The sequence below is a fragment of the Bubalus bubalis genome, chromosome 24 (genome assembly GCF_019923935.1).
Source record: "Bubalus bubalis isolate 160015118507 breed Murrah chromosome 24, NDDB_SH_1, whole genome shotgun sequence".
Taxonomy (NCBI): Eukaryota; Metazoa; Chordata; class Mammalia; order Artiodactyla; family Bovidae; genus Bubalus; species Bubalus bubalis.
This window is the reverse complement of record NC_059180.1, coordinates 5,793,556-5,930,993: the sequence shown is the minus strand read 5'-3', so window position 1 is coordinate 5,930,993 and position 137,438 is coordinate 5,793,556. Positions and strand designations below refer to the sequence as shown.

The 137,438-nt window shown below is 48.2% G+C and overlaps 10 protein-coding genes and 2 long non-coding RNA genes across 25 annotated transcripts in view; 6 read left to right on the top strand and 6 right to left on the bottom strand.

The window, feature by feature from the left end:
• Nucleotides 1-862, top strand: part of LOC102412896 (paired immunoglobin like type 2 receptor beta) — a 10,691-nt gene extending 9,829 nt beyond the window's left edge. The window contains exons 5-7 of the mRNA XM_044935826.2: nt 54-103; nt 177-232; nt 545-862. Coding sequence (XP_044791761.2) covers nt 54-103; nt 177-232; nt 545-667 — 229 coding nt within the window. The 3' untranslated portion in view covers nt 668-862. The remainder of the gene's footprint in view (nt 1-53; nt 104-176; nt 233-544) is intronic.
• Nucleotides 863-9,909: 9,047 nt separating this feature from the next.
• Nucleotides 9,910-14,824, bottom strand: MBLAC1 (metallo-beta-lactamase domain containing 1). Its single transcript, XM_006080884.4, has one exon. It carries the CDS (start codon nt 14,329-14,331, stop codon nt 13,540-13,542), a length of 792 nt encoding a protein of 263 aa, XP_006080946.1. The 5' UTR covers nt 14,332-14,824; the 3' UTR covers nt 9,910-13,539.
• Nucleotides 14,825-14,971: 147 nt separating this feature from the next.
• On the bottom strand, nt 14,972-19,310 carry CNPY4 (canopy FGF signaling regulator 4). The gene is made up of 6 exons (XM_006053630.4): nt 19,058-19,310; nt 17,017-17,143; nt 16,822-16,918; nt 16,463-16,585; nt 15,841-15,958; nt 14,972-15,748 (listed from the first exon to the last, which is right to left on the bottom strand). The coding sequence occupies exons 1-6, from the start codon at nt 19,170-19,172 to the stop codon at nt 15,609-15,611; spliced, it is 720 nt and encodes a 239-aa protein (XP_006053692.2). The 5' UTR covers nt 19,173-19,310; the 3' UTR covers nt 14,972-15,608.
• A 145-nt stretch (nt 19,311-19,455) lies between these two features.
• On the top strand, nt 19,456-26,877 carry TAF6 (TATA-box binding protein associated factor 6). Of its 3 annotated transcripts, none has more exons than XM_006053626.4 (15): nt 19,456-19,611; nt 22,201-22,416; nt 22,514-22,600; nt 22,721-22,874; nt 23,065-23,121; nt 23,196-23,315; nt 23,525-23,670; nt 23,754-23,831; nt 23,938-24,039; nt 24,118-24,300; nt 24,787-24,861; nt 24,989-25,114; nt 25,630-25,803; nt 26,029-26,226; nt 26,341-26,877. In XM_006053626.4, the coding sequence occupies exons 2-15, from the start codon at nt 22,261-22,263 to the stop codon at nt 26,719-26,721; spliced, it is 2,037 nt and encodes a 678-aa protein (XP_006053688.1). In that variant the 5' UTR covers nt 19,456-19,611; nt 22,201-22,260; the 3' UTR covers nt 26,722-26,877. The 3 variants fall into 3 exon arrangements, with proteins under 3 accessions (XP_006053688.1, XP_044792013.1, XP_006053687.1); XM_044936078.2 differs by having other exon boundaries at nt 19,593-19,717; XM_006053625.4 differs by lacking the exon at nt 19,456-19,611 and adding an exon at nt 19,618-20,058.
• Nucleotides 26,850-30,746, bottom strand: AP4M1 (adaptor related protein complex 4 subunit mu 1). Its single transcript, XM_006053627.4, has 15 exons — nt 30,587-30,746; nt 30,396-30,484; nt 29,902-30,008; nt 29,717-29,813; nt 29,507-29,617; nt 29,339-29,419; nt 29,054-29,116; nt 28,907-28,973; nt 28,753-28,806; nt 28,517-28,623; nt 28,321-28,415; nt 27,962-28,006; nt 27,689-27,739; nt 27,455-27,566; nt 26,850-27,287 (listed from the first exon to the last, which is right to left on the bottom strand). The coding sequence occupies exons 1-15, from the start codon at nt 30,642-30,644 to the stop codon at nt 27,066-27,068; spliced, it is 1,359 nt and encodes a 452-aa protein (XP_006053689.3). The 5' UTR covers nt 30,645-30,746; the 3' UTR covers nt 26,850-27,065.
• Nucleotides 30,747-30,934: 188 nt separating this feature from the next.
• MCM7 (minichromosome maintenance complex component 7) lies at nt 30,935-38,349 on the top strand. 3 transcript variants are annotated; one of them, XM_006053622.4, is made up of 15 exons: nt 30,935-31,093; nt 32,282-32,361; nt 32,901-33,065; nt 33,236-33,360; nt 33,435-33,615; nt 33,920-34,057; nt 34,349-34,498; nt 34,669-34,783; nt 34,873-35,004; nt 35,202-35,285; nt 35,528-35,921; nt 36,171-36,254; nt 36,834-37,002; nt 37,717-37,826; nt 37,968-38,349. In XM_006053622.4, exons 1-15 carry the CDS (start codon nt 31,063-31,065, stop codon nt 38,167-38,169), a joined length of 2,160 nt encoding a protein of 719 aa, XP_006053684.3. In that variant the 5' UTR covers nt 30,935-31,062; the 3' UTR covers nt 38,170-38,349. The 3 variants fall into 3 exon arrangements, with proteins under 3 accessions (XP_006053684.3, XP_006053685.3, XP_006053686.3); XM_006053623.4 differs by lacking the exon at nt 30,935-31,093 and adding an exon at nt 31,571-31,642; XM_006053624.4 differs by lacking the exon at nt 30,935-31,093 and adding an exon at nt 31,855-31,996.
• Nucleotides 38,350-38,634: 285 nt separating this feature from the next.
• On the bottom strand, nt 38,635-41,470 carry COPS6 (COP9 signalosome subunit 6). Its single transcript, XM_006053621.4, has 10 exons — nt 41,320-41,470; nt 40,980-41,105; nt 40,451-40,582; nt 40,033-40,121; nt 39,871-39,933; nt 39,532-39,579; nt 39,341-39,455; nt 39,164-39,256; nt 38,969-39,069; nt 38,635-38,885 (listed from the first exon to the last, which is right to left on the bottom strand). Exons 1-10 carry the CDS (start codon nt 41,450-41,452, stop codon nt 38,745-38,747), a joined length of 1,041 nt encoding a protein of 346 aa, XP_006053683.3. The 5' UTR covers nt 41,453-41,470; the 3' UTR covers nt 38,635-38,744.
• An 8,978-nt stretch (nt 41,471-50,448) lies between these two features.
• Nucleotides 50,449-59,395, top strand: ZNF3 (zinc finger protein 3). Of its 2 annotated transcripts, XM_044936057.2 has the most exons (6): nt 50,449-50,581; nt 51,721-51,848; nt 53,828-53,964; nt 54,961-55,052; nt 55,325-55,451; nt 57,160-59,395. In XM_044936057.2, the coding sequence occupies exons 3-6, from the start codon at nt 53,910-53,912 to the stop codon at nt 58,227-58,229; spliced, it is 1,344 nt and encodes a 447-aa protein (XP_044791992.2). In that variant the 5' UTR covers nt 50,449-50,581; nt 51,721-51,848; nt 53,828-53,909; the 3' UTR covers nt 58,230-59,395. The 2 variants fall into 2 exon arrangements, with proteins under 2 accessions (XP_044791992.2, XP_025130727.2); XM_025274942.3 differs by lacking the exon at nt 51,721-51,848 and having other exon boundaries at nt 50,467-50,581.
• Nucleotides 59,396-69,192: 9,797 nt separating this feature from the next.
• LOC102408167 (zinc finger protein with KRAB and SCAN domains 1) lies at nt 69,193-112,819 on the bottom strand. 8 transcript variants are annotated; one of them, XM_025274918.3, is made up of 7 exons: nt 100,491-100,649; nt 92,631-93,145; nt 92,227-92,380; nt 90,149-90,240; nt 89,748-89,874; nt 86,964-87,782; nt 69,193-70,199 (listed from the first exon to the last, which is right to left on the bottom strand). In XM_025274918.3, exons 2-7 carry the CDS (start codon nt 93,054-93,056, stop codon nt 69,592-69,594), a joined length of 2,226 nt encoding a protein of 741 aa, XP_025130703.3. In that variant the 5' UTR covers nt 93,057-93,145; nt 100,491-100,649; the 3' UTR covers nt 69,193-69,591. The 8 variants fall into 8 exon arrangements, with proteins under 8 accessions (XP_025130703.3, XP_006053678.1, XP_006053679.1 ...); XM_025274914.3 differs by lacking the exons at nt 69,193-70,199; nt 100,491-100,649 and adding exons at nt 104,322-104,451; nt 112,647-112,819 and having other exon boundaries at nt 80,795-87,782; XM_025274915.3 differs by lacking the exon at nt 69,193-70,199 and adding an exon at nt 97,516-97,727 and having other exon boundaries at nt 80,795-87,782; nt 100,491-100,626.
• LOC123331603 lies at nt 104,458-112,200 on the top strand. 2 transcript variants are annotated; one of them, XR_006548334.2, is made up of 2 exons: nt 104,458-104,703; nt 111,894-112,200. It is a non-coding gene; the product is annotated as an uncharacterized LOC123331603 (long non-coding RNA). The 2 variants fall into 2 exon arrangements; XR_006548335.2 differs by lacking the exon at nt 104,458-104,703 and adding an exon at nt 109,415-110,669.
• An 11,594-nt stretch (nt 112,820-124,413) lies between the features above and the next one.
• Nucleotides 124,414-127,933, top strand: LOC123465351. The gene is made up of 2 exons (XR_006640574.1): nt 124,414-127,306; nt 127,817-127,933. It is a non-coding gene; the product is annotated as an uncharacterized LOC123465351 (long non-coding RNA).
• A 57-nt stretch (nt 127,934-127,990) lies between these two features.
• On the bottom strand, nt 127,991-132,176 carry AZGP1 (alpha-2-glycoprotein 1, zinc-binding). Its single transcript, XM_006053615.4, has 4 exons — nt 132,043-132,176; nt 129,906-130,166; nt 128,900-129,175; nt 127,991-128,286 (listed from the first exon to the last, which is right to left on the bottom strand). Exons 1-4 carry the CDS (start codon nt 132,107-132,109, stop codon nt 127,991-127,993), a joined length of 900 nt encoding a protein of 299 aa, XP_006053677.2. The 5' UTR covers nt 132,110-132,176.
• Between the last annotated feature and the right edge of the window lie 5,262 nt (nt 132,177-137,438).

The following is a 137,438-nucleotide window of genomic DNA, read 5'->3' as shown; positions in this document are numbered from 1 at the left end:
AGCTCTTTTCTGCCCAGACTCTGACACATCACTGCCCTCCTGTTCCCACTCAGAGAGTCCTTCAAACACACGGAAGAGAATTATGAGAACACCGGGAATAAAGGTAAGCCCTGCAGCCATCATCCCCGCTCTCACCTGGGTCTTCCTTCTCCTCCCCACACCCCCTCCCCACACAGGTGCCCTCAGCATCCTCCTCTCTCCCCTGCCTCACCCACCCTCCCCTGAGACCCTGGTCCTGACCTAGAGATGACCTCACTGCTGGAGCCCCTGCCCGTTTCTCTACCCTGGCTGCCTGGTCACCTGACTCCAGTACATCTTGTTTTTTTTTCTAAGACAACATATAAAACCAGAGCACAACAATAACATAAGCAGCTCCAGTTAGGGCCTGAAAGCATGAGAGGGAAGTTAGAGGAGGTGGGGTGGATGGACAGAGGGACTACTGTCCTACATGGTGTCAGTAGGGGATCAGCTGTGGGATTGTGGCTCTGAGATGGGACCCCTTCCCCTCTGCTGTCTCACCTCCTCCCTCTTCTTTCTCCCCCAGGATGATGCTGGAGTCCTCCATGCCTCCCTCACCCTCTCCAGCTTGACCTCACCAACTCAGGAGCGCCTCCCCTCCCCCCTCCCCACTGGGAACCACAGGAAGAGACCCTATACTCTGTCTTAAAGACCTAAGGAGTAGGGCTGAGTGAGGACCTCCTTCAAGTCAGCTGCGCACAGGGATCTCAGTTCCTTATAACCACCCTGGCCAGACACAGACAGCTCAGAGGCCTGCAGGTGCTGAAAGTCACCAAGGACCTGAGAGTCACACAGCCCCCTGCTCCAATTTCCTCTTCAACTTTCCAGCCTTTCACCACAAAAATAAAAGGACCTGTACAATTTGCCTGAACACATCTAAGGAGAAAGCTGATGTCACCTTCAAGTTCTGTCCTTCCAGAAAGTGATAAAATGAACCATAATAGCTCAACTGGAATTCCATCACCTCCACTAGCTTTGTTCATAGTGATGCTTTCTAAGGCCCATTTGACTTCACATTCCAGGATGTCTGGCTCTAGGTCAGTGATCACACCATCGTGATTATCTGGGTCGTGAAGCTCTTTTTTATACAGTTCTGTGTATTCTTGCCACCTCTTCTTAGTATCTTCTGCTTCTGTTAGGTCCATACCATTTCTGTCCTTTATCGAGCCCATCTTTGCATGAAATGCCCCCTTGGTATCTCTAATTTTCTTGAAGAGATCTCTAGTCTTTCCCATTCTGTTGTTTTCCTCTATTTCTTTGCATTGATCGCTGAGGAAGGCTTTCTTATCTCTCTTTGCTATTCTTTGGAACTCTGCATTCAGATGCTTATATCTTTCCTTTTCTCCTTTGCTTTTCGCTTCTCTTCTTTTCACAGCTATTTGTAAGGCCTCCCCAGACAGCCATTTAGCTTTTTTGCATTTCTTTTCCATGGGGATGGTCTTGATCCCTATCTCCTGTACAATATCATGAACCTCCGTCCATAGTTCATCAGGCACTCTGTCTATCAGATCTAGGCCCTTAAATCTATTTCTCACTTCCACTGTATAATCATAAGGGATTTGATTTAGGTCATACCTGAATGGTCTAGTGGTTTTCCCTACTTTCTTCAATTTAAGTCTGAATTTGGCAATGAGTTCATGATCTGAGCCACAGTCAGCTCCCGGTCTTGTTTTTGCTGACTGTATAGAGCTTCTCCATCTTAGGCTGCAAAGAATATAATCAGTCTGATTTCGGTGTTGACTATCTGGTGATGTCCATGTATAGAGTCTTCCCTTGTGTTGTTGGAAGAGGGTGTTTGCTACGACCAGTGCGTTCTCTTGGCAAAACTCTATTAGTCTTTGCCCTGCTTCATTCCGTATTCCAAGGCCAAATTTTCCTGTTACTCCAGGTGTTTCTTGACTTCCTACTTTTGCATTCCAGTCCCATATAATGAAAAGGACATCTTTTTGGGGTGTTAGTTCTAAAAGGTCTTGTAGGTCTTCATAGAACTATTCAGCTTCAGCTGCTTCAGTGTTACTGGTTGGGGCATAGACTTGGATTACTGTGATATTGAATGGTTTGCCTTGGAAACAAGCAAAGATCATTCTGTTGTTTTTGATATTGCATCCAAGTACTGCATTTCCGACTCTTTTGTTGACCATGATGGCTACTCCATTTCTTCTAAGGGATTCCTGCCCGCAGTAGTAGATATAATGGTCATCTGAGTTAAATTCACCCATTCCAGTCCATTTTAGATCGCTGATTCCTAGAATGTCGACGTTCACTCTTGCCATCTCCTGTTTGACCACTTCCAATTTGCCTTGATTCATGGACCTGACATTCCAGGTTCCTATGCAATATTGCTCTTTACAGCATCAGACCTTGCTTCTATCACCAGTCATATCCACAGCTGGGTATTGTTTTTGCTTTGGCTCCATCCCTTCATTCTTTCTGGAGTTATTTCTCCACTGATCTCCAGTAGCATATTGGGCATCTACCAACCCAGGGAGCTCCCCTTTCAATATCCTATCATTTTGCCTTTTCATACTGTTCATGGGGTTCTCAAGGCAAGAATACTGAAGTGGTTTTCCATTCCCATCTCCAGTGGACCACATTCTGTCAGACCTCTCCACCATGACCCTCCCATCTTGGGTGACCCCAGACAGCATGGCTTAGTTTCATTGAGTTAGACAAGGCTGTGGTCCGTGTGATCAGATTGGCTAGTTTTCTGTGATTATGGTTTCAGTGTGTCTGCCCTCTGATGCCCTCTCGCAACACCTACCATCTTACTTGGGTTTCTCTTACCTTGGACAATGGGTATCTCCTCATGGCACTCAATATGCCAGCAAATTTGGAAAACTCAGCAGTGGCCACAGGACTGGAAAAGGTCAGTTTTCATTCCAATCCCAAAGAAAGGCAATGCCAAAGAATGCTCAAACTACCGCACAATTGCACTCATCTCACATGCTAGTAAAGTAATGCTCAAAATTCTCCAAGCCAGGCTTCAGCAATACATGAACTGTGAACTTCCAGATGTTCAAGCTGGTTTTAGAAAAGGCAGAGGAACCAAATTGCCAACATCCGCTGGATCATTGAAAATGCAAGAGAGTTCCAGAAAAACATCTATTTCTGCTTTATTGACTATGCCAAAGCCCTTGACTGTGTGGATCACAATAAACTGTGGAAAATTCTGAAAGAGATGGGAATACCAGACCACCTGACCTGCCTCTTGAGAACCTATATGCAGGTCAGGAAGCAACAGTTAGAACTTCCTGGAACATGGAACAACAGACTGGTTCTGCTTTATTGACTATGCCAAAGCCCTTGACTGTGTGGATCACAATAAACTGTGGAAAATTCTGAAAGAGATGGGAATACCAGACCACCTGACCTGCCTCTTGAGAAACCTATATGCAGGTCAGGAAGCAACAGTTAGAACTTCCTGGACATGGAACAACAGACTGGTTCCAAATAGGAAAAGGAGTACATCAAGGCTGTATATTGTCAACCTGCTTATTTAACTTATATGCAGAGTACATCATGAGAAACACTGGGCTGGAAGAAGCACAAGCTGGAATCAAGATTGCTGGGAGAAATATCAATAACCTCAGATATGCAGATGACACCACCCTTATGGCAGAAAGTGAAGAGGAACTAAAAAGCCTCTTGATGAAAGTGAAAGAGAAGAGTGAAAAAGTTGGCTTAAAGCTTAACATTCAGAAAACGAAGATCATGGCATCTGGTCCCATCACTTTATGGGAAATAGATGGGGAAACAGTGGAAACAGTGTCAGACTTTGGTTTTTTAGGCTCCAAAATCACTGCAGATGGTGATTACAGCCATGAAATTAAAAGACGCTTACTCCTTGGAAGGAAAGTTATGACCAACCTAGTTAGCATATTAAAAGCAGAGACATTACTTTGCCAACAAAGGTCCGTCTAGTCAAGGCTATGGTTTTTCCAGTGGTCATGTATGGATGTGAGAGTTGAACTGTGAAGAAGGCTGAGCGCCGAAGAATTGATGCTTTTGAACTGTGGTGTTGAAGAAGACTCTTGAGAGTCCCTTGGACTGCAAGGAGATCCAACCAGTACTTCCTAAAGGATATCAGTCCTGGGTGTTCTTTGGAAGGAATGATGCTAAAGCTGAAACTCCAGTACTTTGGCCACCTCATATGAAGAGTTGACTCATTGGAAAAGACCCTGATGCTGGGAGGGATTGGGGGCAGGAGGAGAAGGGGACGACAGAGGATGAGATGGCTGGATGGCATCACCGACTCAATGGACATGAGTCTGAGTGAACTCCGGGAGTTGGTGATGGACAGGGAGGCCTGGCGTGCTGTGATTCATGGGGTTGCCAAGAGTCGGACATGACTGAGCGACTGAACTGAATAGATAGCTCACACCCAGATCCCTCCCCTAGTACTTCTGTTTAGTGACTGCCTCAGGCCAGAGATAAATAAATCCCCAAACACTGGTAATCAGTCTGGAACTCAAGGTCTGTCCCCCTAATCTAACCCTTTTGCTTTTCTTAGGATAATAACTAGGATGTGTTGTGTTCATGCTTTTCGTGCATCACCTCATTTCAGCATCATCAGCCACGCTATATGGCACTAGATATACCATCTGAGACAGGATAAGAATCAGAATGGTCATAGCGCTTTTCCCAAGGCCATGTTGCTAGTAAGTGGCTGAGGCAGGATGTGAACTCAGACCTGACCTCTCGATGTCCTTCTCCCAGGACTCAGGTGTCATCGCCTTCCCAGATCCCTATACTGACAGGTCTCCCACCAGAAGGCACCATGTGCCCAGTGACATGGAGAAGCAGAGAAAAAAGCCAAAGCTGAGCAAGTGGTTAGAGATGAACCAAACCACATTAACTAATAACCTGGTTTACTAATATATAAGCTGCACAACTCTAACTTTAGCCAAGTAACCTCACAGCCAATGAACAATCCCATCAATAGACTACTTCATCCAACAAATGAGAATACACATTTTTTCCCATGGTCACATAGAACATTCACCAAGATATACCATATTCTGGGTCACAAAATACATCCAAATAAATGTAAAAGGTTAGAAATCATGCAGTGTCTGTTCTCAGACTGCAATGGAATTAAACTAGAAGTTTCAGTAATGGAAAGATAACTGGACAATCCAAAATACATGTAGATTAAACAGCATGCTTCTTAATTCATATAGATCAAAGAAGAAATCACAAGATAAATTTTAAAATATTTTTAATTCAATAAAAGTGAAAGGACAACTTGTCAAAATTATCAGATGGAACAAAAGTAGTGCTTAGAAGGAAACTCATGGCACTGAATATGTTTATTAGAAAAGAATAAAGATATAAAATCCATAATCTAAGATTCATTAGGATTCAGGAAATTTGACTGAACTGAATTTCCTAAGATTCAATCTTAGGAAACTAGAAAAAGAAGGGTAATTTAATTCAAAGTAAACAGAAGAAAAGAATGATAAGTATTAGAGCAGAAATGAATGAAATTAAATATAGAAAATCAATACAGAAAATAAACAAAACCAAAAGATCAATAAAATTGACAAGACTCTAGGCAGACTACTAAGAAAAAATTAAGAAAAAAGGAAATTACTAAAAATTACTAATATTAGAAGTAAAAGAGTGGAGATCACTACAGATCACATAGACATTAAAAGGATAATAAAGGAAACTCTATCTCCACAAATTTGTTAACCTAGATGAAATGGACCAATTCCTTGAAATACACAATCTGCCAAAACTCCAATAAGAAAAAAATAGACAATCTGAATAGGCCTATATCTATTAAAGAAATTGACTTGACAATTAGTTACCTTCCAAAACAGAAAACACCAAGTCCAGATGGGTTCACTGGTAAATTCTTACCAAACATTTAAGTAAGGAATTATGTCAATTTTCTACAATCTTTTTCAGAGGATAGAAGCAGAGAAAATATTCCCTAACTTGTTCTATGAGAGCAGCATTTCCTAAATACCAAAATAGACAAAGACGTTACAAGAAAACTACAGGCTTCATGAACAGACTTGCATCTGACCACATCCCACACCCATTCATGATTTTAAAAAAAGCCTCTAAGTAAACTAGAAACAGAATGGGACTTTCTCATTGTGATAAAGAATATCTACCAAAAAACTAACACCTAACATTATACTTGGGCTTCCCTGATGGCTCAGCAGTAAAGAATTCACAGGAGATGTGAGTTTGATCCCTGGGTCAAGAAAATCTCCTGGAGAAGGAAATGACAACCCACTCCAGTATTCTTGCCTGGGACATCCCATGGACAGAGAAACCTGGTGGGCTATAGTCCATGCGATCACAAAAGAGCTGGACATGACTCAGCAACCAAACAACAACAACAACATCATACTTAATGGAGAGAAACTTGAATCTTTCCCACCAAGATCAGGTACAAGGCAAGGATGTCCCCTCTCACCACTCTGTTTCCACAACGTGAAATAGAAGTCCTTGATAAGGCAATACGGTAAGAGAAGGAAATAAAGGTTTTCAGATTGGGAAGGATGACAAAACTGTCTTTGCTTACACATGACATGATTATTTATGTAGAAAATCTGAAAGCCTTGACAAAACAAACATAAAAATCCTAGAACTAATAAATGACTGTAGCAAGGTTACAAGTTATACATTTAACATAAAGTCAATTGCTTTCTTATATACTAACAATGAAAAAACAGAATTTAGAGAAAAACAAAAACATTATCACTGACACTAGCAACCCCCAAAATGAAATACTTAGGTATAAATCTAACAGCATATATACAAGAGCTTTATGAGAAAAATTACAAAACTCTGATGAAGTCAAAGAAATAAATAAATGGAGAAATATTTCTTGTTCATGGACAGGAAGAATCAATGTTGCCAATATGTCAGTTCTTCCCAACTTGTTCTACAGATTCAATGCAACCAATCAAAATCCAAGAAAGTTACTTTATAGACATTGACAAACTTACTCGACTTGTGGACACAGTGACGGAAAAAGAAGGTGGGATAAACTGAGAGAGTAGCACTGAAACATACACATTACCATCTGTAAATCAGGTAACTAGTGGGAAGTTGCTATGTAACGCAGGGATTTCAATCCAGTGCTCTGGGACAATCTAGAGCGATGGGATGAGGTGGGGGTAGGAGGGAGGTTCCAGAGGGAGGAGACATATGTACACTTATGGCTGATTCATGTTGTATGGTAGAAACCAACATACATTGTAAAGCAATTATCCTCCAATTAAAACTTAAAAAAATAAATGAAGCTTATATGGAGAGGCAAAAGACCCAGAAAAACCAACAATACTGAAGGAGAAGAACAAAGCTGGAGGACTGACCCTACCCATCTTCAAGATGTATACTAATGAAGATGGTGTGGCATTGGCGAGAGAACTGACAAACAGATCAATGGAACAGAATGGAGAACCCAGAAATAGATCCCCATAAATACAGTCTGATCTTTGACAAAGGAGCAAAGGAAATACAATGGAGCAAAGATAGTTTCTTCAACAAATAGCACTGGAACAACTGGACAGTCTCAGAGGAAAAAAAGACTCTAGACACAGATCTTACACTTTCCACAAAAATTAACTCAGAATGGATTATACCTAAATGTAAAATTCCTAGAAGGTAACTAGGAAACAATCTGACTATTTTGGGTATGAAAAGTGAAAGAGTTAGTTACTCAGTCGTGTCTGACTCTTTGCAACACCATGGACTGTAGCCCGCCAGGCTCCTCTGTCCTTGGAATTTTCCAGGCAGAAATACTGGGGTGGGTAGCCATTCCCTTCTCCAGGGGATCTTCCTGACCCATGGATCAAACCCAGGTCTCTGTTTATTGTCTGAGCTACCGGGGAAGCCCACTTCAAGTATGGTGAACCCTTTTTAAACACTATCAAAGACATGATCCATGAAAGAAATAATTGATAAGCTGGAGTTCATTAAAATTAAAAACTTCTGAGTGGTTCAGTGGTAAAGAATCTGCCTGCCAATGCAGGAGACGCAGGTTTGGTCCCTGGTCTGGGAAGATCCTACAGGTCTCAGAGCAACTAAGCCTGTGCACAGCTACTGAGCCTGTGTCCTAAAGCCCAGGAGTTGAAATTACTGAGCTCTACTACTGCTGCTGCTGCCACAACTACTGAGACCCACACACTCCAGAGCTCACGCTCTGCACAAGAGAAGCCACCTCAATGAGAAGCCCATGCCCTGCAAGTAGAGTAGCCCCTGCTTGCTGCAACTAGAGAAAATGCCTGCACAGCAATGAAAACTCAGCACAATAAAAAAGAAATCAAAATTATTTTTTAAAAATTAAAAACTTCTGTTCTGCACAACATAATGACAAGGAAATTATTAACAGAAAATAAGTCACAGACCGGGGTAAATATTTGCAAAAGACGTATCCTGATAAAGCAACTTTTATCCAAAGTATATGAAGAACTCGGAATTCAACAATAAGAAAAACAATCCAGATTTTCCTGGTGGTCCAGTGGTTAAGACTCCATGCTTCCACTGCAGAGGGTATAGATTCAATCCATGGTCAGGGAACTAACAGCCCACATGCCACATGCATAAGCAATCCAGTTTTTAAAATGGGCCAAATACCTAAACAGACACCTCACCAAAGAAGATATATAGATGGCAAATAAGTATATGAAATGATGTTCCGCATCATATGTTACCAGGGAAATGCAAATTCAAACAACATTTGACACCACTACACATCTATTAGAATGGCCAAAATTCCAAACACTGACAATACCAAATGCTGGAAAGGATGTGAAGCAACAGGAACTTTTTCTCACGTTGCTGGTGGGAATAAAAATATACAGTCATTTGGGAAGACAGTTTGGTGGGTCTTACAAATCTAAATATACTCTTATCATAAGATCCAATTATTGCACTCCTTGGTATTTATTCAAAGGAGTTGAAAACTTAAGATGACACAAAAACCTGCACACTGATATTTATAGTAGCTTTATTCATAACTGCCCAAACTCGGGAAGTAAACAAGCAGTCTTTCAGAAAGTAAGTGGGTAAATAAGCTGTGGTACATCCAGACCACGGAATATTATTCCACAGCTTAAAAAAGTTATCAAGCCATGAAAAAACATGAGAGAACCTTAAAGGTATATTGCAAAGTGAAGGAAGCCAATCTGAGGCAGCTGTATATTATTGATTCCAACTTTATGACATTCTGGAAAGGGCAAAAACTATGGAGATAATAAAAAGATCACAGGCTGCTGGGGGCAGGGGTGGTGGTGGGCAGAGATGAATAGACAGAGCACAGAGGATTTTTCAGTTTAGTTCAGTTCAGTCGCTCAGTCGTGTCCGACTCTTTGCGACCCCATGAATCACAGCACACCAGGCCTCCCTGTCCATCACCAACTCCCGGAGTTCACTCAAACTCACGTCCATTGAGTCGGTGATGCCATCCAACCATCTCATCCTCTGTCGTCCCCTTCTCCTCCCACCTTCAATCTTTCCCAGCATCAGGGTCTTTTCAAATGAGTCAGTTCCTCACATCATGTGGCCAAAGTATTGGAGTTTCAGCTTCAGCATCAGTCCTGGGAGAAGGCATAAAGAACTGCCTTTATTAATAATAAGAATGTATATAACAAACCACAGGGATTCTCTGGCGGTCCAGTGATTAAGATGGCAATTTCATTGTTGGAGCCCAGGTTTGATCCCTGGTTGGGGAATTAAGATCACACAAGGCACATGACACAGCCAAAGGTGGGGGGTGGGGGGAACAAACAAACAGAAACAGACTCACAGATATAGAGACCAAAGTAGTGGTTATCAGTGAGGGAGGTGAAGGGGGAAGGGAAAAATAGGGGTATGGGATTAAGAGAACCAAACTACTAAATATAAAATAAATAAGCAACAAGGATATACTGCACAGCACAGACGAATACAGCCATTTTAATAACCTTAAATGGAGTACAATTTATAAAAATACTGAATCATTATGTTGTATACCTGAAACTAATATATTATAAATTAACTAGAATTCAATTTTAAAACTTAAAAAATAAAAATAGAACTAGAATAACCACACATACACACACCCTCAAAAGAAGGGGGACTTGCTATCACCAACTAACCTATGGTGATACGTTGCAACAGAAAAAATGGCCACAAATTCCTTACAGCTGCTTCTATCAAGACGGAAAGGCTATTTCCTCATGCCTGAATCTGGGCTGGCCTTGTGACATGCTTTGGTCAACAGAATGTGATGTAAGTGATGTACAATTTCTCAGCCTAGACCTCATGTGGCCTTGCAGCTTCTGCTCCCAAGGGACACAACATGGAGAGGACATTTCCAGAAATAATGACCAACACCAGGTATTACCTAATGCTAAGTGAACAATACAGAGAAAGCACTGCTAGAGTTTAAAATAAGGTTGGCAAATTCAGGGGAGGTTTTCTGTAGGAGATGAGAAAGCTGAGCCTGGGTGTTTGCGAATGGTGGGTGTTTGAGATTGGTGCAGAAGAGCAAGAGGACTGGAGGGTGGGGGCGGTGGGTGGGAAGAGAATCAAAGGCCTGTAGGAGAGGTGGATGTGGGTGTCTGGAAGGCAGCAGGCCGTCAGCCAAACTGGAGCAGAGAGTTATTCTTGGAGAGAACCAGGCAAGAAAATTTGGATTATTCTGTAGCCAATGTCTGCCATTGATTTGTGAGCAGAGGCAGTTAATCATATAGGTCAAGTTTTCCTAAGTTTTCACAAAAAAAGTTTGAAAAGAACAGTCACTCTGGGCCCAAACCCCTAATATCTTTAGCACTTTTTCCCTCGACCGTCAGCCCCCTCCCCACACCGTCCTCACTGCCTGTCTCTAAGGGTTCATTTCCATCAGTGTTTGTATCCATTCAAGACTCATCTTGTAAACAACTTTAAACACAGGACAGCTTAGGCAGGAAAGGAGTTGATTAGCCCAGGTGACTGATGAGTTAAGCAGCAGATCTGGCTTCCACTGCTCTCACTGGTCATCTAGTCTGTTTCTCTTCACTGCCCACTTCTGCCCCCTACCGTTCAGCTTCATTTTCAATCCCTCTTTGGTGGCCCCAGCAGCAGTGGGCTCCTCCAAGGAGGCAAGATGCCTCATTCTCCCCTTGTCAGTCTTGCAGGAAAGAACGGGACTTTTCCCTCCTAGATCCAGCAAAACCACTAAGATTACTAAGATTTAGTAGGTGACCCGTCCATCCTGGAGACAATCGACGTGGCCAAAGGGATGTGTTGCTCTGGGTGACCAGCCCTGAATCAAGGGCAGGATACCTATGCTCCAGAAAATAATTCAAGGCCGGAACTTTTACCTGTAAAACTTGAGCACACAGTTCTAAAAAAAACCCGTCCCCTCCTTTCTCATCCTCCCATGCAGCCCTGAAGCTAGTGCAATTGCATACCGTGCATCAGATGAGTCCTCCGATGGCCATGGACACCACTCAGGGTATAGTGCTGCACCGGTGTGCACACAGCTGGCCCCTGTGTTCCCTCCACATACCAGCAGCCTCATGACAACTGGTGGCCCATGAAATTGGGGACTGGGGCTGCTGCGGCTGCACTGCTGGCCCAGGAGCCCCGCACTCTGGTGGTCATCAAACTGGCCAACACAGAATACAAGTCGGTGTATGGCAGCGACTGGAACGCCCTCCAGGTGAACTGGTTCTCCTGAGCTGCCTTTGCGGACCATGTGGGCTTTGTGGACACCTGAGAAATGACCTCCAGCCTAGTCTTCCCCAACAGCATCCACCCAGGGAGGTTCATCATCCACAATGAAGTGGACTTTGTCCTTTCCTTCCTCTCCCCAATCTAAACACTTCTGTCCATGTTGGGCTGTGTGGACAGAGGGCCCTGGTACTGGGACACAGTTATGAGGAGGATCACAGCCACAACAGGACTTCTGGAATAAAGGCAAGTGCCATAACGTTCAACCACAATGGCTTTCAACCTAGTTGTTGCCCCACTCCAACCCCTTCTCCACTCAGAACAAGAGTGATTATTTTAAAACATAAATGACCAGGTCAACAACCTGGTCTTGTGTGTCAGTATAAAGCCAAAGCTTTCAATCTCAGTACAAAATCAAAACCTCTCACCATGGTCACCAAGGCCCTGCAAAATGGTGCTGCCGAACTCTGCAGCCTCATTTTTTACTGCTCTTCCCCCACGCTCTGTAACCCAACCTCAAGGTCTTCTTACTGCTCAAGTCAGTCAAGCTTGCCTGGGGCCTTTATATCTGTGCCTGGAATGCCCCTCTCCCACATGGCCAGCTTTTTCTCATTCAGTTCTCTCATCAGGCACCACCTCCCAGAGGCTTTTCCTGACCATTCTCCCACCCCAGCACTCTATCCCCTTCTCACCCCATTTGTTCATATCACTAACCAGAACCTGGAATTATTTGGCTTACTACTATTGTTGTTTACCTGTCTCCTTGAGTTTGTCTGATTGCTCACTGCTATACCCCTGAGAGCTCGAGCCATGCTTGAGATACTGCAGGTATGTTAACAAGCATTCATTGAACAAATGAATGACAACTTAAAGTCACATGACTCCAATGATCTCTCTCTGCCCTGCACCTTCTCACAGCAAACTGCCTCCTCTGAGAAACAGGCAATGTATTGCCTAAGTGTCCCCTTGTTGCACTTGTTGGATTATATCTGCATAATAATCACTATGGATGCTTCACTTTTATGTTATGTGTGCATGTTCAGTTGTGTCCAACTTGTTGAGCCCCATGGACTGTAGCCTGCCAGTCTGCTGTCCATGGAACTTTCCAGGCAAGAATACTGGAGTGGGCTGCCATTTCCTACTCCAGGGCATCTTTCTGACCCAGGGATCCAATCCAAGTCTCCTGCATCCCCTGCACTGGCAGGCAGATTCTTTACCATTGCGCCACCTGAGGCACTCACGTTTACACTAGGGCAGTATGATTTTCTTTCCTTTAAAAAATTCTTTTAATTGGAATATATTTGAAGGGCAGTATGGTTTTCAATGCAGTTTCTACCTTTATTTTGGAAGACTCCCCAAAACATTCTATTTTACTAATGACGGCTGAGAGATGACACAGAGCTGAGTCCTTGGTCCTAGTTTGGTCAGAGAAACAATGATACTGGTGACAGCTGTGGCAAAAGCACTCTGTCCTCACTGGAAAACTGGCCTCCCGGAAGCACTGTGTCCTCACTGGAAAACTGGCCTCCCGGAAGCACTGTGTCCTCACTGGAAAACTGGCCTCCCGGAAGCACTGTGTCCTCACTGGAAAACTGGCCTCCCGGAAGCACTGTGTCCTCACTGGAAAACTGGCCTCCCGGAAGCACTCTGTCCTCACTGGAAAACTGGCCTCCCGGAAGCACTCTGTCCTCACTGGAAAACTGGCCTCCCGGAAGCACTCTGTCCTCACTGGAAAACTGGCCTCCCGGAAGGGACTGCCCATGACTACTATGACACGCCATCTTGTCTCTTGGACGTTCAGTTCCTCGGTTGGGGGGTGGGAGATGGGATCACTGAAAAGGATCCAGTCAAGACTGGGTTTTATCCGTGCACCGTGGGCTCCTCTCCGTCACGAGATCTGGCTGGCTCTGTCTCTGGCGCCGAGGCTTCCCTTATCACCCTAAAGGGGGCTCCGTGACCAGGCACGACCACGTCGGCAGCGCCCAGGACCCGCTTTCGGCTGTGCTTCTGGGCCACTGGGTCTTCGCTCAGCGCCTGCCACGAGCCCTCATCCCCATCACGTTCAAACACATCGCCCACTACCATGACGGTTCCCAGGGCCGTGCCAGCCACCAGCACGCTCACGTCCCGCTGGCCACCGTGGCCGGGTGTGGCCCACACCTCGAGTCCCGGCCCCAACCGCAAAGGCCGCTCCTCACCCAGTCCATGGGGGAGGTAACGGCCCCCGGGGAGGCAGAAGTCGTGCGAGACCAGCAGGGCCGCCCCGGGAAACAGCCCCAGGTTCCCGATGTGGTCCGAGTGTCCGTGGGTCCCCACCACCAGAGTCACGTCTCCGGGAGCCACGCCCTGCCCCGCCAGGGCCCCCAGGAGCGCCTCGCGAGCCCAGGGGCCCGCGGTGTCCACGAGGATGGGGCCCCGGGCCGCCTCCTCTAGGGCGGTCTTCGCCTCGTAAGGCTGGGGCTCTCGGTGGCTGGAGGCCCGGCCCCAGGCCTGGGGCAGGACAAGGGTCACGGAGCCGTCGGCTCGCACGGCGTCGCCGACCCCCTCAGGCTCCGCGTAGCCTTGCAGCAGAACCACCACAGAGTAGGGGTCGCCGGGCACCAGCAGAGGGGTCTCGCCGGGCAGCGGCTCGGTGCGCACTAGACCGCTCATGGCCTGAGAGGGATCAGCTGAGAAGTGGGGCTGTGGGCGACTGTCCGCTCCCTTCAGGTTCCCACACTCGCCCGGCCTCCGCCGAATGGTACCTTCTAAATCTCAGTTCCTACCCTCGTCACACGCTTAAATTGGCATCGCCCAATTGAACTTCGGCGCGAATCCGCCAGTCCCTCAGCGACTTCGGCCACCGCCCCGCTCGCGTGTGAGGTTCTCAACCGCAACCCCGGGCATGTCGTAGTTATTCCCTTCTCTCTAACCTGAGCCGCTCTCCACCTTGGACCTAGATTTAGCGCCTCTCTCAGGATTTGCCTCACTCCGAGGGACAAACTGACAGTGGAAAAGCGAGAGGGAGTTTGTCTTTCGCGAGCTCCCGTAACCCAAATATGGCGGCCCGGGTGGTGCCGCGCACGGAATTTTATCCGGCGCGTTTTCGGGCATGCGCAGACCGGGGCTACACAGCCGCCAGCCTGAAACCGGTCTCAGCCCGCCGATCCCTGCCAACCTCCTAGGCTGCAAAATTACAAAGCACCATTAACTTCTGACAGGCCGGCGGCAGATGGCCTTCTTCACCGGACGCTGCTGTTTATCCGGCAGCTATGATGCATGCGCGGCAGTTGTTTGGAATTTGGGATCCAACTGATATTAAAAAAAAAAAAAGTTTACTAGCGTTATAGAAAATTTGGCACCTTTGATGTTACATGGTCGTCTCTCGGTGAAATTACTACGAAGTAAACCAAAGTGTCTACCCCATCTAACCTCATCTAACTTGTCAGTATCGCCCTGTCCCGATCCAGTGTCCCCTTCCCGTTCACAGATTGTTGGCATGTAGCCTCCTAGATGCCAGCAGTGTGTATAGGTTGTTCACAATGTCCATTCTGGCTTCTCTTATAAGAATCTAAAAACAGACCTTCGAGGGGCAAAGTGACTTTGCCAAGGTCCACTGCTTCTATGCTCAGCTGACCTCTGGGTCCATTGGGGAATAGTGGAGATATTCAAATAACTCAATACTGTCACCACACACACCTGAGAAGGGGCTGAATGGCATTTAAAGGACTCATATGCTGGGGCCGGGCTTCTATCTACTGCTTCCACCTTTCTCTCCATAGCCAGGCCATGCTACACCACCAGGATCCTGCCTGAGACCAGATGGGAGAGAAGAGCTACAAGCTGTAGGGTGGGGTCACTCTCACATACACACACTCTTAAAGCTGTGGGGCAAGGAGAGCTCAGACTCTTCATGACCCCTGTCCCTCCTGGGGGCTCAAAGGCAAGGGTCAAAGATCCTCTGGGTCATGCTGGGAGTGGACCGGTGTGTTAGTCATCTCCTCCTCCTCCTGATCTTGCTCCTCCTCTTCAGTCTTCTCTTGCCCATCTGTGATCTTCTCCTTTCCAGTCCAAGTTTCCTGTAGACACGCTAGGTTGGGTAATAGAAAATAATTTAGATATTAGTCCTAGGGGGCAGAGAGGTTGTAGCCTGGCAAGAAAGGGGCCAGCTCCCACGCTTACCAGTTTCAGAAGCTGGAAGCACATGACCTTCACAGAGAAAATGCTGTAGGGGCTGCTCTTGATGGTGGAAGTACCAATCTCCCACGACGTCTTCAAACTCCTCCAGCATGGTCTCACACTGGTCAAGTGGAAGGGTTAGAAGGGTATCTGCTCTGCTGTTCTGTGCAGACCCTCCTCCCTGCTCTTCATTCCCGGTTTCCCCACCCCACTTTGGAGAGGCAGGGAGCCAGGCAGTTAAACTTGGGTTATTAGATTTGTGGTCCTCTTTCATTCAACAGACATTTATTGGCACCTACCCTGCCAAGTAAGTTATTAAACTCCGAGTCTCAGTTCCTTGCCTGTAAAATGGGAAGTGGTAATAGTATCTACCACATCAGGTTGTTGTGAGAGTAAAATGAGGCAGCAGCTGGAAAGTATGTGGCCCCAAACCAGGCACACAGTAGGTACTCAATAAATGGCAGTATATATTCTTAGCCTCCATTATTACTTCTTGATATGCTCCTGGGCCCACGTCAGTCAATGGCAGAGTCCCTGCTTTGCTCAAGGATGGACCTCCCTAGGATTGAGCTCCCCTCTCAGGTTCCCTTCTCAGCTCCCTGGGCAATGCAGTATCCAGTCCTACCTGCTTCTTGAGGAATGTGACCTCCACGCTGGGCTCGTCCCACAGCTCCAGAGGGATCCCCAGATCCACCTTCACCCCCTTCTGCACCAGGCCTTTCAGTGTCGCCATGGTCTGACTCTGCCCCTGAAAGATGGGAATTTGAGCTCAGTCCAGTCCCCTGCTCCACCTCCTCCCCTTTTTGCCAGATCCACTTTGTCATGTACTGGAGACTCTAGTGAGTGCCACAGGGATGAGGCGAGTCTACCATGGGGAGGGGACACTCCAGAGCTGGAAGAAGATGGGCAGACTTCATGAGGACCTCAGGGGAGACAGGTTGTAGTTTCTGAAAGGTGGGATCCTGCCCTAGAGTAGAGTCTGACCTTGGCATATCTCAATGAGCCCTTGCGCTCAGCGTGAACACTGTAATCCAGGATCCGCTCACACAGATTCTCCAAGGCCTCTTCCAGCCTTGTCTCTCTGTGGGAAGAGGGGAAACAAAGACTCCCTGGATGCTGTGGGTGCTCCCAGGGCTCCTCAGAGGACTGGAAGATGGAGGAACATCGAGAAGGACTCACGAAACGCTGTAAGGGATGTGTCTCTTCCTCTTGCCTGTGTCCAGCACCTGCCCCAGCTCCAGCACCTCTCGAGATCGGCCAGTACGACTCAGCTCTTCCTGTAGCTCCAGGCTCAGGAGTTTACATACTAGATGTCCAAGGGGATGTGAAAAATTAACAAACATACCAGCACCTCATTCTGTAGATGGCAGCAGAGCCACAGTGGTTATGGGTGCAGGCCCTGGGGCCAGACTGGCAAGGCTGGAATCCTGACTCAGCCACTTAGTAGCTGGGTGGCAATCCTGCTACGTCTTTGTTTCTTCACCTCTAAAATGAAGTGCCTCCATCACAGGGCTGTGGTGAGGATTAAATCAATCTATGTAAAGCCCCTAGAATAGTGCCTGGAAGGTGGTGAGCACTGCATAAGTGTTTGCTGTTTCCCACAGTTATTTATTGAGCTCCTTCTGGATACACAATAGCAATACAGAGAGCAATAGACCCATGATCCCTATCCACAGGACACTGCCAGTGTCACTGGGGACAGATAAAAAGACGATGACAATATTTTGTAATGGACCCTACACTGGGGCGGGGAGGGGATGGAGATAAAACCAAGAGACTTAATCTCACTAGGAAATGCAAAATTCCTTCAATGGTCATTCATTAACTTCCTACTAGCCTGTGATTTCCTCAAGGATGAGCACTGTGTCTCTTCCACCACTGTCTTTCCAGTACCGGTGGGTCCCAAGAAAAGGAGTGTCCTATACAGAAGTGCCAAGCAAACTCACCACAGGGGAAAGTAACAAAAGTATCTCACATATGCCTATGGCACTATGCTAGGACCAGGGAGACATAGGTACTCTCCTTCCCTCCAATGCAGTGAGAGGTGACAGATAAGGAAGGAGGCTTCCAAAGGTGGTGACATTTAAACTGGATGTTGAAGAACCAAGTACAGAAGAGTGAGGATCATTCCAGGCAAAGGACAAAAACAAAGTGCAATGGCACAGAGGAGCAAGAGGACCAGGCAGTTTCAGTGACCACTGACAAGTTCAGTGTGGCTGAAGCATGGGCACTTTGGGGATGGGAGGTAGGGTTGGAAATGTAAGAAAGATGAAGGCTTTTAAGAAAGAAAGAGACTTGAATGATGTGCCAAAAACGTTGAGTCTAATCACAGTAGGAGGCCTGAAGAGGTGTTAAAGCAAGGAGGGACTCTACTGAGCCTGTGTTTAGAAAGACGGACAGGTATAGCGCGTTAAGAGTGAGAACACAAAGGAAAGGAGCGGTTAGGACCATGTTATGAAGAACACTGATACTGAAATGCAGGGTGGAGTAAGGCAAAGGGGAATAGAATCCAGGAAGAAATTAAAGCCAGGAAGGCAACAGACTAGGGAACCAGGGCGTTCGACGGCTCAGCTCTGAGGTGCCCACTCCCAGCTGGTCCCACAGATGCAGCTACAGAAGATGCTGCTCGATGAAAAACCCACACAGTACACACCCTCTGCAAAGCCTCACAGTTATGGGGAACCTCTCCCAGTTGTTTGGCCACCTCTCTCTTTTATGAGCTTCAAAGCCTGATTTATTCACTCTCAAACTCCCGCAGGAGGGCGTAGGGCCTATAATTTGGGAGCGTCTCTGCTGGGGTGGAGCAGAGGATATCTACGAGGTAATGAGCCTGACAGCCCACTCCTACAGGCTCTTCAGATTTAGCTCTGGTCCTTTGGGGTAAACACACATGCACACATACAGAGAAGATGCTGATTGGAGTGGGCGATCGGGCCGATAGTCTCTGAACTACAACTCCCACAAGCCACTGGGGCCCAAACCAGCAAGAAAAAGCAGGCTCCCCTTCTGGATGTCTCATGGGAATTGGAGTGCCATAGTTTGCGGGTAGCGCTAATACGTTCCCTCTGTTGGCCCCATTCGAATTCCACCAGGCTCCATCAGAACCTCCCTCAGGTCCTCAAGGAGGTCGGGTGACCCACCCATCACGTTCCATTTGATCTGGCCCAGACGAAGGAGGTAGGGCAGAAGGATGCGCATAGGGGCTACTCCCTTTAGATACCTTCGCATTTGCTGGGCAAGCGTTCTGTGTCATCCTCCTCCTCCTTCGGCGTCCCAGCCCAAGCACCGTACACAGTCAAAATGAAAAGCAACGTTCCCAACCGCACAGGTCCCATGACCAAGTGCCGTCCACAGCTAACCACCCCTCGCTTTCAAACCAACTTCGAGCAGGCAGCGGGCCCTTTAAATCGCCAGGCGGTCCGCGGCAACTTTAATCCAGCCTGGCATGGGAGGCGCACGCGCAGTGCCGCCTCGAAAGAGGGCGGGGCCTCGCTGCGCTCTGGGCTTCCCCACCTGGTTTTGTGGCGCCTCCCGAAGGTCCTGGCCGCCGGATAGTGAAAGAATAAACTGAAGTAATTACAGCGAGAGAGTGTGCTCCTTACACGCAGGCATAGAGACACCATTTTTATATCATTTCAGGCTCTGAGACTAGGGAGCTCATTCCGGCTCAGGGAAGGGGCAAGGGACCCGCTCTCGGTCTCTGCCAGGACCTGCTCCCGGAGGGGGCGGGGCCAATATGGCGCCGAGCGCCGGGTGAGCGGCGCTTTGGCGGCGGTGAGAGGCTTTTCCTGCGCTGGGCGTTCGGCTGGCGGGGGCGGGTCTGAGTGGTACCCGGGACTAGACTCCTTGAAGGGCCCTTGTGGGGACCCAGAGGAGGACGGTTGGTTGAGTGTTCGTGTGCGTGGGGGCTCTGTGCGTTTGCACTGGAGGGATGTTGGGGGATGAGGTGGGCTCTCTACGCTTTCTTTCGCGCTGTACCCATTGCCTGGAGAACCTTCGACCCGCTTCCCTGCTGGGGAATGCTACACGGATCTAGATCAAGTTAGTCTCCTGTGACGCCTCCTTGCCGCTTCCACTGACCTGAGGTTTCCTGAGGCCGTGGCGTGTTTTGTGAGCCTTTACACTGGCAGAGGGTACCGCGCGGGCTATCGAAAGATTAGTAGGAGCTCGCCGGGGAACTGGGACACGACCGCCTCCTCTTTACTCGGCTCCAGGTCCAGAGTATGTGTTGAATAAATGTGTCCTCTGCAGATAAGATTTATAAAAGTGGGGGAGGAGACCTGGGATGGGTTGGGAAGAACGAAATTGTTTTTCCCTCCCCTCTTCTCGCCCCTCCATCAGGCCCACACCTGCCCCTCACCACCTTGCAGTCGGTCCTAAACACTTTTGACATTAGACTTCCTAATGCCAGGTTCAAGCGAGCCACTTTCCTTTTGGCCACAAAGTAAATTTCAAGCTTGGGCCTATGTCTTGTTCGATAATAATGGTACCGAGTCCTCAGTGAGTTCCTAATCTCTAAGCCTTACAACTCACTCATATATTCAGCAGGTATTTGTTGAGTATCTGTCTGGGGACTCGGCATACATCAGTCAACATAACAAAGCTCTCTGTCCACACAGAGAAGGGAAGGGGCGATGTGGTGAGAAGCATAAGAAGTAATACAGTATGTATCAGCAGATGTTAAATTCCATGGGAATTAAAAAAAAAAAAAAAGAGTGGGGGTGGGGTGCAGTATTAAACAGGGTGATGGGAATAGGCAGCCTGGGGACATCTAGGGAAGGGCATTCCAGGCAGAGGGAACAGAGCAAGACCACAAAGCAAGAACATGCCTGGCATCTTGGAACAGCAAGGAGGACCATGGGGCTGGATCATAGTGGAAGAAGAAAGGAAAGGTCAGAGACTTGGTGGGGAGACAGCAAATCATAAAGGACCCTTTAGACCAAAATAAGGATTTTGTATTTACGCTGTGGCACACTGGGAGCCAATACAGGGTTTTGAGCAGAGAAATGACCCAATCTGATTTATATTTTGACAGAATCATTCTGGCTGCTATGTTGGGAATAGACGTAGGGAGCAAGTGAGGAGGCTCTTAAGGTTCCCGGGGGATGGGTAATAGTGAGCTGGCCACACAGTGGGAGCAGAGGGATCAAGTCGGATCACCTGATGGGTTTGCGGTGAGGGCTCACATGATGAATGAGCATCTGGATTAATGGCGTTGCTATGAAGATGAGGAAAGCTGAGGCTGGAGCAGGTGGGGAGAGGGATGTCAGGAGTTGAGTTCAGAAGAAATTTTAAGTAGCCAGTTAAATATACAAGTCTAGAGTTGGGAAGAAAGCTCTGGGTGGGGGATATAAATTTACCATCCTTAGCCTGTATGCAATACTGAAAGCTGTGAGAATGGTTGAGGTCATCAAGGGAATATGTATACCTCATAGCTATACGAGGACCAAATGCAGGGCATTCCAGCTTCAGGAAGATGAGGAGAAGAGGAAGAACCAGCAAAGGCAATGTAAAGAGGGGCCAGTGAAGTAGGAGGAAAACCAAGAGCAGGAGTCAAAATCCTAACTGGGGTAGGTTCAAGAGAAGGAGAGGAGTTGGGGAGGGGCGTGACGAGAACCTCTATAGTAACAGGTAAGAAGACAGAGCACATGGGTGCCAGTGATGCTCAGCGGGTGGACATAGCGATGGGAGCCTGGGGAAGTCTCTTCTGATGGCCAAAAATCAGGGAGGAGAAGAGATGACTGGTGAGATTGAACCTGAGTCCACTGAGCTCTGTGACCATCAGAGCAGCATCAAGAACCCATCTGAAGTTTGTGGCCAGGAATTTAAAGCGCAAATTGGTCAACATGGCTGTGTATTTTCTCATCACATTCAATGGTAGGGGCACATAGGCTTAGACAGGGCAAGTTGTATTTAACCAATATTTTATATTTGTCAAGCATGAATAATGATGCAAGATGGGACAAGAGACATAAAGGTAGGCATGTCAACCACCTGAGGGAAAAAAGACACTTTGCACATTTTACAGAGAAGAAACCCAAAGCCGGGAGCATTTAAGTAGCTTGCCTAGACAACACTGCTAGGTAGTCCTGGGGCTGGGATTTAAACTGAGAAGTGAGATCGTTCTGCTATACCTGACTTGTACTGTGCTTGGCACAGAACCAGAGCTCAATAAATTGCATCCAGTTGGGTCCAAGTCCTACCTGCTGTTCAGTGAGTGCTGCTCGTGTGAGGATGGACAGAAGACCTCCCCCAGCTCCATCCCCCTCACGCTCCACTGTTCTCCCCTCGAGTGGCCTCTCCTGACTGGACAGCCCCTGTTCTTTAGGCCTCACTCTTGGGTTTCTTCTCACCCCCTGCCAGGGTCTCCATCTCTCTGCCCTGGGGCATCATCCTTTCGGGGAGGGGAGGAGGGGCTCCAGAATGGCTGAGGAGAAGAAGCTGAAGCTGAGCAACACCGTACTGCCCTCGGAGTCCATGAAGGTGGTGGCTGAGTCCATGGGCATCGCTCAGATTCAGGAGGAGACCTGCCAGCTGCTGACGGATGAGGTCAGCTACCGCATCAAGGAGATCGCACAGGTACCCTGGTCTTCCTGCACTGCACAGAGACTGCTGCCCAGGCCGCCTTCTTCCCCAGGGTCTCCGGCTGACGTCTGTCCTCCCACCCCCCACCCAGGATGCCTTGAAGTTCATGCACATGGGGAAGCGGCAGAAACTCACCACCAGTGACATTGACTACGCACTGAAGCTAAAGAACGTCGAGGTGATGGGGACGCACAGGATGGAGGGGCAGGGTGTCGAGACCTCCCAGGCACTGCATTGACCTCAGCCCAGCCAGCTCGGGCTCCCTTCTCATCCAGGGTCTCTCTCCCTCCTGTTGTAGCCACTGTATGGCTTCCACGCTCAAGAATTCATTCCTTTCCGTTTTGCCTCTGGTGGCGGCCGGGAGCTTTACTTCTACGAGGAGAAGGAGGTTGACCTGAGCGATATCATCAACACCCCTCTGCCCCGGGTGCCCCTGGACGTCTGCCTCAAAGGTCGGGGGAGGGGAGAACAAGGGCAGGGAGGAGGGAAAGGGCCATGTGTGGGTGTGAGCAAGGGCACTGGTGAAGGAGCCCTCCGTGTGAGACCCCTAATGGGGAACATGAAGGAAAACATCCGTTCGAGTGGAGTGACTTCCTGATGTCCCCACCCAGTGGTTCACCTGGACACCTTTCTTCCTCGCAGCTCACTGGTTAAGCATCGAAGGCTGCCAGCCTGCGATTCCAGAGAACCCACCCCCAGGTAACCTCCATGCCCAGCATCCACCCCTTTCCCTCCCCCCTCCACTTCTCCCAACTGCTTTCCTTTCCCGCCAGCTCCCAAGGAGCAGCAGAAGGCTGAGGCCACAGAACCCCTGAAGTCAGCCAAGCCAGGCCAGGAGGAAGACGGCCCCTTGAAAGGCAAAGGTCAGGGGGCTGCTCCAGCTGACGGCAAAGGTCAGTACTGCTGGGCCAGGCCTCTTGCCCAAAGCCAGATGGTCATGTGTGTGAGGTCAGGGCAGAGGGTGTGAGCTCTGGCCAGTGAGCCCCACAAACAGCTAAGAAGCTGGTCTCCCTAGGTGGGGGAGGTGAGGCTAGAGGTTTGCCTAGTGCGCAGGCCTCCTCAGGAGCTTTCCTGCCTAAACCTGGCTTCCTGACTCACACAGGAAAAGAGAAGAAGGCGCCAGCCCTGCTGGAGGGGGCGCCTCTGCGACTGAAGCCCCGAAGCATCCACGAGTTGTCAGTGGAGCAGCAGCTGTACTACAAGGAGATCACCGAGGCCTGCGTGGGCTCCTGCGAGGCCAAGAGAGCGGTGAGGCCCCACTGCGTGTCCTGCCTTCGCCCCTCCTTGGCCCCGGGGTTCACCCCGCTTCACTCGTTCCCCTCCCCCCACAGGAGGCTCTGCAGAGCATTGCCACAGACCCAGGTCTCTACCAAATGCTGCCACGCTTCAGCACCTTCATCTCAGAGGGGGTGAGAGGCCACCGGAGGACGGAATGGGGTTCCAGGGGTGGGCGGGCAGCAGAGGAGGCTCATGGAGGGTCCCCGCGGCCCCATCCCTGCTCCCTCCCCACCCCAGGTGCGTGTGAATGTGGTGCAGAACAACCTGGCCCTGCTCATCTACCTGATGCGCATGGTGAAGGCGCTGATGGACAACCCTACCCTGTACCTAGAGAAATACGTGAGTGGACCTGCTGGCCCGCCTCTCGTCCGGGCTCGGGGACCGTCTGTCACAGCTGACGCGGGGCTTCTCCCCCAGGTGCACGAGTTGATCCCGGCTGTGATGACCTGCATCGTGAGCAGGCAGCTGTGCCTGCGGCCAGATGTGGACAATCACTGGGCGCTGCGGGACTTTGCCGCCCGCCTGGTGGCCCAGATCTGCAAGCACTTCAGCACAACCACGAACAACATCCAGTCCCGCATCACCAAGACCTTCACCAAGGTGAGCCCTTTCCATCACTGGCTGGGTTGTCACCACAACCGTGAGTACCACGCCCGCGCCAGTGTGGCTTCAGGAAGTGACACTGAAAACCAGCGGCAGAGAGGTGCGGACTGGACTTGGGCCAGATCCACAGTGTCTTTTTTTCTAATTGTGGGATTCCACTTTAAAGTTCAAAAACAAAAACTAATTACTGTGGGACTTCCCTGGTGGCCCAGTGGTTAAGACTCCATGCTTCCAATGCAGAGGGTGAGGGTTCGATGCCTGGTCAGGGAACTAAGAGCCCACATGCTGCACAGTGCTGCCAGAGAATTAAAACAAACTAATCTCTGAGGTCAGAATAGCAGCTACTTTGGGGAGGAGGGAGTGGTCGGGAAAGAGCTGTTGTGTCTTAAATGACTTATAAAGAAGTGAGTATATGAGACTCGAGTCCTTACCAATTAGCTTTTCACACCCCTTCATTTGGGTTTATTTTCCATCCCCTTACAGAGTTGGGTGGACGAGAAGACCCCGTGGACAACGCGCTACGGCTCCATCGCAGGCCTGGCAGAGCTGGGACACGATGTTAGGCCCTGGCAGGGGAGCCCTGGGGAGGGGAGGGATCGGGAGGTCAGAGTGGGCAACAGCCTCCCGACCTGGGAGACCCTGTGGTGACCCCCAGACCCTGGCTTCTCCCTTCCTTTACTAACAGGTGATTAAGACACTGATTCTGCCGCGGCTGCAGCAGGAAGGGGAGCGGATCCGTGGGGTTCTGGATGGCCCAGTGCTGAGCAACATTGACCGCATCGGGGCTGACCATGTGCAGAGCCTCCTCCTGGTGACAGCCCCGCCCTCCCCCTTCTTCCCACTGATGCCCCCTCTTCCCCCGCCACACACACACACAGGACAGTGTTTAGGAAGCATAGAGCGTCTTCCATTCACTTATCCCCTCTTCGCCTCATATGCAGAGCACACCTGAGTCCAATACTGTTAATAGCTGGCACTGTGTAAGACACTGAGTAAGAAATAAGGAGTCTAAACTCAGCCTGTGACTTTCAAGCCTGACCTGCCTCTGATGCTTCTGCAAGGCACACGCCCTGTGGACTGGCTGGCCCTTAGATGTGACCACTGTAATCACTCAGCGAGCTGTCCACTCAGCCAGCTGGTGCCTGTGTTCTCTACGAGGAAAAACCTCCGCATTCCTTACACACCGATAAGCCAGCGAGCACAGCCTGGCCTCCAGCAGGCATGCACTGAAACAATGGATGACCTCCTTTGTCACCCCTTCCCTGTCCGGATTCTCAGCGTCCCAGCCCTCCCTCGACCTGGTGGATCTTTGCCTTCTCTCTATAGAAACACTGTGCCCCTGTCCTGGCAAAGCTGCGCCCGCCGCCCGACAATCAGGACGCCTATCGGGCAGAATTTGGGTCCCTTGGGCCCCTCCTCTGCTCGCATGTGGTCAAGGCCCGGGCTCAGGCTGCACTGCAGGCTCAGCAGGTCAACAGGACCACCCTGACCATCACTCAGGTCAGTGCAGGCTCGGGGAGGAAGGGGGAGCAAGTGGAGAGGGAGGGGAGGGTGAAAGGAAGGAAAACTCGGGGGGTGGTTCCCATCCCAGTGGGGCTCACAGATACCACATGCTGGGGGGCGCACCCTGATTTCTGTGAGACATGGGGCCGCCTAAGTCAGCCATCTTGGGGGAGCTGGTAAACACAGATGGTGATGTTTTCTTCCTGCTGCTGCTTTCTACAGCCCCGGCCCACGCTGACCCTGTCACAGGCCCCCCAACCTGGCCCTCGGACCCCCGGCTTGCTGAAGGTCCCCGGCTCCATCGCATTGCCTGTCCAGACGCTGGTGTCTACGCGAGCTGCTGCCCCCCCACAGCCGTCCCCGCCGCCAACCAAGTTTATTGTTATGTCCTCGTCCTCCAGCGCCTCATCCACCCAGCAGGTACCCCGCGTGGGACTGGGGATGCTGGGGCCCAGGTTGAAGCACAGGAGGCATCCCCCAGCCTGGGGTGTGGGGCGAGTGCAGGCCATCAGCACTGCCTTCCTTCCGGCCCAGGTCCTGTCCCTCAGCACCTCAGCCCCGGGCTCCGGTTCCACCACGACCTCTCCCGTCACCACCACCGTCCCCAGCGTGCAGCCCATCGTCAAGCTGGTCTCCACCGCCACCACCGCGCCCCCCAGCACCGCCCCCGCTGGTCCTGGCAGTGTCCAGAAGTACATCGTGGTGTCTCTGCCGCCCACGGGGGAGGGCAAAGGAGGCCCGGCCTCCCATCCTTCTCCTGTCCCTACCCCATCCTCAGCCCCCTCCCCACTTGGGGGCAGCGCCCTCTGTGGGGGGAAACCGGAAGCTGGGGAGAGCCCCCCTCCTGCTCCAGGGACTCCAAAGGCTAATGGCTCGCAGCCCCCCGGGACCGGCTCCCCTCCTCCCGCACCCTGATGCTGACCTTCTCCCTGGATTCTCTCTCTCTCTCTCTCCCACACACACAGACACACACATGCTGGGTGGAAGGAGGTAGTAGCCAGCTTCCCCCCATGTGACTTTCTCTTTAGATATTGTACAGCCAGTTGCTCAGAATAAAAGTTTGATTTTTAAGTTGTGATCCACTTCAGTCCTCCCTGGGTCAGGTCCCACAGGAGAGTCTAACTTGTCGAGCTCCCTGGTCTCGAGGACTCAGGACTCTTCCAGCCCCAGCCCCAGGCCAGGACACTAGGAGAGAAAACTTCGTCCTTCTCTGATGCCCTGACCGCCACCTCTGCCTCCCGTGTCCTCGTTTGGGAGCCTCAGATCCGAATGACGTAGGCGTCGCTGTGGCTGAGGTGTCGCACCCACTTGTGGGGGTTGGCGTTGCCGCAGGGTCTGAATGCCAGCCTGAGGAAGCGGACCTGGAGGCCGGAGCACGTGTGCCGGGGAAGTTCGAAGGAGAGGCTGGCGGGGCCCAGCCCCAGAGGAGCTGAGGCGGAAGGGCCTTGGCCAGGAGGCCCAGGGAGGCCTGGGACGTCCATCTGTGAGGGGGAGAGGCAGGGAAGGGTGCTGAAGGCCCCGAGAGGAGGGCGGGCAAGAGAGCCAAGGGGCCAGGAAGCTGACCACACTGACCGCCTGCGTGAGGAGGCATGGGTCAGGGCTGGAGATGGAGGCGGGGATAGGGCCTTCGAGAATCAGCAGCTGGTACCTGGAAAAGGCCTGAAAGCTGAGAGCCTCCTTGCACTCGAGGCAGGTCCCAGCGAAGGGCTCCCTCCCCCAGTTCTGCCTTCTGCTCTGGGCTGCTCAGCTCCTGAGATAGGCTAGAGTTGGGAGAGGAAAGGGTTGGGCTCAGCCCCTGCCCCACAGCTCCCACCCCAGCGCTGTCCGTTTTCCCGAGAAGCTAGTGCGACTGCCCACAGGCCCGCAGTGCACACGCGCTTACCTGACCACCCCTCGAGGCAGGGGAAGATGCAGCCTGACGTTCAGAGCCTGGCTGCAAGGGAGAAGGGAGCAGTCAGTCCCAGGAAAGCCACATCCCATCTTCATTAATGTCACCACTGGACTTGCGCACAAGCGCCCCCCACCCCCTTCCCAAACTCCAGGCTCTCCCCTGGATTCTGAGGCTGCCGGCCGCACCTGGGGGTGGAAAGAGCAGCTACCTGGGCCTTGTCTCCTACCCTCCATAGCTGGACTAGGCTGGGCTCCCCCCACTCACCTCTTTGGGGGCAGGTCACAACGTAACTTCAGATAAACCTGGAGCCTGCGTGAGGGGGTACAATACTGTTACTCAGGCCCTATCCCCAGGCAGGGCCCCCATGTGTGGCTGTGGCTTTTGCCCCAAGAAGGAAAGAGAAGAACTGAGATCCACCCAACTCCATGAGCCATTACATGCACGGAGCTGGGCCCGCCTGTGGGTGAGGGTGCCTATTCCAACTTGGAGCCAATGTCACCACCACACACTCCAAGATCAACCTGGGAATTACATACATACATACAGATATATAGGTACACACACGTACATACATACATCAGCTTGGGGTCCAGAGAAGTTCTAGAGAGGGGAAATGGTCTCACCTGCCTGAGCCTCGGTCCCACTGCACAGAGGGAAAGAGCCGGAAGGGGAGCGGGGAAGGGAGGTCATCTGAGAGTTGGTACCTCATCACAGTCAGCTGAGACCAGAGAGGAACAGAGGTGAGTTTGGTCTCCTTACACCTGAATGGCCTCCCTCCCCCTCAGTAGATGGAATGTGCTAGGCCAGCCCGGTCCTGACCTCACCCTGAGGGGGCTGCAGACGGAGGATCCGATGAGATTCAAACTCATCCAGGTACACCGAACTGTGAAAGGAGACCTCATCCACCCGAATTCCCGGCCCATAGCCTGGAAAGAGAGAAAGACCCCCTCTGCTGATCTGTGTTTTGGGAGGGGGTGGGGATCCATCTAACTTCCCCAGATGAAACCTAGGACAGTGACCTCTACCTAGAAGAAAAAGACCCGCTTTCTCCTCACCTCTCAGTTCGGATTTCCCCACACAAAACTCCTCGGTCAAGCCGATGCGCATTTCTGTCAGACAAGAGTATCAGAAGAAGCCACCATACTACCATACCTGCCATTAAGGAGCCATTCCCACACCCCAACCCGGTGCACCCCGCACGCTGCTCACCTGAGCCGCTAGGCAGAAAGCTCTTGAGCCGGATCTCTCCCTGCACGTCCACCTTGAGCAGCGAGCCCTGAGAGCAGCGGGAGGTCAATGCCCAGCAATCCCCAGGTGCCACCATCCTCAGCCGCAGGGCTGGGGGCCCAAACTTACGTTAGAGGCTATCAGTACGGATAATCTCTCGACCACGTCCAAAAACACTTCATTCTTTTGGCTCTAAGGAAAGAGAGGGGGTCTGGTGATTGGAGGTTGGTCGGTCTGTTTTCTAACGTGGACAGGCAGAAAGGACAGAACAGTGGAGGCTGGGGCCCCAGGATGCGGGCACAGGGCTAAGAAAAGGGATCCTCCATGTCTAGAGAAGGGGGAAAGATATGCCAGGATCTTGCGCTCTGGGGACTCAAAAACCAGAGGATGTGAACCCAACAGCCCCTCCCTCACCTGGTCAGAGCGACTGGACAGGACGGGCCGGCTGGCTGCACTGCTGGGGGCCACTTTGCTCTGTTGTGTCTCGGCCCCAAACTGAAAGCACCCAAATCAATCAATCCTCATGGCTGATGCTTCCCACTAACCCTCCTCAATCCTGGCCTCCTCTGTTCCCGGACTGACCAAGCCAACGCTGCTGAGATCAAAGAGGCTGAAGGGTTTGCTGACCACAGCCTCTGTCTGGATGAAGTTCCTCAGCACCTCCGTGGATGTGGTCTGTACGTAGCCATAGTCCTAGGGGCAGAGGAAAGATGCTTTTTGGGTAGTTGGTGCTGGAAGGGGTGAAAATGAATGCTGTATCTTCAGGGAACCGGGGACAGGGAGGCACCTCACCAGCACTTCATCCAGGAGTTCATAGACCAGAGCCACGTTGCGAGAGATGGTCGCCTCCCCTAGGGAGCCACAGTAATCACCCAGAAGAGTGGCCAGCCTGCGAAAACCCGGACAGAGGGTGCATAACTCCTTCCTCTCTGACTCCCTGACCCCTGCACCCGGGTGCCCAGCCCTGCCCTCCTCACCGGGAGAGCAGCTCCAAGAGACTGAAGGGAGAAATGTTTTCTGAAGTAGTGGCCACCAAGTAGAGACCGCTGTGTCTGATGTGAATAAAGTGACGATCATCGTGGTGCTGAGGCAGAGGCAAGGAGAAAAACGTTAGGAAGAGAGCTGCAGTGATTTCTGACCATGAGACTGAGGCTAGTATCCTTATTTCCTTACTTACTAGCAGCGTGACTTTAGGCCACATATGAAACCTCCCCAAGGGGCCCAGCTTCCTAATGCGTAAATGAAGTTAGTAATAGTACCTACTCCAAAGTGGCTGAGGATTGAGACGTGTGAAGAGCTGTGCCTGGCGCGGTTAGCGATCAGTAAACCGCCATTAATACTATTTAGAGGAATGTACCCCCTTCCACCCTCCGTATGAGCTCTTAGAGAACGTCCCGGGAGGAGGCGCCTCCCAACCCCAGACCACCAACCGCATACCCACCACCCCACCCCCACTCCCGCCAGTAGTTACCATGACAACCGGAGACTCGTCTCCAGGCAGTCCCGTCAGCTTCCGGTAGAAGAGCTCGGCCACATCCCGGCCGCCGCTGTCTCCGCGGACTGACCGAGTGGAAGGAAAGCTAAGGAGCTGGCGACACTCGCTGGCACTGGGGCCCTAGTCCCACTCAGCCGTTCTCCCCCCGCCCCGCTGGCCAAGGATACAGTCCTTGTAGATGAGCGGGTCCCCCTTGGAAGACAGAATGAAGAACTGGGAAATCATGGCCGTTCTGGAGAATAGACTAGGAGACAGCAAACGTTGGGCCTGCCCCGCCCTGCGGCCCCGGAACAAAAGGACGCGAGTAGGCTGGCCCTTTAAGAGCGATTCTCCTCCGACCGCGGGAAACCCGGCGCGCGCCCCGCCTCGCCCAGCCCTTCCCTCCAAACACCCGCGCCTCTTCCCCGTCACTCAGCCCAGGTTCGCCCGTTGATTGGCCGAGGCTGGGGCCCGCGGCAAGAGGGAGGGACGAAGGGCAATCCTCTCCGATTGGCCCGCAAGCGGCGCCGCTGGTCACGTGGGGGGCGACGTTTCGCGCCAATTTCGGTTGGTCGGCCGCAGTCCGCCGCGCGGACGTTTTTTTGCTGTACGGGGAGTGAGAGCTCAGAGCCCGCCAATTGCTGCCGTACGGTCCTCGGCAGCAATGGCACTTAAGGACTACGTGCTCGAGAAAGGTGAGGGTCTGCGAGTGTAGGAGGGGCGTTCTGCGCGGGAAGCTTCCTGGGCACCTGTTGGTGTGGGCTGGAGTCCCGGGCTCTCGGCGCACGAGGCCGGAGGCAGGGTAGGGAGGTGGCGGAGTAGAGGCGCACGGTGCCTGGGGTGCACGGGCCGCCGAGGCCGGGGGAGAGCTAGTGATCGTGTCCAGGAAAAGAGTGAGAGTCGGGGGGGGCGGGGCGGGGGGCGCTGCGGACACCCGAGCTAGAAGCTCCAGAGGGAAGGGTCGCGTCTAGGAGAGAGCAGGCCCTCAGGGGCTTATCTAACCAGCAATCCCCCAGTCCCGCTTTTCTCCGCGCGCTTAGGCACTCCCAGCGACCCCCGACGCGCCGAAGCCCGGGGTGGGGTGGGGCGGGCGGTCCCGGGCCGCTGCGCGCGGGGATTGGGCCGCATTAGGTCCACCTCCTAGCGGAAGTGGAGGCGGGCGGAAGTTGCGCGACGCTACTGGAGGGAGTGTCGTGTGTAAACAGTGTCCTTCCGCGCCGTGGCCTCGGAGAGAGCGACCGAAGGTGGGGGCGTGCCTGGAATTGGAGGGGTTTCTGCGGTGGCCGAGGGATAAAGTGGTGGGGTGGGGCAGGGTGGCCCTCGACCAGGCGGCCAATCGCCGGACGGGCTCCCGCCTCGGGCGGAGGAATCCCGGGCTGTGAGGCGGCGGCATCTGGGCCCATGTGCTTCTTTGTTTACTAAGAGCGGAAGCAGTGGCGGGAGAGGGGGTGGGGCGGAGGACGGGCCTGGTGGCGGAGATCCCCTGGAGAGCAACAATTTAAGGGACCGAAAGAAAGAGGGAATAAAGCACGTAGAAGGAAAGCTGAGAACCGTGAGACTTGAGTGTGTTGCCGGGTGTGGAAGGCCCTTAGAAAAGGGTACTGAGATTTCTAATTAAGGCAGAGAGGAATTCCCCTGGGGGGGAGCGTATTGGGTAATACTCTAAACTGCTAGGGGTCACTTATTCTTCCTTAGGTCAAAACAGACTTGCAAAAAGGAGTTTTGCTCTGTTGGGGAGAATTATGTACGCCTATTTAAATGTTCATTTAATTTGTTGAGAGATTTAACTTTAAGTAAAAGTAAGTTTTTTAGATCTCTATGAAGGGTTTGCAGTAAGGTATATGAAGAAAAGTCCGTCCTTACGGCTTTATTCTTCCTTACAGACAAAGTGAAGAAGTTCCTACAAGAGTTCTACCAGGATGACGAATCTGGCAAGAAGCAGTTCAAGTATGGGAACCAGTTGGTGAGTCTAAGGTTAGGTAGAGGGAAGGGGTGGTGACTTGAACTATAAGGCCTGGCTTATTTTAGCAGGTATGTTTTTCTGAAAGTGGTGAGTTTAGCACCATACCTGATAACTTGTGTATCACTCAGTGTATGCTGCGTCTGTGCTCAGTCTAATTCTTTGCGACCCTGTGACTATAGCCTACCAGGCTCTTCTGTCCAGGGAATTTTCCAGGCAAGAATATTGGAGCAGGTTGCCGTATCCTTCCCCAGGGACTCTTCCCGACCCAGGGATTAAACCCATATCTCTTGTGTCTCCTGCACTGGCGGGCGAATTCTTTGCCACTGTGCCACCTGGGAGAAAGCGATGTGAGACTCAACAGCACTCAGTTTCAGCTCCCTCAATCCCTGAAAACACCTTAATTATTGCAAATGTAGTGATACACAGCTTTCTCCCTTGTGGAGCCTGGATCCTGTGTGCTGAGCTGGTAGTGACCAATTTTTGCTTGTGAACACTAGTAAGATAAACTTGGCTCCGTTGCTTTCTCTTCCCCACACCAGGTTCAACTGGCTCATCGGGAGCAAGTGGCCATGTACGTAGACCTAGACGACATTGCTGAGGATGACCCTGAGCTGGTGGACTCAATTTGTGAGAACACCAAGCGCTATGCCAGGCTCTTTGCTGATGCTGTTCAAGAGCTGCTGCCTCAATACAAGGAGAGGGAGGTGAGGAAAATGCAGGGCACACAACTTAGGTTTGTGTCGAAAATCTTCCTGGGTACTGATGCTGTCCGAGCTGACCCAAAGGGGTCAGTGGTTTCTGCCTGGCACTCTTACGTTCTTTCCTTTTACCATCCTGCCGCTCACTTTTCTTGTTTTCCTTTCTTTTCGTTTAGGTAGTAAATAAAGACGTCCTGGATGTTTACATTGAGCACCGGCTAATGATGGAGCAGCGGAGCCGCGACCCGGGGGCAGCCCGAAGCCCTCAAAACCAGTACCCTCCTGAGCTCATGCGCAGATTGTGAGTGGCCACGGTGGGGATAGGCGCGGGGTTCAGATCCCCAGACCCTTGCGAATGACCACTTTCTCCCTTAGTGAGCTGTATTTTCAAGGCCCCAGCAGTAACAAGCCTCGTGTGATCCGGGAAGTACGGGCTGACTCTGTGGGGAAACTAGTAACAGTGCGTGGAATTGTCACTCGCGTCTCTGAGGTCAAACCAAGAATGGTGGTGGCCACTTACACCTGCGACCAGTGCGGGGCAGAAACCTACCAGCCGGTATGTACGGAGCAGAGGACGGGAGCATGCTTAATTCTGCAAAAATAAATTTTGTCTACTGATGTTTATCTGGTGTTTTTTCTGTTTACTGTAAAACACGCCTGTGTGGTCATTTTCGGTTTCTTTCTACTACGGCGTGGTCTTTCCATCCAGTCTGTTCTCTTTGTGTCTGTCAACGTGTACCTAGCACGGCTTAAGACATTCTCAAAAGTTTCATCATCTCTGCCGAAGGAGGGACGTGATTCCAGGGACTGAGGTGCTCCTTTCCTTATGACTTCCTTTGGTGCTTCCTTTTTCACTCTAGATCCAGTCTCCTACTTTCATGCCTCTGATCATGTGCCCGAGCCAGGAGTGCCAGACCAACCGCTCAGGAGGCCGACTGTACCTCCAGACTCGTGGCTCCAAATTTATCAAATTCCAGGAGATGAAGATGCAGGAACATGTGAGTTTGGGATATGAGGTCCAGGGCCCAGGGAAGTTTGAGGTTGGGAGTTCACTCAACTCCGGTAGTCACTCGTGAAGTAGAGGGAAGAAAGTAGAACAGAGAGGAGCTGAGGCAGAGAAGTTGCAGAGAGTAGGAGGCAGGCTTCTCTGGAACTTTCTGACTGAGCTGGGATGTGGTAAAGGAGAGCTCAGCTTCCCTCTGTCGGTTTGTGTGGGGCCAGGGAGTGGCCGAGTGGTGTGCGCAGAAGGGGAGGTTAGTCCTCCGGCCTCAAGTGCCCTTCTCCCCCAGAGCGACCAAGTGCCCGTGGGAAACATCCCTCGCAGCATCACGGTGCTGGTGGAAGGAGAGAACACAAGGATTGCCCAGCCTGGGGACCACGTCAGCGTTACCGGCATCTTCCTGCCAATCCTGCGCACTGGGTTCCGACAGATGGTCCAGGTGAGAAAGGAAGTTTATCCTCTCCCTTTTACCAGCCCCATAGAAAGAAGTTTCAATAACAGAACACCAGGCAGAACAGAACTAAAGGGTTTGTCAGGAACTCCAGAGGGCATCGTGTTGGGTGGGCAAGTAGAGAACTTCATTCATGCCCTGGCGTTTTCCTGCCCAAGGGTTTACTCTCGGAAACTTATCTGGAAGCTCATCGGATTGTGAAGATGAGTAAGAGTGAGGAGGATGAGTCTGGGGCTGGAGAGCTGACCAGGGAGGAGCTGAGGCAAATCGCAGGTGAGGGGTCGGCGGGAAGATAAATGCAAATTTATCCCAAGCACTTCTTTCCCCTGGAAAAACACTCTTGAGTCTTTGCTTTCCCACAGAGGAGGATTTCTATGAGAAGCTGGCAGCCTCCATCGCCCCAGAGATATATGGGCACGAAGACGTGAAGAAGGCGCTGCTGCTCCTGCTGGTGGGAGGGGTAGACCAGTCTCCTCGAGGCATGAAAATCAGGGGTGAGTGGAGGCATCGGGGAAGAAAGGATGCCGGACTAGGGTCACATCGGTCACAGAATAAAAGCCAGCATCTCGATTTCATGGGCACAGGGTGGGATTAGAAACAGGGCAGGCAGACCTCAATAGTCTTTTTCTCTGTGTGCAGACAACCTGCATCGAGGGAACAGTCACTCAGGGGCTTCCTTCCCTTCCTCCAGGCAACATCAACATCTGCCTGATGGGGGACCCTGGTGTGGCCAAGTCTCAGCTCCTGTCTTACATTGACCGCCTGGCCCCCCGCAGTGAGTATCGGATCCTGGGAGAGGCAAACTTAGGAGGACCAGCAGGCTTCCGCTGTGGGAGGGCCAGGGGGTGGAGATGGGTGTTGGTGTCATCGCCCCCAGACCTGCCGCTGCCTCGGGACGGCCCGGCTGGATCAGTAGAGCAGTTCAGCACAGGCCTCGCCTCATGGCCCCGTTCCCTCTGCCCTGCTGTCGTCCTAAACAGGCCTGTGCATGTCTGTCTTCCTGACCCTTCTGTGCAGGCCAGTACACGACAGGCCGTGGCTCCTCCGGGGTGGGCCTCACGGCAGCTGTGCTGAGAGACTCTGTGAGTGGCGAGCTGACCTTGGAGGGCGGGGCCCTGGTGCTGGCCGACCAGGGAGTGTGCTGCATTGACGAGTTTGACAAGATGGCGGAGGCTGACCGCACGGCCATCCACGAGGTCATGGAGCAGCAAACCATCTCCATTGCCAAGGCGGGCATTCTCACAACGCTCAACGCCCGCTGCTCCATCCTGGCTGCCGCCAACCCTGCCTATGGACGCTACAACCCTCGCCGCAGCCTGGAACAAAATATACAGCTTCCTGCGGCATTGCTTTCCCGATTTGACCTCCTCTGGCTGATCCAGGACCGGCCCGACCGAGACAATGACCTGAGGTGACTGCAGCTCTGCACTCGGGGAGACGCCCCCTGTAGCCTTCTCTGTGCAGGGAGGAGAAACTGGGAAATCGTTACTGTCGTCTTAGGGAAACACCAGAGCCTTCCCCTGAAACAGCAGGGGTTGCTCCACAGTTCTCAGAGGGGGTCAGGGTTGAAGTGCCGACAATCCTTGACTGACCAGGCTGTGGGGTGGAGCACTGAGGGGGCACCAAGATACAGCGCTCCTGTTGCCTCCCCTCCTCCCAGGTTGGCCCAGCACATCACCTACGTGCACCAGCACAGCCGGCAGCCCCCTGCCCAGTTTGAGCCTTTGGACATGAAACTGATGAGGTAGGAGAGCCGGACAGGGCTGGTACACTCCCCCGGGCGTCTTGGCCTCTGTGTGCTTCTCTTGAAAAGCGTTCACCCCTCCTCCTCCTGGCATCCTGGGTCTGAGAACAGTGAGTCTTGGTTCCCCCGGGCTGGCCATAGGAGACCATGGTGGAGAACCTGCCTTCACACACCTCCAGCCGAAGTGTCAGGGTTACTAACTCAGGTACAGATATTGGCAAAGCTGGCTTTTGCTGCGTGGGTGCCTGACAGCACTGCTCTGTCCAAGGAGTCGGTCCAGGGACTCCCAGGGATTCCTAATGTTGTTTTTCCCTTTTAGCTGTTCTCACGAATTAACAGAACCATTTCTTAAGACAGGTGGATTTGTCTCAATCGTGCAAAGGCCATTTTCGTTTTAAAAAAAAAGTTGGGGATAACTTGAAATGTTGATGGATTTTCCAAATGTAGCATACTTAAGCCTAATCATCCACCAATTGCTGTTTCCTACTTTAGAGCGCCCTCCCCTCGTTTCTTTACTCCCCGTTTTCCAACTCTTAATGCAGAACAAATACGCTCTCCAGCTCTTCTGCTTTCCCACAGGCGGTACATAGCTATGTGCAGGGAGAAGCAGCCCGCGGTGCCAGAGTCTCTGGCCGACTACATCACAGCAGCGTACGTGGAGATGAGGCGCGAGGCTTGGGCCAGTAAGGACGCCACCTACACTTCGGCCCGGACTCTGTTGGCTATCCTGCGACTGTCCACCGCTCTGGTGAGTGCCAGTCTGTGTGCTGGAGGATGGTCCGCTTGGGCTCTGCTGGCAGCCTGCGCGCGCTGCCGCCTCCCCCTGCTCTGGCCCTGCCGGGGCTAAAGTGCTGACAGTGCAGATAGTGGTCCTGTGTGCTACCGCACTGTGGGCACTTGCTGCTCCCGCACGGCATGCCCAGCGTCCCAGGAGAGGCTTCTCCGCGTCTCAGATCTTGCTGAGGGGCGGGTGGGGTAACCTCGCGCCGGTGTCGGGAAGCTTCACTTCTGTCCTCACGCCTTGGACCATCGTCCTGGGGGCTCCAAAGTGCTGTTCGTGCAGGTAGTGTGATCACCTGACCTACTGCTGAGCCAGCACTTCCCGAGCCCCAGGGACACTACCCCTGCCAGTCGCCTTCTCGGCTGAGCGCCCCAAGCTCCATCTCGTGGAATTCAGAAGGGACTGGTCTGCCTCACAGGACAGCTGCACACCGGGACTGGCCAGTGTTGAGAGGCGGAGACTTGGGCAATTGCTGGACGCTGCCCCGGGCATTGCACTTGTCTCGGTCTGACAGTGCCGGCCCCACACTGCGGATGCCTGGTGGGCGGGGAGGGGGCCGCTACTCCTTTGTGAGTAGCAACACTCAGGTGCCCAGCCTTAAAGCTGGAGCAGGGTGGGGGGCCTCCCTGACTTTGTTCCACCCCCTCCTTCTGTGCCCATCTCTCCCTACCTTCCCCTTAGGCACGTCTACGAATGGTGGACACCGTGGAGAAGGAAGATGTGAATGAAGCCATACGGCTGATGGAGATGTCCAAGGACTCCCTGCTGGGTGACAAGGGGCAGACAGCTAGGTGAGTGGCTTAGCAGAGGGTGGCAGGGGGCACCTTGACTGTCTTGAGCAGGAAACTCATCCTGCAGCTTCTGCACCCCTGGGTCTGTGGTGTTGGCCTCAAAGTTCTAACCCTGACCACACACTACGCTTGTCCATCCAGGACCCAGAGACCAGCAGATGTGATATTTGCCACCGTCCGTGAGTTGGTCTCAGAGGGCCAAAGTGTCCGGTTTTCCGAGGCGGAGCAGCGCTGCATCTCCCGTGGCTTCACACCTGCTCAGTTCCAGGCGGCCCTGGACGAGTATGAGGAGCTCAACGTCTGGCAGGTCAACACTGCCCGGACACGGATCACTTTTGTGTGAGTCCAGTTGCCTGGACCCTGGATCTGCTTTGCATATTGCCCTACTCCGCTTCCTTTGATGGTTTGCCAATGCTCTTGAGGGAAAAGGAAAGTCCCCTTTTTTGCCCAAGCTGCACTTGTTTTACTTATTCTTTTTTCCTAATAAAGCGTGTGTCCATTTGCTGCTTCTGTTAAAACAGGATTTTGAGTTTTCTGGATTCTTGTCTTTTCCCTTTATGCTTACCTTATTCCAGCCATTCAGTAAATCTGAGGGGACTTCCTGCTCTGCCTGCAAGGCACCGATACCAGACTGCACTGGTCTCCTCTCCCACCCTCCTCCAGTTAGTCTCAAAGTGTGGACACCAGTACTTCTGCCTCCTGAGCTTCAGGCAGGTATTTCATCTTCATGAGCGCTAGATGCTGCAGTAACAAACCCCTCTCCCTCAGCCATCCACGGTGCCCACAGGAGAGAACAGAGCCACTAGAAGGGGTGCTGGGGGGCTGCTCCCCTTTTATTAGTGACAGGTTTCTCTCAAGGGAGTGTAGCACCCCTCCCCTTGACAGCTGTCTGACCCCTGTACGTCAAGTACCCTCTTGTCAGAAAAAGAGCCCCCGCATCCGCCTGCCGATGCCTTGTCGGTCATAGAGGACATTGAACTTGTTCACAAACTGGTTCATGGTGTTGCACGTCTTGGTGATGGTGCCAAGGTAGGCCATGAGCCCCACATCGTTGCATTGCTGTGAAGGGACAGAAGCCAGTCATATCCTGCATGCAGAAGAGCACGGGAGCCCCACTTCCCCATCCTGGGCCTTGCACTCACATCGTAGAAGTCGGTCTTGAACTTGTCTGTGCTGAGCACCGGGAGGCAGTGACACAGAGCGTAGGCCTCCCGCAGGATCTCGTGGTTAAAGGGGACCTCTCCTGAAGGCGCAAGAAGTGGCATCAATGTGGATGCTGTCACTTCCCCAGAAGGGAGGGAAAGTGCTTCAGGAACCAGGGAGATAACCTGTCCTACCTGCCTCAGAGGCCTTGACGTACTCCAAGATGAGCTTGACGCGGCTGTGCAGCATCTTGATGGCGCTGTGCTGTGCGATGAGGTGTTCAGCCACTGGGGGGTGGTCAGGCCGAGGTTGAGAAGGTGTGTGGCCACGCCTCCCCCCACTTCCAGGGAAGCCCCTGCAGCCACCCTTACCAGTGGAGTTCTCGCCACTGCCTGTTGCTGTCATTCGGGCCACATGGTCCACCCCAATGCGTTCCGCCTCCTCTGTGGCCAGAGTGTAGGTCAGCTCAGCAAACAGCATGGTGGCCTATGGGGCACAGAAAGTCAAAAGCAGGAAACCCCAGGGGCAGGCTGCGTGGGTTGAAGGGTAGGGCATTACCTACCTCTCCATTGATTATATCTATGACGGACTCAAAAACGCTGACAGGAAGCTGTGAAGAAGAGAGAACAGCTCTTACTAAACATCAGACGCCTGAACCTATACTAAGCACTGAAACTGGACTTGGCCCTTCACATTACGTTTCCTCAGCTAATCTTCCCAGGACCTGCTGAAGGGGAACTCATTCCCATTTTTACATGTGGGGAAAATGCAGTTTAAAGGTTAAATGACTAAAGTCTCACAGATGGTAAACCGCAAAAAGGAGATTCAACAGAGATGTCATACAGTAAAAGCAGGGGCAGAGTGACAGGCAGGACAAAGTGGGCACAGGGTCACTACTCACATCCGTGTGCTTGGTCATAGGGTTCAACTTAAGAAACAAAGGGCTCTCGATTATCTCGCACACCTGGAAGAAGGGAGAATGCACACGCGTGTCAGGGCCCATCTTCCTTCCCCTCATTCCTCTCGTCTCCACCCCAATATGTACCTGTGTGAACGTGTATACCTGCTTATGGACGTGAATGTCGGAGGGGTCAGGCGGCCCTCCTGTGGTATACCAACCCAGAAACTCCAGCTCCTTGAATACCTGTTTAACTGGAGAGAAAGGGGCCAGAACACACAGTATATCTTTAAATCATCCTTCTTTAATTTGAAACTCCTGGTGTGTTTTTACCAGCTTCTCCCCTTCCCATCCTGGCTCCACGTAGAACAACTAATCTCTTGTGTCTTTTCTCACTCCTTGCTCTCTTTGCAGGGAATAACCCATATGTCTTCTTTTTCTAAGGTCTCTTCAGCTACTCTCTCTTCATTATTCCTCTACTCTGGTCCTATTTCTCTGTTTATTTTTTCCCCAACCCTCTCCATCTTCCCCATTCTTTTTCCCCAACTCCCACTCGTCTCCCCCACGTCTCTTCCCCTCTCACACTGCTCCTCCTTGGTGTAATAATATTCCTTGTCAATGATAATCTTCTCTTCCACGGTGTGGGACAGCAGTTCGAAGGAGTTCATCACCTCAATATTTCGGCCCTCCTGCTTCCCGATCAGAGCCCCAATCACTGGAGTAGAAAAGGACACATAAGAGGTGAGGGTGAGGAATCCTCCAGGACTTTCCTGGTGCCTCAGATGGTAAAGAGACCTGGGTTCAATCCCTGGGTAAGGTAGATTCCCCTGGAGAAGGGAATGGCAACCCACTCCAGCATTCTTGCCTGGAGAATTCCAAGGACAGAGGAGCCTGGCGGGCTACAGTCCATGGAGTCACAAAGAGTCGGGCAAGACTGAGCGACTAACACTAAAGGAATCCTCAAACTTCTCTAATAGTAGCCTGAGGGTCTGAGGTCACGTGAACCAAGTACTAGAGAAATGATTTGCGGAGGAGGAATTGGCTTCAGCAAAGGAAGGAGAAAGGACCACTATTTGGGGGGAGGAGGCTGGAGAATGACGCCGAACACTCACCCTGCATAGGCCGCCCCTCCTGCGAGCGCATGCGAATCCAATGGTCTGAGATGTTGAGAATGACGAGGGGATGAAGAGCGACTGAAACGCTGCCAGTCACTCCGGAGGCCATCACGCTGGGGACGACTAAGGAGGGGGAAGAGAGAGTGAGAGTCCAGGCCCCACGTTCCTCCCGGGAGCCGGGAACGGGAGACGGCAGAGTCGGGCCATCCATCCCTCCCGCAAGTTAACCCAGGGAGCTCGCTGCCGACTCGCCATCCCGACTGCTCCCGGGACTCTAGGAAGGCCTCGACAGGCCCGCCAAGAAGTCTCCAGAAGCCGCCCCCGCACGGCCCGTTACCTGCAGCATCCACCTCCATCCCGCTGCTCCCTCCAGTCCCGTTCGCCGCGGCCGCCGTCGCCGCCATTTCCCCCGCGCCCGCCAGAGTCGGCCCCGCCCCCCTCTTTCCCGGCTTCCGTAGGCAGCGGCGCATGCGCGTTGTCGCCGAGGCGTGCGCCTGCCCGGACCCTGGGCCACGCCGGGCTGTTCCTACTTGGCCTTACCGGGGAAGGCTCGGGCGAGCCCGGGGCCGGGAGATCCGGCAGGTGTTTGTAACCCCTTTTCGCCTGCAACTGACCGTGAACAAATTACCTAACCCCACCCTGATCGTCCTCGTCAGTAAAACTGGGATAAGGCCGCCTAGTTCCTGCGGCTGTTCCAGAATGAATGAAACGTCATTTTGCTGCGCTCAGAATAAAACCCAAATCCCTAATCACGGCCTGCAGGGCCCTGCAAGATTCGGGCCCTGCCGACCAGCTGGGCATGGCCTCTACTTTGCTGCTCCTTGGTTCCCGTGCTTCAGCCACATGCCCTCACGTCTGTTCCTTTCATATGCCTCACTCACGCCCACCTAAGGCCCCCTGCGACCTTCATCACTGTAACACCGGTGACCAAATCCGTACCTGACACAGGGGCACCTAAATGATATTTGAATGAATGCTTTGCAGTGGAGCCTGGTCTTGAGAGACTCTGTCTATACGGCATATCTTTCCTCTTTCTGTTAACACCCCCAGCGTTTTCTAACCTCTCCCAACTTCCCTCTACCTTCCATCAGTCTTACCAAATTTAACTTTGGCAAACCTGGCCAACTCCAGCCCTCTCCCCACCCCTGCACCCAAGCATGTTGAGTGCACTGCCTTTACCCCATCTCCCATCTCATTGCCCCTACAACCTAGCTGGCTCTTTCAGTGTGTGTCAGCACTGCACCCGAAGTGTGACCTCACACAGAGCAGGTGTGGATTCGCTTCAGTTGTGTCCAACTCTTTGTGACCCCCATGGATTATAGCCAACCAGGCTTCTCTGTCCATGGGATTTCCTAGGCAAGAATACTGGAGTGGGTTGCCATTTCCTTCTCCAAGCCATCTTCCCGACCCAGGGATTGAACCTGGGTCTTCTGCATTGCAGGCAGATTCTTTACCATCTGAAGCACAAGTGAAGCCCAGAGAACAGGTGGAGACCTCTAGGTGCCCAGAACCAGCAGATCCCAGGAGATGTTTTGTGATGATAAGGGTGACTTCTGTGAATTAAGCAATCCCTCCTAAAGCACTCCTAACCACTGTTTTTAGTTTTATAGTTATCTGAACAATGTTTTGAAAGCATTTGAAACAACAAAAAGACAGGAATTCTGTAAAGATTGAAATAGCAATGCAAACTAGCAAATTTAACAGCAGAATAACCGTTTCCCCCCCCCCCCAGCCTTCAGTCCAGCTAAGAAGCCTTATACTCCAGAGCAACTGCCTACTATTTAAAAGAGGTATATATTTCTGACCTCATTTTTCCTAAGAGTCAATCAATCGTGTCCAACCCTTTGAGAGCCCATGGACTGTAGCCTGCCAGGCTCGGCTCCTCTGTTCATGTACTTCTTTAGGCAAGAATACTGGAGAGGATTGCCATTTCTTTCTCCAAGGGATATTCCCAACCCAGGGATCGAACCTGGGTCTCCCGCATTGCAGGCAGATTTTTTACCATCTGAGCCACAAGGAAAGCCCAGAGAACAGGTAGAGACCTGTATCTTGACCCTGTGGAGCCTACTGGTGCCCAGAACCAGCAGATTCCAGGAGATTTTTTGTGATAAGGGTGACTTATGTGAATTAAGCAATCACTCCTAAATGGAGCCTGGATGAAGAGAAGTTAAAAGGCTAGCAGCCCTCAGAGGAAGGGACCTGAGAAATCCTACAGGGAGAGAGGTCTTCTGGCCAAAGGGAAGATAAGAAAGAGTCTCTCTCATTCTGATCCCCAGTGAGTGACAAATCTCCCAGTCAAGTGAGAGGGTTATGGAAGAACTTCACTTCTCTACACATGCCTCATTTAGGAAAAATGACGTCAGAAATATGTATCTCTTTTAAATAGTAGGCAGCTACTCAGGAGTATAAGCCTTCTCGGATGGACTGAAGGCTGAAAAAAAAAAAGATTATACTGATGTTAAATTTGCTAGTTTGCATTGCTATTTCAATCTTTACAGAATTCCTGTCTTTTTGTTGTTTCAAATGCTTTTGAAACATTGTTCAGATAACTAGAAAACTAAAAACAGTGGTTATTGTGAAACTTAAAGATGACTTTGAAATTGAATCAGTTGCTTATACATGCTTTGGAAAAGTGTATGCTAAAGAAGTAGGGTGAGGAGCAGGGCCTCCCCTTGTGATCCAGTGGTTGTGTCTCTGAACTCCCAATGCAGGGGGCCTGGGTTTGATCCCTGGTCAGGGAACTAGATCCCGCATGCCACAACTAAGACCCACAGCAGCAAAATAAACAAAAAGAGGCAAGCAGCCTCCCCAAGAGAGCGGCTTATCACAAGCTTGCCTTTTTTTTTTTTTTTTAAAGGGCCTCCCTGATGGTCCAGTGGTTAAGAATCTGCCTTGCAGTGCAAGGGACATTGGTTCTGTCCCTGATCCAGGAAGACCTCACATGCTGCGGAGCAACTAAGCCCGAGCACCACGACTGCAGGGTCAGTGTGCCGCAACTACTGACGCTCGTGCACCTAGAGCCTGTGGAAGAGAACCCACTGCAGTGAGAAGCCTGCGCACTGCGGTGAGGAGTAGCCCCTACTGGCAGCAACTCAGTTCAGTTCAGTCGCTCGGTCGTGTCCAACTCTTTTCGACCCCATGGATCGCAGCACGCCAGGCCTCCATGTCCATCACCAACTCCCGGAGTTCACTCAGACTCATGTCCATTGAGTCGGTGATGCCATCCAGCCATCTCATCCTCTGTCGTCCCCTTCTCCTCCTGCCCCCAATCCCTCCCAGCATCACAGTCTTTTCCAGTGAGTCAGCTCTTCGCATGAGGTGGCCAAAGTACTGGAGTTTCAGCTTTAGCATCATTCCTTCCAAAGAATACCCAAGACTGATCTCCTTCAGAATGGACTGGCTGGATCTCCTTGCAGTCCAAGGGACTCTCAAGAGTCTTCTCCAACACCACAATTCAAAAGCATCAATTCTTTGGTGTTCAGCTTTCTTCATAGTCCAACTCTCACATCCATACATGACCACAGGAAAAACCATAGCCTTGACTAGACGGACCTTTGTTGGCCGTCTCTGATTTTTAATATGCTAACTAGGTTGGTCATAACTTTCCTTCCAAGGAGTAAGCGTCTTTTAATTTCATGGCTGCAATCACTAGAGAAAGCCCAAGCGCAGTAACAAATATCCACCACGACCAAAAAATTAAATAAATAAATCTTTGTTTAAAAAAAATTTTTTTAAGTGCATTGAATTAGAGAAAAAAAAATTAAACATCTCAAAACCTCAGGGTAAAGCAACCATCCCATGGTTCTTTTCTCCCAACAAAACTAAACATAATGTATTACTTAGTTGTTTTGTTAACTTTTCCTTCCACAGAGTGGAGGTGACTGGGCTGGCTGGAAAGACAGCAGAGGGTCTGCTCAGAGAGCCTGCAAAGAAGAGATTCTGAGGGACAGCTTGGGGACCACAGTTAATATTGAATTGCATATATGAAAGCTGCTAAGAGAGTACATCTTAAAAGTTCTCATCACAAGAAAAAGTAACTACAGATGGTGATGGATGTCACGCTTCAGTAACTGTGACTACTCCTTTTCTCCAATTATCCCTTAATTCCAGACCTTTTGTTCAAAAGAGTCAGGTGTGAGCAACAAGGCATTTTTAAAAACTTACAAAGACCCATAACTCCCTCCACCTTGGCACATGTCTTTGTTCCCTATTCTTGCTGTAATAAATGACCACAGACTTTGACTTAAAACATCACACACTTATTCTGGCGGTCAGAAGTCTGAAATAGTTTCCACTGATCTGAAACCAAAATGTCTGTAGGGCTACATTCCTTCTAGGGGAGAATCCCTTTTGATGTCTTTTCCAGGTTCTAGAACTGCATTCCTTGCATTTCTCATTTCATGGGCTCTTCCTCAGCTTCAAATCCAGTATGTTAGCAGTATCTTCAAACGTCTCTCTTTGTCTCATTACCACTTTGCCCTCTACAGTACTCTCTCTACCTCCCTCTTATAAGGACACTTGGGATGACCTTCAGGGCCCACTGGGATAATCTCCCCATCTGAAGATTCTTAATCATATCTGCAAAATCCCTTTTGCCATATTCACAGGTGCTAAGCATTAGGACCCAGAAATCTTGGGGGCCACTGTTCAGCCTGCCGCAGCATGTATGAGCCACTGGAGGGGAGCTGGAGAGAGCAGCGTCCTCAGTCAAGTGACGTGGAACCACATCAACCCAACAAGAGATCCTGATGGCTGGGCCAGAATGAAGCTGGAATTCCCTAGGCTTCCTTTTGACTGGGCTGCACTCAGAGAGTCTACTGGCCAGGCTGGCCTGGGGTAGTGATTAAGGGAAAGAAAAGAAGCGTCAGGCCAACAAATGGTCAGGGCAGAAACTTTAATTTTTCAAAATAAGTCTAGAGAGCTCTCCATCCCTTTCATCCTGATCATTACCCAAGAGAAGGCTGACCAAGGGGCGATGGCCACAGTCAGTGGCCAGGCTGCCTTACTAAGCTAAGGTGTGTGGACCAGCGGGAGGTGAACCAAAGCCAGGCATTTAGGGTGCACTCTGACCCTGAGGGCCCCATCAATCCATGACTTTGCTTCAGGTGATTTCCCCCAAGGCGGTAGCTGCCACTTTTTCATGTAAAACCCTTCTTGGGCCAGGCTGACTACACTTTTAAATATATCATTTATTTGACTAGTGAGGCCATTTAGGCTCTTCCTGTCAGGTTAACTCAGGTTCCAGTTGCGTCACCCCAGCATGGGGGTTTCAGCAGGTGGCGCTGTTGCAGGGAGTGGCTGCTTCCCTCACAGTCCCAGCTCTGAGCTGGATCCCACCTTCAGAGTCTGCGCACGGTCTGGGGCCCTTCATCACTCTCATTCCCCTACTTCACACGAGTTAGTCTGAGCGAGCACGAGTGCTCGGTCGTGTCTGACTCTTTTGCGACCCCATAGGATGGTTAACTTACCAAGCTCCTCTATCCATGGGATTTCCCAAAGCAAGAATACCGGAGTGGGTTGCCATATCCTCCTCCAGGGGATCTACCCAACCCAGCAATTGAACCCTCATCTCCTGTGTCTCCTGCATCGCAGGTGGATTCTTTCACCACTGAGCCACCTGCAAGTGAGTCTGAAGAGGCTGTTACATGTGTGATGAACTGGATCTTAGCACTAACACCTCCCTAAGGCCAGGGACTTCAATCACTGAGCAGGAGGTGCTCACAGCTGGGATGCCCCAGAGCCACTGCTGCCATGGGCTGTGGTGTAAAGGGGTGACCCAGAGGGGTCAGCACTGGGGTGTCATCGACCAAAAGACAAGCAGTAAGGGGACTCTCTGATTTCAGGGGTGCAGAGAATGTGATCACCCTGCAAAAATCTTAGGGCATTGGGTAGAAAGGTGAATAAAGAACCACAGAATTACACCTCAATTTCTAATAACTGCTAAAAACTAACTGGGATGCCCTTCGAATTCAGCCTGGGGTTCAGGTGGATCCCCTAAGAATGCTCACACCCAGAGAGCTGGAATAGAAGGACATCCAGATGTCCTGTCTGTCCCTCTCCATAGCTCCAAGCCTGCTTCCTCCCACTGTCCAGAATGCCCAAGTACTTAGAGGCCTGTCTCAGTCCTCTGGGGTCCTATACTGAGATGTTGGACAAGAGGGGCCAAGTGATGGGAAGAAACTGGCCTGGTGGTGATGGTCACCCAGAACAGGGTGGAGTGGTGGTCCTACTCCTGGGCTGGCCTTGGGGCTGGCAAAAGGTCTTGCCCTTAGAGCAGCAGCTTTTGCAGGCCAGCTCTTTCCACAGTGTCACTCCGTAAAGGCAGCTCCCAGACAAATAAGCTAAGAATTTTTTCTGCATTCTGGGAGACAAGCTGCCCTGGAGCAGTAAAGATGGGGCAGCTTCCTTGTTGATTGTTCCTTAGGGGGGACTTCCCTAGTGGTCCAGTGGCTAAGACTGAACACTCCCAACACAGGGGGTCCAGGTTCAACCCCTGGTAAAGAAACTAGATTCCACATGCCGCAACTAAAGATCCCATATGCCCCAACTAAGACCTGGCACAGCCAAATAAGTAAATAAATAAAAATAAAATATAAAAAAAAAAGAGAGAGAACTGGCTCTCTTTACACACTCTTTGGGAAGATTTCTGTTTTTACCGCCCACCCCCACCCTTCCACCCTAAACCAAGTCCTGACATCCTTCTCTGAAGACGGCTACTGTCTGACGTGAGACCCACATAAGGCCACCAGTACCCTTCCTTCTATTGACCTCTGATAAGGCTTACTATTTTTTAAATGAAATTAATATTTTACTGCTTCATCAAGGACATTTTAAAATGAAACCAGATTTTTTTTGAAACTGGATTTTTTAAAAAGCTATGATCATATAGCAATGAAGAATATAACAGTTCAGTTTTGGGCCACTACCTGAATTTATGCTAAGGCGTTAGCAGTTTCACACTTTCATAGCATCATTTCAAATGTCAATACCATGAAAAACAAAAACAAAAACAATCTGTCTTATGAAAACAGTTTTGACCTCCCAGACCACCTGGTCTCAGGGACCCACACAGGTTCACAGAATATTGTTTGAAAACTGCTCAAAATCAGCTATTTCAATAATGAGATAATAGTACCAATATCACACAAGAAGATTAGAGATTTTAGATGAAACAGATAAATTCATAGAAAGAACTTAACAAACCCAATATGATTCAAGAAGAAATAAAAATATAAATAGTCTTACAGGGACTTCCCTGGCAGTCCAGTGGTTAGGACTCTGAGCTTCAATGGCAGGGGGCACCGGTTCGATCATTGGTTGAGGAACTAAGATCCTACATGCCGCCTGTTGTGGCCAAAAAAGAAAGAAAGAAAAAGGAAAAAAAAAAAAAAGAATAGTCTTACAACCTTAAAAAATTCAATCAATACTTTTAAAAGTCCTTCCATAAAGACATTCTAGGCTCAGATGACTTCAAAGATGAATTCTTATGAAAGTCTCTTCTGAGATAGAGAACAAAATAGATACAATTCTGCTCTAATCTGTTTGAAAAGCCATAGCTGCATCTTTAGGACAAATTGACTGTTTCATCACGTTTGCATCTGGCATCCACTTCTTAATGGTCATTCCCTTGGCCCCGGAGGGGACAGGGGAGGGCTGGGGAGAGGAGAGAGGCCTGAGCTCCAGCCAGATCAGGAGCCCCCTACTCAGAGCCAGAGCCGAGGCAGGCAAAAGAAAGAAAGAAAGAGCCTCTGGCTTACCAAGGCTTACATTTTTTTTACTCTATTTTCTTTATTTTCTTTTAGATAAAAGCTATATGGAAGTTTAAATGTTTTCTTTTCCACCTTGATGGACTGCCTTGGGAATCCTCTCTGTGATTCAAGGCATTTCAGAGTCCACAGACTCAAGAAAAATTAATAGTAGGTCTTTTGAGAACTTGCTGGGAGTTAACCAGATGGCTGGATTCTGGGGCAAACACCAAAAAAGTGAACTCAAATTGACTTCTAGGCTCCACAGTAATAGGGTTGATTGTGTCAACAGTACTGGGAATCTAAGAGCTGTTTCCTGAGGACTGTCAGTAGGTGAGGGCTTCCCAGGGGGCCCTAGTGGTAAAGAACCTTCCTGTCGATGTGGGAGACATAAGAGACGCTGGTTCAATCCCTGGGCTGGGAAGATCCAACCTACTTCAGTATTCTTGCGTGGAGAATCACATGGATAGAGGAGCCTGGTGAGCTACAATTGCAGAGAGTCAGATGTGACTTAGCTACTGAGCACCACCACCATATTTTACTGGAATTGGTTAGATTACTGTCCTTAGACTGAAGTTGCCAGAGAGAAGACAATGGCACCCCACTCCAGTACTCTTGCCTGGAAAATCCCATGGACGGAGGAGCCTGGTAGGCTGCAGTCCAGGGGGTCGCTGAGAGTCGGATACGACTGAGCGACTTCACTTTTACTTTTATGCATTAGAGAAAGAAATGGCAACGCACTCCAGTGTTCTTGCCTGGAGAATCCCAGGGACGGGGGAGCCTGGTGGGCTGCCGTCTATGGGGTCGCACAGAGGCGGACACGACTGAAGCGATTTAGCAGCAGCAGCAGCAGCAGCCAGAGAGTAAGTTCGGTTGTACTGCAGAGCTGAATGGCTGCGCTACAAATATTGAAGGCAGTGAAAATTGAGATCAAATGCGAGGCAGGGCCATAGAGGAATCAAGAAGATCACAAGATTTCATTTTGTTTATAATCTGAAGGATTTGATTCGACACTTCCAGGACTCCTCCTGGAAGGGAATAAACGTGAGTGAACCACGAAGCGTCGCCCCTCATTCCCTCAAGCGTTTCACTTATTTCACTTTCTTCACATGGATGGGGCTTCACCAGTTTTCTTCGGATCTGAGTGGATCTGGATCGGAAACTTACTCAAGCCTTTTCTGCTCGCATCACTTGTATAGGTTTTTGTCCTCACGTGAACTCTGATGGGCCAGAAGGTTTTCTTCAGATTTTAGTCATTTAAAGGAGGCATTTTACATGAACTTGGTCTGTTTGGAAGCATAAGCTTGATTTGGAAACTTCAAATATGGGTGAGTTTTCTATATCGAATCCTTCAGGCGTCCTCCTGTTGGCCGCGGGTCAGCTGGGGACTCGGATCGCTTGGAACCAGGGCGTTTGGCTTGGCTCTCGGCAGCCCCACGGGAGACCACATGGGCACACAGCCGGCACCCGCTGGGCACGCTGCGCCCCGCCTTCCGCTCCCCAGCCGCTCAGGCGCGCCGCAGACCAGGTGCGCGGTGGCGCCCTCCCTGCCTGGCCAGCAGGGGGCGCGAGGGGCGGGGACGGCAGGCCCTCCATGTCGCTTCAGCGCTGGGGCCCCGCGCTCAGTCAGCAAACCACCGAGAGGCGAAGACCTCCCATTTTCCTAGAGGGAACAAGTGGACGTGGAGGGGGACATCCAGGATGGTGGGGGGGGGGGGTGACTAAGACCGACCCGGAAGCGAAACGGAGGGGACTTCCGTTCTTTGTTCTGTCCCCGGTGTGTGGGTCCGTGACAGTGTCCAACGGGGCCTGTTTGGTGTCCGGTCCCCTAAATCTACCGTCCCTACCCCCAGGGTGAGTCCGGCCGCCCCCAGGGCTCGAGGTGGGACGGAGGCAGTGATCGCCGGAGAAGGGGTGGTGTCCCTGCCGCCGCGGCCCGCGGGGTTCCCAGGACCACCTGGAGCAGGGTGCCGGGCGGAGGGGCGGGGAGGGCGCCGGTGCCAACTCTGCTTTCCCCGGCACCCCGGCACCCGGCCCCTCACGGCCGGCCCTGCGTCGGGGGAGGAAAGGGGCTGCGGTTCTGGTTCTGCGACAGCACCTGGCTCCAGCCCTTCAAAGTTCCAGTGTGGCTGGAGAGGCATCCCTCTCTTTAAACGGCCGATGACAGCGACCCTAACTTGGTCCTTCCCGGAAACGTTTTCATATGTTGTTAACAGTTATCCGCGCTCCGGGTGGGAGGGAGGGTTTAATCAGCTGGGAACGGACCAGAGAAGGAGGGGTTCTAGGAAGCGCAGTTAGAACCATTCAGATGACCGAAGAATCCCCCTGGCGCCCAGTAAATCGAGTCTTTTTCGGAGAGGTGTACAACTGGGTCCCATTTCAGCTGTATTAGGTCCCTGATTTGATTCGCTTTTCAACTGGGATTGAACACAGACCGACCCGGTGTTTCCTTTCTGAAACTCATGGAGAGAAGCAGGATCCTGAACTTGAAATCTGTGGGGCACTTAGAGGAACTAAACCTATTTATTATCTCCAAGAAGAGAAGTTGTGGAGAGTGGGCATCATCTGGTTTCACCTGTTTGGTGGAGAGTCCTGCGGAAGGAGAAGGTTCTATCACACAGGACACTAGGACTCTGAGGTGAAAGTCCAAGGGGTAGATTTTTTTTTCAGTTAAGCATCCAAAGCCCTTTCTAATGGCTTACCTGTACGGCAATGGGACAGACTCCCTGAGGTAGCCGAGAGTGTCTAGTAGCAAGTTAGCTGCCAGAACCTTAAGAACTGGAGAAGGTGTTTCTTGTCTTGGGTGCGAGGTTGACCTGGAGAACTGTGATTTCCATTCCAGTTCTAAAGGTGCAACACAAATACCAGCTGTGGTCTTAATCAGTATTTATTAGCATAGGTTCTTTGTCTTTTCCTCTTAACTCCAAATATCTAGATTAGAAGTGAAGCTTACATAAACACTTGAAATTCCTTTTTCTTTTTCTTTTCCTTAGTCCTACAGCACTGATAGCAAATAAGTCTGAACTCCCAGGGATTTGAACAGAGGCTGCCAAGTTCACAATAATTGCTACTCTGGCCTTCTAGAGACTAACTCCAGAGAAGGAAGGAAAGAGTCCAGCAGGTAAAGCTTCCCACGACTTCTCACTGCCCGGTCATCCTTCCCGGAACACTGCATCTAGGAGCACTGCAGGGGGTCGCATGGGCAGTGGAGCAGGGGAAGGGCCCTGCCTGGACCTGAAGCTCTAAGGGCACAATGGGGGTTTTTCTTTCTGTGAGAAACATTGTTCAGTGATCCAGACACTGGGGACTTGTTTTCAACAGTATGCCTTTGAGCTCCAGCTTTGGTTAACCCAGCTGCGAGGAGGGAGTGCTACTTTCTCTGGAGTCTGAGCCTCTGACTTTCCTTTCTAAGGAGAGTTTAGACTGAGAGCGGATTTATTGGGAATGTCTGCTTATAACCAGTCCTGGAGATTGTCAAGTTGGGCAATAGGAAGAAGAAGATGGCTGACTGAGAAAAAGCTGAAGGGCCCCAGCTAGGAGGGTGATGATAGCAAGAGGATGTGTCACCTTGATTGTCAGTGGGCCTGGCTTATGCCTGATTCTTTGCTTTTCACTATATAATGGCATTGTGATGGGCCTTCTACAGCCCCTTGCTGCCCGAAGACTAGAGTTCTCTGAACTCTGAGTGCCTCTAGGGGGCCTTCTCCTTTTATATCTTAGGTGAATGCAATGGTCACTCTTGATTGTTTTACTCCTTTCAGGAGTACCCTGCAATGTAGTTGACACTCAACAGATGTTTGTTATATGAGTAGATGAATAAAGAGAGGGAGGTGGACAAAATCCAGGGGTTTTCACCTAGGTTCTTGCCTAAGTGTCAGGCTGCTCTGAGGACTGCTGCACTCTTCTCAACCTGTTGATTCTTGAGGACAGACTTGTACTTGAGATTCAAATCTTAGTCTAGGTACTAACTTGACACTCACTGTTATTCACTGGGGCAACAGAGAACAGACCTCTTGATTGCCGTGGCAGCCAGGGAGCAGGGACCTTAGTAGGGATAAAAATGGAGTAATAAATGATAGTAGGCTTTTTAAAAAGCATTGGTTCTCGCTTCAGGGACTTATATTCTGATCCAAGGAAATCTGTTATGAGAGAAAGGAGATAAAAAAGCAAGCTGGCTGCTGCTTCTCAGGGCGAGGAGACACAGCAACTGGGACTATTCTCCCAGAATCTAGTGAATATGTCCACCCACACCCTGTGATGAGACTATACAAGGACCACAGAAAGGGCCCAAATCCGTCAATAACATCCCACCGTTGACTGAGACTGAAAACAGAAAACTGTCTCAGGGAGAAAGGGAGGAAGAATTTATCTTTTTTCTGGCCATGCTGCATGGTTTACAGGATCTCTGTTCCCCGACTAGGAATTGAACCTGGGCCACGTCAATGAAAGTACTGAATCCTAACCACTGGACCACAAGGAAATGCCCGAATTTATCTTAATAGATCTGCACTATCTGTCCTAGTTCTGTGAGACAGGGTTTTTAAAATGGGACAGAGAACTTCTGGAAGTTCTGGAAGTATTCTGTACTATCTGTTATTTGGGGGCTGTTTCTTGGCCCCTTTTCCTCTAAAGAGAGCATCTACATTTACTATAACAGCTAGAAACATACCACAGTAAACATTTTTTTTTTCTTTTTAGTAGAAGAAAAATGTTTATGAGGATTAAAAAAAAAATCTGTATACGTTTGTTTGTCCATTATTCCAAGTGTACTTAAAACCTGATACTTAGACATTTTGCCACCTGTAACACTCTTTTTCACTGTTCTTCATTTGAGTAATTGCTTAGTATTTAACTTTGTTAATGGCATCATTTGGCACCTGTGTTCTCCATTTTTGTTGTTAGAACTACCACCCAGTGTGAATTGGGGAGCCTAAAGTGGGATGTTGTCCAGGAACTTGGGCGTTTGACCCAAAAGACTAGTCCCAGTTACTGCATTTCCTCTTGCTGTTTTGGTACTAACTGAAATGCTACTTCCCTTCTTTCTGTATGCAGGAGGGTTTTTAAAAACTATCTTTGAACCTTGAACTTTTGCTTCTGTAGTGCTTCCACCTTCTCATACAAACCCTGCTTCCTGCTGACTCTGAAAATAGGAGACCAGAGATCCGAGCTTCTAGTACGACCCATGGAAACTCAGGCTGATCGAGTATCTCAGGAACCTCAGGCCTTGCTTGAGAGCGGTAAGGAATTTATCCTTTTATTCACTTATTCAGCAGATGCCCGTTTAAATCGCTCATTCACCAGGTGCCGGGCTAACTGCTGGAATCCTGACTGGCGAGGACATAGTCTTTGCCTTTCACTAACTCCTAGCCTAGTGGGGAAGGCTGACTGAAGCCATTCATTAAGTACAGCTTGATAGGTTTTATAGCTGAGACATTTTTAAGGGCTGTGGGTTCCTCATGCAGCATTTAGAAAACTGTGACAATCACCAGACTCCCATTTTCCAGGTGCTTTGTAACAGCCCTGGTTTGTGCTCTTCTGGAGCATGTGCTTAGGGGAGCTCTTGGGAGTTATTTTGGAGATCACAGGCAAAAAGGGTAGAAGGAAGAGGAAGGGCGTGAAAAGTATTTGTATTTTGTTCTCACAGACTGCCACTGACTTTGGAGCCAGTTTGTGTCCAAGGAAGTATTATTCCCATACTTATCAAGAAAATGCATTTAAAAACATTTTTATCTGCATGATTCTACAGAATGTAGTATCTCCAGAGATTTAGTCTCTCAAGGACCAATATGTTAACTTAAGAATTACAGGAAAAGATACATAATCAAGCACAGAAACGGGAAACACTTACAGTGTGTAGATTTGATCTGGGGATCAAGAAAATAAGAGAAGAATCGTGGGCATTATGACTTGCTTCAGAGTTGGAGTGAAGCTAGCTTTCCTCTGGGTAAGAAGTCCAAGAGATTGAGTTGGAATGTGGAGAACGATGGAAGAGACACGAACAGGATAGCTGGTGCCTCCTGGGACAGACCAGAGCGCCAGGGTCAGCAGGGCTGTGGGCGTCTCTGCTCAGGCCACGAGGCTCACGCTGGCCGTGAGCACCTCTTCCAGCGGCAGAGGGAGTGAACTTAGAGATGCAGGAGTGGGGGTACTAGGTTGTCCTGGACCCAGGAGTTTCCGTAACGGGTGGAGAGGCTCAAGTGCAGATCGACTCTCACGGACCCTCTCATCCTCAGCTCTTCCTTCCTCAAGAGGCCCCGCGTTTCCTGACAAGGGCGTTCTGGGGGATGAGATGCTGGCAGCTGCGCTCCTGAAGGCCAAGGCCCAGGTGAGCCACGCTTTACCCTTTTTTCCCTTCCCGCTTTGCAGAAATCTCTTGTGCAACAACATCCTGTTCCGTGATTCCCCCGTCAGGACCGCGGGACTCCCCGCGGAATCATGGACTCCACTTAGTCTCAGCCTCTCCTCTGTCTTCCTCCACCCTGACTGCCATTCCCACTTCCCAAATATTGGGAAGTGTTACTCAACCCCGAATTAGCTTTTGGCTCCACCAGCCTCATCCCTGAGCCAGAAATTGCACACGAGAACGTGTCGTTTCAGGAACTGGTGACCTTTGAGGATGTGGCTGTGTACTTCATCCGGAAGGAGTGGAAGCGTTTGGAGCCTGCCCAGAGGGACCTCTACAGGGACGTGATGCTGGAGAATTATGGCAACGTGTTCTCGCTGGGTAGGAACGATGCTTCCTCAGTGAAACTCCCTTTTGGCCTTCCTTTGCCTCCTCCTTTGCTAGTAACAGTTGAGTCACTGAAAATCATTATCTAAGGACTGACTTCGTCTCAGAAAGTTCTGACAACAATAAGTGACTCCCATTTGCAGTTTGTAGTTCCTTAAGAGTGTTTACAGGTAGTCTCTCCTTCAGTCCTCACAGTGTTGCAGCTGTTGAGGCAGCCAGAATTATCCTCATTTTATAGGTGAGGAAAGAGAGCTCAGAGGTCTTAAATGCTTTGCATACAGTCATATTGCTAGTGACTGGGAGGACCCGAGCCCTGGCCTTTAAACTCCCAATCTGTTACTTTTTCTCATGTTATTCTTAGGACTTAACATTAACACATAACCTAGAGATTTTCTCAAAAGATTCACACATTGGGATCCCCGAACATGTGAGGCACTGCTCTGTGTCCAAGTGAAGATTCTGGAACTCTGTCAGGCTCCTCCCCTTCTCTGTTGGACTTCCTCTAGGGACCTGTTGCTTTGTGGATGGACCTCGGGTAACTGCTGCCCTTGTAGAGATTTCACCTTGTGTCAGGGAGCAGTTGGCTTCTTAACCTTTAAACCTGTGGACTGTTCCTTCCTTCCCCCTCACCCACTGTCAGGACGTTTTCCTGGGCAAGGCCAGGGTCTTCCCCGCTCCCACGGGAGGCCTCCCCCTCTGTGTCTTCTCTGTCGCCTGCAGGTCCTGGGTCTGGGATTGAGCTCTGGGCCATTTGGTACGAACAGGATAAACCTTGTCCTGTCTTTCCCCATGAGCAGGATTCCCTTTTCTGAATTTTGACGTGATCTCTGGGCTGGAGTGAGAGGAATTGCCGAGGGGCCTGGATTGGAAGGGAACTGAGAGCAGAGAGGTCCTGAGAGGCACCTGTTCGGGTGAGGGAGGAACAGCTCTTTCTGTCCCTAACGCTCACTGCCCTGCCTTGACTCCTTCAGTTACTGACAGACTAAACATGCTAACCATCTGGACCCCTTCCACTTGTCCTCTATGCCTGAAGTTCCCTTAGAAACCCCAGAGCGCTGAGAGTGGCAAAGTCAAACATAGAAACTGTTTACAAATCCGCTCAGTTAGCACAGTGTTCTAGGCCCAGGGCTGGAGGTGGGCTGACCTTTGTCTCTTGCCTGTTCCCATGGACTTGGTGAAGGTGACGTGACTACAAACCAGAGTGTCCTGTTCCCCTGGGGCTGCAGGGCTGCACCCTTGTTGTGGCTTCCTGATCTGCTGCTGCTTCTCCACACCCGGCTGTGTCTTCCTGTGGGAGACAGACTGGTCCGTGTGCGTTTCTTGTGCCTACTCCCTTTCATCCTCTCACTGGCCCGGCTGTCACCATCTCCCAGTTTATCTTGAGCCTCTGACCTCTAGGACTTTGTCACTTCATTAAACAGTTTGTCCTGCCTCTCCTATTTTTTGGTTCCCTGCCTCTGCCTGATCCAGTTTTCTCTTCACTTCCAGCTTATTTCTCGATTTTCCTTCTTTTCTCCTTCCCTGTTTCTTTGGCCCAGTTCTCTTATTCTGCATCAGCTGCATACAGCCTGGGCAGGCCTTTTTGCACATTGATAAGTGGCATGTGCTTTTAGCCTGTGAATATGATGTGATTAGCCTGTCTCTGGTTTTGAGCCTTTTTTCCATAAGGAATAAGTGATATTTGTATTCTATATTGTGCCAGATGGTGAGACCAGAACTGAGCCTGATTCTGAAATTTCTGAAGATAGAGGATCACATGGGGTGCTGTTGGGAAGATTCCAGAAGGATATTTCTCAGGGTCTTAAGTTTGAAGAAGCCTATGAACAAGAAGTCAGTCTGAAGAGGCAGCTGGGGAGCTCCTCTGGAGAGAGACTGAATAGGAAGATGCAGGAGTTTGGTCAAGTGGCAGCTGAGGAGCAGCGAGCCCCCACGGGAGGTAGAAGTGAGAAGTGCGGCGATCTGAGGGACAGCTTCACAGTGGGCGCCAACCTCATTTCCCATCAGAGACTCCCTGTGGGGGACAGGCCCCATAAGTGTGATGAATGTAGCAAGAGCTTTAATCGAACTTCAGACCTCATTCAGCATCAGAGAATCCACACTGGGGAGAAACCCTATGAATGTAGCGAGTGTGGGAAGGCCTTCAGCCAGAGCTCACACCTTATTCAGCATCAGAGGATCCACACTGGGGAGAAACCTTACGAGTGCAACGACTGCGGGAAGACCTTCAGCTGCAGCTCAGCTCTCATTCTTCACCGGAGGATCCACACGGGAGAGAAGCCCTATGAATGTAACGAGTGTGGGAAAACCTTCAGCTGGAGCTCCACCCTCACTCACCACCAGAGGATCCACACTGGAGAGAAACCATACGCTTGTAACGAATGTGGGAAAGCCTTCAGCAGGAGCTCCACCCTCATTCACCACCAGAGGATCCACACTGGAGAGAAGCCCTATGAATGTAACGAGTGTGGGAAGGCCTTCAGCCAGAGCTCACACCTCTATCAGCACCAGAGGATCCACACTGGAGAGAAGCCCTATGAATGTATGGAATGTGGAGGGAAGTTTACCTATAGCTCAGGCCTTATTCAGCATCAAAGAATCCACACTGGGGAGAATCCCTATGAATGTAGTGAGTGTGGGAAAGCCTTTAGGTACAGCTCTGCTCTGGTTCGCCACCAGAGAATTCACACTGGAGAGAAGCCTTTGAATGTAATGGGAGTGAGCAAAAGTTCCCTCCAAGTCACTGCTGAAGTAAATATCAGAGAGTCTACGTGAAAGAGAGGCACACGCCGGTTTTCCTCACTTCCTGAGTCTCCAGAGCTCCTGCCTTACTACCTGAGTATGAACTTAGGACGTGTCCCTTCTGACTCCAACCTTTCACCATAGAGAACGGGGCCTGTTGGGCAAATCATCCTGGCCCCGTGATTAGCAACCTAGTCATTTTTCCCAGGAATGATTCCAGCCTTGAAGAATTAGGCTGCCAGCAACAGATGGAGCGCTGGGAGCAGAGGAAACTCTGGGATCAGTCTCCTTCCATTTGGGAGGGGAGTTTGCACTAGACCATTTTTCTCACACCGGAAGAGCCTTTCCACAGTGGAGATGGAAGCACAGTAGGAATAAAATTCCAGGGGTTCCTCTAGTTGGAGTTGGCACAGTCAGCACAGAAGAAAGTGGAAAGAATGTTCTGGGTTGTGTTTCGTGCTAGAAAGGGGAAATGGAGGCTGCATTTCAAAGCCACTGCTTCTAATCCAGCTTTAAATTTTGATGAGGAATTTCTTCTTTTGATAAGGAATGTGCTATTTTGTTTCCTGACTTCATTAATTATGGAAATCTGGTGCTGAGGGATTTGTTATTTCATTGGGCAGGTGTAGGGGAACACTGAGAGAGGTTTTCTGTAGTGACCATGTATCCTCCCGGGCTCTTGGAGCAGCAAGACCAAACCTCCACGCATTTGGTGGAGAACTCGCTCATCCCTTTTATGACAGGACTAATTGCAAAGCCCAGCTCCTCCGTGAGCATAACCTGAGGGGAAGGATCCAAAGCCTTTAGCACTGGCCTCAGTTTTCCTTCTCTCCTCTTCCTCCGGCCACTCCTGTGATGGAAAGTGATTTAAGCTAAACCCCTAGCTACCAAGGATGCTTTTAAGGAGCTCGCTCAGCCAGCTTGCCCTGCCCTCTGAGATCTATGACCTATGGCCTCTGGCCCCAGCCGCTAGACCTCTCCCGACCCCACCTCTGACTTCAGCAGCCAAGTGTGAATGCAGAGAGCAAAGCCCCAAGGAGGAAGCTTGGGCCTGACCCTAGTGGAGGGCTCCTTGCTGGGTTAGGATGGAGCTCCCCAAGTTTTCCCAGCAGAAGGGATGACCTTTCATTCTGTTTTCCCAGTCCTGCTCATCTGTAGCATAAATGAAATGCACTATTAAACAGAATAGTTTTTCAGAAGGATGGCTTGAGTGTGTCTGTGCAGGGGCCAAATTTATTTCAGTTTAAGCAAACATTAGTGACTATGAATGGAATCTTTAAAAATTAATCTTTAAAACTTTTTACAAACAACCATTTATTTCTCCTCTAATCTCAAACCTGGAACCTCCCTCCCTCGACCCCAGCCTGTCCTCTGCACACGGCATACTGCACGCCACACATGGGCTGTCTCATTCACATGGCCGCTTACACACTCACGCCTGCCTTTAGGGTTTTACGTGCTGCATGTCCTTCTGTGTGGTGCAGTACTTCGCACCAGCAACCAGGACTGGAAAGGTGCTTCTGAATGTGGGGTCCTTGACAGGAGCCTACTTAGATGTTGGGTCACAATGGACATAGTGAGGAAGTTCCTGGAGGTCCAGTGGTTGGGACTCGGTTCTCTCACTGTCTGGTTGCAAGGTTCAATCCCTGGTTGGGGAACTAAGATCCTGCAAGCCATATCACACAGCCCAAAACAAAACAACAGGCACATTGAGATTTCTTGGTTTGGCTCTTGGCAGGGGGTGGGAGGTTATAGTCGTGAGGAAAGCTGAGATGGAGAAGATGAGGAAATGCCTGGAACTCTAGCCTCTGAAAAATTCTGGATCATATACTGTGATTGGCCATCTAATATGGTTTTAATTTTTTTAAACTTATAATTTTTGGCTCTTCTTTGACGCCCACCACAGACTTGAGACTGACTTTGTTTCTCCAAGTGCAGACCATGAACCATCACAGCAGGGTCACTGGGCTGCTTGCTAGTCACACAGGTGTCTGAGTTCTAGTCAGACCCATGAAGTATAATTCCTGAGGGTAGAGCCTAAACATTTAGACTGAGAAGAACTGGTCATGAAATGGAGAACATTTCTAGGAGCTAAACGTTGAGCGAGGCCTTACTCGGCTCTGCGTGGTAAAGGGGAGGAAGTGCAGGCAGGAGGTGCCTGGCTCCATGTGCAGGTGCAGTTGTGAAGCTCTGGGAAAGACTCCTGAGCACGTGGAGCTGCTGGGTGATGGCCTGTCACGGCACGGGAGGGCTCAGTCCCTTCTCTGCCCTGGCGCTGACCGCCTCCACTCCAAAAAGACCATGACCGTCACTCCTCAGAGCTTCTCAGGGGGACCTGAGATTCAGCAGGGCCACTGCATGAAAAATACATTAAAAAAAACCTTTGAAATAGCTATAACATCTGATTCACCTGAGTGTCGAGATGATTCATCCCTTTCTCTCCTCCTGATTGCTCTTTTCTGTCCCTAACTGGGCATTCCTCCATGTTCAGTTATGGTATCAGTGGTCTCTTTCTATGCCTATGCCATTACCCTGGGAACCCATTTACTCTGATGACCTCAACTATTAACTTCAATTAATTTTTACATCTGCACACGTGGTCCTGATCTCTCCCAGCCTCCAGTCTCTGGTCTCATCAGACTGTGGGGCATTTACATTTGGGGCTTTTGAAAGTTTCAAATTGTTTCTTTCAAACCAGATACATTTTTCCCCCATAAACTGGCCCCTCTCAGAATTTCTATAAATTGCAAGGTCAAAACGCCTGAGGTGGTGGTCCAGTGGTTAAGAATCCGTCTGCCAATGCAAGGGACACTGGTTCAATCCCTGGGAACTAAGATACCACATGCCACAGGGAAACAGCCTGTGCTCTCCAACTACTGAGCCCTCTCACCCTACAGCCCGTGCTCTGCAACAAGAGAAACCACTTCCCTGAGAAGCCTGTGCTCCAGGAAGCTAGAGAGCAGCCCATGCTCACCTCAATGAAAGCCTCAGAGCAGCAACAGAGACCCAGTGCAGCCAAAAAAATATATAAAAATTTAAAAAGATGAATTATTCTCATCCTCTTACATCTGACCAGCATCAAGTCCTGAGTGGGAAAGATGGATTGCTGTCACAGGGCAAGGTTTCAGAATTGAGGTCTTGGAGGCGGGGGGATTTCCAAGTGAAGGTCATAATAGAAGCAGACCCGTGGCACATACTCTTCCTGACCTTTTCCCAAGTGGTTTTTGTATGGCCACATGGGGATTTATAGCGAAGGAGCAGGGAGGGGGTCAGTCGATGGGAACTTTCTAAGGGGAAGCTTTAGGGGTCAGGGGTTTGGCTAAACTGACTTAGGATTCTTGCTGGAGAAAGGGCAGGGTAGTTGGACATCTCCCTGGGGTGATGGTGCGGGATGACTAGATATTAAGGGGGTTCAGATGTGAAGGACAGGGGACTCACTAAAACTAGATTTTACAAGGAAGAGGGGGCCTAAGAAAAGGTTTGGAAGTCTAAGGTTTGCTTAAGCAAAAAGTCTGTCGCATCAAATAGCAGGATGGTAATGAGCCCCAAACACACCCTGTGTTCACTTCCCCTGCATCGTGCTCCAGCTACCTACCTCCAGCCAATGAGAATTAGAATCCAGGAGGGCCTTGGAAAGCATCTTCAACCTCCGCTCAGTATCCCTCGGCAGATGGCTCTCCAGTCTCCGTGGTGCTGTGTGTAGGGATGGGAGGCTGGTTGTTGCCCCAGGCAAAATCGCTGGATGTTAAGTTGTGCTGAGTGCCGCCCCCTCGTGCACTCCTGCCTTCCACTCTTAGCTCTGCCTTCTCACCTGTGAGTGATTCACAGGGACATTATCAGTCATAACAAAAATAACAAAGCAATTTTATCCCTGATGCCTCCTGACCACCCTAAGTTATACCTGTCCTTTGAGCTCCAACTGAAATAACTCTGAGAGAGAATATTCTGTGTTCAGTTTCCAAGTAGGGGAAAAGCCTGGTTTTACCCGAACATGGCAGTTGCCAGCAGTGTGAACCACAGGGTGGTGATAGAAAAAAACATCTTAGCAAACTGTTCCTTTCTGATTAAAAGATTGTCTTTAAAAGCTCCCCAAAGATTTTTTTTTTTTTCTTCAAGGAAATCAAACCAGTCCATCCTAAAGGAAATCAATCCTGAATATTCACTGCAAGGACTGATGCCAAAGCTGAAGCTCCAATACTTTGGCCACCTGATGTGAAGAACTGACTCATTGGAAAAGACCCTGATGCTGGGGAAGACTGAAAGCAAGAGAAGAGATAGAAGGCAGCAAAGGATGAGATAGTTAGATAGTATCACTGACTGGATGGTCATGAATTTGAGCACACTCTGGGTGACAGTGAAGGACAGGGAAGCCTGGTGTGCTGCAGTCCACGGGGTCACAAAGAGACATGATTTAGCGACTGAACAACAAATTGTTTATAGAGTTTAAGTTTTTTTTTCCACTTAAATAAAAGCAGTCAGGTGCATTAAGTATATCAATAATGAAGAACTGAAGGGTTTTTTAAATGAATAAAAATTCTCATGGACTATCATCTACACACAGATAAATACGGTCACCAGCGTGGTTTCTTGGGAATGACAAGAGACTCTCAGCACCTTCCTCCACAAACATGGTTTCCCTCGTGTATCCCTTGCTTTGGCTGATGACAGCAACTTCCCGGTCAAGCCCCAGACCTGGGCGTCGTTCTGGCTGCGCTATTTTCCTCCCCGCATCCTCTCCCTCCACGTCTCCAGCCCATCCTGTACGACCCATTTCGGGGGCTTCCGCAGCGACCGAAGCCGTCTCTAACTTGTTCCCGACTTTGGCACCAGCCTTAACAGCAGGTCTCTCTGCTCCCCAAGTCTCCTCCAGCCCATTGGTCCTGCCTGTGCTGGAGTCATCTCTCCTAAATGCTGATTGGATGATGGCTCCTCCAAGCCATCCAAGGCCCCCTTCTCATCCCTCAGGTCAGAGTCCAGATTCTTCCTGTGGACACAGGGGCTTCTCACTTCCCGGCCCTACCCACTCTCCCGACCCTCCTCCCCTCCAACACACAGAGGGCAATGCAGAACGGCAGTGACAGCGCCCGGATGTCATTTAATGCCTTGTGCCTTTGCACATGCTAATGGCCTTCCCCCTCATCCACCCAACAAGCTCCTATTCATCTCTGCAAACCTCCTCTGTAACTTTCCCCTAGTCTGTGGAGCCTTCCCAGGGCCTGGGGGACGCCACCTTCTGGCCCCACCAGGTCCACCTCCAGCTGCCTCTGCACCTTGTACACATGCTCGATTGTGCTCATCTTCCTCCTCCTCTGTCTTCTACTTATTTGTTCATACCTCTGTCTCCTTCACTCTGGTGGGGGTTTTTCCTACATTTTTACACATTTCTACCACAAATAAGTATGGCATTCATAATCAGAAAAAAATATACACCAAGATAAAGGGAAAATAAAGGTAGTAAGGAGTACCAGCCATGGAGCACATGCTGTGTATCAGGCATTGTTCTAAGCGCTTTACCTGATAACTCATTTAATCTTTGTAGCCAGCCTGCGAGGTGGGTACTATTATTGCCCCATTTGTATTCCCTTTTCTTCAGGAAAGAAGAAAGGAAGGAGAGGAGAGAGGGGAGTTCTCCAGGCACAATAGATGGTGCAGGGAGACTCAGAGGCACTCATCACAGTCTCCCCAGATCTCCTGCCACTGATCCTTGAAGCTCTTCGCCAGCAGCTCAGTGAGTGCCGTGGGGGATACAGAGATGAACCACCCACAGCTCCTGCACTAAGGGGACGCCAGCCTAATGGGAGCCAGAGTGAGACCCCAGGAGAGGTTGGTGACCATCATGACAAGGTGTCTTTACTGACCATCTATGCGCCAGCATGGACAGGAAAGTCAGCATTATCTTCACACGATCATATGTGCTGTTAGTCATATTAACACCCCTCTTTTTATGGATGAGAACCCGATACACGATAGAGACAGTAAGCAGTGGAACAGGGGTTCAAACCCAGGCAGTCTGGCTCTGGAGCTTGGGCTCTTAATTACACCACGGTGTGTTGACTCTGCAAATTAAACAGGGAGTCACAGGAAGCCGGCTGGTGTTCCACGTGGACAGAGCACGTGGCCGGCACAAAAAAGCTTCAGTGAGCAAATAGCATTAAAGCTGAATTGACAACAGGGGTCAGTAAATACAGGCAACTGTTCCTTTTTTAGTTACGAGGGTGTGACTTCTCCTTCCCTCAAGACTCCATCATGTTTCCCTGGATACCACCCCAGACCATCTTGACATCAGTCACCGTCACCATCATGCCCGCGTGCAGGACCTTCTGTGCTGTGTGTTGTTCTGTGTGGTACAACACTCAGGCTGGGGGCAGGCGGACATCATCACGACAAAACTGTCCAGAACTGTGAAATACCACTGCAACCCTCTTCCCTCCCGGTCTGCCTTACCACAGTGTGGACTCCAGACGAAAAGTTCCAATGAAAAGGAAGTTCAGATGGTCTCTTTTGCAGGAAGAGGCTGATGCATCATCAGACTCATGGAGTAGCAAGTGACCAAAAAAAATTACTCATAAAGCTTATGTAACCTGTCTTGTATCCTGAATTAAACATAGAAGTTCTCAGTAATTCATATCTGCTCTAATTACACCATAGAAACACCGAACTTCACCAGCTGAATGATCCTCTGGGGTAACCCCACCCCCTTTTCTTTATGTCTCACACCTGTTCGGGGACTGTCACTCTGTCCTGTCAGATTTCACCACGGACTCCACAACCCACCACAGAGGCCTCTCCGCTCACCAGCCTCCCCAGGACCCCCAGCCCCTTCCTCATGTGCTTGCCACTTACTTCCACCACTGTGTCTTTGCTGGTACCGTTCCCTGTTTGCAGCGTCCTGCCCTTCTTTCCAGGTTGCTGAATTCCCAGTATGTTCACAACTGGGGGAAAGCACTCCAAGCCCAAGGACAGCAGATGCAAAGGGCTCTTGCAGAGGGCTGTTTGCCACATTCGCAGTCTAGTGAGGGGTGCTGCCATCTAGGAAGGGTTGTGCTCTGAAAGTCGACTCTCAGATGGGAGGGGATTTTCTCACAAAGAATTCTTGATGCTCGATTCCAGTTGAAATGGATGGAAAATTTCCCCAGATATTACATGCAAGGATTAACTGCTGGTGTGAATCTTGTCTTTTCACATCTGAGTCCCTGGCCCGGTACGTCTTCTACTAAGCAGCAGCCTACATGGGCATCCACTGGTCTCCACGGCGTGAATCCTCCATTGCTCCACCAAGGCTGGCCACTTGGCAAAGCCTTTGCTTGAGCTTGTGTGTTGTTTTAAAAACAACTTTATTGAGATGTAATTCATCACCATATCCAGTGGTCTTTAGTATCCAGAGTGTGTAACCACTCTGGATAACAATTTGACGTATCATACTAAAAAGAAACCTCGCACCCTTTAACAGTCATTCCTCACTTCCCAACTCCCCCAGCCCTAGACAACTTACCAGTCTACTTTCTGTTTCCATGCATTTGCCTGTTCTAGACATTTCATGTTAACTGGAATCATAGTCATACAATATGTGGCTTTTCTTGTCTAAGCTTCTTTCACTTAATATAATGCTGTCATTTCACCTATGTATGTGGCAGTGTGGAATCTATACATCATCCTTTTTATGGCTAAATAATATTCTATTCTATGGATAACCCCATTTTGTTTATTCTTTCATCCACTGATGGAAACATTTGGGCTTTTTCTTCTTTTTGGCTATTATGAATAATGTTGCTTTGAACATTTGTGTGCAAGTTTTTGTGTGGATGTTTTCATTTCTCTTGGGTACGTATCTAGGGTAGGAATTTCAGTCAAATGCTGTATTTAATGAGGAAATGCCAGACTGGCTTCCAAAGTGGTTGTCACATTTTACATTCTCACTGCCAGGGTATGAGCTTGACTTCTCTGCATCCTCAACACTTGATGTTTTCTTTTTTTATTACAGCCATCCTAGTGGGTATGATATGGTTTCATTGTGGTTTTGATTTGCCTTTTTCTCATGGCTATCTTGAGTACCTTTCCTTTACATAAACTTATTGTCCACAGGTTTATCTTTTTCCTTTGCCTGTCTTCAATTGGTTGTCATTACTCAGATGTAAATATATTCAACATAAAAGTGCCTTATCACATATACACGATTTGCAAAAATGTTCTAGCATTCTGTGGGTGGTCCTTTCACTTTCTTGACAGCGTCCTTTAAAGCACTTTGATGACGTCCTATTTCTTTCTCCTTTGCTCCCTTATGCTCTTGGTATCTGGAGTATGCTGGACAGAGAGGTGGAGGCTTTGCTGCTCACACACACTGGGAGTAGGACTGCAAGATAAGATGCCCAGATACTCTAACCCTAATTTCAGACATTGAATAGTTTTTTCAGTATAAGAAGTATGTTCCAAATATATTGTTTACCTGGAATCCAAATGTGCTTTTATTTGCTAAACCGGGAAGCTCGGCCAGGGGTCCTGTGTATGTGTGCATATGACTGTGTGTCTGTGTGACATATGAGGCAATGCTCACAAGCATCTTCAAACCAAGCCGGCCTCACAGTCCCGGGGACAGTGACCTTCCCAGCCCACCAGGGGTCCTCAAACGCTCTCCTGGAGCCGAGCAGGCACTGGCCTCCTAACTGTGGGAGGTGGGCACTGGGGCTGAGCAGAGCTCAGGTAGACCAGTGGTCTTCCCCCATCTCTGAAGGTCCCCAGCAGACCTAAGCACTGGTTGCTGACATCAGCACCAGCTCAGCACTGCATCCGGTACTGACTTGCCCTCCTCTCTCCTTGCTTCCTTACTCCTGCTTCCTCTAGTCCCCTAAATAAATGCTCTGCCCCCAGGCCCTTATCCTGGGCTCTGTCTTAGGGGAAATCCAAACTCTGACAGTTGGTACTGGAAGTGGCCCTAGAAATTGAGTGCTCAGGATGGGATTCTGGAACAGGTGGTTTAAAAAAAAAGAGAGAGACTGGTGATAAACTCAATGGTGGTTGGTTCTGTGACCCGCATGTTACTGGGACAGAAGCAGTTATAAGGGCTGCAGAGTTTCCCTCTCTCAAGCTTTGCAGAAAGAAAACAATAGACCTGGGTCAGCCAACTATCTATTGAGGGCACGCTGTGACAGCCAGAAGTCCTCCGGGTAGTGTTTAAGGGTGCACCTTCTGCAGTGAAGGCAGGCTGCTCTGAAAATCAGGTGCAAGGTTTAGTTGTAAGGGTGGCAGAGCTGCAAAGGTGGCTAAACAAAAAGCCTCGCCTAGTCACTGAGGCCAAATTCCAGGCCCTGACTGGGGTCCTGGTAGCCGAGACATTTCAGTAGCAGTGCTTATCACCTGGAATCCTAAATTCCCCCGAGCCCTCTGGCCTAACAAAAGCACCTCCCTTCCCCCTTGATGCAGAAGAGCCTCATTTTGCCTGAAGACCATGCAAAGATCCCACCTGACTCAGGTGCCTCTCAAGATTAAAGCCCGTTCTCCTCAAAATCTGTCCCCACCTTCCCCAATACATACAGACTGCAATATTGTGATTTATGACAAATATGAATGTAGTCACTAGACAATCTGAGCAGGCCCATAAGTCACAAGGGGTGTAAGCAGGAGACCCACATTCCCACGTCCTTTACCTTTGCTGAACTGATGTCTCTCTGCTCACACCTATGGCTTTATTTCCCTTTGATGTGGTGGAACAAACAAGTAGGGTTTCTGTCTCACAGAGGGTTCAGCTCAGTATTTTGATGTGTGAACCAAAAATGTGCTGATTTACACAGCCCTGCTCAGGAGTGGCCCTAAAGGCCAGAGAGGGGAAACTGGTGGGCAGAGCTGTGAGCTGTGTACTGAGCACCAACTTTTCGTGGAAGGAGAAAGTGTCTCCTGGGCTGTGGCTTGGCTAGACGACAGGTCGGCAAAGATTAAGGCTGAAAGTCTGGGACAAAGAGATCGGAGGAAGATTTCAGCTGATGGACTCATGGGAGCTAAAGAAGTGTTTGGACCTTTGTCTCACTTCAATGCCCATCAGAAAGTACCACTGCAGAGTCAGGATTGTAAGGGACAGGACAGACCTGGGGTCCAGGCCCTTCTCACCAGAGGACGAGACGCAGGTCTCTGGGCTTAGCAGGTTTCCTATTGTTCCTGATCTGGACCAGCAGCTCCAGTGGGGGCCAGAAAGACACCCAGCTGCGCCTAATCACTTAATTCTGTGGGCCTCCGTGAGGATCTGTTCATATCCAAGCATTACTGAATCTTTTTCAATAATGACTCCCTCACCTCCCGCCCTAACATATTTGGCTGGTGCAAGGACTCATTACCTGTAGTTTAATCTTATTCCAGGATGGCACGTGAGGCAGTTTCCTGTGGTCAGAACTGGTACTAGACATGACACTTTCTTGCTGTCCTCAATCCTGGCATGTCAGGTTTGCGTGAACGCTAGAGCGGCAGCAGCAAAGAGACATTTCAATGACTACCAATAAGAGATGGAAAAAAACTCACAAAGATAAGCAACCAACAGGAGCAAAGAGTGAAGTCGGGTTTCCAAGTAACAGGAGGACCAACTGGCCAAAAGCCACACCTGAAACCAGAGAGTCTGCAGTCACAGGGAAAAGACAAGGTCGACTGATTTAAGGTAAAATCATACTCTGTATTACTGGCTTCTGGAACTCAGAAGGAAGTGTCTCAAGGAGTCAAGATTTTCAGACTTTGGCAGAGACAGAGTACACAAGACCAAAAAGGATGTGAGGCTGACAGAATGTTCCCAAAGACAAAAAAAGAAACAGTGTTCAGTATGTAGGAAAAGCACAACAAAGACCAAGCTGCAGCTGCTCTACATACCTGGCCGCAACTTCCTAACACACATTCACAAGTACTCAAAAGTTCCATTTACCCCAAATCCAAATTTTCCAAAAGCAAAACCAGTAGGAAGCTTCCTCTTTCTAGAATAGGGTTGATTAACATTTTTTTTTTTTACAATAACAGTCCTGAGGCATTACAAGAACTTTTAAAGTTTATTCTGAATCAGATTAAACTGTGTTCAACATGGCTCATTTCTTTACAAGTCATAATCTTGAGTATATGTTAAAACAGCTAAACAGTTTTAATGCTTTTTCTTTAATTATACTGGATACACAGCAGTGTAACTATACAAAAGGCAATGCCGGCATGGTGTATGGGACGTGAAGTGTGGTGAGGGGACCCTGCCCCAGTGAGTTGGTGGGCAGGTGAGGAACCCACCCTGTCCCTGCCTGAGCTCTCACTCCATCCCCTTGACATTGAGTCAAACAAACAAAATCTACTCCATAGTTAACTTTGCCATTATTGGGCTGTCTCTAGCATTCACGTTCTAAAGTAAGAAAAACAAAAACCACCAAAAGATCGCACCTGACAGTTAAGATCCTTCTCCCTCTACAATGTGGACTTTCTGATGTTTGGAAAGATTGGACTTACTACAGAAGGTTTTCCCACAATCACTACACCAATAGGGCTTTTCCCCAGTATGGATTCTATGATGTTTATTAAAATTGGAGCTGTGGTTGAAGGCTTTCCCACACTCCTTACATTTATACGGCTTCTCTCCAGTATGGAGTCTCTGGTGAGAACTAAGACCCGCATGCTGACTAAAGCTCTTCCCACACTCGTTACACTGATACGGCTTCTCCCCGGTGTGTATTCGGTAGTGGCGAATGAGGCTGCCTTTGCCACTGAAGGCTTTGCCGCAATCTTTACACTGGTAAGGGGCCTCTTCAGTGTGCATTCGCTGGTGCTTAAGGAGGTCTGAGCTCTGACCGAAGGCTTTCCCACACTTACAGTCATAGGGCCGGTCCACCAGGTGTGTTCTGTAGTGAAGGGTGAGGTTGGAGCTGTGGCTGAAAGCCTTCCCACATTTGGTGCACACATATGGTTTCTCCCCAGTGTGTGTTCTCCGGTGTTTAGTGAGGTTGGAGCTATTACTAAAGGCCTTCCCACACTCAGCACATATGTAACGTCTCTCTCCCGGGGCAGGTTTAGTCACTACTTCTCTACCTTTAGCAGAACCTTTGTCTTGGAGAGGGGGTTTTGTTCCTCTCTCCTTTTCTGGATTTACCCACTGCCTTTCTAACCTGGCCTCACATTTATCGGTGATAATCATGGGAAGTGTATCCCTTCTGAATCCTTCTGCATGAGATTCTTCAGAACTTCCCTCCTTATCTGTTGATTCCTCATTCTGGGTCTTCGACTTACGATCTGAAATAGTAAGCAGGATAAGGACATGTCAGTTGCTTCCTGTCATGAGAAAAAAACCTAAATGAGAAACAGAAATCAGGTGACACTGATGGATTCTAAGGGGTAACCAAATACCATTCTACAAAGTCACAGTATCACGTTTAAGACAAACAGGTCATTATCAGATCTAGTTTACAATGCCAGACTTTCACGCAAGCCCCTACCAGAAGCTATCATGGCATGAGGAGTACACAGCGCTGTCTGCCAGGAGAACTTCATATATAGAGGGAAATTAGGCAAAACTTCAGGCAAAACTAAGCATACTGAGACAGCAACAAAGAAGGTGGGTGATGTTCAGGCAGAAAGAAACAAGAAAGAAAGATTGTAGAAGGGTCAAAGTTGGTAGCAGAAAGTAAAAAGCATAATTAAGGGCGAAGAGGCTAATGGCAAACTCACAAAATTCGGATTCTCACAGAAGTTGAATGTATTTAATAGCAATAAAAGAGAACGTTTGGTCCATTTATAATCATTCTAATCCCAGATTCTTGTTAGTTTGAATGACAGTACTTAACTCCTATGAGGGTTTAACTCTCATCATTTAAACTATCAATACATGTTTCCTGTCATTCTCTCAGTTACAAATCAACTCTTGAAATCTGACTGAAGTCATTAAGCTTTTTTAGACCATTTCACTAGGCAGTCACACCTCTTAAAAGTCCACCTACCCATCCACACACAGAAAAGGAGAAAAAGAGAAATCCACACTGAAAACTGATGATAGCAGGGCCGCTAAGTCATGAACAAATGAACCAGCACCATCTCTTATCAGTTCATTCAACCTGCCCTCACCTCTGTGAACAGTCCCCTTACCAAACTTCAGCTCTCCCTTCAAGGGTGTGTCATTTGTTCCCACGCCAAGACTGACTGAGACACATCTGAGGGAAAAAAGGAACTCATTTTGCCTGTCAGCCCAGGGAACCTCCTGACAATCAGGAATGAGGATGACTGTTTCTTCCACCACAAAGGCCTGGGGCACCAAGCCGGGGCCTGAGAGATGGTCTTACCTCGAACCTTCCTCAGCACAGGAGTGAACTTCTCCTCTTCACCAGTCTCTTGGATGTAGAGGGGCCCCCAGGACTCGTATCTGTGACTGGTCTCCACAGACTCTAGCTGCGGGCTGCTCAGGGACTCCTCTGCCATTCCTGAGGGTGACATCTTCTCCCATGACCGTTTCTGCTCACGGGGAGGTGGGGATGCCTAGAGACAAATGAAAGGCTGGGTCTGTGCACAGCTCACTTTAAGAACCAGAATGAAAGAAAATCTCAGAACAGCTATGTAGAACCTCTAGGAAAGAGACCCTCCATTCCATTCAACTCCCAAGGGTAATCCCTCAATTCCACACAGGATAACACAAGAAAACCAGGAGGAAAGACGGTCTAGCTCGGCGGAAGGTCCTGTCAGTCGCTCTCAGCGTGTGGACACACCCGCCCCTGCCTGGTCCGCTGGGCTCTCAATCTCGCGGGGGAGGGTGCCCCGGCCTACCTGCGGTGCCGGCTCATCCAGCTCCCGTTCCAGATCCTCCAGGAGAGTGACGGCCTCTTCGGCGCTCTCCGGGCAGTGCTCCTGCACCCAGGCCTGGAGCTCCTGGGGCAGGATGGTCAGGAACTGCTCGAGCACCAGCAGCTCCAGGATCTGCTCCTTGGTGTGGATCTCGGGCCGCAGCCACTCGCAGCAGAGCACCCGGAGCTGGCTGAGGGCCTCCCGGGGGCCAGGGGTGTCGTGGTACCCAAACTGCCTGAAGCGCTGGCGGAATATCTCCATGGGAAGGCGCTTCCCTTTCTCTTCCTCCTCCTCAATCTTCACAATCACAGGCCCCTGCTCCTGTGGAGGCCTAGGGCCCAGAACTGTGGCCATGCCCAGCACCTTCATCTTGGAGGTACTCCAGAAACAGCTGTCACTACAGACAGGATTCCGTGGAGCAGGAATATTGGTTCCTGTGGGTTTCTGGTTCTTTAGGGCTACACGTTAAACCTATGAAAATATGATTACCATAAAATTATCAAAAGAAAAAGTATGCTTTTTGGTCTCTAAGAAATTGTGGAACTTATAGCCACTATAAAAATACCATATAATGACGACTATCAAAAATCTTGCTAGCGTCAGCTCAGCAATATTCTGTTTTGATCTGATTTTGTCTTCATTCTCTGAAAGAGTGATCTGTGGCTCAATTCCACTTTTGCATAGCTAGCTGAAGAAAATGAAAACACTCATTCAAAAATATACATGGGCCTTCCCTGGTGGCTCAGTTGGTAAAGAATCTGTCTGCAATGTAGGGGATCCAGGTTCAATCCCTGGGTGGGGAAGATCCCCTGGAGAAGTGGCCACCCACTCCAGTCTTCTTGCCTGGGAAATCCCACAGATAGAGGAGCCTGTGGGTGGGCTACAGTCCATGAGGTCACAAAGAGTTGGACATGACTTAGAGACTAAACCACTCAATATTCATACCAGCATTATTTACAACTGCCAAGATATGGAAGCATCCTAAGTGACCATCAACAGATGAACAGCTAGAAAGGGGTGTGCGCGTGCAAATACTACTCAGCCATAAAAAAGAACGGAACCATCTGCAACAACATGGATGGATGGACTTGGGGGGTATTATGCTTAGTGCAACAAGCCAGAGAGAGAAAAACAAATACTGTACATTGTCACTTACATGTGAACTCTAAACAATAAAACCAGTGAATGTAACAAAAAAGAAACAGACCCACAGATACATAGAACAAACTAGTGATTACCAGTAGGGGACAGAGAAAGGGGGAGATGGAAAAGTAGAAAGTGAATTGACAACAGAATCACCCTATTATTAAACATACTCTGAAAGAAAACTCCGTAAGTTAATTAATCTTACATGCTTATGACTGGCCTTCCTGACAAGCATGTTTTCAAACTCTAAGCAGCATCTTTCCTGTCATATATGTGTTCTTATACTGGATCTGAGTAAGGAAAATTCCAGCAGTCTCAATAAGGAGCGAAAGACATATCCCCTCCCTTTGGAACCTCCCTCCCCACCCCACCCATCTAGGTTGATACAGAGCCCCTGTCTGAGTTTCCTGAGCCATACAGCAAAGTATGCTCATTTCTAACATGCATGTCAGCCTCCATGGATCTGGTCTGACTGCACCTGAAATATCTTGCACACACACACACAATATACACATAATCACCATGAAGGAAAAAAGGAAAAACACTAACTGTGATATTTCTGGGATAGAGAATTATGTATGAGTTCAATTTTTAAAAGTCTTTTTCATTTTCTAAATTTTCTTTAGTGGATATTACTTTTGTAACTAGAAAAGTCATAAAATCTTTAAAGGATCATAAGCAGTTTTTAACAAACCAAGATAGATTTTACTTCTAATGCCCAAATTCTATGGCCTTCAAAAAAAAACAAAAAACAACCCAGGAAAACAAAAAAGCACCAATTCCAGCCCATGCAGAACCTTCCAACAAAGGTACATGTCTGTTACAGCTTTTATATCATGTATTTAGTTTTACGCATTTGGTAAATATGTATTTAATACATATATTTTATATGACTCTTCCCCTTTATTTCTGTGATCAATTTGGGTAATTAAAAATACAGGAAATGGGGTTCTAAGAATGAAACCTCAATATGCAACCTCGCTTTTATGAGAAAGTTGGTAATTATCAGCTGCTAATTCGTGCAGAATTCTAGGGATGATAGCTGAACTCCCCTCTATGGTACCCCAACTCTGAAGCATCCTACAAGGCACTACTGCTCCTGCACAGGACCAGAGTCAGCACTGAACACTCCTTTATGCTGCCCTCTGCAGTCAGTATGCCACTGAAGCTCCCAGGATGAGGGTTACTTGAAAACTGAGCAGGGAAGCACTGCCGTCTTGTCTCTAGCACTTAGGAACAACTCTGTAACTTAACTATTACAGAATTTCCTACTCTGGCCAGAGGAGGGCACCCCAAGAACAGGGAGACTCTCCATTGGGTGGCTCAGCTTCTGGGATTCAGCCTGGGAAATTCAGACCCTAGGGGTTATAACGCGGCACAGGAGGCATTAAACAGGGTGTGTCCTGCGTCACGTTCACATAGTAACTGTTACCCAGAACTTAATCCAAACACAGATGCCACTACATCAAACCATTGCCTTTGCAAAACACTTTAGGAAGAAAGTTTTCCTAAATGTTACTGCTGAGTACCGTCAGTAGTAACTGAGCCCAGGAGCTCAGTGATTTATTGTAGCACACCAGTTTTGCAGTGCCCGCAATTCAAATTCATGCCTCAGTAAGGCCACCAACATGTGGCAGGCTGGGCGCCTGGAGCCTTCTTCCTAATTGCACTCACTCTCCTTGATATCATCTGGTTGAGTGGCTTTAATTACCATCTATGTATTCACATTCGCCAATTCACACTCTCCAGCCTGGACGTCCCTTCTGAGCGCCAGACTCTTACAACCAACTACCCACTTGACCTTGCCACCAGCATGTCCAGCGGCTTCCCAAACTTAACGTGTCCAAAACTGCACTTCCCATCATTCCTCCAAAGCTACTCATCTCAGTGAACGGCAATTCTACTGTTCTGTTTTCTGGAGCAAAAAAACCCTGGTCATTCCTGACTCCTCTTTCACATTCTACACACAATTCAGGAGTAAATCGTTATCTCTACACCCAAGAGATTCAGAATTCAACCACATCTCACTTCCTCCAACACTGCTGTCCCAGTCCATCATCTGTGCCTTTTTTCTTTTTTCTGCCCCACCACACAGCATGCAGGCTCTTAGTTCCCTCACCAGGGACCAAACTCAAGCCCCCTGCAGTGGAAGCACAGAGTCTTAACCGCTGGACCACCAAGGAAGTCTCGGTTGTCTATAAAATATTATACATCAGATCACATCATTCCTCTGTTCACACCTTTCAAAGCTTCGTATCTCATACGGACTAAAAGCCAAAATCATCACAAGGCAAAAAACAAGGCCTCAAGGATTTCAATCCCTGTTGCCTCTTGGATTTCCTTGTCCTTTGTCTCTCTTCTTTCTTCCACCTGTCAGACTGGTAAAGAATTTTTTTTTTTTAATCTGATAATGGTTTATTCCCACCCTTACCCTGTCAAAGCCAGTATTTGGTCTTGACCAAACATCTGGTCATGCTGAGTTTGTCTAAAGGTTCATTTAGGGATGCCCTCCAGATCTTGGCTTCTCAATTTTTCTCAATAAATAGTTTATAAAATAAAAAAGCATGTGAATAGAAAACAGAGGTTTCATTACTCACATTGTCTTCAACCACAATGAACTATCTTCTTTGAGCTATCTAGACTGTTTAGCACAAAAGGGCCAAAGAGCAAAAGTTCATAGTCTACAAGCAGAGGTGTTTGTTCTGTTCCGAGTTTTTTCCCCTCCTTTAGGCCAATTTCCCAACGCTTACACGCCCCCCAAAAGTGCCCCAAATCCCATTCTAGAAGATCAGGCATAAATGAAGCAAATTATTATAAATTCTAACAATTAAATGGGATTTACCTATTGCTGCTAGAATGCTTTTTTCCCCTAGAACTTTTAAAATGTTGCTGCTACTGCTGCTGCTAAGTCGCTTCAGTCATGTCCGACTCTGTGCGACCCCATAGACGGCAGCCCACCAGGCTCCTCTGTTACCCTTTTGTAACTGAAAATTCCTACGCAGGCAAATCTGATCATTTTGAGGCACAGATTTCTACTGTTGGATAGTTTTCTGAGTTTCTTGCTTCTTTAAACTGCACCAAATTCTGCATCACTTTTTCTCTTTCTTCACTGATCCTAGTTCGCTCCTAGTCCAAAACTTACTTTCTCCGTAGTAGCCTTCCAACACCTGAGAACAGTTGTCTTGCTTAACTCTTTTCTTCACAACTCTTCCAACTGTTCCTTTTATAACAGGAGTTTCTAAGTACCTCACTCACCAGATCACCTTTCTCTAGACAAACTGTAAGTAAACGGCCCTCTAAAATGGGTTTCTAAACTTGAGCAGATTCCTGTTACGTACTTTCTAACCTGAACAATGCCCAACGGACTTAGTCCCTCCCATATTTCAGACAATACACAAGACTTCCCAGGCTCAGTTTCTCACACGAGGCTCCCAACCCTCGGGCGAATTCTTAAATCAATTAGCCTTGAATTTGGACCGCCTACTTAGAGCCGGGAAATAAGAGAAAACATCCCTGTTCTAGCTGACTGGCGACTGGGCTCAGCGAAGGCAGGAAAAAACTGCTTTGTAACGCGAAAGAGACCAACTTTCACTTGTTAAACCCGGGGGTGGGGGCAGGGGCGGAAATGCTTTTAGGAGAGCAAAGGCCTCCGCCATCTGGGCCTAGGTAGGGACAGAGGCCTCCTCCCACCTCCCTCCCAGGACCGGTCTGGGGAGTCCCCAGAGGCCACAGCTGCCTAATCCACTCGTCCCTCCCCGCACCCTTTCGGCGGAAACTCCCTCTTCCGCCCGCCACGCGAACCGTGGACCAGGAGGCTCACCGTGAGTCAGAGCCGCTCGGGCCGCTGGGACACCTCAACGCGCACCGCGGCCGGCGCAGCCGGAAGTACGTCATAGCTCCGCCCGCGGAGAGCTGCGAGGGGCCTCAGCGGCCCCTCTAGGAACTCGGGAGGTCTTCTCTGCATCTCGGTGTCTCGGGTTCGCCGGAGGTTCCTGCTCCGCAGGGACTAGTGGAGAGAAGCCCCCGCAACGTGAACAGCCGGGGACCTAGTCCGCACCTCCCCTTTTTTTCCCCGCACTCCTTTTTTTTTAAACTAAGAAAGGGCCAACTAGACGAAGTCTTGGCGGTCTTCGCACCCCGCCGCTTCTCGCCGGGCCGGAGAGGCGTGGGCCGTGCGCGGTGACCTCGGTTCCCCCTCCTGGACTTGAGGCCAGTTCTCCTGTGATCCTCAGGCTGGTCACAGCGTGGGAACTCGGTCCCCGTTTATGAACATGGAGTTCCACACTTAGCCCTCTAAGCCCGAGATTCAGTTCTCTGTCTACCGGCGGCATCCAGCTGAAGTAGCTGTGCCCTTGGGCCTCTGTGGGTTCTAAGCTTCCGGGACAGAGATCTCTGATGTCACCTTATAGGTGCACCTGATGTCGCAGCACTCGGTACGGAGGTCCGTGCCTACGTTATCAACCCCCTCCCCCCCACCCCCGCTCTTGCTCAATTGCAATTAGGGACTAACTGTAAATAAGGGTTTGATCCCTCAAAAGGCACACATGTTGGGACTTCCCTGGTGGCTTAGTGGCAAAGAATCCGCCTGCCAATGTAGGAGACACAGGTTCTATCCCTAAGTAGGACGATCCCGCATACTGCAGAGCAACTCAGCGGATGCACCACGACTATTGAGGCTGTACTCCATAATAAGAGAAGCAACCGCAATGAAAACGGCGCACAACTAGGGAGGAGCCCCTGCTCTCAGCAACTAGAGAAAAGACCACACAGCAAATAAAGTTAACCAGTGTGGTTGGTGGCTTGCTGGGATGTGGCATCTGCATTTCAGAATTGTTTTGGCTTCCAAGAACCTCATACTCTTCCCAATGAATTCATTCAACAATCACATACAAAGAAACTTATGGAGAGTTCTACTTGCAAAAAGTTCAATTAAACATTTGCTTTCCTGTAATTTCAACTCATTGATCCTAGTCTTTTTTGTTTTTTTAAAACTGTGCCACAAGGCTTGTGGACTCTTAGTTCCCCAATCACAGATAGAACCCAGGCCCTCAGCAGTGAAACCACCAAATCTTGACCACTGAACCATCAGGGAATTCCCATGTTGATCCTAGTTTTGCCTGAGCTTTTCCTCTCACAAAATGCATGTGGTAGTTCTTGTCAGCCCCTTCAAAATATTTGGAAATTGCCACGATTGTCCCAAAGATCAGCTACAACAGTTTCACAATCTTGTCTGAAAGTTGTTTCTGAATCTTGCAATGTGAAGTGTAACATGACCCTCTGAGGGCCCTCGGTTTCTTAAACAAATCTCCATACTCGGCCATATTCTCCCCCTTCACTCTCTACATTACTCAGTTTTCTTTTGTTTTGGAAGATTTGGTTTGAAAAGAAAAAGGGGGGGGAGTCCCCTTCCCTTTGTAGCAGAAATCTGGAAAGCAAAATGCTACGCTGGTTATTTTAAGTCTCGGCTCCCTCCTCTGTTTTGGACAGGGTGGTTGTTTTTTCTCTCCAAGAGAGCTGCTTTCAGAATCTTTGTCCCTTAAGTTTCACTCACTTATTTTTGCTGCTATCACTATGCTTTGCCAGTAGAGGGTGATCAAACCTTGATTTCTCTTAAAACAAGGAAAGCTCCTTGCCTATCACAGCTCTAAAACTGCTCCCCCCACCCCCACCCCCAGGAATTCACCTGTACAGCCTTTTGGGAAGTTGCAAAGACATTCAGCTACAGAAAATGAAAAGAGAATCAAGGTGATGTAGTTAGACAACCCCATAGCTTAGACCTGGAACTCTGTGCTAATGAGACTTGGCGGACTTGAAGATGCAATTTAATTACCTGGAAAAGGGGCGTAATAACAACCTCCTCTGACAACTTTAAAGCGCCTGGATCACAGGAGAGTGAGCTAGCTTTGTAATTAGCTGTACCAATACTAAGGACATTTTAATTTTCAAAACTCTGGGCTACAATATTTTTCTCATTTCCTGTGTTTTAATGTCGGCTTCCCATGCCCCACCGCCATGGATGTGGCTCTGCCCGTCGCAGATCCTTTTTTTTGTTATCCTACCTTTTCTGGAGAAGGCCACCTGTCTTAACAAGAGAAGATAGTTTCCTGCCAAGGCTTTTACAGGAGAGCATGTTGCCAGCTCATTGCCCCTTGTCGTGGAAGAACCTAGAAAAAAACTGCATTATCTCTGAGTAGATGGAGATCACAAAGGGCCTGTGGCCCAACCCTCCCACTTGCAAAATCCCTTCCTGCCCAGGACCCCAGGTGTCACAGCGGACCTGATTCGATGCAGCAACCTGCTCTGGCTGACTTGGCAACAAGGTTCCTTCTCCCAGCGACTTCCACTGGGGTCACTCCTCCTGGTTGTGCAACTTGGGCCCTACAAAACCCCGGGGGGCCACCATTCATCTCATCAGGGAGTTGTACAGTTTAATATTTATTTGGCTGTGCTGGCTCTGAGTTGCAGCACGTGGAATCTAGTTCCCTGACCAGGGAGAGAAGCCTTGCCCCCTGCATTGAGAGGGTGGAGTCTTAGCCACTGGACCCCCAGGGAAGTCCCTGGAGTTGTGTGGTTATCACAACTCGCCAGCACAAGGCAGCCAAGTGTCTTGAGAAGAGGTCCCTTTTTCTAATTTGCCTCTGCCAGGACAATTAGAGGCTGAGGCTGGGCAGAGCTGGTTTTATGTATCTGCCTTACTCATTGCAGAACCTATTATTCCTGACACCCAGGGCGTGGTCTGACAATGTTTACTGAAAGGGATTTAAATCTATTTCCTGGAGTCCTGCAGAACAGACTGAATCTCTCTTCTGACCTGATAAGACTTTAGAGATACTTGAGGGTAGAGACCAAGTTCTTATGCCTTCTTTCCTCACCAAACAAAACCCCTCATTGCACACCAGAGGTGGTTTTGTTTTTCCCTCCTATGGTTGATGTCTTTATTTTTTTGGTTGATGTCTTTTAAAATGCAAGTCCAGAATCAAATGCAGGGTGCACAGTGACCGATAACTCAGGTAGAAGACTCAGACCAGCACCTCCTGCGTTCAGGCATCTGGAGTGGAGGCTGTGCTGAAGACACCTGAGACTTGGGAGGCGGTGGTGGCGACTACTGATGAATGGACAGGCAAAGTTTGGAAACGCCTCTTAAACCTGTATCAGCAATGTCCATTATTCCAGGGCAAATACTGTTCCTTTAGGGTCCCTTTAGGATATGGAAACTGAAGCTCAGGGGAAAACAGAACACTCTGCACTTCTCTCTGGTTTCTAAATAGAGTGAAAAAAATTACTTAAATGAGACAAAGCAAAAAAAAAGCTTCTAATAAACAAGGTTATTAGAAGTCATATTTAAAGATCTAAACTATCAGTTTTACATGCTGTTCTTACCATTAGGATGTTCTGTTTTCTAAGATTCATAAAGTGCTCAAAGATTATTTTAATGGTTTCATTTTATGAGAAAATTGTTTTAGGAGATCGTTAAAAAGCATTTTTATTCCATGGCTTTTCATTCTGTTTCCCTCTTAGACGCTACCTAAGCTTCTGAGAAATTACTTAGGACATGTCATTTGGCTGAGGGTTGTTTGTGGGTGACAGTATGTGTTTTTATCTTTGAAATTATACTTCTATTTCCTTATCCAAAATGTACATTTTATGCAACCAAGGACAACAAAACACAAACATCACAACTATTGCCACCTAGAGATGATAATTTATTGTTTTACCAAGATTTGGAAGAGAACATAGAGAATATTTATTACAAATCCCCACCATCTCCTTCCCCGACCTCACTAAACATTTCTCTGTCAGACAGCACCGGCCTCCTGAAATGGACCATTGACTGCAAGTGCTTATCAGTTTCAGTTTGCTGCCATTTTTCATGATTGAAACTTTTAGCTCTCGAGCAAGGTTTCAAAAGACTCTTCAATGGAGGAGTTTCTTAGCTTTAACAACAACAACAAAAAAAAGCACTTTCCCTCTAAGATCCCATTACTTACCGAAAGAAGTCTTTCCAGAAATGTTAGAGGATTTTAAATAAACAAGTTCACTTAAAAAATCATTTACTGAACATCTATCAAGCACCTGGACTCTTCAAAGACCAGTGAAATGAAAAGGCCAGGGTTGAACAGCAATAACTTAACTCTGGGGGTGTACAAAGACAAGTGAGCTTCTTCTTTTGGTCTAATTTATTCTAAACGAAGAAACCAGGAACTGACAAAACAGAAAAGGCTTATTTTATCCAGTCTACAGATAAACAAGACAATGCCTGAGTTAGTTCTCTATACAGATTTAGGCTTATCGTGTTGACCTGGGTGTAATAATATCTATTTAACTAAAAGCTAATAAAAATACATATGTTCATTTTAAAATAATTGCTGATTTTGCCTGCATATCCCACCCCTTGCCCCTAAACTCACAGATTTTCCTGTATCATCACAACCTGTTTCCTCCCACCCACCCCCCCTTACATATCTGTTTTCACATAAGAACCCCTACCACCAGCAGAAGCATCTCTAATATGCTCTGTCCTTGCTCAGGCGGGGCAGGGGCCAGGTGGAAAGGCGGGCGAATACTGGTCCACAACCCATGGGCAGTCTCTCTCCTCTCCCCCCCAGGCTCCCCTGTCACTCTTAAGCAGCTGGAGTCTGTCTTCCACATCCCTCCTCCCCACTCTCCTTCATGGCGCATCTGACCTTGTTGGGAGAATAACCAAAAGCAACTTGGGGGCACCTGTGGCTGCCCAGTCCCTTCCCTGGACCAAAGGAACTTGAAACCCACATCTGACGCTGGAATGAAATCCCAGTTTCAGCATCACCTTTCAATACCTCACAAACTTAACTCTGCATCTTAACACACTCAGCCTGACTGCTTAATGAGTGCTTGCTGAAGGGAGAAAATTTAATTTAGGGCCAATTAACTTTGCTGACTGCTGTGCAATTTGAAGTGAGTCATGATTCTTTAGTAAATGGAGGTGAGAAACTCAACAATTAAAAGAAAAACCTGTTAAATAACAGACCATTGTTCAGAAGTCAATCTAATGTCTCTTTACCTTCCATGTTTCAGGATAAGAGAAAAACATGAGGTTTGTGGTATCCACCATTAAACAGAACCAGACAATATGAAACTAAGTTCTCATGTTAAGACATTCTTATTATGTGATGTCTAAAATATTTCCCAAACTTCTGTTTGACCTGCAGAATCGGAGATGGCTTACCTCCCTATATCTTCAAGTTTGTTTTTACAAAGCTCTGAAAAGTAAAACAGATAATTTCAGTTTTAGATATAATAAAAAATTAATTTGAATAGCAAAATAAGTAACGACTTTTCAATGTACAGTAGTGTCCATCCCAGGAATGAAACCCAAATGTTAGAAACTTTTTAAACAATGCTTTCTATTATATTCTCCAACATTAGCTGAAATAAAAATCTACTCTTCTACAAAAACATCTATTTATACCACTTACTTTCCTTTTCTGATTCTACATTTTGCTTTGCAATCTGCAGACCTGCATTTGGTTTCCCAGTTCAGGCACCATGGCCCCCTCATCGCTACTTCTGAGCAGTTGCACAGAATCAGACCACAAACACATGGCTTCTCTGGCAGGTACTGCTGTCACTGTCTGACTACGGGTTAATTCCGTTACACCAATTTACACGATGATTCTTCCGTGAGGGTGGTAGGATGAACCTGGTTAGCTAGCTTTAGATGAGTATGTCAGGATGACCAGACCCTGCAATAAAAGGTGATCAAGTCTAGGATAAAGAACAGAAAAAAGTTCCTCCTCAGCTGTGAATCTTCTCAAGCCCTTTCTTAATAATCACAGGCCAGGGGAGGTGAGTGGGATCAGGGGAGGTATACAGAAGACTCCTATACACGGGAGGCATACAGAGGGAACACTGCAATGCCAGGGCCTGGATGCATCTGTGTCTATTTTCCAGGGAAAAGTCCATCTTGGTGTTTTCCTACCCCACGTTTTCTCAACACAGAGGTAAGAGTTAGTGGGGGAAGCAGGATGATGCTTTACACCATTGGTTCAGGTCAAGATAGTAAGTGGTCCTCCTGGCCTTCCCAGTCTACTCCCTACTCTCAATTCATGGAGCAGACCTTCTTCCGCCCCCGACAAGCTCAGAGAACCCACTCTCCTTGCTTGAAACGGTGATCTGGCAGCTAAGCGTCGAGTTTCTGGCTGTGGAAACTGCAGGCGTCTATAGCAAACTGTTCCATTTTAGTTCCCTATTCACCTGTCCCTCCTAACGAATCTACTCATTTCTAAGTTCTTGACTTGATAAGCACCAAACTATGAAGTTTTTTTTTTTTCCCCTCACTTTTCCCTCTCCTCAGTTCTGTGAATTGACTTTTTGTCTATGTGAATTTCACTACTCACTCCAAAACACTGCTCTTTTGGAGTGATTGATGTGTTCTGTCAAATAGATTAAAATAAAAATACATTATCTGGTACAGGGAGTATACAGAGTAACAGGGGCTAGGGGTACAAAACATAGACACTGACATGATCATACAAAATATATAGAAGTTCCCAACATCAACAATTTTTGTCAGAAATTGTACATTTTGCTATTTCTTTAGCATTTCCCCACATTTTTTTTTTCTTCTGTGGATCCTCTGCAGTTAAGATTGAGCTTTCTCCACAGTGTTTCTGAAATTCGTTACATGACTGGAACATACTGAAGGAATTCCTTTTCTGTCCAAAGCAATGAGCGCTATACGTGGAAAGTTTTCCTCACAGATAGTATTAACAATGTTTATTTACAGTGAGCTTTCTGATGCTAAGAGCTGAAATGTGATTAAAGGCTTTGCCATATTTATCACATTTAAGAGGTTCCTTCCTGGAATGAATTTTCTGATGCCAGGTAAGATGCGAATTCTTACCCATCAAAAGGGTCAACCTGTCTGTACATCGTTAGCAGTTTCACTTTTATGCCTTTAATAAAATACTAAGTGCCCTACATATCAAGATGCCTCATACATCTGCAGTCTTAGGCTTTAAGCCTTGCCTGCCAGGATGAAGCAGAAACAAATGCCCAGTAACCTGAAGAATTTTACTTCTCTTCCTGGCAAGGTTAAGGTATATTTTTAAAAACCTCTCAAATATTTCCACTGGGTCAGCTAGCATGCCAACAGTTAACTAGAGTCCTTGAACTGTTAACAGACTTCAGCCAGTCGAGGACTTTCAAATGACGATTCCAAGCACTAATTTAGATGTTGTGAGCCTTCTGGACCATGACCCAATTATACTTTGTGCTGAGCAGCTGATAAATGAATTCAATGCCAATAGTTTTAATAAACAGTGGTAGCCTGTTTTCTTCAGAAAAGATGTCTTCAAACAGCTATTTCAAGGAGTCCATCTGCTGAAGACCTGGAGCAACCCCCATAGCCGTCCCAGTCAGTACGATATCCCAGGAAAATGGGAATTACATTGGGGGACAGGTTATAATTTCCATAAAAAGAAATGATGGCAGAATTATGTTGGCATGGAGTCGTGGCGCAAAAAGGCCAAGGTGGACCCAACCAACGTTCTTTCCCTCTTCAGAACAGGTGGTACTTTGATCAGTGTCTGGAGGTAAGCACCTCACTGCTTTCCGTTGTTCCCTGGCAGCGGAAGTCTTTGCTCCAATGCACCAAGTTTTCTACTTGACCATCCTTGTCTTAGTCCGAAGAAAATTCCTCAAAGCAGTTTCTTCTACCTTCCCTTTTCTATCAAAAGTCAGTCAGGTTTGCCCTTCTGGAGTATCGCTCCTTTTCTTAACCCGGTTGGATAGACTACTCTGGTCACCAGCTGACCTCGGTGAAATTCCCCTAGGCAACACACTGATGCGACTGCTCAGGAGCTGCACGGAAGCTGGGGGCAGGTCCAAGTTACAGAGGCCAGAGGATTAGTGCTATCTGGCCTGGAGTTGAGGCTACAGCTGCCCCCACCCCCATGGCTCCCCATGAAGCTGACACTGTCTCACAAGCCTGCGTTGTTGGCTGACGAACAAGTGACGAATGACAGTTTTAGTTCTTGACGGAAAATCTCAAACTCTACGTGGCAGGGGGGTGGGGAGTCTCCTATCATGAGGCTAGTCTTCAGGTGTGTTCTTAGTCCGTTTCTAAGTTCCTGCATGAGCAGTCACCCCTACCTGAAGCCCTGATGACTTCCTGTGTAGCCCACGCTGCTTGGGGCTTGTGTGTGTGTGTATCCAAAAATGGTCTGTCATGAGCTTCTAAAAGAAGGGAATGCAACCTCCTGCACAGATGGTGGGAAAGATCCAAGTTTCACGGCCTCCCCGCAGCCTTTAGTGACGAGAAGCAGAAAAGACCCTGTGCAGAACGACTGCGACACAACCACCTACGTTTCAGTAGCCTGGTGAGCTTCTCAGAGCAACAGACATGTTTAGTAACTGCCAGATAATGGTGTAAAATGTTTTTTCAAAGTTTCTGGAAGGGGTGGGGAAAAAATGTTCCTTTTTCTGAAAAGCAACAGAAATCACATCTTCTGAACTTTATTGTTTAACGTTCCACACGATTCAGAAAGTGCTCCAATCACCACGGCGTCCAGCAGTTGACTGATAGGTTCTGGTGAACATCTTTGCCATAAACGGACATCCAGCAACAGCCTAAGTGTCTTTTTAAGATGATGACAACAAAGTCACTTGTGACATTCCCTGGTATTCTCTCTCTGATCTGGGTCCAGACAGAGTCTATGCTGGTGGTGGGCTGACATGTTTATCTTCAAGACAAAAACAGGCACGAGACTCTGGAGCTCTAGCAATGCCCTTGGCCCTGAAGGTCTCACAAGCTGCCGTATTTCAGGTACTCCTGACTCACGGGCTCTGTGGTGACTGTACAAGTCGTGCTAGAAGTCAGGCCTAAGGAACACTTCTTCCATGTTCAGCACTATGTCCGGGGCTGTCCAGGATATAAATATAAACATACGCCCGACAAGAGAAGCGTCTCTTCTGGGGAGTGATGAAAACTTTCACACATGGAACAATGAAGGATTAGACAGTATGCAATCAAGTGCTAACTCACGGAGAGATGCACCGAGGAGTGCGGCAGCGCTTTAGGGATTCAGGGATCTCACAAAGGGAGAGAAGAGTTTTGATCACAGTTGCCGTTTCAGCAGGACCTCTCAGTGAGGAGGGCAGAACCAGCTGCCTTTGGAACTGCTGCCTGGTGCATGTGGACTCTCCCTTTCAGGAAGAGATGGAAATCTTTGGTTTGATGTGGACGAGCGCAGTCCTAGATCTCTACAGCTTTGGTAGGCTACCAGTACCTGGACAGAACTTACCATATCTATGTAATTAGCTTGAGCAGCAGGTCTCCATGTAGTCTGTTTGAACTGTCCCTCTTTTTTGAGAAATAAGGTTCAGCAAGATGTTGGCCAAGTAGGGTTTGCCTGTGGCAAGCAGGTTTTGGACATCGTTGTTATTTTCACAGACACGATCTCAGTCTTTCAACTATATGGTGTGGTTGTGGAGAGTCCAAGGGTGCCTTAGAGGTACCCTCATTACTGAAAGCCTTGATGTTTTCCTGTGTATGTGCTTCTGTCCTGTGTGGAAGTAGCATGTGGATTACATCCCAAGTTGAGCATTTCGCTACAGGAGCTCTGGAAGAACCACCGGCCCACAGACTAGACAAAGGCAGAATGCTGCTGATGTAGCTGTAAGGATCCTTGAGTGTGATTTTCTTTATAACCTGTTTAGGCTTTTTATTTCCCCTCCATGGGCACAAATCTCTGAAATCATTCTAGAAACGAAAGGGGGAAATGGCTTGACAAACACTTTACACACAGGTTTTCAGGAATGCTCCAAACGTGTCGAGGGAGGCCGGGCTGTACTCTGAGGCTCGCTCTCTGGTATGGATTCTGTGATGCAGGGTGAGGGTTGAGCTCCGGGTGAAGGCCTTGCCACACTTCGTGCACTTATAGGGCTTTTCTCGGGTGTGAATTCTCCGGTGCAAAATAAGGTATGAATTTCGGTTGAAAGCTTTTCCGCACTCACTACATTCGTAGGGTTTTTCTCCCGTGTGGATTCTCTGATGCTTAGTGAGGTCTGAGCTCTGGCTGAAGGCCTTCCCACACTCGTTACATTCATAGGGTTTCTCCCCAGAGTGGATTCGCTGATGCAGAATGAGATTTGAACTGTGACTGAAGGCTTTGCCACACTCGTTACATTCATGAGGTTTCTCTCCTGTGTGGATGCGCTGATGCAGGACGAGGTTTGAGTTAAGACTGAAGGCTTTCCCACACTCACTACATTCATAGGGCTTCTCTCCAGTGTGGATTATTTTATGGCGAATAAGGCTTGAACTCCGTGTGAAGCATTTTCCACATTCGTCACATCTGTGGGCCTTGGTTCCCGTGGGAACCTCCTCGGTGGTGGTGAAGTTGGAGCTTAGGCTGAAGCTTCTCCCCAGACCCTTCCCCTTCTCCCTCGGGCCTCGCTCTCCTGTGCTGGGTTTTTTCTCCTTGACTGTAGCTGGCCCCGAGTCTCTCTTTTCTTTTCCAGCTTTCTCCTCAGGGTTTCTCTGCTGCCTTTCTACCACTCTGCCCTGCTGTTCACGCTTTTCTCCAACATCTTTCTGGAATTTTCCTGCAGTCTCCCCACGTGATGCTGAGTCTTCTGCACTTTCAGCCTTTGAGGTGGACTCCTCATTCTCATTCCTGTTTTCACAACCTGACACAATAAATAGAAAATACAAATAGCACCTTTTTCTTTTGAATACATGGGTTACTCAAGTGACACTTTTCCAGGAAACCTCTACATACCTGCAAAATGACCTCACAGTACAAATTGTAGACAAAATAGTAGAACAGTGGAAAAAAACATAGGGACAACAGGGAGAACTGGGAAATGCGAGGGCAGGCAAAGAGTGGGAAGGACAATGCAGAAAGTGTGCAGAAGCTGGGAACAAGCAGAAGGAACAGACCAGGCGAGAAAGGAAGGGAAGGGGTGAGGCAGTAAGGAACATAAGAGGTCACAACGCATCGTTCTGTAATTGGTCACCCAATAATTAATTTGAAAGAATCAATACACATTAAAAAAAAAAGTTTCAGTTTTAACTTGGTATTTATGAAATTAGAAAGAATATGGCAGGTGACGCAGATCTTGGGACACATGACATGGCTTCTCTCCACCAGGGAGAAGAGAGGTGATGTGCTCAAGTAACAGGGCTGAGGGAGAGAAGCTGGTTGGGGCATCAGTAAATGTAACTGAAACTTTCACTGACAGATGATTGAGAATCACTAAGAACAAAGAAAGTGAAAACATGTCTGGAGATGGCTCACAAAGGATGTAATATAAGAAAACAAGATTTTACAAATGCAGAGCTGATCTCTGATTTTAGCTACCTGCAAAACCTGGAATATATTTTTATTATGGACTGCTATAGTCTGTGTGCCCCCCTGTTTTTAAGCAGAGACTAAAAACTGTTCAGTACAAAAACACTATTTTATATGTTTACATTTGTCTAGGGGAAAAAAACCAAACTAATCCAAATCTATTCTTCACTTATTTGGCATTAAGAAACCTTTCCAAGTGGGTGTGCACTACCTCAACACAACCACTGAAGGAGCTGAATATCTAGCCCCTGACTTTAGTGATGAAACTGCCATAAATACTGACCCAATCATAAGGAAAATCAAACTGGTCTATTTTGAATTCCAAGCCTAGGTCCTTGATGATCTGGATGGTTCCCTATGTTTTAAGTTAGCAACAGGTGGGTACTACGCAGCTCACAAACACAGATCAGTATTTTGGCTTAATTTTCACCTCGTCCAAAGAGCAAGTATTAAGAAATGAACCCCAGCTAACCCTATGGTTCAAAACAAAACTTGAAGTTTCTGTAGTAACATCCTCTCTTCATTCACATTCCCCTTGCTCTCCCCAGCCAGAAGTGTCAGGAAGTGGGCCTTCCCTGTGACAGGACTGATTTGACAGTTTCCTACAGTGAAGTCTCCCAGGGGTTGAGACCTAACAGAGACAAATGAGATTGTCAGCTGCGTCACCTTGTCTTATCCGGTTGATGCCTCTGAGAACTTCTTTGTTCTTACTACACACTCAGGAGCCAGAGCTCTTCACAGAAGATCACCATTAGGTTTGGAACCTAGGAAACCTGACCCTGAGGGAGGGACAGGCATAAGGTCATGGAATTACACACACAGAGTTTTGGTGGAGCAGCGCTCATAGGACGCAAGACCGAAAACCCGTGGAAGGATGCCTGGTGGGTTCAGGAACAGGTCCCAGGTTAGGATGAGACTGATGGTCAGCGTTCGTTCACCTGGCCCTCTACACTAAAAAATACAGACACTCCCCAACTCCAACAAAAGCACCTCAATTGTAACCACAGGGAATGAAGCAGAATCCTCACTGGTGACTGAGTAGTTGAAAAGGTAGAGAATCAGAACACAAGAGTTACTTCTGCTTTCAAAAGACTCCCTAGAGGTAAAACTACCTAGACCTAAGAAATCCACGTGGAGTCAGGAAGGCCCAGTGCCAGGCTTTGGGATGAAATAAACAGTGTTCTCCTTCTCCATCTGGTCTGAACAAAGGGGCTCGGTAGTCTAACACATCAGAGATCCCACAGCTACTGGAAAAAGAAGCAATACACTCTTATCACAAGTAATCCTGCACCCATCTTACCCTGGGAAATCACGTTCCCATAATTCTCCTGCCTGGTGTCCCTATTGAGATTCCTCCGAGCCAGGTTCTGACATCCCCATTCCTCCAGGATGAGGGACACGGCCATGTCCTCGATCTTCACCATTGCCTGAAATAACACGAGATCCCCACACTCAGTTCCCCCAAAGCCCAGGGACAGTCCCACTGCCCGAACCTGCAGTCAGGGACGGAAGTGACTGCAAACCTAAAGGATGCTGGGAAGAAAAGGCAGCCACGCTAGGCTCCAGTGGACTCTCGGGGAGTGGGGGCTATTCTGTGGGCCCGGGCTTCAACAGCCAGTGCCTTGGGAGAAGACCGCCAGAAGAGCCCCAGCAAGAGGCAGATGGCAGGGACTCAGGAGGGCAGAGGGGCCCACAGCTCACCTGGGAATCTGCCGAGAACAATGCAGATGCCATCGCCTGGTCTCTGGGAGCCCCCTCAGGATGAGGGGCAGGAACGTGGGTGGCAGGGAGAGCTGAAGGAGGAGAAAGGAGCTGTGAGTGAAGCCAGCTCTGCTCTGGGTCCCCCTCGAAGAAGGGCCCAGGGCACCCTCTTTCCTGTACCAGAGTGCCTGATGTTCAATGAGGAACTACAGAACTGATAATTACAGGGACTGTAAGAAGGCCAGCATAAGCTGTGTCTTCCCAAGACTTCTGGTTCTTGAGCAGGAGGAACAAGGAGTCACAGAAGGTGAAACAGAGGGCCCAAAAGGGTAAGCAACTTGCCTAACGTCCCCTGCTGAGAGGGCAGAGCCAGAGCCAGAACCAGAACCAGGCTCCTGTTCCCAACCACAGAAGCAGGCAACACTCAGCTCTTGAGTCAGGTCTGGCTCATAATTTAACCTTCTCCAGTCCAAGGAACGTGTACTAGGACTTCAGATTCCCATTCAGTTGTGAAAAATTAAGTTTTAAAAATCTTTGGCAGTAATGTCTTGAAACAGAGAAGGAAGGGGCTCTTCTTAGTTTCAAGTTTCTGCCAATTGTTGCCCCTCTACTTTTCTCCCTCACCTGACCAGTTTTTGGATAAAACAGTCACAGGGTCTGAATGCTGATGAGATATTTCCAAGTGTATAAAGGCATGGGTTGATGATACTCTTCTAATAAAAGACATATTCAATATAGGATCACACTAACCGCCATGTATAAGAAAAACTGGAAAATTCTTAGGAGACTGCAAAATCAAAACCTTCCCTTGCCAAGTAATGTTGGATTTGGAAATGTTACTGGTAAACAGATGATGTTACTGTATTGCAAAGATATTAGAAAAATCATTCTGAAACAGAATTACTAAAAGCTAGAGCAAAGTGTCCAAAAAGATCAAGTACCTAGCACTCCAACCTTACAAGAGTGAGGAAACACCCGTCGAAGATAATCAGCACAAAGAGGAAACTAAGAATAAGTGCATATCTACTACGTAACAACTACATATTCCAGGATTTCTAAAGCTGTTACTCTGATAATCTGAAGCCCTAATCTGGCATTTAAAACCATAAATATCCTTTTCCATTTCCTGATTTCGACCCCTAGGAGGAAATGATGGGATGGGGTGGGCAGTGGTGGACTAAACATCGCAGCATACTGGCTGGTTCGCGGGGGTTTCTCCAGCTTATGACTGCTGGCTGTCCTCCAGAACGCACCGACAAGAATGCTCCCTTCAGCTTTACACGCCCACCCTGCACGTCACCACAACAGACACACTGGGTAAGGACTGTGTGTTTATCAGCTCGTGAACAATCATTCTTTTAGCATGTTATTATTATTTACTGATAGTCTATGTACCTACTTTGGTTTTAAAAGTGGATAAAATACATTAAGATTTCCCTCAAGGGAAAAAAACTAATTTTTATTTATATGACTCTGAAATGATTTTTTTTGCCTCATGTTCCTCAACCAAAACATTTTTTCCATCCTTTTCCCATTCTTTGGAATTTCTGAAAATAACCTAGAAAAAGAGTGACATTATACAGTATTTATACATTTTAAGGAAAATGAATTTATTTATTTTTCGGCTGTGCTGTGTGGCATGGAGGATCTAGTTTCCCTCAGCATGCACTGAACAGTGCAGAGGAAGCACAGAGTCTTAACCCCTGGACCATTAGGGAAGTCCCAAATAAAATCAATTTTAAAACTATCCTTTTCAAGATAATTTATGACATAACAGAGTGCTGGATATACATCATCTCTTCTGAGGACTTTCCTGTTAAAAAAAAAGCCTGCTAGACACCCAGAACGCTAACAATTCAACAAATAACATAATGTCCACTCAAGTTTATTATGCACATTCCACTTACCTCCTCAGTAACATTAACTCATGAAATTGGTCTGTAGGTTATGTTTCCTCTGATATGTAGTAGTAATGACAACAGAAACAAACACGCTTCTCTACTACAGGCATCAACAACACAGACACATCTGACTGGTGTGTCCCCGCCTCACACCCCACGTGAAACCTGGCTTCTTACCTCGAGGTTGTAACAGACGGGGTTTCCGAGATGAATGTTTGAAATGGGACTGGGTGGGCTCATGAGGAAGGTCAAAGCTCGAGGACTCCTGCACTGGATCCAGAGGCACCATCCCCCTTGCGAGCATCTCAGGCCCATGAACCTGACCTGGGACCTGAGGACAAACGGGTTGGGCTTGTGGGTAAATTACTTTTTAAACAGGAATTTAGACAAACAAAAAGACAGTAAGTATGCCAGGGGCTGGGCGAGGGCCAGGGCCAGAATACTTTTTTAACAGCCAAGTGGGAGCAGGATCTAAGTACCACAAAGACTATAAATCCAAGCTTTAAATCAGTAACTCTCTCTCTGCTCCGGTCTCAAAGTCCACGTGCTGCTCACACATCACATGCGTCACCTCGCCTCACCTGCTGTCCTGACAAATCCAGCTCCAGATCCTCCAGCAAGGTCACGGCCTCCTCCCCGCTGTCGGGACGGTACTCCTGCAGCCAGGCCTGGAGCTCCCGGGGCAGAATGGAGAGGAACTGCTCGAGCACCAGCAGCTCCAGGATCTGCTCCTTGGTGTGGATCTCGGGCCGCAGCCACTGGTGGCAAAGTTCCTTCAGTCGACTCAGGGCCTCTCGAGGCCCGAAAGTGTTCTGGTAACAGAAGTGCCTGAAGCGCTGGCGGAAGACCTCTGGGTCGGGTGGGGGAGACTCCTGCAGGCTGGCGTCCTGGCCCCACATGTGCTCCTCCTCATCCTCCTCTTCCACCTTCACTATCACGATACCGTCCTTCTCCTGGGCAGCCTGCGGGGACAGACCTGTGGCTTCCCTCGACTCAGCAGTCATCATTCAGGCTCAGGGACCTGACTCGATCGGAACAACGTTTGTGCTCTCCTTTCTGTCCTGTGAGATGTCTGGTATCTGTTTCTGTACTATTTCTGAAGAGTTAAAAAAAAAAAAATTACTGGTACCTTTATGTAAAGTGATACTTTGCGGTTAATACTTCATACAAGGCTACACATCCAAGCATTAAAAACGCCTCTGAATAGTAAAGGAAAAAAAGTCCCTGGTACCAACTGTTTTCACTGTCACTTTATAGATATTAAGGTTTTGCAAGCAAACTCCCAAATGGCGGATTTTACCCTCAGGGTGTCTGCTGGAGTCAAGCACTTTCTTTCCAGGGGAAAGGCAAGTTATGATGTCATGTGTTTACACACAGCCTGGTGAGAGCTGAGAGAGGGGTGCCAGGCGGTGGCTTGCAGCGGCACAGGTACGAGCTCCAGGACAACCTGGAGCACCCTCTTACAGATGACGCGACTGCGGCGTGGGTGACTTCGGCTGTGTACTCAGGAGCAACCTACCTAGTGGAGCCAACACTCAAGCCAGATCTGAAGGCCTGGACGTGTAACCCACCATTCAGATATTTCTATGTTTTTTATGGGTGCCTAGCTCAGTACAAAATGAGCCATTCTGAATAAGGAAAATATCAGAATGTCTATTTATATTTTAAAAGTGAGAGAAAATAGACCATGTTTAATGTACAAATGGATACTAACTAGCTCACTTGGTCTAAATGCTGAGCATGTTCACAAGAGACAGTATGGGGGGCGGTGCAGGGGCAAAATGGGTCAAATGACACAAACTTCCTGTTATAAAATACGTTAAGTCCTGGGGATGGAGTCACAGCGTGGCGACTCCAGTTAATACTGTGCTGCATATTTGAAAGCTGCTGAAAGAAGTTCTTAAAATTTTTCTTCAAATGAAAAAAATGTAACTATGGTGATAGATGTTATCCGGACTGATTGGGATCACTTGGCAATATACAGAAACACTGAATCATTATGTATCTTGAAACTAATCTTTATGCTATATATCAACTACATTTTAGAAAAGAGCAGGGACTTCCCTGGTGGTCCAGTGGTTAAGACTCTGCACTTCCAACACAGGGGACATGAGTTCAATCCCTGGTCAGGGAAGATCCATATGCCTTGTGGCCAAAAAAAAATAAAGTAAAAAAAAAAAAAAAAAAAAAAAAGAGCAAGCAGCTTTAGAGATTCTTGCAGAGAAACTACTAGAAGGGGAGACACTAAGAAGGCAAACACACACAAACAAGAAAATGGAGCGGCTGAAGCTTCTATCCAGAGCAATTTCTAACTCCACCAGGTTAGAAGGTGAAAACCAGTGTGGATCTAAATCTAACAAGAAGTCAACCGACAAGTGAAAAAGTAAAAAAAAAAAAAAAGTATGAGGAAGGAATTATTAGTGGGTTGTTACATAATTTTAACCACTAAAACTGATACTCAGTATCCTTGAAACTCCTTATTGTCTACACATTTTAAAAACTTGGAAATATTCCCTAATTTAAGAACTTCCAAATGAGGATTTTTAGTGGGTCTTGAGCCTGTTTGTTAAAATTATAAAACATAAGAACAGGTGATATAAGGGCATGGAAAAATGGAGATGTAGAAGCTGAATTTCAAAAACAAAAACTGAAGAGGGTTGGTGGACAGGAGCAATCATGAGTTACTAAGCAGACGCAAAAATGTATTTCTTTCATCTGAATTGACAAACCTTTGTTGAGGCATCGTTTTCACCTCTTACAGCCATCAAAATTAAGCAATGTTTTAGAGACAGCATCCGACTGTATCAAAATGAGATAAGCCAATAGTTTTAAACTAACAAAACATTTTTAATTACATGACTTTCACTAAAAAATATTAGTAATTTTGGTGGAAAACGGATCACGTACATTTAAAGCACAAGATTATTTTAGAAAAGCACTACTGTATTTTTTTAAAATTATACAAAACACTGGTATAATGATGTATGTATGTAGCTTTTGTAAACAGTTTTTACTGACAGGATTGTGTGACTGGAAAACTTTGGAGAAGACTGTTCTAAACAAAGATTATGATTTTAATCTGAGGTTTATAACAAGATTCATTTTTCTTTCTTTGGTCCCTAATAAAAAACAAATCATTATTAAAATAGCAGCTTATGATTACAATAAAGAACATTACATTCAAAAAGGCTCTCTGCATAAATATAAAAAGAATGTGGGAATTAAGTCATTTCTCCAATACTTTAAACTGGTAAAAGGCCTATTGTAAACCATCTTCTAAAAAGCAAGAGAATTCCAGAAGAACATCTACTTCTGCTTCACTGACTGTGCTAAAGCCTTTGACTTGTGTGGATGACAACAAACTGTGGAAAATTTTTAAAGAGATGGGAATACTAGACCACTTTACCTGCCTTCTGAGAAATCTGTATGCAGGCCAAGAAGCAACAGTTAGAACTGAACTGGTTCCAAATTGGGAAAGGAGTACATCAAGGCTGTATATTGTCACCCTACTTATTTAACTTCTATGAAGAGTACATCATGAGAAATGCCGGGCTGGATGAAGCACAAGCTGGAATCAAGATTGCCAGGAGAAATATCAACAACTTCAGATATGCAGATGACATCACCCTTATGGCAGAAAGTAAAGAAGAACTAAAGAGCCTCTTGATGAAAGTGAGAGAGAGTGAAAAAGCTGGTTTAAAACTCAACATTCAGAAAACGAAGATCATGGCATCCGGTCCCATCACTTGGAAACAATGGAAATAGTGAGAGACTTTATTTTCTTGGGCTCCAAATTCACTGCAGATGGTGACTGCAGCCATGAAATTAAAAGACACTTGCTCCTTGGAAGGAAAGCCATCACCAACTTAGACAGCATATTAAAAAGCAGAGACATTACCGACAAAGATCTGTCTAGTCAAAGCTATGATTTTTCCAGTAGTCATGTATGGATGTGAGAGTTGGACCATAAAGAAAGCTGAGTGCCGAAGAATTGATGCTTTTGAACTGTGGTGTTGGAGAAGATTCTTAAAGAGTCCCCTGGACTGCAAGGAGATCCAACCAGTCCATCTGAAGGAAATCAGTCCTGAATATTCATTGGAAGGACTGATGCTGAAGCTGAAACTCCAATACTCTGGCCACCTGATGCGAACAACTGACACATTTGAAAAGACCCTGATGCTGGGAATGATTGAAGGTGGGAGGAGAAGGGGACGACAGAGGATGAGATGGTTGGATGGCATCACCAACTCAATGGACACGAGTCTGAGCAAGCTTCAGGAGTTGGTGATGGACAGGGAAGCCTGGCATGCTGCAGTCCATGGGGTCACAAAAGTCGGGACACAACTGAGCGACTGAACTGAACTGATCCATTCCTTCAGAATTGTTTTGCACTCCACCCCCTTGCTGGGGAAATATATTTTGTTTTTCAATTTCAGAGCAACTTTACCTAGAAAGTCCTTGGTTACAAGTATTCGATTTCCTAAGCATTTCTGAAGATTTATCATACGCAAGGGCTTCCCAGGTGGCACTGTGGCAAAGAATCCGCCTGCCAATGCAGGAGATTTGGGTTCGATCCCTGGGTCAGGAAGATCCCTTGGAAAAGGAAATGGCAACCCACTCCCAAATTCTTGCCTGGGAAATCCTATGGACAGAGGAGCCTGGAGGGCTACAGTCCACAAGGTCACAAAAGAGTCAGACATGACTCAGTGACTAAACACAAATACACGCGGTGTCAGCCTAGACTGAGGGGAATAAAAAGATGAGAAGTGTGATTCCCGTTTTTACACAAATCATTACAGTACAGAGCAGATGTTCCAACAGTTCTAAGGAGGTTTCCACGTGCTGGGGCAGCCCCAAGGGGTACCTGACAGCTGACAAGGCAGCTTCCAGGAAACGGCCCCTCAGAGTTGGAGCATCAGAAGAGCCAGGACCTGAACAGGAAGAGGCAGCAGGCAGGGAGTCCAAGAGACCACTCTTTTGGCTGGCTTTCTCTCAGCTGGGAGGCTAAATAACTCCTTTAAGGCTGGGTCTCCTTCATTTCATTCGGAAAAGTGGAAAAAAGAGTATCTTTTCCAGTGATGCCTCCCAGAACCGTCTTCCACCATCCCAATATCCAGGTTCCACATCTCCTGCCGACACCAGTGCCTCAGCCCCACCCAGTCTGTCTTGCTTCCATTTCTCCCTGTTCCAACATGAACAACATACCAAGGTCAACTTAGTATTGTCAAAGTCTGCTGCTGGTCATTCCCTCCTTCCCCAGTTACTCTCAGTGAATCCATTGGACTCTTCCACTTCCATTACTTTTCTCTTAGTAGTGGTGATTCCCTCTATTTCAGCCTATTCGACCCATTAACGTTCCCGTTAACATAATACCCATTAACTTGGGGTATGACTTGGCACCTTTACTCCTTTGCTAGGACAAATCTCCCACCTTTATCAACCTCAACTGGTCAAATTTTCACTCACCTTCAAGATGTACACTGTTTCCTGACATTCCAAATTAAAGAAGATATCTTCCTCATCTGAATGCTCTCGAGACTTTCTCTGTCAGGCATGTCTGCTCTCCTTGTCTTACCATTACCTGAGTTTCTATCACCACTTCCCAACCAAACATTAAGCCCCTCGAGGACAAGGACTCTTGTTGACTCTTCTTCTAAAGAAGTGGGCAGACCTTAATTCTGTTAAATTGAAGAGAAGAAATAAGAACAACTTAAACTATTTCAGCTCCCCTTGTCATCTTACTGCCTTCAGTGGCAACTAGGGATCAGCTGGTCCATGAACATCTCATTCACTCAGACTGAGAATTTCATCTCTGATTCCTCTCCCCTTACGTAAGTACATTCATCTCCAAGCACCAGGGAGATGCAGTTCTTTGTTCATACTTATTTTTCTATCTAGTTCTGTGAAGAATGGCTTCTTCTCTTTGGTGCCCTACCTTCATTTTCTGCCTCCCCTTCACAATTCATCTCCAACCTTGCTCTCAGATTCTTCTTCCTAAAACTCCATAGAGCGGTCCAATCCAACAGCCCCCAGCACCTGGTCCCAGCTTCCCCATCAAGCTTCATTTCCCATCAGTTTCTTCCCCTTCCCTGAATGAACCTTTTCCATCCAGCAAAATTACTCTACTCAGTATTTCCTAAATGTCTTATATTTTGACTGAATTCCCTTTCTCACATCATAATGCCTGGGATTTCCCTCCCAGTCTTCCCTGCCTTTTCAAACCCTCCTTTTCCTTTAGAGCTAAGCTGAAATGCCACTTGCCCCTCATCTGTTCAATTCAAGAAGCCTCCAGCAGGCATAATAGTAAGAACCAATGTTAACTGGTCTATGTACCAGGCATTTCACACAACACTCTTAGGAGGTAGGTACAATTGTGGTCACGACGTATAACAATGAAGCTAAGGTTGATAAATGTTAAGTAACACCCAAGGTCACAGAGCAATTAAATGGTTAAGTCAGGATTTGAAATGAGTTCTGTGGGACTCAGTTCAGGTTCCAACCATCACACCAAACTCACTTAAGCAACGGGACAAACCCTGTTATAGTGAAAGCAGCACAAGTTGGAACACCTGAATTCTAGTCTCCTATGATGAGTAAGTTACATGACCCTGGGGGAGTTATTTAACCTCTCTGACACCCAGTATCTTTATCTGTCAAACGGGGGGCAGGGTAGGATCAGAGGAGCAGAAAACTACCTCTGGGGTCCCTTTGAGTTGCAAACCATTCTGATACACTATCCGATATACATAAGATTATCCCCAGTAACTGGTTTTCACCGAAGGTAAATACAAAAGATTTTCTTACAAGAAAGGCTTGGAGTTACAAGCTCAGTTTATTTCAGAGGCTATTTTCTAAACAGGCCAGTATCTTTTTCAGGGTATAGTCTTGACATTTTAAACAAAGTGCACCCTCCCCATTTTTGAGAAGCACTCTGAAATGTTTTAAAACATGAAAAAGCTAGCTTTAAAAGATAACTAGGTATCCTGAGAATTCCAAAAGAATACTGATACTCAGAATAAAAAGGAAAGATTTAACGTAACACTCATCTGTATTTAGATACAGTATAAAGTTAGCAAAAATTTAAATGCTTAGATCAAGCAGAGAATCAGCAAAAGCCTAAGGTTATTAATTAGTGAGCCTCCCTGTGTGTATTTTAAGATTGGTGAAAACAGCCTGAAATAATGAACAAGAATTGTGCACATTAATTCAGAGACAATACAAACATGGAGAAACATTTTGGGGTAAATTATCATCATGATTCCCTAAGTAATAAAGCTATTTCTCCACATATGGCTGGCAAATACAGTAACAGGGCTTTGTTGACTGGCTACAATGAATCTTCCACAATTCAATTCAACAAGTATTTATTGACCACCTCCAATCCGCCTAGCAATGGCCTGTACAATAAATGCTTTCTTTGGTCCCAGGCCATGTAACAGCCACTCTCTACAGTGAAAGTATCTTATTGTGTACTGGAGGCACTGTAGGAAGGGGAGGGCAGGGGGCAGTGTCAGGCTGAACTGTAGCTGAATTTTTCAATTACACTGACTAAAGCAAATAATCTCAAAGTTGGAGAGGCCTTTGGAGAAAACCTAATCTGATGCATGACAGAACTGAGAGTTGGCAGAAGTGTCCTGTCTTATCCAAGGTCACTCAGTTAATCAGTCTCCTAATGGTCCCGTGCAATCTCCACAAATTCTTTCACTCTTCACCATTCCAAGTCAGGCAGAGTAATACTACCCAGAAATAAAAAACGCACCTAATCTTCCGGACAGCTCGTTTTCAAAGCCTTCGAAATAGCCCCTAAAGCCGAGAGTGGGACGTACGTATCATCTCTATTAGACCAGATCACTTTTTCATCCACTCAGACTAGGCTTCAGACGCTCTTTAATCACCGCTCGGGGGACGGGGTGGGGAGAAGCAGGTGATCTGGAAACACGTACTCGGCATCTTGAAACGTGTCCGTTTCTCAGCCTTCCGCATTTTTCACCTGGAGGTCCTTCAAGGACCCCTAAAATAAAAAAAAAAAAAACCTCTCACGGGAATCAAAGCAAATGGCGACTAAGGCAGAGAAGGAAAAAACCCAACAGGGGTCGGTTCGCTCATGACCCGGTTTTCAAAAACGTCAAGCGAAGACGACGACATTGCAGTTGAGGGCCCGGAAGGGGCCCGCAGACAGCCGTTCCCCCGGGTCTCCCAGGACCCCCTGCCAAGGACAGAGGCCCCCTCCCTGCCCGGGCCCCCGATGGGGCGGGGTCGGCTGCCCCGGGGGACGGCGCTGCCTACAGCCCGGCCTGAGGAGGGGACAGGGGTACGGACTCGCTGCTCGCGGCGCCCCGGCCGCCAGGAGAGGACCCCAGGTTGGCAGCTGCAGAGCCCACCTCCACGCACACATCCCTGCAGCCCCGCCCGCTCCCTCAGGGGCCGGCCCCAAATCTCACCGTGAGCCCCGGGAGTGGCTGGGGGCGAGCAAAGGGAGTTGACTCTGGGGCTCAGGCCGGCCGAAGAGCGCCGCGCTCAGGTCCGGGCCCTCCTGACGCCTCGACACAGACACAATGAGTCACAAAGGCCGGAAGTGTGTCAGCACCTCGCCTTCCGGGACTGCGCCGCGCTTCCGGGTCCTCTCTAGGAGGGCGGGAGGATTCGACATCTCGGTTTCCCCAATGCTGGACGTGTCCACTGCCCTGCACAGGTGCAGCCTCCCGCTTTGGGGGTCCCCTCCCGCAGCCTGTGCGCCCCCAAGTTAGGGCTGGGGACGAAAGGATAAACAGGCTGTGCAACTCACACCAGTCCATCTGATAATTCGATTTCTCCTTTTTCACCTCGGGCAGTCCTTGTAGTAATTAGAGTTATTATCAAGCAATAATACTTAGTAACTGTATGTTTGTGGCAGAGGAGCTGAAAGAACGATGTACACTGCTGCTGCTGCTGCTAAGTCGCTTCAGTCGTGTCCGACTCTGTGCGACCCTATAGACGGCAGCCCACCAGGCTCCCCCGTCCCTGGGATTCTCCAGGCAAGAACACTGGAGTGGGTTGCCATTTCCTTCTCCAATGCATGAAAGTGAAAAGTGAAAGTGAAGTCGCTCAGTCGTGTCCGACCCTTAGCGACCCCATGGACTGCAGCCTTCCAGGCTCCTCTGTCCATGGGATTTTCCAGGCAAGAGTACTGGAGTGGGGTGCCATTGCCTTCCCCACGATGTACACAGAGGAGATCAAAGTAAAGCCATGGGTGGCTCAGTTTCACAAAACTATGGTGGTAGTTCCTCTCCAGCCCTGAAGGTGTCTGCCAATTGAGTGGGTTGTATTTTCAAATACTTGGCTTGTGGATAAAGAACGTCTTTCTATGCCCAAGCTAGTCATAAGGTTCTATGTTCTGCTCATGTGACTATGCTATTATAGCAATTTAAAAGAAGTTTTCAGAATAATAACAGGCACTTTTGCCTTCAAGGTGCTTTCACAACCTACAACAATTATGGCCTTCACCTGGCAAGATAAGACAGAATTAATACTCTACCTGCTGAGCAAGAGCACCCACAGACTTTAATGATTGTGACTTTGCTCTATATTCCAAGGCAAGTTCTGGGGAGAGACTGAACTCAGTAGCTTGGCTGCATGACTCCTATAGTTTGAAGAGTACTTTGAAAAAATATTTGAAAACTAAAAGTCAATTACAGTATCATTAAATGAAAAGTGCAAAATGGAGAAAAGTAATCACCTATAATCCTTCCACCCTAACCCAACTATGATGGATTTATCTCTTTCCTATCTGTTTTCATATGTCTGTGTGGGTGTATGTGCTAAGTCGCTCCAGTCATAACCAACTCTTTTTGACCCTATGGACTGTAGCCCACCAGGCTCTTCTGTCCATGAGGTTCTCCAGGCAAGAATACTGGAGTGGGTTGCCATGCCCCTCGTCAGGGGATCTTCCCAACCCAAGAATGGAACCAGTGTCTCTTACATCTCCTGCATTAGCAGATGAGTTCCTTACCACTAACACCACTTGGGAAGCCCTTTCATATGTATATGCTTTTATTTATTATTTTAAACATGGTTCAAAACTATAGATTGTATTGGATAGGTGGCTGATATGTTTGAAGTACCTGCCACATTCATACTGTGTGACCACTTTTTGGACTGAATTGATGGGATCAGGTTTAGGCACTTTTTGGAAGCACAGCTTATATGCTGACCACTGGAATTACAGAGGTGGTCTGGTCTGAGAGCTCTGAAGAATGGAACAGTAGGGAACTAAAGTATCTAGATCTCCTTTCTTGGGGAGTTCAAATGTGAGACAAACAGAAAACCCGGGCCAAGCAGAAATCAATCAGCAGAAGGCATTAGGTGACAGAGCCACGACGCTGTGGGTGTCATGGGTCAGCAGCGGCTCCAGGGCCGACGCACCACATGGCGGGGTGCACAGAGGGGAGCCCAGCCACCCGCTACTGAGAACCCAAGGCATGAGGAGGTGACCATCTGGAAAACCTTCAGGCCCCTATGCTGGGTATTGCTTGACTTTGCTGCAGATGTTATTGTTCCCTGTCTCCCTCTTTCCCTGTGTGTCCTTACAATAAATTCCTTGCCAATAAAAGAGTCTTACTTGGTTCCTTGTCACCTAGCAAAGCCGGATGTGGTTGATGTGAAATTATGTGTGCTACTTGAAAAAGCTTAATTATCATATCACTGACATTTAAAATTTTGCTACACGGAATGGATAAGCATCATTTTAATAGCTATATAGTATTCCATCAAGCAGTGTACCATTAATTATTTAGTAATTCCTATATTTCTAGACATGCTGAATACTTTGAAAGTTTTGCTAGGTTAAGAAATAGTTAAATGAAGATTTTTGTGCAAATGTCTTTTGGATTGTTTAATTAGGATAGATTCTGACAAGTGAATTAATATTTATATATATACATACATACATATATATAAAAAACATCATTTATAATTGCCAAGATATGGAAGCAATCTAAGTGTCCATTAACAGGTGAATGGGCTAAGAAGATGTGGTGTGTGTGTGTATTTGTAGATATACAAAATGGGAAACTACTCAGCCATAAAAAAGAATGGAATTTTGCCATCTGCAACCACATGAATGGACTTGGAGAGTATTATGCTAAGTAAAATAAATGGACAAAGAAATACAAATACTGTATGATATTTGTATGTGGAATTTAAAAAATACAACATTTATATGTGGAATCTAAAAAATACAACAAACTGGTGAATGTAACATGAAAGAAAAAAACTCACAGATACAGAGAACAAACTAATCATTACAGTGGGGAGAGGGAAGGAGAGAGGGAATACAGTGGCGGGGAGTAAAAGGTACAAACGATTATGTATAAAATAAGCTACAAGGTTATATTGCACAACCCAGGGAATATAGCCAATATTTCATAACTATAAATGGAGTAGAACCTTTAAAAACTGTGAATCATTATAGATCTGTAACTTATATTGTATATCAACTATATACTTTAATAAAAAATAAATGTATAACCATATTTCCTCCCCAAAGAGGCTTAATTCTCATCTTTGTGATGTAGCAAAGTTATTTACACCAGAAGGGTGACCAATGTCCTTCCATTGACCTTGCTTAATTTATTGAGTTACATCAGCATTACAGCAGAACTTATTTATTCATAGCCATTGATCATGATATATTATGTATCAGGGATTATGCTTGTTTTGGAGGATATGATAGTGACATTGCACAGGTGGTCTAGAAGTTTACAATCTGGTGGGGACATTAGACCAATGTACGAGTCACCAAAATACAAAGTGAAGTGATGCGTATATCCAGAGCTGCATAAATACACTTCTCTGCCTGATTGCGGGTTTCCCAGGACAGAATTAAGGGTTCTGTGGGGGTGCCTCTTTCCAAGGTAACTCTCTGGTAGTAGAAAAAAGGATTGTCTCTGTCAGGCACAGGGAACTCTACTCAATACTCTCTTATGACCTATAACAGAATAGAACCTAAAAAAGAATGGATGTATGTATATGTATAACTGATTCAATTTGCTATACAGCAGAAACTAACAACTATACTCAAATAAAAAATTACTTAGGAAAAAAAAGAAAAAGGGGCTGTCTAAGCCTGCTCCACAGTCAGCTGTGATGCATGCAGCTTCTCTTCTTGTTGCCCCTAAGTCCCACACTTTTATTCTATTGAACACCGATTTCTCTTTATGCATGTCCAGCCACCCTACCCCCAAGTGCCCACAGGGGCCAGGCTAGCCAATGGCTGGGGTAAATGTAACTGTTACCTGAGCTCGAAGTGAGACTGTGGGGAGTTGCCCATCTGTTGAACACACATTCTGGCCAAGGGAAGCATTCACCCTTCAGGCTATTGCTGCCAAGCCGGGTGTGGACTCAGAATTTCCAGAGAGGCTAATTCTTCCAAGAAGAAAAGAGAAATGGGATATTCAGTTGAAGTTTCTCAATTTTTACACAGTGCCTCCTTCCCCACCCCCTGCAAATTGCCTTTGATGTAACTCCAAACCTACAGGTAATAGGACACAGGATACAGGACATGTCTGAGTTGGGCTAGAAACTGGAAAGCAGCCAAACGAATCCAGAGCTTCCTCTAAACATCTGTGTAGTTTACAAAGGAAAAGGATCTCTTAACTGCCGCAAGGAGCTTGCAGGGTAAGGAGACAAAGTGTGGATGTGTAAAGACACCCAGGCGGCACGGGGTGACTGGTCATGGGGAGAATGGTCATTCATGGCCACCTGATTCTTAGAGCTGCTGGTTCCAGGAGTCACTTTTTTAAATATTTATTTTTCTTTCTTTCTTTACTTACTTACTGGGGGCTGTGCTGGGTCATCATGGCTACAATACGGGCCTTCTCTAGTTGTAACAAGCAGGGGCTACTCTTTGCTGCGATGCACCAGCTCTAGGTGTGGGCTTCATTATGTTATGGCATGGGGCTCACTAGTTGTGGCTCTCAGGCTCTAGAGCACAGGCTCAGCAGTTGGGGTGCATGGGCTTAGTTGCTCTGAAGCATGTGGGATCTTCCCCAGCCAGAGACTGAACCCATGTTCCCTGCATTGGCAGGTGGATTCTTAACCACTGGACCACCAGGGAAGTCCTTCCAGGAGTCATATTCTAACAATTGTTGACAGGCTCTGAATGTTGAGAAAGAAGAGATTGGAGAGGGTTAATTAGAATTTTTGGAGGAAAGGAAGTGAGGTCTTCATGTTAGGAAGAATACTTGAAAGTTTATAAAGAGCAACTTGTCAGGAAGGTAGGGAAAAATCTTAATGTAGGTTGGTTAAAGGAACAATGGCAGGGGACTTCCTTGGCAATCCAGTGGTTAAGACTCCACACTTCCACTGGAGGGGACCAGGATTCGATCCCTGATTGGGGAACTAAGATACTGCATGCCACACAGTGTGGCCAATTTTTTTTTTAAAGGCAGGCAGAACTCAGGCGTACTAAAGGCAAAGACAAACGAACAAAAAAACTCAAAACCTACAAGCAAAACTCCCACATCTGCCCCCCGCCCCCAACACCACCCCAAACCAGTAGTAGTTTAGGCTGGAGATGAAGAGAGATCCAGCAGGGAGGAAAAACTAACTTCTAAATGAGACTTGGTAAGAACGTTTGTACATGCACAAAGGCAACTGTACTTTGCAAGCTGTAAAGACAGAGTTGCACATTAGTTGGCAGAAAAGTAGTCACTGAAGGATGGATTGGTGAGGAGAGGGGGAGACAGGATTTGAAAGGGAGGGGAAAGACCAGGAGGTGAGGCTGGTCAGGTGCAGAGTCAGGGCTGGGGCTGGCTAACAGGGGCGGGAGCAGAGCTGAGAAGTTCCAATTGACTTCACAGGTCAAAGCAATTTGCATGGAGCAGGGCAGCTGGACTTAAGGGACAGAGGTGGAGAGAGGCAGCTGGGAGTGATGCCTATTGGGTAGGTTTGGTGTTTGGGGTTAAAAAGGGAAGATAAAGAACAGGAAGAAGGAGCTGGGACCATTCTTGGAACTCAGGTCACGGCTTCAGGTAGAAACCCACAGTTTTAATGCAGGGAGATAAGGCAGAGAGGAAGCAGGGACAAATGAACTTGGAGGAAACTTCAGTGGTCCCATAACATGTTCCCTCACCACCATTTCGCTGGTGGTACAAGAGTGTGTGATCCACACAGGCAAAGGCTTTAGCATAGTCAATAAAACAGAAACAGATGTTTTTCTGGAACTCTCTTGCTTTTTCAATGATTCAACGGACGTCAGCAATTTGATCTCTGGTTCCTCAGCCTTCTCTAAATCCAGTTTGAATATCTGGAAATTCACGGTTCACGTACTATTGAAGCCTGGCTTGGAGAATTTTGAGCATTACTTTGCTAGCATGTGAGATGAGTGCAATGTGCGGTAGTTTGAACATCCTTTGGCATTGCCTTTCTTTGAGACTGGAATGAAAACTGACCTTTTCCAGTCCTGTGGCCACTGCTGAGTTTTCCAAATTTGCTGGCATATTGAGTGCAGCACTTTCACAGCATCATCTTTTAGGATTTGAAATAGCTTGACTGGAATTCCATCACCTCCACTAGCTTTGTTTGTAGTGATGCTTCCTAAGGCCCACTTGACTTTGTATTTATTGACTATGCCAAAGCCTTTGTGTGGATTACAACAAACTGTGGAAACCTCTTCAAGAGATGGGAATACCAGACCATCTGACTCGCCTCCTGAAAAATCTGTGTGCAGGTCAAGAAGCAACAGTTAGAACTGGACATGGAACAACAGACTGGTTCCAAATCAGGAAAGGAGTACATCAAGGCTGTATATTGTCACACTGCTTATTTAATTTGTATGCCAAGTATGTCATGTGAAATGCCGGGCTGGATGAAGCACAAGCTGGAATCAAGATTGCCAGGAGAAATATCAATAACCTCAGATATGCAGATGACACCACCCTTATGGCAGAAAGGGAAGAAGAACTGAAGAGTCTCTTGATGAAAGTGAAAGAGGAGAGTGAAAAGGTTGGCTTAAAACTCAACATTCAGAAAACTAAGATTGTGGCATCCAGTCCCATCACTTCATGGCAAATAGACGGGGAAACAATGGAAACAGTGAGAGACTTTATTTTCCTGGGCTGCAAAATCACTGCAGATGGTGACTGCAGCCATGAAATTAAAAGACACTTTCTCCTTGGAAGAAAAGTTATGACCAACTTAGACAGCATATTAAAAAGCAGAGACATTACTTTGCCAACAAAGGTCCGTCTAGTCAAGGCTATGATTTTTCCAGTGGTCATGTATGGACGTGAGAGTTGGACTATAAAGAAAGCTGAGTGCCAAAGAATTGATGCTTTTGAACTGTGGTGTTGGAGAAGACTGTTGAGAGTCCCTTGGAGAGCAAGAAGATACAACCAGTCCATCCTAAAGGAGATCAGTCCTAAATATTCATTGAAGGACTGATGTTGAAGCTGAAACTCCAATACTTTGGCCACCTGATGTGAATAACTGACTCATTGGAAAAGACCCTGATGCTGGGAATGATTGAAGGCAGGAGGAGAAGGGGACAGCAGAGGATGAGATGGTTGGACGACATCACCAACTCAATGGACATGAGTTTGAATAAACTCTGGGAATTGGTGATGGACAGGGAGGCCTGGCGTGCTGCAGTTCATGGGGTCAAAGAGTCGGACATGGCTGAGCAACTGAACCGAACTGAACAAGAGTGTGTATGTTACATGTGGCTTCATATGACTGGTCCACATAAAGCTCCATCTGGTGCCCAGGGAACACCCCACTGGTGGTACCCATGGACAGACTCCATGGTCTGGACACAGTGCCTTGCAGCTCTCCCCAGAACCACCTGGAAGGCCGTTACATATAGGAACAAGCTCTCTGCACACCTTGTTTAACAGTCAAGTGGGAGGCAGAGACAGAGTAGAAAAGGAGTATCATCTGCAGTCACTGGGCTACTGCCTCTCGTTGCGTGTATGATTTTGTGGCAGTAACTTGACTCTACTTGTCAGCTCCTCATCTGTAAAACAGGATGACATTGATCACAGCTTCCCACCTCTGTGCTGTCTTGAAGGTCATGTGAAATGGGGAAATGACAATACTTTGCTGACTGCAAAGTACCTTATGGTGCTAAACATCACCATTCCTTGAGTGCTGAAAACTGCATTTCTTCCCACCTTGAAAAGTCCAAGATGATTTATTTGGTGTGGGTATGAATTACAGGGGAAAAAGTTAGCACTGTTTTGAGAATTTTCCCCAAATTCGCCATATTCACTCTCAAAGGAATGATAAGCTGCAGGGGTTAACAGTCAGCCATCTGTTGCTCCGGCTAAGCCATGAGAAAATCACAATGGGAAAAGAATAAAAGCAAAATACTGCAATACAGCAAAACCCAAATAAAAGTACATCGGGTCGATCAGTTGGGGTTGTCATGCCCTGCTAAGCTAAGAAAAAACAGTGCGGACCTTGGAACGCTGGGTCAGTGCAAATTCAGAACACTGCTTGTGCACACACCACGATGTTTTCCCAAGGCATATGCGGGTCTATGACCTCCAGCTAGGCGATAGCCCTTGTACAAGCAAATAACAAAGGTAGTTTAAAGTAATCAATAAAATGGGACAGGTGTCCAGGGACACAGGAGGCTGACTTCATGGAAGCACAACAGATCCTTTCTGCTTGCCAACACACTAAATAAAAGTGACATGGCTCCACGGAACAGGGCTCTTGACCCAAGAGGTCTTGAGTCCCATGGGCCCATCTTTAAAACTTTAATTCTGTCCCTTTTTGTTTTTCCCAAATTGTGTGTCGACCACTTTCGATCCCTACCTGCTGTGCTGGCTGTAGCAAGTGGCGCCCAACGTGGGGCTCGAAAGTGAAGGATCACCGAGAGCGAAACTGCACCTTTGTTTCAGTTCAGTTCAGTCACTCAGTCGTGTCTGACTCTTTGTGACCCCATGGACTGCAGCACGCCAGGCCTCCCTGTCCATCACCAATTTCCAGAGTTTATTCAAACTCATGTCCATTAAGTCAGTGATGCCACCCAACCATCTCATCCTCTGTTGTCCCCTTCTCCTCCTGCCTTCAATCTTTCCCAGCATCAGGGTCTTTTCCAACGAGTCAGTTATTCACATCAGGTGGCCAAAGTATTGGAGCTTCAGCATCAGTCCTTCAATGAATATTCAGGACTGATCTCCTTTAGGATGGACTGGTTGGATCTCCTTGCAGTCCAAGGGACTCTCAAGAGTCTTCTCCAACACCACAGTTCAAAAGCATCAATTCTTTGGCACTCAGCTTTCTTTATAGTCCAACTCTCACATCCATACATGACCACTGGAAAAACCATAGCTTTGACTAGACGGACCTTTGTTGGCTAAGTAACGTCTCTGCTTTTCAATATGCTGTCTAGGTTTGTCATAACTTTTCTTCCAAGGAGCAAGCGTCTTTTAATTTCATGGCTGCAGTCACCATCTGCAGTGATTTTGGAGCCCCAAAAAATCGCCAAGAGCGAAACTGCACCTTTGGGGAGGACGAATTTCCTTTACCTCCTCTTCCTCCTTCTCGAGTGACTCAAGCTTTTCCTTCCTTGCCACAGACAACAGTTCTGTTACCCCTCCAGAAAAGTGTTTGGTGGGCTCAACAGGAGGGTGACTTGGAAGCTATGACCATGACATTTCCAATGACAGTACAGGAACGAGTAGCTCCTGGAAAGATCCTAATAATCCTAATGGGGTGTATGAGGCTGTGTACAAACAGATTCCCTCCAAAATACTAATGGAACTTAAGCAAGCTGTTCAAAATTATGAAGTAAATTCTCCTTTTACCTTGGAAATAGTGCAGGGACTAGCTGAGGGTTCCCATTTGATTATGGTGGCTCGTGACCAAGCCAGACAGATCCCCATCTCTTTAGATCAATTGATAGGCAGTGGAAACTGGGGGAGAACTCAAGATCAAGTGCTTATGGAAGATGAGGCTATAGAACAGGTGAGGCAATACTGCATAAGAGCCTGGGAGAAAATGGAGGTTAAAGGACAGGCTTTCTTTACTTTAAGAGAAGACCTCACCTCCCCAGAGAGGAAATCCTTGCTGGGACAACACTTATCAGTTTACCCCTGTCATTAGAGCCAACTAGAACACTCTCTGGTTTCAAGTTTAGCTATGAAACTATGAGTACAAAAAAGAGAAATGACATTTCTGACACTGAATGGCCATGATATTCTTTAGACTTTGGAAAAAAACTGGTTAAAATAAAATCTTTTTTGAAGTTGAAAAACCGGTTCTTCTTGCATGTGCAATTAAAAAAAAAGTTGGCTTGTTAAAATACTTTTTTGGAGCTCCAATTCTGCCTGAGAAACAAAAACAGACCTGGGAAAAAACCTAAAGTTAACTCTTATCATATCCTTGGGATACACAACCCACTCTATCTGGGACTCCAGCCATAAACAAATTGGTAGAACTCAAACCAAAAAAAAAAGAAGGGGCAAAGAGACATTTCAAATATCAAACAAAAAAAATGAGACATTTTAAATATCAAACAGAAAAGTATGAGATCTCTGTCTATTTATGTGTGTCTCACTGTGTGTCTTCATCCTTGGACAAAATTGCTAAAGGCTAATTGGTCAATGAGCTCTATTTAATTGGCCTAAAGAGAAGTAAGTGCTTATGAATCAAACAATTTTAAATTCAAAAAATTAAACTAAAATGAATTTCAGGCTTCTGTGAACTGGGAAATATTCACTATTGAATTGATACCTGGTATAAATGTTTATTTATTGACTTTGGGAAGATACTTTTGCAAATGACATAGCTTTGGGTGAGTTATATTTACCAATCTACAAAATGATGATATGAAGTACAGTTCATGGTTGCTGAAAGAAAGTAGGATGTGTGTTTTTAATAAAAAGGTATAAGGAATGGAATTACATTCTATTAAAGAAAAGGGAAGCACGTCTGAACTTACAGGTGGCTGTTCTCTGAATGGGCAAATAGAGTGATGAACACAGACGTATAAAAAAGGTTTGTGGCAAGTGGACGAGAGTTTTGTGCATGATACAAATTTCTTAAGACATTAAACTGCCTTTGAAATCTTTTATTGTTACTTTGACTAAGTGAATAACTATTGTTTCACAATGAATATAAGCTGGTACTAATCTGGAATTTGATTTTCTCTTCCTGTTAAAAAGCAAAGTTTTCTTTAAATATGGCTTTTGATAACAGACTATGTAAATTTGTCTTTAAGTGATTCATACTTCCTTTTAAAATCTTTTGTTACTTTGATAAAATCAATGAGTGTTATTTCACAATGATCTTTGGAAACTATGGCACACATACACAAAGCTCATTCTGCTTCTATAAAATTAATCCCTCATCAGAAAGTTTGAAATGGATAAACAATGGCTATAAACCAGTCAGGGCTATGGGAAGTCCAAGATGGCCGCTTGGCTTTTCCTGGCCCCCTGACAAACCTCACTTTTATTTGATAGGATAAAGCCTTTCCTGGCTGTAGGGTTAATATCTCACAATGGGAAAAAATGGCTAAAATACATTTTCTGCAATCTCCAGTGATCAGGGCACCCACTTTGCTGGACAGGTTGCACAGACACTGGCAAAAATTTCATGAGCTTCTTGGAGACTATCACCTTCATGGATGTCCTTTGTCACCAGGCAAGGACCTCTTGGCTATATGAGATTGACCAGACTGCTAAATATGACTACAATTTTCTTGACTTTTTGTCTGACATATTACTGGCTTCTAATCTTTGTTTTCAGATATTAAAAAACTCTTCTCCTCAAGTCACTGATGGTTTAAAAGAATTTCGTGATTTATACCTGTGGGTAAAATTAAAACATTTTTCTTTTTTGTCTCGTCCCTCCAGGAATTGGAGACATTTGGGTTCTGAACAGCCTCACCAAGGTCCAAAAAAGACTATCTCCAGACATACACAAAAATCTCAGAGTATATTGAGGAGCCCAAACTCATACAGATGAGGAAACTAACAATAGTCCTCAGATGCATGCAAAAAACCCTCCAAAAACTAATGAAGAAAGAAGTTGCAAGATCAACATATCTTCTGCTACAAAAACAAAAAGGGGGATATGCAGGGGTTAACAGTCAGCCATCTGTTGCTCTGGCTAAGCCATGAGAAAATCACCATGGGAAAAGAATAAAAGCACAATGTAGCACTACAGCATAACCCAGATAAAAGTACATCAGGTTGATCAGCTGGGGTTGTCATGCCCTGCTAAGCTAAGGAAAAACATAGTGTGGACCTTGGAACGCCGGGTCTGTCCAAGTTCAGAGCGCTGCTTGTGCACACACCACGATGTTTTCCCAAGGCATATGCGGGTCTATGACCTCCAGCTAGGCGATAGCCCTTGTACAAGAAAACAACAGATAGTTTAAAGTAATCAATAAAATGGGACAGGTGTCCAGGGACACAGGAGGCTGACTTCATGGTAGCACAACAGAACCTTGCTACTTGCCAAGACACTAGGTAAAAGTAATGTGGCTCTGAGGAACAGGGCTCTTGACCCAAGGGGTCTTGAGTCCCCCGGTCCCATCTTTAAACTTTAATTCTGCCTCTAGTTTCTTTTTCCCAAACTGTGTGTCAACCACTTTCGATCCTTACCTGCTGTGCTGGCCGCAGCAACAAGCGTCTCCAAAAGACTGGTCAGGGGACTGCCTGCTCAGAGGCCCTGGAACGCAGATGGGGCCTGACCTGCGAAGGACCCCCGCCCCCACTCAGCCAGAGAACAACCAGATGGCTCTATGACTCCCTTCCTGTGCAAACAACTCTCACCCAGCCGAGTAAACAGGCCTCCCTGGGTAACGACACGGAGGCGCCGCTCCTGTGGGACGTAGCCCAGAAACCAGGAGCCCGAGCCTGGGGTCTGGACTTGGGTTCAGTTTTCAGTCGCCCGCCCTCTCTCCCGCCCCCCAGGGCAACGGGGTCACCTGTCTTGGCTCCTGTCTTTATGTAAACAGGGCTGAGGGCCCCGGTGGTTTGAGTGCAGCCAGGCCCTGGCTCTCACTCCTCCGCGTGTAATAAATACGCTACAAAGAATCTTTGTAGCTGTCCAGGGGAAGGGAGCCTACCTCAGGAAGGCGGTGGGGATGAGATGCCAGGAGAGGGGAGGTGGCGGAGAGGTGAGGCCCATCCATACTGAGCTGTGTGGTGCAGAGTGGCCGCTTTGCCCAGTGTCTGACCGAGGGAGGAGAGGGTCTGTCCCCTGCAGCAGAAACCAAGGGGAGTGGGGGGCGCGGCTGGGAGAAAGCGGGGTGGAGCGGACCTGATGTCCTCAGCCCTGACGCCTTCCCTACTGTAGAATTTCAGGTGTGGTAAGAAAAAGAACTAAGGCCTCCTCTTTCGGAGTGCAGGGTCGAAGAAAGAATATCGGTGGAGAGTTGAGAAATTAAATTGGATTCCCGCCGCCACCCTTTAGTGAGCTGTGTGCCTTTGGGATGGTGCCTTAACCTCTCTGAGTTTCCTTGTCTAGATAAATTGGAACTATACTCTCTGCCATTGAGCTCCCTTGATGTGATGGGAATTTTAGGAAGTAAACCACAGGACTACCCAATGAGGTAGGGAATGCCAATCTTCATTTTAGAGACAGAGGAATTGAGGCTCAGCAAGTAGACCTGATTCACCCCCAACACGCACATTAAGAATCAGGAGATTGGGACTGACATATACACAAGCCTATTTATAAAATAGGTAACTAATAAGAACCTACTGTATAGCACAGGGAACTCTACTTAATACTCTGTAATGACCTACATGGCAATAGAATCTAAGAGTGGATACACGTATAACTGATTCATTTTGCTGTACAGCAGAAATTAACATGACGTTGTAAATCAACATATTCCAATAAAAATTAATTTTAAAAAAAGGAGTGGCAGAAGCAGCTCTTTTCTCTGCCAAATCCCCATTCTGCCCCTGCAATGGAGGATTCCTTGCTGATTTGAAAACTGAGATTAGAAAGTTCTGGCTTACTGAAAACCACCTTTCTTGCTGGAGACAGAGGTTCTGACTCACAAGCTCTGCCTCAGGGCCCCCACCTCCCCCAGCCATCTCCTCTCCTCTCCCTGGACTCCTGTATCACCTTGGGTAAAATCCAGGGACAGAAACAATCAACAACTTGTCCCACCCAGGGCAGAACTTGGCGGGAACTCCTGGAGTGGCTCTCACCACCTCTTCCACTCCAGGGCAATTCATAAGTGTCTGCATTTGCGCGGCACATCTTAGATGCTGCACGAGGGGGAGGAGAGAGAGAGAGCCAGTAACTCTTCTACCTACAAAAATCAGCCCTGGGAGCATTCTAGGCGGAGGAGGAAGAAAGGTTCAGAGGACTTTGACAATAAACTCTCGACCACGATGTTCTAGGACAGGGACGGACAAGCTTCTGACACTGGGCCAAGCGCGGCTTGTCACTTTTTGGTAGAGTTAGCAATCTAAGAATTTTATGGCTTTTATTTATTTATTTTGGGGGTTTTATTTTTTAAATTTTGTTGTAGTATAGTTGCTCTGCAATGTTGTATCAGTTTCAAGTGTACAGGAAAGTGATTCAGTTATACATATATTCATTCTTTTTCAGATTCTTTTCCCATATAGGTTATCACAGAATTTTAAGTAGAGTTCCCTGTGCTATATAGCAGGTTCTTGTTGGTTGTCTATTTTATGTATTTAACAATTTTATGTTTCTAAATGGTTGGGGGAAAAGTCAAAAGAAAGATTATTGTTCATGATGTGAAATTATATTAAATTCAAATTTCAGTGTCCATAAATCAAGTGATTTTGGAAGGAAACCACGCTTCTTCGTTTACAGAGTTGCTTTTGCAGTATGATGGCAGAGTTGAATAGTTGTGACATCAACCACGGAGCCTGCAAAGCCTAAAATATTTGCTGTCTGCCCTTTGGAGAAGTTCATGATCTCCTGTCCTAAGAAAAACCCATGTGTCTGCGACACAGAGGCTTGTGGGGAGGGTCTCATCATTGGGGAAGTAGATGTTTAACTCCTTGGTTTCTGTACAGCACCCACGCCTCAGCTGTGCCTGGTGGCCTCAGTCCAGCTGGGTCTAGTTGGTAGCTGAGGGGTGTGGGCTCTCAGACCCATCGGTGGATGAGAGTGGCCTTGCGCTTCACCCTCCACCCTTCAAGGATCAAGTCCTTTCCTCCCCTGGCATGCGGAGTACTGGCAGCCAGGCTTGGACTCCTCAGGAGGGAGGCTGGAGGATTTTTCCCTGGAGAAACTGACCAAGAGCTGTTATCTCCATGTTGACCATGGAAGTCTAGTTCCCACCAGATCTTCAAAGGGACGCTCAAGGTGGACGAGGCCTGCCCACACCCAGAGCCCATGAGGCCTATGAGTGGACCGCCGGGATGTGTGAGGAAAGCCCCGTCTTTAGGTCTGGTGAGGTTGAAAACTTCGGGGTTGATCAAGGAAGAGACAGGACCAAGATGAGACAGGATCACAGAACAGGCTTTACTGGGAAGGGCTTGGTCATGACTGCTTGAAAAGGTCCTTACAGACAGCTGAAGGCCTAGCGGGAGACCTTACAGGAACAGCTGCAGCACCCAGAGAGGGAACAGGGCGAGGGAACTTCCAGGAGAGAGGGGAATTGCAGACGGGACTTGTGTGTCTCTGTGATGTCACTCAGGAGTCCAGTGGGGAGTTTCTGGGTCAGAGAACCCTGAAGGGCAGCAGCAGGTTTGGGGTTTTTATTGCCCTGGGCTTTGTCTTATCTACTGGGAGCTGATGTTGAGTGCCCTTTTGCAAAGCAGGCAGGCTCAGGTGGCTAAATATATCCTTCTTTGGGCTATATTTAAAGCAATGGGATTTGTGAGGATTTGTGTTAAGGGCTGGTGGGCTTGGAGCCTCCTGTGAAGAAGTAAAACACACCGAGGTCATCTCTAGCTCATGAAATAACTGTGGCTACAATAAGAGAAAGACCGAGAAACCATGACAATGCAGGGAGCAGAAGAAAACAGTGAACAGAAACCTCTGCTGTTAACAACCTCAGAGATAGGAGAAGGAACTGCAGGGCGCTCTACAAATGGAACACTCAGGAGACACGAGGAGTATCTTTGGAATGGGAAATACTAGAAGAAAAATGAAACATTCAATAGAAGGGAAGGTTAAGGAAATATGGTAGCAAACAGAACAGAAAAGACAAGCACATTTTCAAAAATGAGTAAAAAACATGAAAATTAGAATATCAACCCAGGAGGTCCCACATCTGAATTTTAAGAGTTTGGGGAGGCAAGAACAGAGAAAATGAAGTGGGGGAAATTATGAGTAAGACAATTTAAGGTAATTTCTCAGAAATGGAGGGCATGCACAGGCCACTGAATGCTTAGCAAAACGAATGGAAAGAAACAAAATTGACACATGGATGAGAAAATTTTGAGCCTAAAGATTTCCAGAAGCCAGAAATCAAGAAGAGGTCTCATGCAATGGACGAAGAATCAGAATGCTCCTGGGTGGCTTAATAGCAATATTGGAAGTTAGGAAACAAAATTCCAAAGGAATATAGTTCCCAAACTAGAATTTTACACCCAAACTATAAAAAATTATTTTTAAAGGGGAGCAAAAAGACATTTTTAGATAAGCAAGGTCTCAAAATATTTACTCCAACAGGCACGTTATCTCAGGATGCTTACAGAAGAATATGCTTACAGAAGAATATGCTTCACCCAAAGGAGGAGCTTTGTCAATCTTAAAGGAAATCAGTCCTGAATATTCACTAGAAGGACTGATGCTGAAGCTGAAACTCCAATACTCTGGCCACCTGATGTGAAGAACTGACTCACTGGAAAAGGCCCTGATGCTGGGAAAGATTGAAGGCAGGAGGAAGAGGGGACGATGGAGGATGAGATGGTTGGATAGCATCACCGACTCAATGGACATAAGTTTAAGCAAGCTTCGGGGGTTGGGGATGGACAGGGAAGCCTGGTGTGCTGCAGTCCATGGGGTCACAAAGAGTCAGACATGACGGAAGCAGCTCAGTACGTACCTAAAGGAGGAGTAATCAGGAGAGAACTAGGACCCAGAAGCAGGAAACCCAACAGATGGGAGGGGATGGGATTAAGGGCTCCTCGGGGGCTGCAGAAAGGACATCCCAGGATGACTGTAATGCAGGAGCTGGGAAGCAGCCGGAGCTTTCTTGGGCAGAAAGCAGGAGTTTCAGAATTTTTCTAAAGAGTCAAACACATGTCTGTATTCAGGTGATAAATAGAACTGTTTTCAAAATCTAAAGAAAACATTTTAGCCCCAGTGGAAAAAGACTTCTTTGCATTTCTTCCATTTTTTTTCTGTTGCTGTTTAGCAGTTTTCAACAATCAAGTCCTATTTTTCCATGTTGTTTGTCATTTGTGCATCTATGCAATACTATGAAGACAGAATTTTAGGTAAAGAAAATTCCAGCGTCTCTGGCTATGTCCAGAATTCGAGATACTACTCTGTCGTCCTAAACACTTCCCTCTTCCTCTTTTATATTATGCAGCAACATTCCTCCTAATGAACAGGGCCCGTGGATTTTCCAGGCAGTTTGGCGGGGGGTGGGGGGGCTGTTCTAAAATGGAACACAGAGCCTTGTGCTTCTCAGCCAGCTGTTCTGAAGTTGTGATTACTCACTGTTGTCCCATCTGCCATTGTTAAGAACTTTAAACAGCTTTTCATCCTGGGTATGGCCGAAAATACAAGCCTATATCTGGAGGATTTTAGTGAAGAGAGCCTGAGCTTTGAACCTGAAATTACTTGCCTCTCCCACTCTATAGCTGATGAATTTTGGCAAATGTTCTGAGTTTTAAAAATGATCCTATCGTGGCTGCAAAGCATCTGGTACCATGCATGTTTCCTTGGAGATGCTTAACGCCTAGTGGCTGTGACAGGTGTTAATGTTTTGCAGTTTCCACGGTGCTTTCATCTGTCTTTTCTCATTGAATTTTCAATGAGGTGGGAGGGCAAGTTTGATGTCTCTATTTAAAAACAGATAAAACTGACACTCAGCACAGCCTAGTCCTCCAGGATCGACCCCCTTGGGGGCGGAGCGTTTCTGGTCCCTGGGCAATGCTGTACCACAGATAGAGCCATTGGGAAGGGAACTTACTTGAAAGAGCAACCATTCCTGCCTTAGTTTTACTTCCAGTCCTACCCGTCCAACAGAAGGACCACGTGGTCAAGAACAGACCGTGATTACACACCTGCATCCGGAAAGAGGGTGTTTTCACGTTCCAGTCGGACCTGGAGAGAGAAGTGATGGCAGGACAGAGCAGATCCAGGAAATAATGTTTCTCTATCCATTGCCTCAAAGGAAATTGGAAAACAAGCGTGTATGAATCACTTCACTCTTGTAAACACGTTTATTCCATAGATGGGGTAAGAAATATCAGGGCAGTCTACAGTAAGGACAAAACCCCGAGCAAAGGATAGAGTTTTAAAAATGGCATTCTTGGCACAATCCTTCCCATTTGTCATTTTCAAGATATGTTGTGGTTGTTTAGTTGCTAAGTGATGTTTGACTCTTTTGCGACCCTATGGACTGTAGCCCACCAGGTTCCTCTGTCCATGGGATTTCCCAAGCAAGAATGCTGGAGATGATTGCCATTTCCTCCTCCAGGGAATCTTCCTGACCCAGGGATTGAACCCATCTCCTGCTTGGCAGGCAGATTCTTTACCACTGAGCCACCAGGGAAGCCCCTTTAAAGACAAAGTTTGACGAAAATGTTTACTTAGTTACGTTCGAAGAGGAACTTGAAGCCTGCATAGAAATAAAAACAGCATCCTTTGCTTGGGGCTTTGTCCTTATTATTACTGCAGACTGCTCTGATATTTTTAATCCCATCTATGTGCAAGATTGCCAGGAGAAATATCAATAACCTCGGATACACAGATGATACCACCCTTATGGCAGAAAGTGAAGAAGAACTGAAGAACCTCTTGATGAAAGTGAAAGAGGAGAGTGAAAAACCTGGATTAAAACTCAACATTCAAAAAACGAAGATCATGGCATCTGGTCCTATCACTTCATGGCAAATAGATGGGGAAACGATGGAAATAGTGACAGACTTTATTTTCTTGGGCTCCAAAATCACTGCGGATGGTGACTGCAGCCATGAAATTAAAAGATGCTTACTCCTTGGAAGAAAAGTTATGACCAACCTAGACAGCATATTAAAAAGCAGAGACATTGCCGACAAAGGTCCGTCTAGTTGAAGCTATGGTTTTTCCAGTAGTCATGTATGGATGTGAGACTTGGACCATAAAGAAAGCTGAGCACTGAAGAATTGATGCTTTTGAACTGTGGTGTTGGAGAAGACTCTTAAGAGTCCCTTGGCCTGCAAGGAGATCAAACCAGTCAGCCCTAAAGGAAAACAGTCCTGAATATTCATTGGAAGGACTGATGCTGAATCTGAAACTCCAATACTTTGGCCACTTGATGCAAAGAACTGACTCACTGGAAGAGACCCTGATGTTGGGAAAGACTGAAGGCAGGAGGAGAAGGAGGTGACAGAGGATGAGATGGTTGGATGGCATCACCGACTTGATGGACATGAGTTTGAGCAAGCCTCGGGAGTTGGTGATGGACAGAGAGGCCTGGTGTGCTGCAGTCCTCGGGGTCACAGAGTCGACACGACTCAGCGACTGAACTGAACTGACTGGTGTAGTAAATGTAGTTTTTCTTTTTAAGCAAGCTTCAAGTTCCTCTTTAAACATAACTAAGTAAATAAATATTTGTACCAAACCATGTCTTTAAAGTGGTGAATGGGAAGGATTGCGTCAAGAATGCCATTTAAAGGTAAAAGACAAGTGATGAAAGATAGGGACCTGTGGCAAGGACATAAAGTGGGAGCTTGTGCTCCCTTGTGAAAGGGTCTAAGACGGCATAATTTAACGGGAAACAGTGATGGGCAGGAAAAGACAGAGCACAGTTCCCTGAGATGGTGAGAAGGAGCTGCCTCATCAGACGTGTCCTGCAGCCTTAACTCTTAGTTGCTACACAATCCACAGGGAGGGTGGATTCCGGGGGTGGGGCTGGGTGGTGGAGGGTGAAGAGAGGAGGAGGCAGGGTGCATCCAGCCATTGTCCATACATAACATCTGGAAACCGAACACTTGTAACCTGAGAACGACCTGATTTGCGTATACTTTTATCTCATCCATATGGCAGCCCAGTTTCTGATACCTGTTCCCCTCTGCAACAGAACCACAACTAACATCCATCAAATCCTCTCCCTAGAAATTCAGCACAATGTAGCTTGAGACATTACAGAAGGACCAGAGGGGAACAGTGACCGGATTGTCTCAGCTAGACCATGATAGACTAGATAGTTTTAGCTAGACTATGTGTTTCTGGACTGTGAATTTGCTTATGTGCACTTGGTAAACAGTGGAACTATTAATATATTAGTATAAGGTGAAGCCTTGTTGTTTCATATACAAGTTTTCTCAGCATGTTACTGCTTTGAGTTGTAAAGCACCAGCACCTGCGAACAAAGCACTCTGAGGAAGCTGAACCCAGCAAACTGCGGGCCAACCAGGAACAGGGCACGCCCCTTCTTCCCTCCTGTTAGCTCCTGCGGCCACACGCTTTAGATTAAGGCTTATGCACACTTGTCCCTATCTTTGTGTATCTGCCCGTGTCACCCGAACTTTCTAGCCTCATCTTTCCTCACAGCCCTTCCATCGGGCTACCTTTCCCTTTATTTAAAAAAAATTCCCCTAGTTTGAGATGCAATTATCATATAGTATTATATTCGTTTCAGGTGTACAACATAATGATTTGATATTTGTACATATTGTGAAATTACCACAATTAGTTTAATTAACACCTGTCACCTCAGTTAATTTTTTTTTGGTGTGATGCAAACTTTTACGACCCACTCTCCTAGCAATTTTCAAATATACAGTACAGTATTAACTAGTCACCATGCTATACACTATATTCCCAGAATTTGTTACTTTATAACCCAAAGTTTGTACCTTTGGACCACTTTCACTATTTTTAGAAATCCCTAGAACAGGGATTTGTGGCCACACATTCTTTAATCTCCACTCCCCAGCGCAGAACAAACATTTACCAGAACGGGTGTTGAAATATTTACCAGTCTGTCTGCCGTTCTCCCCACCCTTCTACCTCTGTGCTTTTGCACCAGCTCTATCTGGAATGTTCTTGGCTGGTAGGGCATTTCCGCAGCTCCTCCTTCGAATACCACCCCCTCTGCAAAGTCCTTCGGATTTGATCTCTGCCCCCAGGCTCTGTCTCTCTCCATCTCTGGGTTATGACCTCACATTGTATCAACAACACGTCAGTTCCCTTGCTAGGAGCGTCCCAGGTCGAGAAACGCAAGACTCCAGCCTGATTTTTATTTCCCCTCAACTCAGGTCAATGCCCGGCTGATTAAGTGTATGTGGAAAAAAAAGAACACGCAAAGTCGAGGGATCCAGCGTGCGTTCTTTGGTTCAACAACCCGACTTTCCACAAGGTCTTTTCAAAACGAGCTTCCAGGGACAGTGCCAAGGACTTAAGAGCTGGCGGCGTCGGCCTGAACCTCCCAACTAGGCAGGTTCCAAAGAGGCTTGAATGAGGGGGTCACAGCGCGGATCTCCCTCTGCCCCACGCAGTCTTTGTGAGTTATTGCCAGCGAGGGGCACAAAAGGAGCGTAGGACCCTAAATGCCGGAGTGGGAGGGGAGATGTGGCGACTGCGACTGGCCGCCGCGGTTTCTTGAGCCCCTCAGGCCAAAACTCGCCCTGTGGGACCGGGAAACCTACGCTTTCACCCTCCCGGGCCCAGGGACACCGCGCCTCAACGCGTCCGCTCGCAGAGGCGTGCAAGAAGAACCGACCCCCTGGGGAGGCCGTCGACTGCGAAACACAAAGGCCGGAAGTACATCGGTGTCAGCCTGGCCTGGCGCCCTCTCTAGGACCCTGGAGGCCCCACAGCTCAGTGGTTCTCCAGACCCGAAGCTGGTGGGCGGAGGGATCTGACCTGGGGATACCCAGGGCGTGTGCCCTCCTGCAGGGGCGGCAAAGGGCTCGCAGGAACACATTTGGAAATTGAATCCAGAATTTACATGTGGAAGAGAAACTCCACTTAAATGTATCCCGGCTTGTTTCAGCTAAGGGCTTGGAGCACAGAGGATTAATATCTTAGCTCCCCCAAAAGACGAGGATAAACTGCCCTGCAGAAAGCGGATCAGGGCTCAGGGTCTTTCAGTGACGAATGGGTCAGAACTCGGACTTGTGTGTGCCACAACGGTTGGTGCACTTTCCGCTGCCCAAGTCTGCCTCTTAACAGAAATGAATCCTATTAAAAGCTTACAGCTTTCAACATGGTAGGAAACATGGAACAGTTTCAAAGCTGATCAGATGGAGTGTGTGAAAACTCAGAGAAGACATTTTATACCCACTAGGATGGCTGCTATAAACCACCCCCCCACCCCACGAAACATCAAATGTTAGCAAGCATGTGGAGAAATTGGAACCCTTGTGCGTGCCTGGTGTGCCTGTGTGCAATGGTGCAGCCCCCGCGGAAGACTGTATACACTAACAACAAAATATCTGAGAAAGAAAGAGATAAAACAATCACATTCACAATAGCATCAAAACAAGAAAAGATTAGGGATAAATTTATTGAAGAGATGAAAGATCTGTACGCTGAAAACTATAAGACTGATGAAAGAAACTGAAGAAGTCACAAATAAATGGAAAGATAGCCCTGTGCTCATGAACTGGGAGAATTAACATTAAAATGTGCATATTACACAAAAAGCATCTATTGAATCAGTGCATTCCCTACCAAGATTCCAAGAGGCATTTTTCACATAAATAGAAAAAACAGTCCTACAGAGACACATAATGCAGTGCAACAGAGTCAAGAGCCCACAGATAAATCCACGCCAAGACAGTCAATTGATCTTCAACACGGTTGCCAGGAAGGCTCAATGGGGACAGGAGTCTCCCCAGTAAGTGGTGCTGGAAAACTGAGTTTCCACCTGCACAAGAATGAAACTGGACCCCTGTCTTACACCACTCACAAAACTATCAATAACTCGAAATTGTTTAAAGACTTAAATATAAGACCTGAAACCATAAACCTAATGAAGAAAACACAAGACAACCCTGGTCTTGGCAACGATTTTTTGAGGATGATACCAAAAGCACAAGCAACAAAAGCAAAAATAAACAAGTAGGACTGAATTAAATGAAAGAACTTCTGCTCAGGGGGAAAAAGAGTCTACAAAATGAAAAGGCAACTTAGGGAATGGAAGAAAAGTATTTGTAAGAAACTCATACAACTTAATAGCAAAAAACCTAGTAACCTGTTTACTGTATATTGGACAGAGGACCTGAATAGATATTTTCCTAAGGAAGACAGATCACTAACAGGTACGTGAAGAGATGCTAAGCATCACCAATTGTCAGGAAAATGCCGATCAAAACCGCAATGAGATATCACCTCACATTTGTTATAATGGCTAATATATATACATATATTTAATAACATATATCATAAATATTATGTATAATATATTATTATATATTAATATATACTAGCGAAGTGAAGTTGCTCAGTCGTGTCCGACTCTTTGCAGCCCCATGGACTGTAGCCTACCAGGCTTCTCAGTCCATGGAATGTTTCAGGTAAGAGTACTGGAGTGGGTTGCCATTTTCTAATATATATTAGAAATATATTTTATATATTATAAATAAAAGACAAGAGATAACAAATGCTGGTGAGGATGCAGAGAAAAGGGAACCCTGGTGCACTGTTGCTGTGTTAGTCGTGGCCTACTCTTTGGGACCCCATGGACTGTAGCACTCCAGGCTCCTGTGTCCATGGGATTTCCCAGGCAGGAATACTGCAGTAGGTAGCCATTTACTTCTCCAGGGATCTTCCCGATCCAGGGATTGAACCTGTGTCTCCTGAGTTGCAGGCAGACGCTTTACTGTTGGACCCACCAGGGAAGCTGTAAATTGGCATGGTGACTATGTAGAGCAGTAGGGAGGTCTTTTTAAAAAATTAAAACTACAATATGATCCAACAATCCCACTTCTGGGTAGATATCCAGATGAAATGAAACCAGGGTCTTGAAGAGACACCTGCATTCCTGTTCGTTGCCAAATTATTTGCAACAACCAAGATGTAGAAACAGCCTAAGTGTCCACTTAGGGATGAGTGGATAAAAAAGATTGAAATGCATCTTCTTCTAAGATGTGGGATTATTCAGCCATGAGAAAGGACATCTTGCTATTTTTGACCATACAGATGGACCTTGAGGATATTATGCTAAGTGAAGTAAGTCAGGCAGGAAGTTTCTGGATTCAACAGCCAGTCCTGGATTAAGCAAAGCTCTTCTGCTGTCCTCAGGTTCATTCATGTTGAGTAAGGATTTCCTTCCCTTTTAAAGTTGAGTAATATTCCACTGGGTAGATCACATTTTGTTGATCTGTTCATCCTGTGATGGACATTTGGTTCTTTCCACCTCATCTTTAAGAGGGAAATGACATGATCTTACTGTGTGGTCAGAGCACTGAGGCTGGTCGGAAAGGAGGCAGACTTGGGAGGACTGTGAGTTCCCGACAGAGGTGCAGCAAGACAGGTGCAGTCTGTAGGGAGGAAAGGGCTGGACTCAGCACAGTTTGGTGACATTCTTCATCCACTGGAATGAAAGGGAGGGGACAGGAACCCAGGGTCTTAGTTTGGGAAATTGGGAGGAGACAGAGAAGAAGGAGCAGAAGGAGGAGGAGAGAAGGATAGTGAAGGAAAGCGGTTTTGCTTTTCTTTGGGGATGGGGTGGAGCAGGGAAGATAATGCTGGAATTGAGACATCTTTAGGACATCCAGTGGGCAATGCTTGAGGATAGGAGTGAAAATGGAGTAAGGTGACCCCATAATTATAAAAGGGACCAACAGATACAGTGGAAGAGAAATGTCCTCCTTTCTCCTCTCACCCAGAACTCTCTGCCAAGCCCTGCGGGTTCTTAGCTGGACATATGGTGCCCTCTCGTGGTCATTAGATGCAGCTGCAACTGAGCCTGCACCCTAGGGCAGAAATGGCCTTCTGGCACGCTGAAAGCTGCAGTTGCGGCCATTAGCCTAAGAAGAAACTCTGACCTTCACGATGGATTTTAAGATCTGCACGTAAGGACTGGGTACTCAAAGGTCCAGAGAAGCTAACTGCCCCCTCGACACGCGCCGAGAGCCTAGGAGGCACTGTGGGACAGCAGGGGAGAAACAGGAGACCAATAATGGGAGGTTCACGCCTAACTTAGAGGAGTCCTATGCTTTTGGTATAAATATTATTGTTTATTGGAAAGCATTCACATAGAGGGAGCCTCCTAAACACAAGGCGGTGAGGGCTCCTTCATCCCTGCGGTCCTTTGAGGGTGGCAAGGCCAACATCGTGATTCTATCATCTTTCTCCACCAGGCCCCTTCCGCAGCCCCGGCTCTTTCTGAGAAGTAACCCTGCCTCCCAATCACACCTTTTTTCCAGGCCTGGGATTTAACACTGAGCAGGCCTGGCCGCTTATGAGTGTTGGGAATCTGAGCAGAGCTCCCAGGAGCTCTGGTTCCCCACCCCCACCCCCCAACCAATTAGGAAAAGTGCTGTGTCCATCCTGACCTCTGGTATGTGAGTTTTGACGTGCCCAGAGCTGGCTGCACGGCCTGGGGATTTGGAAGAGAAGAAAGAAGGGGAAGAAGGCAGCACAACAGAACCCAGGGAGGTGGGCTCGACTGAGCTTTGCTCATGAATCCTGAGCACTCTCCCCTGTCCTGTTAGGCACAACAAACCACAATCTTTTTCCTGATGGGGAGGGGCCTCCCATGGCTTTGAGTAAATGCTGGCCTGGTTCTCAGAGCTCCAGGTCTTCCACTGAGTTCTCTGCACAGATGCAGCCCAAGCAGCCGTTCCTCCTTCCTCTCCTCCCTCCGCTCTCCTGGGGCACAGCATCCTCTCACCCATTGCTCCAGCCACGTGGGCACAGACCCACGCTCAGAACTCAACCTCCTGATCTTGTCAGAGGGTTTGCAGGCTGGGTCAGGGCAGGTAAGGAGAGGATACTAAAAGGAAATAGCCTCGATATGTCTGATGATGAACCATAAGGTCTGATTGGCTGGAACTGCAAGTTCTAGCCTCGTTCAGCCAAATGGAAAAGGGCATTAGCAGAGAAGGTGTTTCAGCCCTATATCCAGTTGGTGTCTCCTGCCTAACTCGGAGCATGCCATCCCTTCACTCCAGCGGGTGAGCTAGCCCCAGAAGAGTCCTCCGGAGAGGGGTGAAGTGGTACTTAGGGACTGAGGAACTGCTGAGAAGGAGATAGCTTGTGGCAATGAGGCCCTCTTGGGGTGGGACATCCTCAAACTGCACTTGACGATGGTCCCACCTGCTGGAGAATCCGTTGGTGGTCTTTGCTGGGTGGGCAGGAGGTGGCTGTGGCAGGACCACACTTGGCTCTCTGGACCCCTCCTTCCTCCCTGCAGTGCCCAGTCACTGCCGATGCCCACGCCCCGCCCTCGGGTTGCTTCCCTTTGTCAGCATCTTGCCACCCTTATATCTTGGCTGTCTCATACCCAACTGGTCAGGAGCAATCTTTTGCCTCTTCTTGGTAAGCTATCTTAGGTTTCCCCTGAAATCTGAACCCCTCCAGGAGGTTTCTCTGGGTTTATCAGCAGCTCTGTGCCCTCTCCTTGTCCCCACACTTGGCCAGGACTCAGGTCTTCTGAGGTTTCTTCCCCCTTGTCCAGCCCGGCCCATGGCTCCTGCCGTAGGTGGGGTGGGTCTCACATTCCAGTTGGCCTCAGCCCTGGCCTATTCACATGGACCCTGGGTCTCCTCCTTGATCTAAATATTTCTTCCTATCACATGTTATGCTTTGTTCCAGTCTCATAATGTGTTGCAATATCAATTGCTACATTTTTACCCTTTTGACTAGTTGGATTTTCTTTGTAGCCCTCCTATTGGTCAGACTGGGCTTTTTTTTTTTTTTGCACTGGGGAGGTGGGTGGGGGTGTGTGGTATCACATAGACTAAAAAAGCTACCTCTTGGCATTGATTTTCAAATTGGATCAAAGTATTAAAAAAAAAAAGGGAGAATGGCTCTTAATTTTAGGTTAGGTCAAGAAGGAGAGGTAAGCAAGTGGGCTCAGAATTCTGCAGACAGGGAAGGATGTGTCTAAGGCGCTCAGCTTGGAGGACTGACTCAGTAGGAAGTAGGAGGCTGAGGCCGGGCTGTGAGGGCAGGTCCTGCCTGGGCAGGCGAAGCCTGGTAATAAGATCAGGTGAGTTCTGCTCTGTCTTTGGGGCTTAAACTTGTGGGTGAGGATGGGTGACAGTTAAAAAAAATAAAAGGGGGGAGGGAGTTCAAGAACAAGAGGGCCGATTCTGTGTCCCGGATGGATGGAGCCTCTGAAATGAGCTACGGTGTGTGGCCCCAGGTCAACAAGGTGTGGGGGAGGTCTGGGAGCTTGAGTGAAGGGTGGTGTCTACCGGGAGCTGGACTGCTGGGGAAACAGGTACAGAAGAGGCTTGGATTTGTATTAAAGAGACTGCAGAGTTCCACGGCCTCGTGACCGCTGGGGACATCAGCAGTGGGCACGCGTGAACAGTGCCCCTGGGACCGGCGGTCCAAGCCACGCTATGGTGGTGAGACACCCAGTAAACACTAAGAATTTCAGATGAATCCAGTGCTCAGAGAGGCAGGACTAATGACAAACTCTTACATTTCTACAGCACTTTGCAGTTTAAAAATAATCATTCTATAAGGCGATGATGCTGATTTGATCTTGCAGATTACATAATGGGTTTTTTGCAAGGCTGGTTGGCTGTGAGTCGGCTCAGCACTCGGCATTCAAGTCTTCCCTCTCAAATCCACCACCCGGAATCCACCGCCATCCCCTGGGCCTGGCCCCCGACGTTGACAGCGGCTCGGAGCGCCCACCTCTCTCATGGCGCAGAAAGGGTGACTACTGGGCTTGTTGCCGCGGGTCCCACGGGACGGTGAGGGGCCGGGTCAGGCTTCTGTGCTCCACGTGGCAGGAGTACGGGGCTTGGTCCTCAGAGGGGACCCCCACCACCACCCAGGACTGGTAAGTGCCGTCGCCGCTGGGGAGCACGTCGCCCCCTGACTCAGCCTCCTGGGCGTCGCCGGCCCGAGTCCAGTGCAGCCCGATACTTCGCGGGTAGAAGTCGTAGGCCAGGCACTTGAGTGTCCTCTTGTGCCCCGGGGCTGTGTGCCCGGTGACCGACACAGAGGGAGACTCTGTGGAGGGACAGGGTGTGGGTGCCGAGGGCTCGGCGTCTCCCTGCCCACGGCTCCCCACCCCAGCGTCAGGGGTGAGCAGGGCTTCTCCTCAAAGGTGCCACCCTTCCCGAGACCCTTCCCCACTGCGTCAAGGGCCCCCTGTGGCCACGCTCTTCCCCGCCCAGCTTGCAGCATGTATGACTTCCGAGGTCAAGAAGTTGTGAATAGGCCAAACGTTTTCCTGTTCTTTCCCCAAAACGGGCTCTGTGCCCCCCACCCCCGGTCTCAGCCCTGCCTCTTAGTTCTGTCTTGGGCTCCATCCATCCACCCCATCATCCTTCCGACCCTTCCCTGCTCAGGGCTGCGACCCTCTTCCTCGTTTCTTCTCCAGTCAGCCTCAGCTCGTGCCAGCCCATCCTGCTACCCCTGTTTCCATCCTTGTGGGGCAGGCATTGCACACACCTGCCTTCTCTCCATGGCCAAGCCGGGCGGTGGTGTCACTGGGAGAAGGGACTGCAGGGTCTGCCTGGGATGGTCTCCTGGGCACCCACCTGAGGTCGCCCTGGTCTTTCCCAGCAGAGCAAGGGAAGGTTGGGGCAAGGGAGGGTGGGGCATAGGCAGCAGCGGGTACCTTGTCGGTCCAGGTGGGTCCTGCTGTAGGGCAGGTACTTCCGCAGCATCCCTGGGCACTCCTCGTCCAGGTAGGCCTTGGCCCGCTGCACGTAGACTGCCTCTGCTTCCCACTTCCTCTTGGTGTTCTGAGCTGCTGGGTCCAGAGGGACCCAGGCTGGGATTTCTTTGTCGAACTTGATGAAGTCCTGGCCATCGTAGGCGTACCCCCAGAATGCTCCACTACTTTCGTTATTCCGGAGCTCACAGCCGAATGCTCCTTGAAAGGTGTGAGACCCTGCGCCCTCCCCCCGGCCCCGTGCAAGTCAGCCAGCCAGCTGGGCATCAGTTATGCCTAAAGAGCTCTTCCTCTTGCACAGTCTGCCACCAATAGCCTAGATAGCGGGGGCTTCCCTGGTAGCACAGCAGTAAAGAACTCGCCTGCCAATGCAGGAGACACAGGAGACCTGGGTTCCATCCCTGGGTTGGGAAGATCCCCTGGAGAAGGAAAGGGCAACCCCACTCCAGTATTCTTTCCTGGGAAATCCCATGGACAGAGGAGCCTGGTGGGCTACGGTCCACGGGGTCGCAAAGAGTCAGGTGGGACTTAGGGTCTAAACAACAATAAGACTAGACAACCGAGCAGTGTGTCCACAGTCGAGCAGCTCGTGACTGGGCGAGCCACCACGTGAACCCAGGACGCACTGCAGGCTGCCTTACTCTCCACCCCACATCCCTGGGCAGGGGTGAGTCTGGCACACAAAGCGGGACCGCCTTGGATGGACGGGGGTGTGGAAGGGAGAGCTCAGAGGTGCCCGGATTCGTCCTGACTCGGCCCTGGGAGTGAGGACGGGGAAAGCAGGCAGGCAAGTGAGTGTGGGATGCGGGAGAGGCACGCAGAAATGTCTGTGTGTTTCCGCTCGTGCTTCCCGATCCTCCTTTGGGAGGGCGTGCTTCCATCCCGCTCACAGTTGCGGGGCTGCCTCTTGAGTGGAGCCCCTGCACCCCGCAGCCCGCGGTCCACTCACCTTCTCTGTCCTTGTAGTGGTCCATGATGTCGCTCAGGGTCTCCATGAAGATGTCCTCCCTGGCCCTCTGAAGGGCGCTCTCCTTCTCCCAGTCCTCCATTCCTTCCACCTGACTCCACGGTGCCAGGGGCTCGGCCCTCCTGCCTTCACTATTGTAGTGGAAGAAGGGCTGGTCATTGAGGTAGGCAACAGCCTGGAAGCTGGGGAAGCCCTCACGGGGCTTGGACAGCCCGGTGTAGAGGAAGCTTAGAGAGTAATTCCCTGTGAAAGACGAGAAGGACTTTGAGGAGTGGCGTCCCCGCAGGCGAGTCCGGTGCGGGGCAGCAGGGGGCCAGGAAGGGAGGCCACCGGGCCTCCCCTCCTCAGCTCTGTCCACCCGCTGTCAGCCACAGACCGCCGGAGCCTCCCCCAAGAGAAGGGGCAGCCTTCTGTCCTGGGGATGATAGTTCAGAGCCTATTGTGGGCCTTCACTGCATCTTGTCTTCTTGACAAATAAGCAGATAGTATCTCTCAGCCTCCTTGTAGGTGTATTGGGACCAGGTGGTTGAGTTCTGTCAAAAGGAAGTGTGAGTGGGCGTGATGTCTTTTGGTCCAAGGCCCCAGGAGCTGGTTTGCTACATCTGCCTCTCCCCCTTTAGGCGCTGGCTGTGGAGGCCACAGGATGAGACAGAAGAATCCCAAGATGTAAACAGCCTGGATCCCAGAGTCATCCTATGGAGGAAACTGCCTGATGTGGCTTCAGTTTTACATGAGGACTTGCCTGATCTGTATGCAACTTCACATGAACAAGAAATAATCCATATCTGATGGATTAAGCCACCTTGAACTTTTTTACTGGAGCATAGCCTAGTCTAACTTGACAAATACATGTAGTTAGAAAGTGTCAGAAGGAGAATTTGCTAGAAAACTCAGGGAATGACCTAGAGTAGCTTGGCACAGGGTAAGACCAGGATGGATCTCAGAATTCCCAGGGCTGTAACTTGCCCTTTGGTGTGAGGTGGAGACTGGGAGGGGGGGAGCATTCCCACAATCGATTCCATAATTGATTCATCCTATAACTCACATGGGTGTTAATCATGTTGGAGGTCGTACGGCAGAATCCTAGTTCAACTATTATTTTTGCTTATTAGTTTCTAAATGTGATGACCGTTTAGCTCAGTAGACCTCAAGTAAAGCAGATTACCCTCCGTAACGTGGGTGGGTCTCATCTAATCAGTTGAAGGACCCAAGGGGAAAGACTGAAGTCCCCTGAAGTAGAAATTCTGCCTCAGGTTGCCTTCAGATTCAAGACAGCAGTGCCAGCTCTTCTCTGGGTCTCCAGCCTGCAGACCTGTCCTGCAGGTTTCTGACTTGCCAGCCCAGCCCCACGATTGTGTGAGCCAATTCTTAAAATAAGTCTTTTTCTCCAGAGTCCTATTAGTTCTGTTTCTGTGGAGAACCCTGACTGATAGAGAATTTGGTGTAGAGGGTGACATTCTAAAGGTGACTGATTGTTATAAAGTTAACATAAAACATAAAACTTGCACGGTTTTATCTTACATTTATTCATCCTGAAATTCTGTGTGCCAGAGCCAGACTCATTTCCCTGTCCTGGAATAGGCCCTTATTCCTTCCAAGCTCCAGCCAGCTTCTTTCCTAGTGACCCACCTGCCTGGCCCAGAGGAGTAATATCTGAACTGTGGAGTGAGGGATGAATTTTCTTCTGGAACCATCTCTCCAGTTAATCTGCCTTCACATCTGCCCCTTGGGGTCTCTCTCTCTTCCCCTGAGTCTCAGACAGGTCCACCCAGTGGTCAGAGTGAGGGAAGGGATGAGAGGTTCTGCTTGTGTGGTTCCTGCTCGGTTCGGGCTGTGTGACCCTGGGCAGGTCACTCTGCCTCTCTGGGTCTTAGTTTTGTTTATCCTGTAAATTAAGAGTTTTAGATTCTGATTCCTTAAGGTCTTACTTTGCCTGAGTCCAGAGGCTCCCTGAGTGCTTCTGGAAGTGTGTGAGTTGAACTAGTGAGCAGCCTGGGATACCTGTTCCTGTGTACCCTTGAGAATCCCGGCCACCTGGGGGCCCTTCTTGAGCCCATCTGTCCAGTTCGTTACCTCCCCTCCATTCTTCTCCAGACCCACTGCTTGCTTCCCCACTCACCATCCTGGGTCTCCTTGGGGACTGCGGGGCCCAGAAGTAGCAGCAGAGACAGCAGGACAGGCACCATCGTGCTCACCGTCCAGCTGGAAGGTTCTGGACTTCCCCCGGTCCTGGAGCAGGCAGCAGACAATGTGGAGAATAGAGCCAGGTGTAGCTACGGGAATGGCTGGGCTTTGAGCCTGGTCAGGGGTGGGGCCAGGGAGGGGCGGGAATCCACAGGCCAATGAGAGGTGTCAGAAAGGGCTACGAGTGAGAGAAGAGGGTGCACAGGCCAGGCTGCGGGGGGGTCTGTGCTCAGCGAGACTGCAGACCATCTGAACATGAGAGCTGAGACGGCTGATCTGGGGACCAGGGTTTGGGTACCCCAGTGTGGAAGAATGCCAGTGGGCTGGGTGTGTGTGTGGCAAGTGGCAGATGTCTGGGGCGTGTGTCACCCTTCCAGCCACTCTGACATCCCCACCCTGGGGTTCATAGGGGGAGCTGGGTATTGTCAAGCCACGCTTCCCCCTTCCCCACTGGCAAAGCCTGGGCCTGGGTAGACCCCAGCCCAGGTGCGACCCCCTCCCCACTCCACCCACCCCCGCTGCTCTGCCAGAGCTCTGCCTCCTGGCCCAGCATTTCCATCAAGGAAGCGGGCACAGCCAGAGGCCCCTTGTGCAGCGCCCCCAGCAGCAGAACAGGCGCACGTGGCCTGGGCTCAGGGGAGCAGCTGCTCTCTCCCTGGACACCGACTCAGGGGTCAGTGAAGCAGAGAAGCAGCCGCAGCAGACGACCCGTCCTGGGGGTCTTGGTGGCTCCTGGAGGCAGTGGGGCAGCAGTAGCCCTGGGGGCATCCAGCTTCCCCTGTGGTGTCTGGTGGCAGCAGAGGTGTACCCAGGACCAGTTGCATGGTGCAGTGCCTGGCAGCAAGAAGACAATCGATGAACATTTAGAAAAACAGATAATGGATCCGCAAGCAAAGACAAAAAGAGATGGCACCAGACCTACTTGAGGGGCACTGAGGCTGACTTGGTGGAAATGGATCGAGCAGTTGGGTGGTAAGATGGTAAATGCAAAAGGGAGGCTTGAGTCAGAGTTTTGGGGCCACAATTCTATGGGCGCCCAGTGTCCAAGGAACGAGGTACATTCCTTGATCGTGTCTTTTCAGTCCCAGTCTGTATTCTCTGCACACCCATCCCTCTCGGTCAGCAGTTCTTAGCCTTTTATGCCATCTACTCAGGCTTTCCTGGTGGCTCAGACGGTAAAGAATCCACACACAACGCGGGAGACCTGGGTTGATCCCTGGGTTGGGAAGATTCCCCTGGAGGAGGGCATGGCAACCCACTCCAGTATTCTTGCCTAGTCCTGTCCCTGTGGACAGAGGAGCCTGGTGGGCTACAGTTCTGAGACATGAGTCGGACATGACTGAGTGACGAAGCACAGCACAGCACAGCGATCTACTCCCTTGCTACTTATTCTCAAGATAATTATTATTTTTTTAATGTTAAAATTTTATTTATTTATAAAAGAAATTTTATGATGCTAAAGCTGAAACTCCAATACTTTGGCCACCTGATGCGAAAAGACCCTGATGCTGGGAAAGATTGAAGGCAGGAGGAGAAGGGGACGACAGGGGATGACATGGTTGGATGGTATCACCACTTGATGGACATGAGTTTGAGCAAACTCTGGGAGTTGGTGATGGACAGGGAAGCTTGGTGTGCTGCAGTCCATGGGGTTGCAAAGAGTCGGACATGACTGAGCGACTCTACTGACTGATAAAATAAATTAAAAATTTTCCTTCAAGGTAAGTTTTTTTTTGGCTGCTCCACGCAGATCTTAATTCCCCAACCAGGGATTGAACCTGAGTTCTCAGCAGCGAGAGCGCAGAGCCCTAACCACTGGACCGCCAGAGAATTCGCAAGATAATGTTTAATGCATAAAATAAAACATAGGATACAGAGAAAGCCCATCACATGCAAATGCAGGTTTTTCCATGCACTCCTGGGAGTTGATGGGCTGTCTGCAGTGGGGTCCCTCAAGTACAGAGCAACATGCTCTTCTAAAATGGCTGAGGAACTATTGAGAAGGAGGTAATTTGTGGCAACGAGCCCCTCCTGGGGTGGGGCATCCTCAACTGCACTTGAAGATGGTCCCACCTGCTGGAGAATCCACTGGTGGGTCTTTGCTGGGTGGACAGGAGGTGGCCGTGGCAGGACCACACTTGGCTCTCTGGACCCCTCCTTCTTCCCTGCAGTGCCCAGTCACTGCTGATGCCCACGCCCCGCCCTCGGGTTGCTTCCTTTGTCAGCATCTTGCTGCCCTCATATCTCGGCTGTCTCACAGTTGGCTGGTCAGGAACAATCTTTTGCCTCATCTTGGCAAGCTGTCTTAGGCTTTCCCTGAAATCCAAACCCCTCCAGGAAGCTTCTCTGGCTGTCTGAGTGGCTGTGTGCCCTTTCCTTGTCCCCACCCCTGGCCAGGACTCAGGTCTTCTGAGGTTTCCTCCCCTTGCCCACCCCGGCCCGCGTCTCCTGTCGTATAGGTGGCGGGGGTCTCACATTCCAATTGGCCTCAGCCCTGGCCTGTTCATGGGGGCCCTGGATCTTCTCACTGATCTAAAAATTTCCTCCTGTCATGTTATACTTTGTTCAAAGGTCAGAACAAATATTGCTTTGAAATATCATTCGCTGTGTTATTTCCTTCTGAGTTACTTGGTTCCTCTTCCATGACTAATTATTATTATTTAAACATTTCTCAGTGCACCAGCCCTGAGCACCCTGTCTCATGCAATGAACCTGGACTGGCAGTCTGTTTCACATATGATAATATACATGTTTCAATGTATGGCAAAACCACTACAATATTGTAAAGTAAGTAGCCTCCAATTAAAATAAATAAATTAAAAAAATTTCTTTATTTATTTGGCTGCATTGGGCCTGCATGCAGCACACGGGATCTTTAGTCTCTGTATGCAAACTCTTAGTTGCGGCATGTGGGATCTAGATCCCTAACTGGGGGTTGAACTCAGGCCCCCTGCGTTGGGAGCACGGAGTCTTACCACTGGACCACCAGGAAACCCCCATGACTAATGATTAAGGATGGCATTTCCATGTATTGTCTATCGAGTACGGGGTGAGAATAAACACTGCTATGAGACAGACCTACAGGACCGTGGCGTTTATCCAGGCCAGTGTTTCCCTGGGGAGCTCAGGACAAGGACGAAATCCAGATGTAGGCCTTCTTCTTCTTCTTTTTAAAAAATATTTATTTATTCGGCTGAGTTGGGTCTTATTCCTGGCACCCGAGATCTTTCGTTGGGGTACACGGACTGTCCAGTTGTGGCACAGGGGCTCGGTAGCTGTGTGTGGGCTTAGTTGTCCCTAACGTGTGGGATCTTAGTTCTCCGACCGGGGATTGAACCTGTGCCCACGGCAGGGAGAGCACGGGCTTCTAATCACTGGACCGCTGGGGAATTCCTGCACATTTTTTGTTTTAAATAAACTTCCACACTGTTACTTCCAAGTACATAATCTTTTTGCAATTCTTCCCTTTTCCCATTAATCATTTTTCAGTCAAAATTCTTTGCTTAAGACCATAAGTATTTTTTTTCAATGTTTGATTTATGCAAAGTCATATGGTTTTTAAGAATATTTTCCTCTTATTTTTCACACAGTGATTTTTTGTATCTTCCAGCTGGTTACTTTGAAGACATTTACCTCTTTGTCTCTCAATGCTTTCTTGACATTTCATTATTAAGTCAACATCCTGGAAAATGATGATTTTCCTTCATCCTTTCCTAGCCTTCACCACAGACGTCCATTTCCCATCATCCATCTTCCCAATAAAATACCTTATATGAGAACTTAGGCTAGATCTTCATTATTTTCATTATTATGACCGTAATACATTCACAGCTCTGCTGTGTAGTGAGCTATAATCATTTTACTTTCTCACACAACTTTTTATTTTTAATGGAGCTGATGGTTATTACTTTTCTATGTTCTTATTCAACTGCCTCACCAGTCATTTGAATCTCATCACAAGACATTCAGGAATCTTGGGTTTGACAGGTTGCTCTCCACACCTGGGATCTCCCTTCATCCTCATCACCCTGGGAACTCCATCTCTTACCTGTGTGGTACCTTCTATGTCCCAGAGGTCATATACACCTTCCCAGGACCAGCGTATCTGCCTTCTCTCTAGGTCACATGGTCTCCCAGGCCCAGTGCCTTGCAATGCGATTCTTTCCTTCTCCTGACTCCTCCCCTACCCTCGTTCCTGGTGGTCTCTCACTGTTCCCCCCCACAGACAGATCCATCCAGCTGTGGAGAGAGGGAGGGAGAGGCCAGGCCTCCTTCTGCCCCCACCCTTGGGTGACCCCTGCACCCCGGGCATGCTGCTGCTCCAGGGCTTGGCACGTTTTGTCAGCATACAGCTGTGGGAGGAGGCCGGTCTCATCTGGTGGGAGGAGGGAGACAAAGAAGGCCTTGTGTGGTGGAATAAAGAAGTGGGATGACTTCTCGGCACCCCTGGGGGCTCCCTTCCTGGCACCAATCCTCAGAACTTACTGTGAAAGAGAAGTTTGTCTCGGTGCTTTAGGGTCCTGTCAGAAGCTTAGAAAGAATTGGGCAGAAGCCCCCTCCCCCAACCTCCAGCACCAACCTTAACCTCCTCCCCTGATACCCACACTGCCCGGGGCACTGTGGACATTTATAAATGGAGCCATTGAGGAATCGGGAGAAATCCAGGCGACTTTGAAAAGTGTGCCTGTTCCCCGAGTCCTGTGTTTCTCCCCACCTTCCACCCCCTCTTCAGTTAGACAAGGACTTTGGTCACTGGGTCTGGACCATCTGCGAGGCCCCGAAAGGTGGGCTTCCAGTTCTGATTTTCCAAGGAGGTGACCGCATACCATCAGCAGAGACGAGCTGAAGGCCCCTGATGCAGTGGCTCCTTCTTGAAATGCAGCTTAGCGGAGGGGGACGTCAGACTCTGGAGCCACCCTTGGTTCCCACCCTGCCTCTTCCACTCGCTGCCTGAGTGACCTTCATAAGTGATTCAAACTGTCTGGACCTTGGTTTCCTTGCTAGTCACCTAACTCTGTTATTAGGAGTGTAAATGTTCAGAGTTTGATGAATTGGTCCCTTTATAATAATGGAATGACCTCTTTATCCCTGGTAATATTTTTGCTATTACCATTAATATTAATTGATATTAATAATGCCCCTCAGGATTTCTTTTGCTTTGTGTCAGCATAGTATATGTTTCCATCCTTTTACTTCTGGTCCACATGTGAAATTAAAAAGTGGGTTAAGGACTTCCCTCATGGCTCAGAGGTAAAGAATCTGCCTGCCAATGCAGGAGACCCGGGTTCGATCCCTGATCCAGGACGTTCTCACATGCCGCGGAGCAGCTCA

Excerpts from the sequence above, each read along its gene's own strand:
- AZGP1 (XM_006053615.4), bottom strand. The coding sequence starts at position 132,109 with ATGGTGCCTGTCCTGCTGTCTCTGCTGCTACTTCTGGGCCCCGCAGTC. Across the intron at positions 129,176-129,905 it reads CCACTACAAGGACAGAGAAG|GGTCTCACACCTTTCAAGGA; the intron begins GTGAGTGGACCG and ends GGGAGGGCGCAG. Across the intron at positions 128,287-128,899 it reads GACCCACCTGGACCGACAAG|AGTCTCCCTCTGTGTCGGTC; the intron begins GTACCCGCTGCT and ends GTCCCTCCACAG.
- COPS6 (XM_006053621.4), bottom strand. The coding sequence starts at position 41,452 with ATGCGCCGCTGCCTACGGAAGCCGGGAAAGAGGGGGGCGGGGCCGACT. Across the intron at positions 40,122-40,450 it reads TTACACCAAGGAGGAGCAGT|TTAAACAGGTATTCAAGGAG; the intron begins GTGAGAGGGGAA and ends CTTTCTCTCCAG. Across the intron at positions 39,070-39,163 it reads CGTCAAGGCCTCTGAGGCAG|GAGAGGTCCCCTTTAACCAC; the intron begins GTAGGACAGGTT and ends TTGCGCCTTCAG.
- TAF6 (XM_006053626.4), top strand. The coding sequence starts at position 22,261 with ATGGCTGAGGAGAAGAAGCTGAAGCTGAGCAACACCGTACTGCCCTCG. Across the intron at positions 23,122-23,195 it reads TCCAGAGAACCCACCCCCAG|CTCCCAAGGAGCAGCAGAAG; the intron begins GTAACCTCCATG and ends CTTTCCCGCCAG. Across the intron at positions 23,316-23,524 it reads TGCTCCAGCTGACGGCAAAG|GAAAAGAGAAGAAGGCGCCA; the intron begins GTCAGTACTGCT and ends TGACTCACACAG.
- MCM7 (XM_006053622.4), top strand. The coding sequence starts at position 31,063 with ATGGCACTTAAGGACTACGTGCTCGAGAAAG. Across the intron at positions 31,094-32,281 it reads GGACTACGTGCTCGAGAAAG|ACAAAGTGAAGAAGTTCCTA; the intron begins GTGAGGGTCTGC and ends TCTTCCTTACAG. Across the intron at positions 34,058-34,348 it reads AGATGAAGATGCAGGAACAT|AGCGACCAAGTGCCCGTGGG; the intron begins GTGAGTTTGGGA and ends CTTCTCCCCCAG.
- ZNF3 (XM_044936057.2), top strand. The coding sequence starts at position 53,910 with ATGGAAACTCAGGCTGATCGAGTATCTCAGGAACCTCAGGCCTTGCTT. Across the intron at positions 53,965-54,960 it reads TCAGGCCTTGCTTGAGAGCG|CTCTTCCTTCCTCAAGAGGC; the intron begins GTAAGGAATTTA and ends TCTCATCCTCAG. Across the intron at positions 55,053-55,324 it reads TCCTGAAGGCCAAGGCCCAG|GAACTGGTGACCTTTGAGGA; the intron begins GTGAGCCACGCT and ends GTGTCGTTTCAG.
- LOC102408167 (XM_025274918.3), bottom strand. The coding sequence starts at position 93,056 with ATGATGACTGCTGAGTCGAGGGAAGCCACAGGTCTGTCCCCGCAGGCT. Across the intron at positions 89,875-90,148 it reads TGTTCTCGGCAGATTCCCAG|GCAATGGTGAAGATCGAGGA; the intron begins GTGAGCTGTGGG and ends GTGTTATTTCAG. Across the intron at positions 87,783-89,747 it reads TGGGAACGTGATTTCCCAGG|GTTGTGAAAACAGGAATGAG; the intron begins GTAAGATGGGTG and ends TTATTGTGTCAG.
- AP4M1 (XM_006053627.4), bottom strand. The coding sequence starts at position 30,644 with ATGATTTCCCAGTTCTTCATTCTGTCTTCCAAGGGGGACCCGCTCATC. Across the intron at positions 28,624-28,752 it reads GGGGAAATCCGAACTGAGAG|GCTATGGGCCGGGAATTCGG; the intron begins GTGAGGAGAAAG and ends CTCTCTTTCCAG. Across the intron at positions 27,288-27,454 it reads AGCTTTCAGGCCTTTTCCAG|ATGGACGTCCCAGGCCTCCC; the intron begins GTACCAGCTGCT and ends TCCCCCTCACAG.
- CNPY4 (XM_006053630.4), bottom strand. The coding sequence starts at position 19,172 with ATGGGACCTGTGCGGTTGGGAACGTTGCTTTTCATTTTGACTGTGTAC. Across the intron at positions 16,919-17,016 it reads CACATCCCTTACAGCGTTTC|AGAGACAAGGCTGGAAGAGG; the intron begins GTGAGTCCTTCT and ends CTCTTCCCACAG. Across the intron at positions 15,749-15,840 it reads GCTTCCAGCTTCTGAAACTG|CGTGTCTACAGGAAACTTGG; the intron begins GTAAGCGTGGGA and ends TACCCAACCTAG.
- MBLAC1 (XM_006080884.4), bottom strand. The coding sequence starts at position 14,331 with ATGAGCGGTCTAGTGCGCACCGAGCCGCTGCCCGGCGAGACCCCTCTG.